The 125,493-nt window shown below is 34.2% G+C and overlaps 5 protein-coding genes, 1 long non-coding RNA gene and 3 pseudogenes across 7 annotated transcripts; 4 read left to right on the top strand and 5 right to left on the bottom strand.

Annotated features, from left to right (window-relative positions):
* Positions 1–6,775: 6,775 nt before the first annotated feature.
* LOC148554232 (uncharacterized) lies at positions 6,776–8,292 on the top strand (annotated as a pseudogene).
* A 23,790-nt stretch (positions 8,293–32,082) lies between these two features.
* LOC107607782 (uncharacterized) lies at positions 32,083–34,050 on the bottom strand (annotated as a pseudogene). The gene is made up of 4 exons (XR_015892372.1): positions 33,950–34,050; positions 33,525–33,809; positions 33,330–33,437; positions 32,083–32,658 (listed from the first exon to the last, which is right to left on the bottom strand). The product of XR_015892372.1 is annotated as an uncharacterized LOC107607782 (transcript).
* Positions 34,051–34,342: 292 nt separating this feature from the next.
* Positions 34,343–35,120, bottom strand: LOC148554231 (uncharacterized). The gene is made up of 3 exons (XR_015892079.1): positions 35,028–35,120; positions 34,867–34,914; positions 34,343–34,683 (listed from the first exon to the last, which is right to left on the bottom strand). It is a non-coding gene; the product is annotated as an uncharacterized LOC148554231 (long non-coding RNA).
* A 733-nt stretch (positions 35,121–35,853) lies between these two features.
* Positions 35,854–37,717, bottom strand: LOC148554230 (uncharacterized). The gene is made up of 3 exons (XM_088495048.1): positions 37,457–37,717; positions 36,830–37,345; positions 35,854–36,555 (listed from the first exon to the last, which is right to left on the bottom strand). The coding sequence occupies exons 1-3, from the start codon at positions 37,715–37,717 to the stop codon at positions 35,854–35,856; spliced, it is 1,479 nt and encodes a 492-aa protein (XP_088351174.1).
* LOC148554229 (uncharacterized) lies at positions 37,717–39,399 on the bottom strand (annotated as a pseudogene).
* Positions 39,400–42,608: 3,209 nt separating this feature from the next.
* LOC107605995 (wall-associated receptor kinase 1-like) lies at positions 42,609–47,387 on the top strand. Its single transcript, XM_016307955.3, has 3 exons — positions 42,609–43,742; positions 45,463–45,645; positions 46,058–47,387. Exons 1-3 carry the CDS (start codon positions 42,719–42,721, stop codon positions 47,230–47,232), a joined length of 2,382 nt encoding a protein of 793 aa, XP_016163441.1. The 5' UTR covers positions 42,609–42,718; the 3' UTR covers positions 47,233–47,387.
* A 21,314-nt stretch (positions 47,388–68,701) lies between these two features.
* Positions 68,702–70,672, bottom strand: LOC148554228 (zinc finger BED domain-containing protein DAYSLEEPER-like). The gene is made up of 3 exons (XM_088495047.1): positions 70,613–70,672; positions 69,237–69,333; positions 68,702–69,150 (listed from the first exon to the last, which is right to left on the bottom strand). The coding sequence occupies exons 1-3, from the start codon at positions 70,670–70,672 to the stop codon at positions 68,702–68,704; spliced, it is 606 nt and encodes a 201-aa protein (XP_088351173.1).
* A 40,422-nt stretch (positions 70,673–111,094) lies between these two features.
* Positions 111,095–121,329, top strand: LOC107608344 (wall-associated receptor kinase 2-like). The gene is made up of 3 exons (XM_016310161.3): positions 111,095–112,114; positions 119,582–119,758; positions 119,959–121,329. The coding sequence occupies exons 1-3, from the start codon at positions 111,208–111,210 to the stop codon at positions 121,140–121,142; spliced, it is 2,268 nt and encodes a 755-aa protein (XP_016165647.1). The 5' UTR covers positions 111,095–111,207; the 3' UTR covers positions 121,143–121,329.
* A 603-nt stretch (positions 121,330–121,932) lies between these two features.
* On the top strand, positions 121,933–122,813 carry LOC107605994 (uncharacterized). Its single transcript, XM_088495046.1, has 4 exons — positions 121,933–122,020; positions 122,152–122,325; positions 122,594–122,694; positions 122,790–122,813. The coding sequence occupies exons 1-4, from the start codon at positions 121,933–121,935 to the stop codon at positions 122,811–122,813; spliced, it is 387 nt and encodes a 128-aa protein (XP_088351172.1).
* The last annotated feature ends 2,680 nt before the right edge of the window (positions 122,814–125,493 follow it).

The following is a 125,493-nucleotide window of genomic DNA, read 5'->3' as shown; positions in this document are numbered from 1 at the left end:
TAAATTAAGTTTAGATTCGCTACAAATTAGTTTTTGATTGAGTTAAAAAATATCGTGGACAATAAAAAAAAGTTAATTCTCTAATACAACGTTCTCGATTTTTTTCTTTTTAAAAATAAGTGTCTTTTTTAGATTTATTACAAAATAATATATTTAAATAAAATAAATACCAAATAAATATATTAATTTTTAATAAATTTAAAAATATAATTCTCTGTATCTTTGTTGTCATAGTTGTTAGTTCTAGGTATATTATTAAATAGTTAAGGAAAAGTAACGTGCGTGAAAACTATTATATCTTTAAATTTGGATCATGCAAAACAGAAGAGACAGGCGACTTCAGCTTTTCATCGTTGTAATCTTGCTTCACCAGACCAGGGAAAAAAGGGTTAGGAAATATTAAAGATCGAAGGAGAAAAAGTTTCTTTGACAGCTCTATGATATTATTTTTCCGACAATAGAATCAGGAACGTATTAGCTAAAGGAAAATAATGTGACACCAATTGCGTTAGAGAAAAGGTCTATGATTATTTAAAATTGTAAATCACATAAAATTGCATGTGCTATGTAATATGTTAGGGTGGTTCAAGTTTAAGTATGCCTACGTTCTAACAAGTTTCATAGCACCGACCTAATGCTTTCATTGCTTTCACGCACGGCCGGCCGGCAGTGGTTACGCAACTAAGTGGATGTTTGGGCGCCATTATTTTATTGAAAAAAAAGATCTTTTTTTAATGAAAAAATATCTTTTTTTATTTTTTAACGTACTTGACAAATTTTTAGTAGTAAAAGTAAAAACACTAATAAAATTAAAAAAATTTTTTTTTGAGAAGCTGTAATTTACATCTTTTTTTAAAAGATCTTTTTTCCTTAAAAAAAAAGATGTTTTCATGTAATAAATGAACAAAAAAGTACTTTTATACTGTTATACCCAAACATAATTGATAGATAAAAAGACCTTTTTACATGAGATATCCAAACATAAAATTACTTTTCCTTTTCTATAAAATCTTTTAAAAAAAGATAACTCAAAAAAAGATCTTTTTCTAAAAACTCACCCAAACAAGCCCTCATAAGGAAAAACAAACCCTAATCAATTGCTACAAGGTAATGCAACTTTAATTAGTTAAAAACCCACCAATACAACCATATTGATGAACATAGTTTTATATACGAGAAAAGCTTAAAATCGGCATTTTAATTTATATTAGTAAGTATTTTTAACTAGTAGTTTATTATTATACTTTTAATTAATTCTTTTCAATATTGCTAGTTACTTAGCCAAAAATAATAAATTATATTAATTTTATAATTTTTTTTTTATATTTTACACATTTTTGTTTGTTTATCTTTTCGTAAAAGAATCTGAATAATAAAAATATTACCCAACGTTTAACGATAAATATTTAAAGATAATAAAAAATATAGCAAAAATTGATATGCAATTACAAATTATTAGATAACAATTTAATCAAATTTATTAAATAAATCTAACAGTTTTTAATTATCATATAAAATTAATAGTTAAAAATTATTAGATAATAATTTAGTCAAATTTATTAAATAATTTAACGATTTTTAACTATCAACTTAAGTAAAAACAATTCTATCTGAACTTTAAAAAAATATATTAAAATAAATGTTTTTAAACATTATTAAACAATCATCACTTTATCACTATATAATACAATATCCATATCATAAACTTAGATTTATCTTATATTAGCGGTGCTTAATTAGCTTGGTTTTCACTAGAATATAATAATCCTTAAGTCTAAACAATAACCAAAATTATGCATTGTTTGTATATGTAAAACAAACGAGACATACCAATAAAACTGTGATTGTTTAAGAGACATTATTAGTTATTACACGAGGAAACTAAAACACAAATGATAGCATGGATAAACTAGATTTTGTAATCAGCGGCAGAAGTGACTACAGATTTTGAGTTGACCTTAGACATTAGTAGTGACTATTTTGAGGTCCCAATGGCGAGGAAGAAGTAGTGTTAAACACATGAGAGTTAGTGCCTTTGGAGGGAGAAGAAGATGGAGAAGATTGCTTCTTGGGAAGCATCTGCTCCCAATAATAGTGTTCCTTATTAGGCAACCTTGACCCTTCTGACACATGAACAACAAAAGCAAGTAATAGAATCAACAAGACCAAGAACTTGTGCCTCCAAGAACATAACATTGTTGAAGTGATGCAGAGAGTTCTCATATTATTTGGCTTTAAAAGGAGGCATAGCTTCAGAGGGCTTTCTATCTCTATGGCATATGATGAGACATGTTGAGTTGTTTGGTTGGGAGAATGATCCATTAATGGCAGACAGAAGGCCATTTGATAAATCCTAAATGGCATTAAGGAATGTTGCACCAACTAATTAATTAATTAGTACTATTATTTATCTCTCTTTGATTACTCAATTCTCTCTGTTTTTGTTATTAATACATGCTTGTTCTCATCTGAGACTTGTTGCAAGTGTGCGTGTACATATATAATTATTAATAATTAATGTGGCTGTGGCAATTATGTGGAATTTGCACAAGTTTATCTCATTATTTTCGTGTTAGTTATTAGTATGTATGATGCATGCTAGGAAAGGGTGAAAATGCTGTGACCCTTTGTTGAAAGTTACCTTTACAGTGTTGTGATCACTGATGATGCATTAGTCTAAAGCCAATCTTATTAAAAACCGGGATAAACAATTTATAAATTTAGTCTAGGCTCCGCTAGGTAAACAATTAAAAATCTGAATAACATAAATAATGGGCTAAAAATTTGGCCCAATAAAATTAAAAAAAATACTCCACCCAAATTATTTAACTAAAAAATCTCATTCAATAATTCAAAAATTTTAATCATTTATTATACCCTAATTTACTAAAGCACTAACTTTTTTCCCAAATTCTTTGCCGTCACTGCCGGTTCCTCCTTGCCGTCGCTGCTTGGCTTGTCACACACCATAACCAGTATCGCTCACTTCTAGTAAAAATAACCATCCACTTAAGAATAAAAATAATCATTCGCGCGCATATCTGGTGAATTGAACATCTAACATATTTTAATTATATATAACTAAACACAACCCAATCAAATAACCATCCACATCAGAATTAAAATAACCATCTGCAATCCTACTAAAATAATCATCTTGAACTGACTATGATTGAATAATAGAACTTGAACTCAAGAAGGCGACGAACGAAAGGACAGAATTCATCAAAGCAATCATAGAGAGAAAAAGTGGAATGGGAATGTTAGAGAGTGGGTGTCTGAACTTAAAGGCGTGTTGCTGGCTGGCGAGCTGGAGGTTGCCGTTGACGAAGACAAACATGCCGCTGGCGGTGGAGGAGGCTGGCAGTCAACGGTGGTGATGGAGTGAAGGCATTGGCTGAAAGGGAGAGAGTTGAGCTTGGCGACCATGTTCTGGGTGTCCTGGATCTTTTGGCCTTCGACGGTGAACATGGAGCCGTCCTAGTAGAGATTCACCAGTTCGACGTGGTTATTATTGAACATAGTGTAGTAGTGTTCAACTAACGGTTGGGGAGAAGTTGGTGCGGCGGTGAAGGATAACAGCAGAATAACGGCGGTGGTGTTCTGCGTCTCTCCGACTGTGTCCAGCAACAACGGTAACGTTGTTCATGGACGTAAGAGGGAAGAATAGTGATTATGATGGAATTAGGAGTAACCGTCCGTAATGTGAATATGTTTAGATACTAATCTTAATTTTTTAAATTTTAAAATTTATTATTAATTATTTAATTAATTAAAATCTGAATATTAATTTTAATTATATCTTCCTTTTTTAAACTGTTATTCACATTATTCATATTATGGATTATTCATTTTAATTATAACTTGTTTGAATCCTTTTGTGAGGAATTTGGAATATCTCACAACTTCTCTTGTCCAAGAACACCACAATAAAATGGTGTTGTGGACAGAAGAAATAGAAGCATACAAGAGATGACAAGAGCTATGCTTTGTGAGAGTAATGTTCCAAAATTCCTTTGGGCTGAAGCGGTTAACACAGCTTGCCACATTTTAAATAGAACAATCATAAGGAAATTTTTGAAGAAAACCCCTTATGAACTTTGGAAAGGCTACCCACCAAACTTAGATTACTTGCACATTTTTTGATGCAAATGTTTTGTTTTAAATAACAAAAAAAATTTGGGAAAATTTGATCCAAAGGCTTATGAGTGTTTGTTTGTAGGATATTCCACAACTAGTAAAGCATATAGGGTTTATCATCAAGATGCTAGAATTATTGAAGAGTCCATACATGTTACATTTTGTGATACTAACTTGGTGCAAAACATTTTGGAAGATGGTGATGCAGGAAATCAAGCTCAAAAGGAAGATGAAACCACTCAAAATAATGAAAAAGGAAATTCTGGTCAAACTGAACCAGAAACTGCAACTGCTGAAAATTCGAGAGACAATTCCATTTTGTCTCATGAATCTGAAGGAAATCCTGAAGTCAGCAGCTCCCAGAATTCCTTGGTATCTCAATCTGCCTCCAAGTCCACCAGACCTCGTGAATGGAGATTCTTGAAGAATTATCCTGAGGAATTTGTCATTGGGGACGTCTCTCATGGAGTGCAAACAAGGTCTTCCACTAGAAAGGCAAATGAAGGATCAAACATTGCCCTTCTTTCACAAATAGAGCCTCAAAACGTCAAGGAAGCACTCAGTGACCCTTCTTGGGTTAAAGCTATGGAGGATGAGCTTCTTGAGTTTGAAAATAACCAAGTGTGGACTTTGGTTCCAAGGCCAAGTGGAAAGAAAGTGACCGGCACCAAGTGGATTTTTCGGAACAAGTTGGGAGAAGATGGTAGCATTGCAAGAAACAAGGCAAGGCTAGTGCCACAAGGATATGACCAAGAAGAAGGAATAGACTTTGATGAATCCTTTACCCCTGTTGCCCGAATGGAAGCCATAAGACTTCTCTTAGCTTATGCTGCATTTTGTGGTTTTAAATTATATCAAATGGATGTGAAATGTGCATTTTTGAATTGTGTGATAGATAGAGAGGTGTATGTGGAGCAGCCTCCTGGTTTTGAAAATAAAGAGCATTTTGACCATATTTTCAAATTATCTAAAGCTCTCTATGGTTTAAGACAAGCTCCTAGAGCTTGGTATGAGAGACTTAGCTATTTTCTTTTGAAAAATGGTTTTTAAAGAGGCATCACTGACACAACTCTATTCATCAAGAACTCTAATGATTCTTTTATTCTAGTCCAAATATATGTTGATGACATTATTTTTGGATCAGTCAATGAATCCCTTTGTTCTGAATTTGGAAAACTCATGACAAGTGAATTTGACATGAGTATGATGGGTGAACTTAATTTCTTCCTTGGGCTGCAAATTAAACAAACTGAAAAAGGTATTTTCATTCATCAAGAAAAGTATGCCAAGGAATTAGTTAAGAAATTTGGTATGGAAAATGCCAAACCCATGGGAACTCCCATGCATCCTAGTTCTAAATTAGATAAGGGAGAAACTGAGAAAGATGTTGATGAGACTAGGTATAGAGGAATGATTGGTTCTCTTATGTACTTAACTTCCTCTAGACCCGATATTGTGCAAAGTGTTGGATTGTGTTCTAGGTTCCAATCCAAACCAAAAGAGTCACATCTTTCTGCAGTTAAGAGGATCATTAGGTATGTTCATGGCACATCCAATTTTGGTCTATGGTATCCTAAGATTGATGATTTTTCTGCAGTTGGTTATTGTGATGCAGATTTTACTGGTGATATAGTTGATAGAAGGAGCACTTCTGGTTTATGTTGCTTCCTTGGGAAGTCCTTAAATGTATGGTCAAGTAAGAAGCAACCAACAGTGGCCCTTTCCACTACAGAGGCTGAGTATATAGCTGCTTCTTCTTGTTGTTCTCAGCTTTTATGGTTAAAAACACAGCTTGCTAATTACAAATTAAATGATGAAAATATTCCTTTGATGTGTGATAATATGAGTGCCATTAATATTTCTAAAAATCCAGTTTTGCACTCTAGGACTAAGCATATTGAAGTGAAATTTCACTCAATAAGAGAACATGTCCAAAAGGGAGATATTAGTATTCAATTTGTTAAATCAGAGGAGCAATTAACAAATATTTTCACAAAACCATTAGCTGAGGATAGATTCTGCATGCTTAGGACTTGTTTGGGAATTTTAGGTTATGATTCTTTATTTTGAAAAATGTTGATATATTTGCTGGAGCTTTTTGTCTCATAAACAGGCATGAGACAATTCTGGGCAGGTGATGAACGTTTCCCTCAAGTCAGCGTGTTCTGGGCTTGTTTCAAGTGAAACTCAATATGGGCCAACTTCAAAATTCAGAACAAGAGTGGTCCAAATGTGTTTCATTAAATCCATATCACCTCAAGGCCCAAATATGAATGTTACAATTCTTTGCTAAAATTTTTTTTGGTTGGCCTGTGTGTTTAATTTTGTTTAAGGGTTCTTTTAATATTTTTGTCCAAAAAGAATTTTCAGTTTGATTTTTTTTAATTTTAAGGATTTCGAAAATTTAAAATTAAAAATTTTCTTGTTTCTAAAATCAAATCAAATCTTTCTTTTATGAGGTCATGTCTTTTCAAGTCTTTTCAAATGGTGATGCAGTTGTATGGTTTTGGAAATCCACTTTTGGGTACGGTTACCAACACTCCCTCTCTTCCCTCCATAACTTCTCCTCACACTCTTCGGTTTCTTTCCACTCACTTTACTGCTTCTCTTCCCTCAAAAGACTGAAACTAACCAAATGAGGAAGAAAACCATTGCTAAAAGGCCTCCTCGTGAAAAAGTTTACAAACTTCCCTCAAAACCTTCCACTCGCTCCCAAGACCGGACCTTTACTCCATCTCCTTCTCCTCCTACCTCTCCTCCTCGCTCTGTTCCCATGGCGCGAACCAAAACCACTCCAAGGTACCCTACTCCTGCCAAGCCGACGCCACCACCTAAGACTACCCCCTCCAAACCAAGCTCTTCGAAACCTGGCTCATCCAAGGGGAAGCGTCCTGCTGTTGAAGAACCTGTTCCTGAGACAGCAAAACCTAAGTCAAGGTCTGTCCCTGTTCGATCACAAAGAGGTAACCCTCATCGCCCTCTCAAATCTGTTAGAGAACCAGACATTGATCCTTTTGCTCACAAATCACACTACATGACATCTCACTCAGACTTTAACCCCCATCGTTTCAAATCTGCCATGAACCACGATTTTTATGAGGGAGTTATTCAGTATCGTACTCTATGTCCATCTTTTCTGGATGATTTATCTGATTTGAAAAAGAAAGGTTTTCCTTTTGTTGAAAATTTGGAATTTTTAGACTGGAATCACCTTTTCAAAATCAAAAAACCTGTATATCCTCAGTTGGTCAAAGAATTTTATGCAAACATGACTTACCATGAAGGAAGTGTGCATTCGTATGTTAAGGGCAGAGACATTATCTTGAATAATGAAACTATCAGTGACTCCTTGAAGTACACTGATGTTGGGCCGTGTGCTTATACCTCTGTGAAATGGGATGAAGGTGTTGGTATCTCTTACCATGATACCCTGGCTCATATTTGTGAACATGTCTCCTTAATTGATGGCATCACACCCACTCACAAAGTCCTAGGATATGAACGTGCTCAATTGCACCGTATTGTCAACCACATCTTGATTCCTCAAAGTGGTTCATATCAAAGGGTCTCTTACACGGACACACTTGTTTTGTATGCCCTAATCACTAAAACAGAAATCTCTTTTGCCTATTTGATGCCTAGATACATGTTTGATTCTATTAGAAGTGTGAAAGATAAAGCACTACCTTATGGCATGTTTTTAACTTGCATATTTGAGAATTTTGATGTTGATTTGTCAAATGAGGATTATAAAAACAGACATTCATACCTAAAAGGGGTGGTTCAGTGAAACAGCAAAAAGGACCAACTAGATCTGAGAGAGTGGTTCTAGATGATGATGATGAAGAATTCATTCCAGATGACTCTCCTCCTCCTTCCACCGAAGGTACTTCCATCTCCACTGGGAAGAAATCTGCTCTGCTGAATGTGGTCAAGGATGTCGCTCAAGAGTTTGTTTCCCAATCAAATCACATGATTGCCATGAGCAAGGAACAAAGGAAGCTAGCTAGCAAGCATGAGAACTTTCTGAGAAAATCAAGGGACAGGGTGGCTGTGCTCATGACCTTCATTGATAACCTTCACAATGATGAAGACATTGCCACTGATGTTGAAGAGGAAGCTGCTTCGGAGGGGAATGGTTCTGATGCCTAGGATTTGTCTCATAAAAACTGCTGCTGCTGCTATTTTTTTGTCTCATGAATTCTATTTCTTTAGCTACTTTTGAATTGTTTCATTTTGGATGACTGTAATAACTCTAGATATTGCTGCACCTTTAGTAGTTTAGTCAGTACTTTGCACTATGGACTAACTCTTTTCAGCAGGATGCAAGAATTTGTTTTTTGTTGATCTTGCTTATTGTCCACCCTTGATGACAAAAGGGGGAGTAATAGCAATAGGAGAATAGATCTTAGTACTTCTTTTGGGATTTTTACTGCATTAATACTTGAGTTTGCATGCTGAATATTCTTTGCTGCATTAGTACTTAATTTCACATGCTAAATTAGTTTGCTGATGGTATTAGCTTGATGTTGGGCTGATTATGTGATGTTGCTTATCTGATATCCCTTAGCCAAGATAATTGTGTACAGCTCTCAAATTGTGTTATCTTTAAGTACAATGTAAAACAGGAATAAAGAAGAAAGCATAAATCCAGGGGGAGCTAATCTTGAAAAGGAAAGGGGGAGCAACACTAAAGCAAGAAACATCAAAGGGAAGTTTTCTAACTGTATCAAAAATTTTAATTCCTTTGATCATTGCTTGATTATGTTTGTCATCAAGGGGGAGATTGTTGAGTTAAGAAATTAATTAATAGAATTGATGATGACAAACATTTGATTAGCGGGCTAATCACCCAATCAGTTTTGATTATTTTTGATAAAGTGATGCAGGCTAAAAACAAGTGTTGCAGCAGCCCAACACCAAACAAAAGATATATGCTAATGGGCTGAATGGTAAGTAAAAATAAAGACAAGCTCAAGTCATTCATCTCAAGCAAAAATTCTTCAAAGAAGCAAGGCAAGGCACCAACGGGTTACTTAATGAAAAACCAATCCAAGCCCGTATCCATCCCACAAAGCTTCTCTTGTAAGATTGAAGTATTCTCTCTTTCAAAGTACAACGTTCCTCTCCTCTCTGATCAAGTCAAATCAGCTTCAGAAAAGTAAGAAAGAGAAAGAGAGAGAGAGCTTCTTCACCAAGCTAATCACCAAAGAAGCAAGAAAGAGAAATTAAGCTTGAAAGGCAGAAGTCATCTCAACAAATCCAAACCAAATCAAGCTTAGGTTATAGGTAAATCTTTTCCTCATACATGCAACTCGGTTTCATCTCTTCTTCCCAACTCTCTGCTCTATCCGAAATGGAATACAAGGGAAAGAGGATTTCTGTTCTTCCCTGCTGTGTATCTACAGTCTTAAACAAGACTTGGAGACCAAGTTGGTTTTCAAGGGTTCAGATCAAGTTGACCATTAGAAGATTTCTATGGTTGCTGCTGTATGGCTTTCGGTCAAGATGAGAAAGTCAGAAGGAAAGTTTCTTCTCTAAGGATTAAGGTGAAAAAGTGATTCTGTGGGTTGGTGAAGCTCAAGGCTCAAGGTGTTGACCTTGGAAGAAGAACCAAGCAACATGCAAGGAGATAAAAGAAGCTTGTTGTTCATTCAGAAAGCAAGGAGAGAAAACCAGAGTGTGAGAACAGTGTTCTGTTAAGAAGTTCCTCTACTTGGATAATGCTTTCTTTCAAAGAAGCATTCGACCAATACTGAAGAACTGAATCTGAGGTTTGCGAATCTGGTTTTGCACATAGCAAAGAGGATGCTGATGAAGTCAATCTCCTTCATGTTTTACTGATTGTAATGTACTTTTCTATGTTTATCTTTATGTAATTTCTTGTGAGAAAAGGCATTGTGAGAAAGCTCAAGTAAAAGCCATGAGTGAAAAAAGGCTGAGTGATACACTTGAGAGAAAAGCCTAGAGTTAATTTCAGATTTCTTTAGGTGTGTTTATGTCTTGTATCTTGTACCTGTGAGGTATCCCTTTCTTAGTTAGGTTAGCACTAAGAGTGAATAGTTAGGTATTAGCATACCCAATGTCAAGTTAGGTTAGAACTTGAGTGTGAAAGGATTGGATCAATCCTGTGAAATTGGTGTATGTAATACTGTTAACTATAGTGAAATTCTTCCATAGTTGTGGAGGAGACTGGATGTAGGTTGCATAGCACAAGGCAACCGAACCAGGATACATACTGGTGTTAGCTTTTCTCTTATCTGCTAAGTTCTGTTTTCTGATATTCATGAGACAAAAATAAATTGTCTCATAAATTTCCACTGCTGAGTTCAAACAGAACCTGAATTGAAAGTTAATTTTAAAAGGGGTAATAACAGCAACTAAAAGGAAGGCATAGATTCAACCTCCCTTCTCTAAGCCTACCACAACCTTCACATATTTTAAAAAATTAGATAAATCAGTATGTTAGTACTTATTTATACACCCATCTTTTATATCAACTAAATTTTTTCGCATTTACAAAATCAGTTTACCGAAATATATTATGAAATCTATTGACATCCATCACCAAATAGAATGTTTATGCACAATTAAACACTTTATATATATATATATATATATATATATATATATATATATATATATTCATGCTTATTTAAATAATTATAAATATCTTTTTTTAAAATATATTTTAAATATTTTTTAGCTAACATTGCTATTAAATTTGATTTTACTAAATATTTATCTTTTAAGATTACTATATAATGAAGATTTAAAAATACAATTTAATTTAAATCATTCAAAATTAAATTTAGATTTTATTTTATTAAATATTTATCTTTTAAGTATCAATGCTCTAGAACTTATCTTTTAGGTACCATTGCTATAATCTTATCTTTTTTAATTTGTTGATAAAAATTAGATATAATTTAATTTTAAAATTTTAATATATGTAGTCATTTCAAAGCAAACCACCTCTTTACTCATAAAGAGAAATTAAAGAGAATTATTTGCATTTTAAAAAAATATTTGGTCCGAAATAAGACTTTTTCAGTCTATTATTGATTAGAGATATTCTCTACATCTAAACAATTTTGGCATCCAAACTCATCCAAACAATTTTAGGTCACACACTTTTTTTCGTTTTTTTTCTTTCCTCACGCTTCTTCCCTTCTTTTTCTTCTCTTCTCCCCACGCTTCTTCTTCTCACGCTCGTTTATGCACGTACGGAACATCTTCTTCTTTGCCTTCTCCTTCGCGTTCCTCCTCCTCCTCATTTTCCTCCTTCATTTTCGCGTTCATTCTTCTTCACGTGTTTTCTCCTTATCGTCATTCTTTTGTTGTTGTTGCTGTTGTATTTTTTTGTCTTTTTCTCCTTCTCTCCCTAGTGAAGAAGTAGTAGAAGGTGAAGAGGAAGAATTTTGAATTGTGCAGAACAGAAATAAACTGAACATGTTATTATGGTGAAATAATTGTATAGTACTAAATAAATGGAACATTATCCATTATATAAATTCAAATTCGAACACCTTTCTGCATAATAAACTGAACACGTACTCATGGTGAAACAACTGTATAGTACTGAGTGAACGAAACATAATCCATTATATAAAATCAAATTCAAATAGCTTTCTGCATAATGAACCGAACACGTAATCATGGTGAAACAATTGTATAGTACTGAGTGAACGAAACATAATCTATTATATAAAATTAAATTCGAACAGCTTTCTACATAATGAACCGAACACGTACTCAAGCTGAAATAATTGTATAGTACTAACTGGACGAAATATAATCCATTATATAAAATTAAATTGGAACAGTTTTCTGCATAATGAACCAAACACGTATTCATGGTGAAATAATTGTATAGTACTGAGTGAACAAAACATAATTCATTATATAAAATCAAATTCAAACAGCTTTCTGCATAATGAACTGAACATGTACCCATGGTGAAATAATTGTATAGTACTGACAGAACGAAATATAATCTATTATATAAAATCAAATTTGAAACACCTTTGTCTACAATTTAGATATTATCAATTCAATTCAATTCAATTCAGATTCAAAACACCTGCGTCCATTCAATTCAATTTAGCAATTGCATTCCATTCAATTCAATTGAAAAAATAATGTTTTTATTGTTGGTGATGACGATAACAAACGAGGAGAAAAAGAAGAAGAAGAAGAGAAGGAGGAGGAGGAGGAGGATATATACATGAATTTGAAAGAAGAAAAAGATGACATATGCATGTATTTGAAAGAAGAAGAAGATGATGAAGAAGAAACCGCAGCAGTGCAGGGGAGAAGAGGAAGAAGAAGAAGCGCGGGGTTAGAGAAGAAGATAAAGCGCGTGTAATGACGCTCTTTAAATAAGAGTTTTTGTTGGTGTTTGACCTACTTTGATAAAACTTGGATGAAAAAATGCTTGGATATCTAGCATAGTTCCATTTATTATTTTTTTAAACAACATGCCTATGGAGAACGAAAATAGAAGTCTTGCATGGTCTTTAATATTTTCACACCCTTTCTTAATCATTTACAATTTACATTTTAAAAAAGGAAAAGTCTAGGGGCCAACAATTTTTATGTTTTGTAGCCAACATTTAACCATCAAAAGAAAAGTGAGTGATTTCTCACCATTGAATGTAATCTCACACCATTAAAAAGACTATTAATGACCAATTGATAGTTACAAAACACAAAACTTGCTGACCCCCTAACACTCTTCTTTAAAATATATTAAAAATGAAGGAACTCAGACGGCACTTGAGTTCATCCAATAGGATCAGAACGTGAAAAGGACCCTATCCAACACAAAATTTGGAATACATCACTTCTCCAACAAACTTTGCACCAGCCGGAAGCGCCAAAAATCAAAATTTTATTCAAAACCGCGCTTTTGGTTTCAGTTTTTGATCTCCTTATCAAAAACTGCTCTGCCTTCACAGAGACCCCTTTTGGTTTTAGTTTATAGAGAGCCCTCACCCGATCACTCACATTGTTTTGCCTCCTACCTGTGATCGTCACCGATCTTTCAGGTCGCACTCCTGCCAGCTTCTGACCTCGCAACTCAGGCGACCACCACCCTCTCTCGTGCTTCGCGCTCACAGGTTACAGAGCCCTAACTCGATCACACTGCTCTGCCTCTGCCTATGGCTGCCTCTGACCCTACGGTCTCAGATCTTGCACCCTCGCTAGCCTCCGACCTTGCACCTCAGGCAATTTCTACCCTCGTGGTTTGCACTCACAGGTCATAGCTCTCACCCACTCACACTGTTCTGCCTCTGCATGTGGCCGTCTCCTTCGGTCTCGGACCTCGCACCCCCGCTAGCCTTCGACCCTTGCCACTTTGCATCTTTGTGCGTCCTCTGCCAAGTCTCAATTTTTTGTGAGTAGTGATATGATTTTTCTTTGTTTCTTTGTCAATTTGCTTGTTAACGATGGTTCTCTTTGTCAGATTATGGCTTTAAGGTTTATCAATGGTCCTTTGGTCTTTCTAAGGATAAGATTAGAGGCTTGTTAAGAAGTTAGGGTTTGTTCTTACTTGGTATGTGATGGGAAATATTGTGAATGATTGGTGAATTTGAAAATTTTTTTACGCATTGGTTACTTTTCGCATTGTTAACCAAAAATGCATTTGTTACAATTGCATTACATTGATTCTCCTTTTTCTTTTTTGTTGCCCTTTTGATTGTATCCTTTGTATGGTGTTTTGAACAGAGTTATTTTTTTGTTTCTTCACCCGCTGCAAATACTGAATCCGTCCCCACCTTAAAGCTGAGAGCTTAGCCTTTGCAAATTTTCAAGTTTTCTAACTCTTCATATAGTCATTAAGTTTTCAATCTTCTAAAACATTTATTGAAGTTATTTTCTTGCTTGCTTCCATTTTGCAGGTGCTACTTGGTGATTCATTCTTCCGTGAGAAGGAGTATCATAGAGCTATTGTAAGAGACGCTTTCCAATATATATCTTTTTCCGTTTTTTGTGTGATTAAATGGTGGAAGTTGAAACCATTACTTGTTGATTGTTTTTATTCAAAGCATTTTATAAATGGAGAAAAGTTATGAACTGATAATCTATTATGTTGATGAATAGCATAGCTACAAGCAAGCTTTGCAGTACAACAAGATGGTCCTCAAATAGAATGTGCAACTGTCTCGTAGTTCAATACCATCAAACAGGTCACCGTCTCCAAATTCTTGCAATGCATCAGGAATCAACGAGAATGAGGTGAGGCAGGGTGCAATGCATCATATATGAATCGTCATATTATTTTCTAGACCTTATATACCTTATTAGTGTCCAAAAATTGGTTTAAACTGGACCTTATATACTTTATTAGATTATTCCTCTAGTGGCATAATATGTATATGGTGAAAGAATTTTTTCTATGTGATATTTTGTTCGTGGATCTAGATGGGTGGTTTTGAAAGGGCGTTGATTGGTCATATACTCATTTATAAGCATCAGTGGCATTTGGAACGAACGGAGAGGAGGGTGATTTGCAAGAGTAAAGAGACTATAAAGAAGAGTTAAGTGTTTTTTAGTATTTCATATATGGTAGTTCAGTAGGGGCTGCATTATTTGTTTTATGATTGTAGTTTTAGCGTCTTGTATTGATCTTTTCATTGATGATTGTTTGAAAACTTTGTTTTTATATTTTTGGTACTTTGTTTTGTGGCTCACTTCCTTGTTGGGATTGTTGTGAGTTTGTAATGATCGGAAAAAAAACTTGTTATTCCTAATAAACTACAAATTTCAGATATTCATGGAACATGTTAAGTGAAGTGTCTTTTTTAAATTAGTTTTCTATAGCATATGTATGCATATAGTTTTACTCATTAATGCTCATGTGTACATATATATTATTACTAAAGCATAGACATCCTAATTGATTATTTTGGCAGCTAAGTACTATTATTTTAATTATTTCAATGATGTATATGTTCCTGAAAATTAAATTCAATATGTGTTACTAATCAAATAAACCTTTATGTTGTTTTAGATGTCAGGTTCTAAAAAAAATAGAAAACACTTGTCAATTAAAGGAGCAAGAAATGACCAATAAAGAGCAAAAGGTTAAGTTGGATGATACTGAACACAAGTTAAAAGATTAAGGACATCAACAAAAAGTTCAACAGAAAAAAATTAGTTCTACTAAAAAGACACTTCATGCTTTATACAAAAAGTTGAATCTCCCACTTTCTTCAACCTCGTCTCTTCCTGTGGAAGATGAGCTTGAGACAAGCTTTAATAATAGCATGAGTGATTGATGTCTAGAGTATATATTTTTTCTAAATTAGATTAAGGAATTTTTATGTGAATTAGTTAGTACATTTTAATTTATTCATGATTTGTGGCCTTTTTAAAGGCTTTTTTTTTTTTAGTTTAATTATTTTTTTCTTATTTTAGTTTGACTATATTTATGGATAAAAATATTTAATAATAATTTTTTTAAGTATTTTATTGTAATTAACTTTTTTATGGCTTTATTATATGTTTATAATTTCAATAATAATGTAATATGAAAGATTTGTTTATTATAATGGTCTTAATATAGAAAGCAGATTGTATACAATTTATTTTCTGAAATATTTATATATTAAATAACAAATTATTTTGTATGAAAATTACTTGAAGTATTATATTAAATTTGTAGAAAATTTGTGTGTAAATAATTTTTTGTTTTGTATGAGATCTGTTTCAAATATGTAAATTATATTAAATTAAATTTGTTTGAAATTTAATCGAAAAGAAATATTTGATTTGTCTAAAATTTGTTCGAAAATAATCTGTTATATTTGACTAAATTCGTTAGAAATTTGTCTAAAATGAAGTGTATTTTTTGTTTGAAATTTGTCTAAAATAAAATATTTTTATGTTTGAAATTTGTCCGAAATACATTGTCTCTATGTTGGCTAATCTGTCTAAAATTCATCTAAAATACATCATAATAATTAGAAATCTAGCAATATAAATGCCTATTTAAAATCCGTCACAAAATCATGTAAAAATTTCGGACGAAATTTCAGACAAAATGTAAATTAGCAACAAAGCTTTTTGGGACAAAAAAAATTTGTCTCAATTTTGTTTGAAACAAAAATTTTGTCTCTAATTTGTGCAAAATTTATCTCAATTTTGTCTCAAAATTCGTCCAAAAAATACTAATTTCTAGTAGTATAACAAGTATGTAACTTATAATTTTATATAAATAAATTAAAAACCACACATTATCCATTTATCTATGGTTGTAGTTCATGTCAGATGGTTTTCAGTGGCTAAGAGAAGGGGGGTTGAATCTTAGCCCCCTTTTCACTTAGTAACACTTGCTGGTCTTTGAAATAACTTCAGGAGACTTTTTGATTTTTGTCTCGTCCCTAGCCACGAGACTTTATTTTTATCTCGTCACTTGGTAGGAGACTTTTATTTTTGTCTCGTCCCTTGGCACAAGATATTTTTCAGTTTTAGCTCCTGTGCAGTAGAAACAGAAATAGAGTAGAGAAGAGAGAAAATTACACCCAAATATATCCTGGTTCAGCTGCTAAGTGCAGTGCAGCCTACATCCAGTCTCCATCACAACCATGATGGACTTTCACTATAATCTTCTTGATTACAGACTGTAAAGTGCTAACTCAACTTACAAGGGGATTCCCATAGAATCATGAAACACAACATAGATGAACAAAGGAACTCTAAGGACATCTATGGATTTTTCTTTTAATTTTGTACTCTCTGCCTTTTTCTGCTCTATGGCTTTTTTTCATACAAACCTCACTGTTTGTCTTTTTTCATGAGACTCAAGACATGACAAAATTAAACAGAAAATTAAAAAACAGAATACATTGAAGGAGAAGAGAAATCTGTTAGCTCAGGTAGCTTTGAGAACTCTGTGCCTTGCACTCTCACACTTTCTCCTTGCTTCAAGCCGTGGCTGTTCTCCCTTTTTATAGAAGGGAAAAGCCTCCACAGTTGAAACAAAAACCAAGCCAACTTCTTCTTCTCTAAGAAACAGAACCGGTTCGGCCAGAGAGAGAGAAGAGATAACCAATGCAAAATCCAACATGCAATTACCTCTAGTCCTTCCTTGGTCACCACTCTTCATCAATCCGAGCCCTTCATCTCTTCCTTGCTCTCCAAGATGAATTTCTGGCCCTTGATGCTTCATGATGATGATGGCTTCTTCTGCTCCACTTTTGCTTCCTCCTTCACGTAGCCACCCTAGCTACCTTCTGTGATGAGTGAACCCAAAAGCAGTGACAAGCCATTCCTCCAAGGATCTTCTCCTTGCTGGCTGAAATCTTCCTTATCCATTTTTGGTATGGAGAGGCTGAGATCTCATCACCATATCTTTCCTTTCATGGTTGAAGATCTTAGCCACTACATTTTTTATGTTTTCTTGCCATCAGCTCGATGGTCTTGATGCATGTAGCTCCTTCTTTCTTTTGGTAGCTCAACTTAGCTTCCATAGTTTCCTGTGACATGACCGAAGGAAAGAAAGAAAGATGAGAGAGAGAAGTTGTGAACAATAATTAATGAAGCAAAGAAAGAATAAAGTTGAATTGATTTTTCCACTCCCTTTGCTGAGCAACGCGTAGTTATTAACCAAAGGAGTTTCCATTTATTTAAAATAAACTAAAAAAGGTGGTTTCCTTGAATCAAGGGATTAGTTGAGAGGAAAGATTTGATTTGACATTATCCCCTTCCAATAAGATTTGATGAGACAACAAAAGGATTGTGATTTTCAAAAATGAGGAACTAACAAAACTGTCATGGTGGGATTAAAGAGATTTGGTAGGGCCCATTAAATTCTGCACAGCCTCCCTCTTGTTCAAAGCCCATTCAACACATTCTAATTTTTATCTCCTCTATTCCTACGAGATAAAACTGGGCAGAATCAACATTTCACAAGTTATCAATGAAACTTAAATCAAACATTCCCAAACTTTTTCTCAAAGTGCAGAATTTGTCTTCACAGAGGGGTTTTGTAAAAATATCAACAAGTTGGTCTTCAGATTTTACAAATTGAATATCAATAGTACCCTTTTGCACATGCTCTCTAATGAAATGATATTTTATCTCAATGTGCTTGGTTCTTGAATGCAAAACATGATTTTTTGAAATGTTTATAGCACTCATATTATCACAAAATAAGGGTATACTATTGATCTTTAATTTGTAATCTTCTAATTGCGTTTTTAACCAAATTAATTGTGAACAACATGCAGATGCAGAAATATATTTAGCTTCAGCTGTGGATAGAGCCACTGTGGCTTGCTTTTTGCTTGACCACATGTTAAGTGAGCTTCCAATAAAGCAACACATGCCGGATGTACTCCGTCTATCCACTCTATCTCTCGCATAATCTGCATCACAAAATCCTAGTGCACAAAAGTTATCAGATTTAGGATACCACAAGCCATAATCACTAGTCCCCTTAATGTATCAATGATGCGCTTAACGGCTGAAAGATGGAAATCTTTTGGGTGAGATTGAAACCTTGAGCATACACCCACACGTTGAACAATGTCCGGTCTAGAAGAAGTAAGGTACATGAGTGAACCTATCATTCCTCTATACCTTGTTTTATCCACATCTTTGCCATCATCATCCTTTTCAAGTTTTGTGTTAGGATGCATTGGTGTTCCCATTGGTTTGGAACTTTCTAGGCCAAATTTTTTTATAAGTTCTTTTGCATACTTTCCTTGGTGAACAAAGGTTCCACTAGGAGTTTGTTTAATTTGGAGGCCAAGAAAGAAAGTTAGCTCTCCCATTAAACTCATCTCAAACTCACTAGTAATGAGTTTTCCAAACTCTTCACACAAGGATACATTGGCCGATCCAAATACAATGTCATCAACATAAACTTGAACAAGGAGTATATCATCATTAGATGCTTTAATAAAAAAAATAGTGTCGGTGGTACCCCTTTGAAATTGATTTTTCAACAAGAAAGCACTAAACCTTTCATACCAAGCTTTTGGAGCTTGTCTAAGACCATAAAGAGCCTTAGATAGTTTGAAAACATGATTTGGAAACTCTTTATCTTCAAAATCGGGGGGTTGTGCCACATACACTTCTCTATCAATAAAGCCATTAAGGAAAGCACATTTAACATCCATTTGAAACATTTTGAAACCTTTATAGGCAGCATAGGCAAGAAGCAATCTAATTGCTTCCATTCTAGCTACCGGAGCAAAAGACTCATCAAAATCTATACCCTCTTCTTGATCGTAACCTTGGGCCACTAATCTAGCTTTGTTACGAACAACTTGTCCATCCTCACCAAGTTTATTTTTAAATACCCACTTAGTACCCGTAACTTTCTTACCATCCGGATGGGGTACTAGTGTCCAAACCTCATTCTTGTCGAATTGAGCAAGCTCTTCTTGCATGGCTTTGACCCATGATGGATCTTCAAGAGCTTGATTGACATTGTTGGGCTCCATTTGTGACAAGAGGGCAAAATTGCTTGGTTCGGATTGCCTTTTGGTGGAGGATCTTGTTGTTACTCATTGAGAGGGATTACCAATTATAAAGTCATGAGGATAACCCCTCATAGACTTCCATTCTCTAGGCTTCCGGAGTGGTGTTGAGCTTTGATGAGTTTCTGGTGGTCTCACTGTTTCAGTTTCTTGTGTCTGCTCAGGAGACAAATTGGAAATGTCTCCTTCAATCTGACGAGACAAAACTGGACTGGCAGATTCTTCATTTTGAGCAGATTTGGGGTTTTCTTTACTTGTTCCAGCTTCTTCACAATCTGAATCATTATCTATCACAGTATTGGAAAATAAATTAGAATCACAAAAAGTAACATGTATGGATTCCTCTATGGTTCTATGTTCTTTGAGATAAACTCTATAGGCCTTGCTTGTAGTGGAATATCCAACAAACATTCCTTCATAGGATTTTGGATCAAATTTTCCAAGGTTTTCTTTATTGTTAAGTACAAAGCATTTGCATCCAAAAACATGAAAGTACTTAAGATTTGGAGAGGTTCCTTTCCATAGCTCATAAGGGGTTTTCTTCAACCCTTTTCTAATGATTGTCCTATTCAAAATGTAACAAGCCGTATTCACAGCTTCAGCCCATAAAAATTTAGGAATCTCATTCTCACAAAGCATGACCCTAGTCATTTCTTGAAGGCTTCTATTCCTTCTCTCAACCACCCCATTTTGTTGAGGTGTTCTAGGGCATGAAAAGTTATGAGAAATTCCCAAGTCATCACAGAATTTTTCAAAATCTTGGTTTTCAAATTCTCTTCCGTGATCACTTCTCAAATGGGCAATTTTTAAATCTTTTTCATTTTGAATTTTCTTGCAAAGAGTGGAGAAGGCATGAAAAGCATCATTTTTATGAGCAATAAAAAGTACCCAACCAAATCTAGAGTAATCATCTACCACCACAAGACCATAGTATTTACCTCCTAAACTTTGAGTTCTTGTTGGACCAAAAAGATCAATGTGTAACATCTCTAATGGCCTTTTGGTTGAGATTCCATCTTTAGGTTTAAAAGAAGATTTAACTTGTTTGCCCAATTGGCAAGCATCACAAGTGAGATCCTTATCAAATTTGATATTTGGAATTCCTCTAACCAAATTTTTCTTGACTAGCTTAGAAATTTGGTACATGCTTGCATGACCGAACTTTCTATGCCATAGCCATTTTTCAGATTCAAGAGATGTAAAACATGTCACATTTTGTTCTTTCAAGTCCTCAAGAGTTAATCCATACACATTATTGCATCTTTTAGCTTCAAATAAAATATCTCCAGTTTTCTCACAAACAACCAAACATACAAACTTCCTAAAAATAACTTCAAAACCCAAATCACACAATTGACTAACACTAAGTAAATTATGTTTCAAACCATTTACAAGAAGGACATCATTTATACAAGATGAAAAGTTTTTACCAACTTTCCCAACAGCCACTATTTTTCCTTTTGCATCATCACCGAAAGTGACAAGTCCTCCATCATATTCATCAAGTTTTATGAAGAAGGTTGTCTTTTCGGTCATATGCCTAGAGCATCCGCTATCTATATACCACATATTCTCCTTCCGTTTGGATGCTAGGCACACCTGATCTATGTGATCTGCCATGAGACATGGTTGTGACTTGGTCTCGGATTCCTCATTATCATCATCTGAGTCATTTTCCAAATCTTCCCATGAAGCCATCAGTCCCTTCTTCTTTCCTCTTTTTGGCTTCTCCTCTTTCTTTAACTTGGGACAATCAGATTTGAAATGTCCCACTTCCTTGTAGTTGTAACAAGTTACTTTGCTAAGGTCTTTCTTCATTTTCCTTGAGCTGCTGCCTTTGCCTTTGAGCTTTACCATTTTTTTGAATTTTTTGGCAAACAGCACAAACTCATTTTCAGAAGAGTTATCACTGGATTCATCATCCAGAGAGTTAGTTACAGAAGAAAAAGCAATTCTTTTCTTTTTTGAATCTTTTTTCAAATAAGTGTTTTCAAAAGCAAGAAGGTTTCCTCTCAAATCATCACATGTCATGGAATCTAAGCTACTGCTTTTAGAAATAATTAAAGCTTTTATTTCCCACTATTTTGTGAGACATCTCAACACTCTCCTCACAAGCACAGAATCAGGATACGTAATTTCCAGAGCATCTAAGCCAACAATGATGATGTTGAATCGTTCAAACAGTTCATCAATGGACTCTCCTTCCTTCATTGCAAATATTTTATATTCTCTGTTCAATATATCTGTATGAGTCTTCTTTACAATGGTGGTTCCTTCATGAGTGATTTGGAGTTTGTCCCAGATTTTCTTTGCCGTTGTGCATCGTGATACCTGTCGGTATTCCTCGAAGCTGATAGCACAGTTGAGCAAGTTGACAGCTTTGGCATTTAGCTCCACCTTCTTCCTATCTTCCTCGGTTCAGCTTGCTTCTGGTTTAAGAGTGACTACTCCTTCAGCACTTGTGTTAGTTGGAAATTGAGGACCTTCCAGGATGATCTTTCAGAGTCTGTAGTCTACTTCTTGCACAAAGATCTTTATTCTTTCTTTCCAATAGGTATAGTTTTTCCCATTGAAAAGAGGCGGTCTATTGCTGGACTGTCCTTCTGTAAGGTTGTAGGACACCAGATTAGAGCCACTGCTTTCTGCCATCTGGATCTTTTCTCCAAGCTGCAAAGCTTGATCTCTTTGAGACCAAGCTCTGATACCAATTGATGGTTTTCAGTGGCTAAGAGAAGGGGGGAGGTTGAATCTTAGCCCCCTTTTCGCTCAGTAACACTTGCTGGTCTTTGAAATAACTTCAGGAGACTCTTTGATTTTTGTCTTGTCCCTAGCCACGAGACTTTTATTTTTATCTCGTCACTTGGCACGAGACTTTTATTTTTGTCTCGTCACTTGGCACGAGATATTTTTCAATTTTAGCTCATGTGCAGTAGAAACAGAAATGGAGTAGAGAAGAGAGAAAATTACACCCAGATATATCCTGGTTCAGCTACTAAGTGCAGTGCAGCCTACATCTAGTCTCCATCACAACCATGATGGAATTTCACTATAATCTTCTTGATTACAGACTTTAAAGTGCTAACTCAACTTACAAGGGGATTCCCACAGAATCATGAAACACAACATAGATGAACAAAGAGATAACACATGCAAAACCAAACATGCAATTACCTCTAGTCCTTCCTTGGTTACCACTCTTCATCAATCCGAGCCATTCATCTCTTCTTTGCTCTCCAAGATGAATTTTTGGCCCTTGATGCTTCATGATGATGATGGCTTCTTCTGCTCTACTTTTGCTTCCTCCCTCACGTAGCCACCCTAGCTACCTTCTGTGATGAGTGAACCCAAAAGCAGTGACAAGCCATCCTTCCAAGGATCTTCTCCTTGCTGGCCGAAATCTTCTTTATCCATTTTTGGTATGGAGAGGCTGAGATCTCATCACCATATCTTTCCTTTCATGGTTGAAGATCTTAGCCACTACATTTTTTATGTTTTCTTGCCATCAGCTCGATGGTCTTGATGCATGTAGCTCCTTCTTTCTTTTGTTAGCTCAACTTAGCTTCCATAGTTTCCTGTGACATGACCGAAGAAAAGAAAGAAAGATGAGAGAGAGAAGTTGTGAACAATAATTAATGAAGCAAAGAAAGAGAATAAAGTTAAATTGATTTTTCCACTCCTTTTGCTTAGCAACGTGTAGCTTAATGATGTCCATCAAATCAAAGACCAACTCTCTCCAATTAATAAAATTTGGATTCCATCAAAGGATAAAAGTGATATCCGTTGGAGCATGTAGCAACATAATCAAAGGAATGTGTTTCATTTGTTAAATGGATAAAACAATATTGTGCCCCATTTCCTTTTAATTTCGGACCAAGCATATTTGGTCTCATACCAAGACTTTTAATTGGGCTTGTATCATAATTGCTGGCCCATTTAATAAAACACTTGTTTCAGCCACTATTATCACAATAATTTTAACATCAAGGATGAATGTTTTTAAGCATATTGGGCTTGTAATAATTCTTCTTTTCTGTTCGGCCCAATAAAAAAATATGCATTGCAAAATTATTTTGATCATTATTTAATTCAAAATTAATTTAATAATTTGTAATTAATTATATTAATAATGTTTAGTCATCACTGATATTAATTTAGAGTTTTTCAAACTCATCAATGTCCTCTAGTAATTTCATATATAAAAAGATGATTATAAAATTTTATATTAAAATATTAATTTATAGGTATGTCATTCTTTTTTATTATAAATAATTTAGTTAAATTTGTTACGTTTTATTTTATATTTATTTAACCTATAATAAAATAAATAAAGATATTATAATTTATACCTGACGAAAATAAAAACAATGCGCTCTTGTATATTTAACAAACATTATTATTGATATAATTATTTGTATGTAAAATTATATATTATTAATGATTATAAATTAAAAATATAAAATATATATATATATATATATATATATATATATATATATATATATAAAATTAAGTTCGGTCACAAAAACTCATCTAAATTTAAAATTGACTTACAAATTTATGAGCTCAAACTTATTAAATTATTAATGAGTAAAATTCAAGTTAATTCACGAGATCGTTTTACTCACTTCCAGAAAAAGAAGGATGGAGCACATACATGTTTTAGGCATTGAATTGGGATGGCTTCACCTTTTGTCCTTTCAAATTAAAAAGAACCACAGAGATTTAACCGTATTTGGAATATGCTAGATACTTAGATATTCTTCCCATCAGGTTTTCTTTCGTTTACAGCCATATCTTTTGCTGGTGTGCTCTATCATAGGCGATCTTTTTCTTTTTTAAAGTATAAATTATTGAGTTCGAGCGGGCTATATATATACCTTAATCACAAAAAGAAAAGCGTTTCTTTTATTTAAAAAAAAAAGGTTGACATAATAATTAGGACTGTTGTCTATATCCAAAAGAAAAAGTATGTGAAATAAACTTTTAAGTAGTTAATATTAACTTATTTTTTATTGTAAAATTATTGTTTTTTATTTTTACTTTTAAAAAATTTAAAATTAGAATTTATAACATAAAATTTAAAATTTATAACCCGAGTCCAAGGTCGAACAACAAGATATTTTTTGATAATGTAATTTACTTGTTTATTTACCTATATTTTTATCATATTGATATGTATAAATTTTTTAATATACTAAAATAAATATTTTTTATTTTTTATTAGGATATAATTGAATATAAATATATTTATCTCGAATAAATATATCCAACACATAGACATCAAAAGATTCCACATGTTCTATAGTTATTACTAATTTTAAGATAGTAAGAAATTTAAAAAAACTAGTTGTTAGGCAATATTATTGAATTTTGGCAATATTGCATTGAGATGCTTGAAGTTGAAGGGAGAGGAAAGACCTACAATAATGAAACAAGTGGCAATGGAACTTGAGAGACTTAGAGTTGAAAGTGATTATTGCATTGCATCCTCATCTGCCTTTCATGTTGAAGAAAGAGGGGGGGGGGGGGTGTAATAAGTGATATTAGTAGCATTGGGGTTGATGCCTTAAACCTAGATTCCATGTTATTGGGTACTGGAAGATGACAATGCATGTTCATGTTTGTATAACCAATAAATTCATATCCATCTTTAATTTACTCAAGAGTATCTGGTAAATGCTAATGCATCTTCAAATAATTGATTGTTGTGTTTATTAGGAAGGTTCGAATGTGGTTTTTCCTTTGCTAGTTAGTGTTAGACCCAGCAAGTTTTATAATTTATAATTATTAATTAATTATTATTAGTATTTTTAATAGTGTGAGATTTCATCTAATAGTGTAAAATTATTCTTTTTTTTTTTGACTAATTAAATGCTGACCAAATTTTAATAGAAGTGCTGACCCTCTAGACTTTCTCATAATAAATTTGTCGATTCTTCAAGGTTTTCATTCTATCATTCTAGCTAGTTAATTTTAAGCTTTCAATTAATCTAGAACATGGTGCGTGAAGTTTAATAACTTCTTCAATGGCGTTCATGGAATCAACCCCATGTCAAGGTAGATATATATGTTTAAGTTTCAAAGCTTTTAACATATAACAATGCAAGAATACTAATTTCTTCTGAATGGTTCCAATATTATGAATCTAAAACGCTTCCTTGAATCCCAAACATATATAATATTGACAAATGAACATATTTATTAGAGAATCATTAGAATCAAATTAAATCAATTAGTATCATTTATATTTATAAGCATATCTGTATATTAATTGTAAGATTTTATACTTTTATTATTTTAATTCTTCTAGCGGTTATATATATCTCTTGTACATTATACTTTGAACACAATTCAACAATACATAAATTCTTTCTCCATTTCAGTCTTTTGTTTCTAACATGGCATCAAGAGCATAGGTTTTTTTTCTATGAAAATTAGTTCATAGTCCCGTTGTTTTTCTTTCTCGGCAGTGCTCTTTGGCCCCATTTTTCGATCACTTTTCGACGCTTTGGTTCGTCTCCTCCGTTACCACCGTGTTCATCTTGTCGCCGTGATTCCAACGCAACCAGAATCGCTACCATCCGCCGTCGGACGCGCCTCCACGCACCGCCGTAAGACGCTGCCACCACCAGGTTCCTCTCCTTTCTAGATTCATCTTGAGCCGTCAGATTGGGCCTTCGATCAAACGGCCTAACGCCATCCACGTGTCGCCCCACCACTGCTCCGTGCCGACCCGGCACCTGGACCCGATCCGGTCCGATTGGCTGACCTGCGTGCTTCCTTCCTCCGTCTAGATGCTGCCACGTGTCACGGATGTGTTTTCCTTCCTTCTTTCAGACGCTGCCACGTGTCCTTCTTGGCTGATGTGGCTGCTGATGTGGCAGATAGTGAAACTCTCCCTAAAATTTTTGGTGAGCTCTTTCCGATTCTGTACTCCGATTTCTCATTTTCTGCTCCGAAATTGCAGTTTTCTTTCCTCTCTTTGATCTCTATGTCTACTATTAGGGAAAAATCATATGTTTTTGCTGCCACAGACAGAAAGGGTAAATTCTATTGAAATTGTAACTGCTCCGTGCACCTCTTCTCCGACTGTCGCACATGCTACCAAAAAGGTCACATTAGCTACTATTGTTCACAGATGTTCTGCCATTATTGCAAGCTCTCGAACCATTTAATTACTACCTGTCCTACTCGCCCACCACGTCCTGATCAACTCAAGTATCATTCTCATTCCAACTTCTCTAAGACTGTGCCTGCTTCTGCTGTTATTGCTACTACTGAATCTACCACCTCTGCTCCTCTCAACCCATCTCCTGTCTCTCTATATGATATTACGTCTCTTCTGCAGCATCTTCTCTCTCTTTCTGGTAATACCTCTGCTGCTTTTTCGACTCCTCTAGGTAATTCTAAATGGTATTTTTACTCGGGTTGCTTTAATCACATGTCTCCATTGCGTAATATTTTCTCGTTCCTGTCTGCCACTACAAATGCACCTTCTGTAAATACTACTAATGGTTCCCTCTTGCACGCAACACACACGGGTTCTATCTCCCAGTCAACTCTCAATCTCCCTGATACTTATTATATTCCCAAATTAAACTTTAATCTTATTTCTGTTGGTCAACTTGTTGATCTGGGTTGTTGAGTTAAGAAATTAACTAATATGATTAATGATAACAAACATTATTTTATTGGGCTAATTACCCAATTAGTTTTGATGATTTTGTTTAAAGTGTTGCAGGCCAAAATTCACACTTGCAGCAGCCCAAAGACATTGAAATAAAAATCAGAAGCCTCACAGTATGCAACACTTACAAATAAGCCCAAATTAATTTAGAACAAAGAAATCAAATGGGCTGAATGGACAAAGTCAACCCAAGCCCGAATTGATCTCACTCAAAGCTTATCCCTCCAAAATGCTTTCTCTAAAGGCAATGTTCACCTTTTTCATTTCGGACAGAACTCAGAGAAGAGAGAGAGTGCTTCATTCCTAAGTCTATCATCGAAGAAGAAAGCAAGAGAAGGGTTAAACAAAAAGGTTGAGCTCTAATTACCCAAATCAAACCATATCAAGCTAAGTCAGAGGTTAAAGGTGATTCATTTCCTTTTGTATGCATCTTACTTTCTTCCTTCCTTCTCCAACTTTCTGCTACTTCATTTTGAGATATATGGAAAAAGTAATTTCTGAGACACACTGCTGTGAATCAAAGGCCAAGATTATTTCTTGGAGACCAAGTAGTATCTTAAAGGTTCAGATGTGGGATTGCCATTGAAAATATTTTTTTTTTGCTGTTCTGAGGACTCGGTCAAGAAAAAGGGATCTGTTCCAAAATTCCAAATTGGGGATTAATGGAAGATAGTGAACGGCTAAGTTGGTAGCTCATAGCTCAAGGAGTTGACCCAGAAGAGAGCAACTCAGCAAAATGAAAGGAGATACAAAAGTCAATTTTTCATTATTCTGAAGTAAGGAGAGAAAACCAGTTTTTGAAGTTTGTTCTGAGAAGAGTTCTCTGAAGATGTTCATCAACTTGGACAATGCTTCCTAGTCAAAGGAGCATTCCGCCAGAATGAGGAACTAAATCAGAGTTAAGCAATTCTGGTTCATCACATAGCTACAGAGGCTGTTGAAGCATCAATCTCCTTCAATGCATGTTTTACAGATTGTAATTTTATTTTTCAATGTATATCTTTCTGTAATTTCTTGAGTGTGAAAAGGCATAAAGAGAGAGCTCAAGTAAAAGCCAATGAGTGTTAAAATGCTGAGTGATACACTTGAGTGAAAAGCCTAGAGTGATTTTAGATTTCTTTAGGTTGGATTTGTGTCTTGTATCTTGTACCAGTGAGGTACCCCTTTCTTAGTTGGGTGAGCACTAAGATTGAAGAGTTAGGTATTAGCATAACCAAGTCAAGTTAGGTTAGAACTTGAGAGTGAAAGGATTGTGTCAATCCTGTGGAATTGGTGTATGTATACTTTAACTATAGTGGAAATTCCACCACTATTGTGGTGGAGATTGGATGTAGGTTGCATTGCACAAGGCAACTGAACCAGGATACATGATGGTGTTAGCTTCTCTCTTCCCCTCTCTGTTCTGTTTTTTGATATTCATGAGATAAAATGAAATTGTCTCGTAAATTTTTCGCTGCTGAGTTCAAACAGATTTAGACTGAAAGATTGTTATAAAAAGGTTACATCATTGAAGGTTGTAGAAGGTTATAGATTCAACCCCCCTTCTCTAAGCCTTCTACAACCTTCATGGGTTTTGATGTCACATTTTTTTTCTGGTTGTCATGTTCAGGATCGTCAGACGAGACAAATCATCAGGACTGGATGTAAGGTCGGACGGTTGTTTGAACTCGAGAATCTTTATATTTCTCCTGTGCCAAATTTCTGTGTTGCTTCTTCTCCATCTACCCTTCACTTTTGGCATCAACGTCTTTCCCACAGCTCCTTAGGAAAATTGCGTCTTCTTGTGTCTTAGGGTGTTTTTGGTCAGGTTCCTAATGAGTCTTTTGATTGCGTTTCTGGTCAAACTGCCAAACACCTGCTTTATCTTTTCACAATAATTCCTCTCTTGCTTGCTCTCCATTTGATCTTATCCACTCTAATGTTTGGGGCCCCGCTCCCACCACTTCTATAGGAGGAGCTCGATATTTTGTCGTTTTCATTGATTATTATTCACGCTTTACTTGGGTTTATTTGATAACTAATCACCATGAGTTACCTCAGATTTATATTAACTTTGCCACTATGATTAAAACTCAGTTTTCCAAGGTCATTAAGGTTTTTCGACGCGATAATACCATGGAATATCGTGATTCCAAACTTTTAACCTTTCTTGTAGAACAGGGTACTTTGTCTGAGTTTTCTTGTCATGGTACATGTCAACAAAATGGCCGAGCTGAATGCAAATACCGTTCTTGGGGTGAAGCTATTCTTACTTTGTCTGAGTTTTCTTGTTCATGCAATGTTTCTTTCTTCTTCGTGTCCTGAGCATACTTGGGGTGAAGCTGTTCTTACTACTGTTCATGTTATCAATAGACTTCCTTCTTCTGTTCTTGGTAATGTTACTCCCTTTGAGCGTCTTTATCATACCTCTCTAGATTACAATTCTCTTTGAGTTTTCGGTTGTGTTTGTTTCATTCTTCTTCAGCCTTATGAACACAGTAAACTTGAACCTCAGGCTCGCATGTGTTGTTTTCTTGGTTATGGCACTGAACACAAGGGTTATCATTGTTGGGATCCTCTCTCTAAACGTATTTGTGTATCTCATCATGTTGTCTTATGGGAGCATCACATATTTTCTCGATTTTCCTCATTTGAGTCTTTTCTTCCTACTCAGTCACCTTTTTTCACTAACCTCAATGTTAACCTTTTTCCTAGTGATGATTCTACAGGTTCTATCTCGGGTCACTCTCTACAGCCTCCTGCTCTTCCGCCTTCTCCATCTCCCGATGATTCCAGACCGGACGACGCTCCTGTTCCTACCGTCATGCCTCCTCTTTCCACTTGTTCTTCTAGGGTAAGAAATCCACCTCATCATCATCTTGATTATCATTGCTTTTTTACTATTCTTCATCAACATGAACCTAAGTCATTCAGAGAATCCTCCATAAATTCAAATTGGCAACAAGCAATGCAGGAAGAAATACAGGCACTTGAAAAAGCACACATTTAGGATTTGGTTGATCCTCCTTCTAATCAGAAAGTTGTGGGCAGTAGATGGGTATACAAGATCAAGACTCGCTCTGATGGCTCTATTGACTGTTATAAGGCACACTTAGTTGCTCAAGGTTGTACGCAAGAGTAGTATATGGTATTGACTATGAAGAGACTTTTGCTCCTGTTGCTCGTCTCACATCTGTCCGAGCTCTTCTTGCCATTGCTGCGGTCAAAAAATGGTCTCTCAGTTAGATGAATGTGAAGAATACATTTCTTAATGGAGATTTGAAAAAGAAGGTCTTTATGAAACCACCTCTAGGTTATCCTTGTCCTTCTAGCAAAGTCCGTCTCCTTCGCATGGTACTGTATGGTCTTAAGCAAGCTCTTTGTGAATGGTTTGACAAGTTCAGTACCACTATCTGCAATCTCGGTTTCACTTGCAGCCCTCATGAGAATGTGCTTTTTATTCGTAAAAGTGAACGTGGAGTTGTTCTTTTGCTTTTATATGTTGATGACATGATCATTACTAGAGATGATGTTGATGGTATCTCTGATCTCAAAGCCTCCCTTCACCGTACCTTTGAGATGAAAGATCTTGGTTCTCTCAGCTATTTTCTTGGTCTCGAAGTCATATCCACAAATGATGGCATCTATCTCTCTCAGGCTAAGTATGCTTCAGATCTTCTTGCTCGCGCCGGGATTATCGATAGTCACACTGAGTCTACTCCCCTTGAGCCTAATGTTCGATTTACCCTTATGGATGGCATTGTTTTGGATAATCCTACTCTCTATCGACAGTTAGTTGGAGGTATCGTCTACTTAATTGTCACCCGACCAGACATCGCCTATCCAGTTCATGTACTTAGCCAGTTCTTGTCAGTTCCTCGTACTACTCACTATGCGGCAGTTCTTCGCATTTTTCGCTACATCAAAGGCACCCTATTTCATGGCCTTTATTTTTCTGCCCATTCATCTTTGTATCTTCAGACATACTCCGATGCTGATTGATGGGTTGGTGATCCCACAACTAGAAAATAGATAAATACAGACAGATTTACAGATAGATTTAGTCTTTATTACAGACGAATTTTTGGTTACCGACGAAATTACTAACGGATTTTGTCCCTCTGTAAAAGCCCCGTCGGAAATTATTTACCGACGGATTTTTTTTCCGTCGGAAAATTATCGATGGATTTTTACTAGTTACCGACGGATTTTCCCTCTGTAAATTCTCCCACCATTTCCTGAAGGCGACAAACTTACAGACGGATTTTCCGTCTGTAATTACAGACAGATTTTCAGACAAATTTTCCGTCTGTAATTACAGGCGGATTTTCAGACGGATTTTCCGTCTGTAATTACAGGCGGATTTTCAGACAGATTTTCTGTCTGTAATTACAGATAGATTTTCAGACGGATTTTTCGTCTGTAATTACAGACGGATTTTTTGACAGATTTTCTGTCTGTAATTTAAACTTTGGAAAATCATGATTACAGACAGAAAATCCGTCTGTAAATCCGTCTGTAAGGTAAAATAGAATTTTTTTTACTTTTTCTAATTACAAAATAAACTTGTTTTCATACAAAATAAATATAAATTTAATACAAATTTTTATCTAATTTATATTCGAATATTTATAATATTTCAAAAAATAAACAAATTCATCGTATTATCAAACTAAAAGAAAAGTACTATAAACAAGCAAGTCAATATAATTCAAAATATAAACAAAATGTATTGATCATCAACTATAATTCCTAGTATATTGTTCAACCATGCTAAAACTATCAGCTATAGTCTTCAGTGTCATCTTCATCCTCATCATCATCATAGTCCTCATCCGAAGACATTGAGGGTGGCGGTGGTGGCAGTGGTAGTGGAACTGCACTAGAACTATTTGACGCTCTAACCTTCTCATAATAGCTAACATAAGCCTCATTCCATTTCTTTTGTTTCAGCTTTTCCTTCTTGGCCTTTCCAATTGCCCGTTCCAACTTTTCTAACTTCTTTTGAGTCTTTTCCAAAGGAGCCAAGCGTGTATCTAACAACTTACTAATACGCTCATCTGTTTATTGAGTAACACGCTGAAAAAGCTCTTCATTGAGATTATGAATCTGTTCTCGCAAATCAGGAACAAAATTTTGATTTCTTGGTGCTCTTCCAGATACAGAATTGGCAGAAGTGGTTCCAGACTTGATAGAGTTAGAAAAGAATGACCCTTTTCCGTAAACTCGATTCTTCTTTTGCCCACCACACACTTCCTCCCAAATAAAATCTTCATCAATTGGTTGTAGCTCCATTCCTTGTGCTTGAGCCTCGGCATGTTGGGCCTGAACTTCTGCTAACTTTTTTATAAACTTCTCCTGTTGCACAATGGTTATATCAATTATATTATTATTATTAAGACAAATAGCCATGCATATCACAGTGCAGCAAATATATATATATATATATATATATATATGCATTACTGAGTCTCATGCACGTACAATATATATATATGCATAAGAGATACCAAAATAGAGTTGGTGAGTTGGTCAACAAATCAAGCCTAACCAACATAACAGATTAGGTCCTAACTGCACTAACCCTTTTCTTTAATACAATCTTGATTATTCAACAAATCAAGCTTAACCAACATAACAGATTGGTGAGTTTCTTGTCAGTTTCACTGAACCATGCACTACCACTGTCATATTCTTGATTATTACCCAATATACTACTAATTAATTAACCAGTACACTGTTAGTACTTACCATATACACATGACTAATAATTCATACTTATTATTAAATAAACAGAAAGAGCAAAATGGAACAAGAAAGGAAAGAAGATAAATGCACTATAAAAAGAAAGGAAAACATGACCAGATAAGTATAAATTAGGTAATTAGCTTCTCCTTTGTGACCTAATTAAATTAAGCAATTGTGAGAGGAAAGTATAAACCGTGCAAAACATGACTAGAAAAACAAAAGGGCATATAAATATTCAAGTGGCAGCAAGTCATTAATTTAACATTTATGCTATATCTCACATGAGTGTCTTGAGAGCGCTTGTCCACCCATTTAGACTTGTCACTTTTAAGTGTGTGGGTTTCTTTGAAGACCTCCTCGTGGGTTGGTGTACGGCCCAACTGCTTCTTCTGTTCCACATAAAACACAAAATAAGAAAAATTTTATATAAATAGATGTCTATTAAATAAGATCTAAATCCACTTAAATTATATTACCATCCTCTCTATAGTTGAGCTCAATGGAATAGAACCACCGCAATAGACAGAACCACCTAAGAGTGACGCTCGATTCTCCCTTGCTTTTTTCCTTATATTTTTCCATTTCTCATCTGTTTCCCAGTACCTTTCCAACACCTTTTTGTAAGTGGAAATTAGCCATTCGTGGGTTGTATCCACACCCTCACGGATATCAGACATCATTTGGCTAAATCGCTTACTTGTCCTATACTTGAAAGCCCTCCAGAAAAACTCATCATCATCATCATCAATAAGAAAGTGGCTCTGCACATACTCATCAAGTTGCTACTTATAAGATTCAAATCACATGGACAATATTCAATCAAGTTATGATTAAAGACAAGTTATGACTAAAAAAGAAAGAACAAGTTATTCAATCATTATAAATAATCCAACACTTTTACCTTCCACTCCTTAAACTAAAGCTTCTTTGTCGGAAGAGGGACATCTCCAAACTTTTTTGTACGGTTTATCATATCGTTTCTTGATGATCTCTGTAATCTTCTGAGAACCAGGAGGAAAAGGTAACCAACTGATAATTTCATAAAGAATTAACAAGTTAGGAAACTAATTGTTTCAGTCTTTTGGGACATCTTTATTTAATTTAGTTAGGAGAAGGAGGAGGAAGATGGTGGTAATGACTTAAAGAAGAAGCAGACACATGAAGCATATGCATGTCACATAGCATAATAAAATTTAATAGAGAAAAATAATATACTAAATTAGTTATGGAGAGATCCAAATTTTACCTTGTTTTTTCATCAGGAACCAATCTTTCTTTTGTGACACTATTAGGAACTGATGCAGTCTCTGATGGAGGAGATGTACTAGAGCTTCCAGGTGTCTCTGAATCAACTAATAGACTGGAATTGCGAAGCGGAGAAGGAATCGAAATTGGAGGAGGGGGTGGAGGAGGGGGACCCATACATCCTAGAGTAGGCCAACTTGGTGGAGGAAGACCCGTGTAGCCTGGATTAGGTACCATCAAATACGGTTGCTGGCTAAGTGGTCCTGACTGAAAATCTAGCACAACCGAAATCCCAGAAGAGGTGGAGGTGGTTGAAATAGCGGCTGCGGCAGTGGTGCGAGAACCTCTATGACTCTTAACACCTTTACCCTTGACCCGAGGAGCCATGACCTACAACCAGCAGTGCAGAGGCTTACTTCTATTTAAATATTCTATTAATTTCAAAACCTTAGAAACAGTGCGACATAACCCTAACTCAGTGACTCGAATAGAACTATAATTAGTTTTTAAAGTAACTACACAATTTTGTAGTATGTGGTCTATTTTGACAGTTATGATCAAATTAATAGTTACCTTGTCAGTCTCACGTTGTAATGTCAATATCTGAAGGGAAGTCTTGATCTGCATTGAATTTAATTGTGCATGTTAATGATTTAATTTCATTGATTTTCAGAGACTATACACAATGAAAGATAAGTCTGACAGTTGAGAATCCATTCAATGCAAGAACGTACCTCAGAATGCCAAGTAAGCAGGAATTATCATCCACGTGTCAAATGAGGATAGGTTGGTTGACATGAGCCTCAAATGAGATATCACTTTGTAACTATATAAACTGTGAGAAGAGCATGCATGTGTTGTAAAGAGGCACATTAAAAGAGGTTGCTGTAGGGGATAAGATTCTTGTAACTCTATTTGCTAACTTCTACCTAATTTAAAATTAGAAATAAATAACTTTTTTTAATATCTGATATGCATCTTGATCTTATTTAACAATATTATCACTACTATATGATTTATTACAAGAAAGAGTAGAAAATCGAATATAGGCACAATCAGTTTTATGTGGACAAGAAATAGCAACATGTTCAAAGTATAGACTCCATTTCTAGGTACTCCTCATAGGAGAATTTGATGATTGGCTTGTGAAATTATAAAGCAACGATCTTCATGAAATTGAAAATAAGAATCATTATCCTTTTTGAATTTTTGAACACTAATTAGATTTTCACACATTTCAGGTGCATGTATAAGATTTCGAAGCAAAAACTTTTGACTAGTATCCAAAAAACATAATTGAATTTTGAGAATATGTATGCACCATAAATCAAAATAAACGAATAAATTAAGGGAAAGCAGAATCTTTCACTTATTTAGAGAAGGTGCAGAACATAGAAAATCTTGCTAAGAAAGAAAATGGTAGCAGCGGTTACAAAAACAGAAACAGAATAATAAAATCATGGAGAGGCTTGGATACTAGTAACAATATAAAAGTCCCACAACAGGATGTATAAACAAATTAAGAACAATATATGTAAAGAACAATATATGATTACCCTATTAAAAATCAATATCATCATCAAAGTCTGCAACATCATCATATTCATTTTTATTAACCCTAGAACTAGAGCCGATGGACAATTCGACAATGCGGTCCTCTCCAAATGGAGACTTAAGACTGATAGGAGGCTCGGTGTCAGAAATCCTAGAAGGATTGCTCTCATCCGCTTGATAAGCTACATCATTCTCTTCCTCATCCTCCTCTACATGTACATGATTGATTTCAATTCGACCTCTTGGTTTAGTGTTTACAACAACACGCCACATAGACTTGCAATTTCCAGGATAAGGTAAGAAGTAAACTTGTTTAGCTTTTTGGGCGACAATGAAATGATCATAGTGGCGATATCTTTTACTATGGTTGACTTCAGTTATTTTGTAGTCATTATGAATACGTGTTCCATTTGGACGACTTGGATCATACCATTGACATTTGAACAAAACAACTTGATTAGAGTCACTACCAGTGTATTCAAGCTCGAGTATATCTTCTAATACTCCAAACCAATCACTTTCCCCGTTGCCTATATCACCTTTAACAAACACACCGGTGTTATCGGTTTTTTTTCCTTTTGCCCTTGCAAGGGTATGAAATGTATATCCATTTACTTTATAAATTGGATAACTTGTTGCTTTGTTTGAAGGACCCCAAGAAAGTGATTGCAAACCAGGATCAACAATTTCATTGCATTGATTTTGAACCTAGTTAGAAACATGCAACAAATTATTTAATAGAAGTGATATGTGATGCAAATCTTTAGCTAGAAACCTTTACAATAAATGATACGAATTTATGCACTTACATATGATGCAAACCAAGGGGGAATTGGTCATCGCTTTCTCCAGGACAAGTTTCTTTCCAAAACCTTGATAAAAGTAGGACTAGAGTTTTATAAGCTATGGGATTCGTTAGTAGAACAAGTGTAATTAACTGTTTAATAAAAGATTTGGGCACTTACATATAGAAAGGGCTAACTTTACTTTCATTGAGTAGAATATGCAAATAAGCTGCTGCCTTGTCTCGTTCATCTAACCAATGATCTTTAGCTTTTCCAACCTTGCGACCAGATCTATTAAATATTAATAAAGAAGCTTTAATTTTGTCTCCGTCGTCATCATTTCTTCCCACACGGGTTCGCCTCGATAAGATATGTGGTTCAAAGTAGAAAGAAACAAAACTTGAAGTCTCCTTTGCCAAGAAATCCTCACAAATTGAACCTTCAACCCTTGCTCTATTTTTCATTGTTCGCTTGAATGCTCCTATCACCCGTTCAAACGGATACATCCACCTATATTGGACAGGTCCATACATACGTGCCTCATATGCTAGATGAATTGGCAAATGCTCCATCACATTAAAGAATCCCGGGAGAAATATCCTTTCTAACTTGCAAAGGATAATGGGAATATTCTGCTCCATAACCTCTAAATCATGAACCTTGAGGGTGGTTGAGCACAAGTCTTTGAAAAACTGGCTTAACTCGGTAAGAGACTTTCATATATTTGTAGGTAGTTCTCTGAACGCAGTTGGAAGCAAGCACTGCATAAAAATGTGACAATCATGGCTCTTCATACCAATAAATCTCCCCTAGAAAAGACTTACACATCTAGCAAGGTTAGATGCATAACCATCCAGAAATCTAAGTTGTTGCACCCACCTATACACGTCTTGTTGTTGTTCAGAAGTTAAAGTATAAGCTGCCTTAGGTTTGGACCAACAATTATCACCGACATGCCGCAAATGTAAATCTGGACGCTTGCACAGTTCAGCCAGGTCTAACCTAGCTTTTTCATTGTCTTTAGTTCTATCAGTGTCCATAACAGTATTCATTATGTTATCAAACACATTCTTCTCTATGTGCATTACATCAAGACAGTGACGAACCAGGTTATCTTTCCAATAAGGTAACTCCTAAAATACACTTTGCTTAGTCCAATTGTGAGTAATACCATACTCTCGCAATTTGATCCACTTTCCATTATCTGATATCTTCCCAAGTCCTTTAACCCTTTGCCAAATCTCCAAACCACTTAATCTGGTAGGAGCCTCTTCACTTTCTATTTTATTCTTCCTAAAGTCATTCTTATTGCGCCTATAAGGGTGGTTTATCGGCAAAAACCTCCGATGACAATCAAACCATGATGCCTTGCCTCCATGTGATAGTGTAAAAGACTTGGTATCCTCCATGCAAATAGGACATGACAATCTTCCTTGTGTCATCCACCCAGACAACATCCCATAAGCCGGGAAATCATTGATAGTCCACATCAATGCTGCCTTTAAGACGAAATTCTTCTTTTCTACAATATCATACGTTAAAACACCAGGATTCCACAACTCATTTAATTCGTCAATCAAGGGTCCCAATAATACATCAATGTTGGCTTTAGGGTTATTGGGACCAGGTATTAAGCAAGTCAAGAACAAATAAGGATCTTTGATACACATTCCAGGAGGTAGATTGTATGGAATTACAATTACGGGCCAACAAGAATAAGGCTTGCTAAATTGGATATTTGGGGTAAACCCATCAGAGCAAAGACCTAACCTAATGTTTCTAGGATCCAAAGCAAAATCAGAATGGATGCAGTCAAAGCTTTTCCATGCCTCCCCATGTGACGGATGGGTCATCACGCCATCATCATGTTGGTTTTTTATATGCCATGTCATGTGCGGAGCTGAATTGACGCATAAAGCCTTCAAAGTCTAGGGATTAAGGGTAAGTAGTGCATCCGTCTGACAGGAACTCTCTTGGACTTACAACCACCATCGGAAATAGGCTTGAATCTAGGTGCTTCACAAAACTTGCAACTAGTTAGAGCAGCATCGTCTTTTCGATACAACATGCAATTGTTTGAGCAACAATCTATTTTGATTGCCTTCAATCCAAGCTTTTGCACTAACTTCTTAGCCTCATAGTAATCCCTAGGTATGGCACTACCCTCAGGAGCAATTTCCCTAATTAAGGTGGCCCACTGCTTAAATGACTCCTGTGATTGGTTTCCCTCGGCCTTAATGCATAGCATTCTAACAGCTATCGATAGTTGAGAGTGCACACAACCTTCCCACAAAGGCTTTTGAGCTGCCTCAAGAAGATCAAAAAAGTTTTTAGCCTCTACATGAGGATCCTCTGGACCAGCAGAATCGAAAACCATTTCATGATACCTTCTGGAGTTGTCCTCCCAGCTAATGTCATACATATCACATTCTTCCACATTTGCACCACTTCCTGAACCACCTTCCCCACAATTATTGAATCCCATCTGATTAATCCCTATGTCATCAATCTCTCCATGTTCTGTCCAAATCCAATAATTTGGCATAAACCCCTTTTCCCACAAATGCATCTTAATAATGTTCAGCTCTTTATAATTTGTGCATCTACACTTAACGCATGGGCATCTACACTTTCCTTCCGACTTCACAACATCTAACTTACTAATTGTTTCTATAAACTCCTCAACCTTGTCATAAAACTCAGGTTTAATACCCCCTCTTGTTGGATTCAACCTATCATACATCCACACTCGATGGTGCCAAGACATTTCTTACGAATTCGATATTTTTAGTACCTATAAATCATCCAACACAAGCAACATTTCATCTATCATACAACATCCTATCAATATTTAACCATATCAATGTTTTCAATGTAATACAAGCAACAACACAACACAACACAAGTAATATTTCATTTATGATACAATACCCTAGAAATCAATAAAATTTACAACACAAGAATTGCACTAACCTCTTGATTGAGTCAAGCTTCAAAACTCGCCCTGCTTTTTCATGGTCAAGCTACCAAATATGCTGTTCGGTACAGATATAATTCTACCCCATAGTCTTGAAAATGTTCCACAAGTATTGCATATAACTTGTAAGTTGTACTAATAATATTGCATTTACAGAACTAAATATACGTAAATGCATAAAATCTGAGCTAGACCAGCTATAATCACTAATCAGATACTGAAAAGTGAAAACTATACACAAAAACTGGCATGAAAAATTAGATCGCTTTCTCTAATCATTGCCAACCGAGACATTTAATTGAAAAGTTTGTATATGAAAAAATATCTTAGCTGTAAAACTTAAATAATCAAAATTTAGCATAAGTACTGTCCTCTTTTTGGAATTTCTCAGCTGTAAACTATCAATCAGACTAAACTAGAAGTTTAAATCCACAAGCATGGTAGACCCTTTGATATCTCCATATACAAACAACAGGATGAAGAAATAAACAAGCCAGAATTTTCATCACAGATGTATTGATTAATTCATGTAAAGAACTCTAATAAATAGTTCATCACAGAGTTGGTTACCGTGGTTAATATACATCTCTTAAATTACAAGCATAGCCAATCATTGTGTGACACCAACAATTAGGCACATCACTGCAGTTTAAACATTCTAAAATAGTTATATTTCAGCTCTGGAACCATATATTTTTAGTACAACTATAAACAACTCATAACAAAAGATGACATCATGACAAGCTCATGCTCATGTTGATGTTCATTTTAAAATTTAAACATTGAAGAATCCAGATTTTTAATCTCATAAATCCCTGCCACAAGGCAATACAAGTTGACCTTAGAAAAATATTCCTAACTTATAATTCAGAGCCGAGCAGTTCAGGGCCAGAACCTCTATTTTTTTTAATCTCAAAAACAGTAACTAATCCCTTAAAAATAACTTTTCAGAAAGAATATTTTGAAGAGAATAAATTTTTAACTTTAGGACCTTTATACAGATTACTAAGAATTAGACACAAAGACTGATCGTTCTTATGATATAAGTACACCAAGTGTTCTATAGAATTAAATGAGAGATTTGACAAACCTTATGCAAATGAAAGCTGGAGTGATCAACTTGTATGATCAAATCAATAGGGAAATTTGCCTTGGGAATCCTACACCAAATGGCACAAATAACATAACATAAATAAATAAAAGACTGTAGTATCATAGTTGTTGATAGAAACTCTTCAAGAGAATAATGCTCATGCAAAATGGAGATATGTACCAAGTATGGTTTCTAAAAGAAAAGAATGAGGATCAGATAATTGACAAAAGATCAATATATGTCGTGATTTATTTCACAGCAATTTAACCACCAACATCCATTATGCTATGTAGATTTTCTCGCAACCAACAACCCTTTCATATGTACTCAATTATGAACAAAATTATGAACTGCTTAATAGACATTTTATGAACGAAATTCACAAAGTACACAGCATTCAATATTATCATTGCTTATGAACAATTATGAATAAAAAAATGATTAATGAGGAAAACGAAACAACCGATTTTGTGAGAGAGTAACGAGCAAAAAAAGCATCAGCTGAAGAAAAATACAAAATACGAACGAATAGAAAAGTTAGGGTTTGCGATCTACCAGTTGCGCGAAGAGAATTTGACAAAGAAAGCGCTGATCTGGAATGAAAAGAAGCTCGGAATCCGACGGCGATAGATCTTCTACGGTGGCAGTGGAGGCTGTGTCTGTGTAGGGGCTGCGGTGGCTGCGAGGCTGTGGGAGTTGCGGGGAGCTGCGAGGGCTGATGCGGGGCTGCGTGGCTGCAGTGGCGGCAGAGACTGCTGTGGCTGTGGGCGGCGGGGTGCAGGGCGAAGTGAATAGCGAGTGAATGGAGTGAATGGCGAGTAACTAGGTGTGAATGGCGAGTGAATGGAGTTAATCTTCAACTAGGGTTTTCAATATTTCCGACGGATTTTATTTAAATTACAGATGGATTTTCCGTCTGTAATAATTTAATAAAACACGCGTTTTGTCTACTTAATTACAGACGGAAAATCCGTCTGTAACCATTTGCACGGGAAAAAAATTAATTTTTCCGACGGAATTATAGACGGATTCTTTTTTCCGTCTGTAATTTATGCTAATCTATTTTTTTTGTTTTCCGACAAAAAAATCCCTCTGAAATTCCGTCTGTATTTCAGTGGGATAAAATTCGTCGGAAATATCCGTCTGTAATAACTAGTTTTCTAGTAGTGTCCCCCTGATCATCGTTTTACTATTGGTTACTGTTTGTTTCTTGGCGACGCTCTCATTTCTTGGTGTGCTAAAAAGCAAATGTTCACTGCTCGATCAAGCACAGAAACTGAGTACCATGCTCTCGCTGACACCACTGTTGAGGTTGTCTCAATTCGTTGGATTCTCGAAGATTTGGGTGCTCCTCAGTCGTCCCCTACTAATGTTTTTTTTGTGACAACTGCAGTGCTATTCAGATTGCTCATAATGATGTGTTTCATGAATGCACCAAACACATTGAGATTGATTGTCACTTTGTTCGGCAATGTATCCTTATTGATGCTATTCATCTCAACATTGTTGGAACACTAGATCAGACTGCTGATATCTTCATGAAAGCTCATCATCCGACTCATTTCTGGACTCTGTTATCCAAACTCAAGATGGTATCCTTAACTCCCACTTGAGTTTGAGGGGGGATGTTAGAGAATCATTAGAATCAATTTAGATCAATTAGTATCATTTATATTTATGTAGCATATCTGTATATTAATCGTGAAAATTTAGGTGCAGTCAATTTTACATAAAATTTGATAACTGAGAATCGTTAAATAAAAATTTAGTCAAATTAATTAAATTATTTATCCGTTTTCAATTAGTTAAAGTTAACTACACTCATAAATGTAATGAATATTAAACTTGTGGTGTGTTATATGTGGAGGAAATTATAGCCTAGGCAGAGAGTGGAAATTAGAAATTATGATGGAGAAGTTGTGATGAGAACAAATGAAAGTGATGCGGCATATATATGCACCCATGAGTGGGAACGAAACTGTTTAGTAAAATGCATGGTACGAGTACTCATGTACCATGGACCATAGGGAGGGACCTCTATATATCTTGATTTCTATATGCATATTACAGAGAGTAGAAAAAACATACATGGGTGTGGAGGCGTACACATCAAAGCTAAAACCTCCGCTGCTGCTGCTTCTTGTTGTTGCAGCAGCACATGAAGCGGCGGTTATCCAAGTGGGCCCCAGAAACTGCAAACGCACATGCGGCTCCGTGAGCATTCCGTTCCCGTTTGGGACCACCAGGGAGTGCTCCCTCGCCCCCGAATTCCTCATCAACTGCACCCACCATGGCCCTTACTTGCCTTCCGCCTACTTATTGGAAGACAACGACTATGACTTACAAGTGCTGAACATATCTGTGGACGACGCCGAACTCCTTGTTTCGTTGCCGGTAGCCAGTGATTGCTACTACAACGACACCACAAGCAAGAAACAGGACAAAATCTTCAATAATGAAACCGACTGGCAGTTTAATTTTGGAAATTATAGCCTCTCATGGAGCCGAAACGTGTTCACAACCGTTGGTTGTGACACACTGGGATTAGTGGTGACAGGGGATTTTTACGGCGATGGTAAACCCTATGTTAAGACATGCTTTTCTTACTGCGAGGATCGCGCTGATGCAATGACTGGGTCCTGTAATGGCACTGGTTGTTGCCATATTGACATACCCAAGGCCGAGGTCAAAGAAGAAGTGTTAACGGCAATCTCTTATGGTTTTGAAAACTCGCTACTCAACAACAGTGATAAGATTGAGTACAGCCCTTGTGGTTATGCGTTTGTGGCGGAGAAAGGACGCTACGACTTTGTGTCCGCAGATCTGAATAACACGAAGTTGAACAATACTAAGTTCCCGGTGGTGCTGGATTGGAGTGTTGGGAACCAGACCTGTGAAGAAGCCAAGAAGAAGAATTCCAGCTATGCATGTAAAGGCCCAAACACCACGTGTCAGCCTTCAGAGAAGCGTCCTGGTTACCTATGCAAATGCCGTCCTGGTTTTCAGGGTAACCCTTATCACCAGAATGGTTGCCCACAAGGTATGTATTTTGGCTCGCCACACCAGAATTAGTTACTCTTCTAGTATTTTTTAAAAAATAATTGTACATCAAAAATTTGTTATCACATTGTCTATTTATATATAAATTCATGTGATATTTAATTTATTTTTAATATATATTTTAAAAATAAAATAATTTATTTTTTTAATTAATTTGTCATATATACTAAAATAATTTTATTATAAATATCCATTAATAATTTATCATTCAATTAATATATTAGTATAAGAGTTATAATATGTACTTTGAATATCTAATAATTTTTTTATATTTTGTATTTAAATATATATTTTTTATACAAATAACTCTTTTTTTAAAAAATAATATAATTATTTATGTATAATTACTTTTTTTCCCAGTACATTTGACACAATATATTATTTAATATGATTTCATAACATCAACTTTTTACACATTATTTAATGATGGACCCATATTTAGTTAAACTCAAAACTTCATCCGACATCACTCCTAACACTACTGTTCCACGGCATACCTGAAATGATCTGAAAGGTGTTTTGGACTTGAGAAAAAGTTTGGAAGTGGTGACAAAGGTGCTGTATGTGCTTTCATATCATGTATAAGTTAGTAAGAGTCTTATACATTTTTTATGAAAATTAGAAATGAGATATCTGAATAGATGGAGTATTTATAAAAATAGTGATGACTTAGTCATTATTTTTTAGTTTCTTCTCTTATAGTAGTGGGTGATTTTTTTTTCAATATTTAAAAAGTTATCTCATGCGGAAGTAATTACTAATTTGAGATAACATCTAAAAATAGTAGGGTGATAAAATTTTATAATTGTCTTTATATAAATTTTTTTGGGTTATGTTACGTGTACACTAAAATCAGCCACCAAAATCAGCTATCAATATAAAATACATGTTGAAATACAAATATATATTAAAAATAAATTAAATTACACATGTATTTATACATAAATACATTAGTGGCTAATTTTGGTGTACAAATAGCATTTTTCAATTTTTTTTGTCATTGAATTAGGAGCATTTATCCAATATGCATATCCGCGGTGTTTATCCGAATCCGATCTGAAAATTACAGATATGAATCCGATCCGCAAGACTATTAGATAAGATTGGATCCGATCCGTACACTAATAGGATCAGATTACAGATTGTAGATATCTGCATATTCACAGATCCACAAAATAAATAAATAAATATTTTTTTTATATTTATTTAAATTAATAATTATTATATATTATATTATTTTATTTTTATTATTTAAAAAAATATGTTTAATATTATTTTAAGAATAAATATGTCAAAAAATAGAAAAAAAATTTTATTGATATTTTTAATAAAAATAAATTTTTAAAAATATTTTTATTTTTTGCGGATATATTCAATATCCGAACTTAAAAACTATCGATATTAAATCCGATCCGATCCGATAATTTTAGTGCGAATCTAATCAAAATTTTGATCATGTCCAATTCAATTTGATCTATATTTACTCTCACATTAAATAATAAATTATAAAATTAAAATTTGATATATATATATTATAAAAATATTATTTTTATTTAAAATATGATTAAATAAATAAATTATACTTTTATATAAAACATATTCATAAACAAATATTTCTCTCATTTTCATTTGAGTGATTAACTGCCTTTGTATATATCCTCATAATTAATGACTAAGGCATTAACCCTTATTCCTTTCAGATATTAACGAGTGCGATGGACCCAATGATTGCGTCAAAGGAGCAATATGCCTCAACTACCCACCAGGGAACTACACGTGTAAGTGTCCAAAGGGACTCAAAGGAGATGGGAGAAACAATGGAACAAAATGCCAAACCCGAAAGCCCAAATCCGACACACAGATCATGCTTATAATTGCATTGAGTGAGTCAACCACACAACCATGTAGCATTATTGTTTTAATTAATTTTTCTCGATTATTCCATATATAAGCTTAGAGAAAAAAAAAAGTTTAGGATGCCAAAGACATTGTGTTTATTATATAAGGGTAGCTACTAAAATAAAAATTTTATAATTGTCTTCGTGTGAAAATATTTATTTTTTATTCTTGAACGATGAATTGAATGGTTAAATTTTGATATTTATAAAAATATTGTTTTTATTTAAAATATAACTAAATAAATAAATCACACTTTTAAATAAAGCATCTTTATAAAAAGATATTTTTACCATTTTTATTTGAGTAGTTATCTTATATAAAAGATATAGATTAGATAATAATTAAATTGATTAAATTAATAATGATAATAATTAACAAATGATTGTTTGTATCCAGGTATTAGTGTGTGTGTAATATCCCTACTCATGGCGTGCTCTTACATTTATTGGGCTTTGAAAAAGAGAAAGCTGATTAAAATGAAAGAACAATTGTTTCAACAAAATGGTGGGCTATTGTTACAACAACAAATTGCAACACATCATCAAGGATCAACTCAAACAGCTAAAGTCTTCAGTGTGGAAGAGTTAAAGAAAGCAACCAACAACTTCGATGAATGCAATGTCCTTGGCCAAGGTGGTCAAGGAACCGTTTACAAAGGACTCTTATTGGACAACAGAGTTGTAGCAATCAAAATGTCAAAAATCAGTGACATTAGTCAAGTTGAGCATTTCATCAATGAAGTTGTTGTACTCTCCCAAATCAACCATAGAAATGTGGTTAAGCTCTTGGGTTGTTGCTTAGAAACAAAGGTTCCCCTGCTTGTTTATGAGTTCGTTCCAAATGGTACTATCCATGATCATCTTCATGGTTATACACAAATATCATCAGAGCTTACATGGAAAGTAAGATTGAGAATAGCGGCAGAAACTGCTGAAGCCTTGGCTTACTTGCATTTTGCAACTTCCATTCCCATCATACACAGAGATGTGAAAACCAGTAACATACTCCTTGATCGTGATCTAACCGCAAAGGTTTCCGATTTCGGAGCTTCAAGGATTGTTCCTCTTGATAAAACACAGATAACCACATTGGTGCAAGGAACATTAGGGTATCTTGACCCTGAATACTTTCACACAAGCAAGTTGACTGAGAAAAGCGATGTGTATAGTTTCGGAGTCGTGCTGGCAGAGTTACTTACGGCGAGGAAAGCACTCGCTTTTGATGTGCCTGAAGATGAGAAGAACCTTGCAAAACACTTTGTGGTTTCAATGGAAGAGGGACGTTTACTTGAAATTGTGGAGAAGCACATTGTAGAAGAGGCAAAAGAGGAGGCACTTGTTGAATTTGGCAATATTGCATTGAGATGCTTGAAGTTGAAGGGAGAGGAAAGACCTTCAATGAAACAAGTGGCGATGGAACTTGAGAGACTTAGAGTTGAGGAATGCGGCAACAAAGTGATTATTGCATCCTCGTCTGCCTTTCATGTTGAAGATGGGGGTGGTGTAAGTGATATTAGTATTGGGGTTGATGCCTTAAACCTAGATTCCATGTCATTGGGTAGTGGAAGATGACAATGCATGTTCATATTCGTATAACCATTAAGTTCATATCCATCTTTAATTTACTCAAGATGACAATGCATGTCCTATATTGTTGGTATTTGCTACTAGAGTTTTTCATGAATTATGCGGAGTCATTGAGTAAAGTAATAGAGGAATGTTAGTAACGGTAATTTTTGTGATTTTTAGTCATCAAATAGTCATTAATAATAATTTTAATGTTATGAGATTGGTGTGAGATTTCATCCAATGACTCACCTTTTTTTTGCTGGTTAGGTCAGAATTTAATAAAATTGTTGGCCCCTGGACTTTTTCAAAGTTAATATTATAGCAGTATTGATTAGGGGTGTCAAAAAGCTCCAGGAGGCGAGATCCCCGCGGAGACCGCTCCGAACGGAGCCTCAATGATGAGAGAAATTTTTTTCATGGGGATGGGGATGGGGAGCGAAATTCTTCCGAGACAGGCGCGGGGACTTGAGCGGGGATCCCCGTCCTATCCCCGATAATTCCCCGAATTTTTGAACTTACTTAATAACCCTTACTTTATTTTTAATATAAGGTTTTTTTAGTAATTTCACTCATTGAAAAATTCTAACCCTATTGTTCAAGATTTTATTTTATAGACTATGATTTGCTATGTTATATTTCTGGACTTATAATCTTAAATAAGATATGTTTGTATGTTTGTAATAATATTTTGTAATTTATTTTTTGGTCTTTTTTTATATTTTTTATTATAATTTCCATATGAATGTTAAACATAAGGAGATGAAAAATAGAGCCCCGCAGAAAATACGAGAAACAGAGATGGGACAATTATTTCCCATGACAAAAAACAAGGCAGGAACGGAGATTAATTATGAGGGCGAAGACAAAGAACAGGGAGACATCCCCTCCCTGTCCTGCCCGCCCGCCCATTGACATCCCTAGTATTGATTAGATCCAAATATGTCGTGATAACAATTTTAAAATTGTGTGCATTACATGTGATTTTGCACAGGACTCTCAAAATACCTTTGATTTTTCGAAGACGTGTTATAGTTGGATGTTCCATGAGAAGTCACATGATCATCAAAATGAAATAGGTATGCAAGCTTGGTAATGATTGATAGAGAGGTAGGCTTATATACTCCACTAGTGATGGAATAATACAATAAAAGGTAAAGACACCTTAGCAAGAACTATTGTAGTCCTATTTAGTGAAAAATGTTTTTTTTTATTGACTTTAGTAATTAGACCTTGTATTAAGTGTAGTTTTTTTGTTCCTGATATTTTCAAAACTATTAGTGATGTCCTATTTTTTCATCATTATCTTTGATGATAATATCAAAAAAAAAGATATGACTGAGAAGTAGGATTTATTTGTGCTTTTTCTTTCTCTGTTGTGGGTCGAATTTATAACCCAACAATAGAAAAAAAAACTAATAATTCAAGAATTGGCATTAAACCGATTAAATGGGTTAAAAAAATTACTAAAAACTCAAAACAAAGACATAAAAACTGAGATAACTATTAGTTGATGACTCAATAGCTTGTTATTGTAATTGTATTTAAATTTTTTTTTAATTTTTTGAATTAATTAATACCTTTTAAATATAATATAATTAAATTTGTTCATTTCAAGTAGGAATCATAGGTTGTAATTTTTTAAAATATTTAATATTATTAATTCTTTTAAATGTGTTCTCTAAATATATACTGCTAATAATTAGGGGAATAAAGTATCCATTAGATCTATTTTAAAAGGAAGTATAATTCATTTCATCTCCAAAGTACCATACTTACAAATTTTTTTGATAGAGATGGGTGAAAAATAAAATGTTTCACTAAATTTATAATTTAGTAAACATGTACATATTTTTTCGTGACTTTTTTATTATAAAAGATAATTTTTACTTTTTATTAAAAAGTATAAAACAGCACAACATTATTTATTTTAAAGTCGCTTTAACCCCAAAACAGACAACCACCTAATCAATTTTTGGCGCATTCAATTTAAACTTTAAAGAGCATGCCTTGTTGCGATGCTTTCTAGTTTTGAGCATTGAATTTAGACACTGCTGCTATGCTTTAAATTCTGCTTTAGTGGAGCTTTGTTTGCAGCATAGAAAATTAGTTTTGATCCTATTAGTTGACACAATATTCAGTAGTTGACTTGAAATCGTTCAAGATACTAGCCTAATCTGAATTTAAATATCAAACGAGTGTAATTATCCATGTCATGTATGTGATAAAATTAAAATTATAATTTTAAGTTATTTTATTAAAATTAATTTGAATTATAATAATTTGACTAATAAAAAAATAATGAGTTATGTATTGTTTATTTTTTTTTAATTTAGTGTTAATTGTATTAACTCTAAAATAGTTATTAACCGATTTTAGTAATCTACTTTTTTCAATAAATCAGACATATATGCTGAATATGACCATAAATAATTTAGTAATATCTAAATCTACCAACAAATTGTTATATGTGTAAGAACATATCAAAATCAGTTGAAAATAAACAACAAATTATTAGAGAATTCTAATGCAGAAAGTTCTGCAATAAACAATAAATAATTTAAACCCACTAAATAACAACTCAACACTATCTTTTGATGTCTGCAAAATATATACCTGAAACAATACTATATCAATGTTAGTATACAAAATTATATAATTAACGTAATTATAAAATTGTTTATCAGGAGAATAAAATAATACGAATTTTTATGATAATTCTAATATTCTAAAAAACTATAAATGTACAATAAGAATGTATTATCCATTAGCACCTAGAATTTGTTAATTTTTTAAATTGATAATAATAAATTTTAATAAATTAATAAATTTAATTAAGAGATTTCGTTATTAGTTATTACCTTTTCATTATAAACTCTCAAAAACTTCATGTTCATGACCAACTTATTCATGTTCATATTGTACATATTGGTTTAAGTGTAACCCAATGCACGTGATAAGATTGAAATATATATTCTTATTGTGCATGGCATGAGTATTATATCATTGTTATTACACTCCAATAAACCATAAATATTTCAATGAGTTAATAGTAAAAATCGTCCCTGAAAGATACCCCGATCTCCATTTTGGTCCTCGAAAGTCAAAATTAATTGAAATCGTCCCTAAAAGATACACAACTTACTCACATTCGTCCTTCCTTCATCTCCCTCGCTGAGTTGGCAAACAGTCGCTTACGTGTGGCGTTAACTGCCAGCATGGCACTCAAGCAAAACGACGCCGTTTTGATACAATGCTCTCCTAGACTTGAAACGTTGCCGTTTAGTATCCAGAAGAGAGATTCAAACGTTGCAAAGTATAACCCCCTTCTCATATCAATCATCTGTCTCTGTTTCGCTCCAAAAACGTATCGTCTCCCTCAAGGTATGCTCTAAGCCTTTCACAGAAGTTCTGAACCCGCCATCAAGATTCGTTAGTGTTGGTCGACGATCACAATAGAGGAGTTGTCACTACTAGACGCAAAGTCGGTCTTATCCAGGAGCAACATTGATAGTGGAAGAAGTCATAGCAACGGTGGAAGGTAAGGATGAAACTTTTTGCATGATTTTTGAGCTATTCTGTGGTGTGATGTATTCCTAATGTCGTGATCTTAGTGTTCGTTTGATTTAGGCTAGGGTTTGGGGTGACCAAGGATTTGTGTAAATGTTCTTTTAGCAGTTTAGTGTGTTCGAATGTGTTGCTTTAACTGGCTCTGTGATGGTTTTTAGGTAGGGGTATTTGCTTTTAGTGATGGTTCTGTTGCATGTTCATTTTGGGGTAATGGTTGATTGGTACAAAGGGGGTTTAGTAGCTGGTGACACTTAGAGAATAGTTGTTGCTGCTCTGTTTCTTAATGGTGTTTTCGTGTTTGTTGATGTAGATGGAAGGTCCTCCCATGACGTTTGTCTTTCACCATGGTGGGTTGTTTAAATAGGAGAAGGATGGAGAGATAGTATATGAACCTGATAATACAGAGGTATTGATGGGTGTTGACGGAGACACACTCGATGTGTTTTTTATTAGGGGTTACTTTAAGGAGGTAGGATACATTGAAGTTGGACACTGTTGGTGGAAAGTTCCTAGAGTTTCCCTTTCGGCTGGGTTGAAAAAGTTAGTGACATATGCAGATTTGGTTGCAATGTGCAAGGACTATAGGAGGAACCAACATTTGATCAACTTGTACTTTGAGAATTGCATCTCACAGCCATCTTTAGTGGACAATATGGAGGAAGATATATTGTTTTTGGAAGCAGGAAGTAACAAGAAGAAGAATACTTCCAGGACTAAGAAGCACCATCCTCAACCTGCCAGGATGCCTCCTACAATGCCCAAGAAGCCAACCTCTGAACCCACTAAAGCACCCTCACATCCCAGTAAGCCCAATTTGCAGCCCACTAAAGTAGCCTCACAGCCCAGTAAGCCCAATTCTCATCCCACCAAGCGCTAGAACCATGATTGTCGTGCGACGGATGCCACGAACCACCACCACGACCTCCATTTCCTGTCTCCATCCTTGTCGTGAACCAACAGTTACACCTCATACCGAGGTCTATGCCCACCAAAAGCATTGACGGTACCTTATTTATCGGTGAATTTGGAATTAGGGTTTATCAACTCAGGGACTAATTTGACTTATTATAACGGACTTATCTTGTCAGCAACACTCTGGTACAACTTAGCTTCTGCCATGCTGGCAGTTAACGCTACACGTAAGGACCATTTGCCAACTCAGCAAGGAAGATGATGGAAGGACAAACCTGAGCAAGTTGTGTATCTTTCGAGGACGATTTCGATTAATTTTGACTTTCGAAGACCAAAATGGAGATCGAAGTATCTTTCAGGGACGATTTTGACTATTAACTCATATTTCGATATATATTCTTTTTAACATGTTTTCAAAACTAACTTTACCCACATTCCATTTGGTTGGTCATAATATGTGAGTAGATCCAACCATCTTTCGGTAAAATAGAGTTTATTGTCCCTCCGTTGGACGCTTACATCCATGTAATTAGAACTCGAATCAGTGAATATAGCTCATGGTGGTATTTGATGGATGAGATGTATTGTAAACGATTGCGGCAAAAGACAATCGCACTAGAATATTTGACGAAAAGAATAAGTTGGAGTATGAACAATCATTAAATTATCAAAAGAATAATAGAATAGAATGAATATATAAAAAATACTATAAAAAATTATAAATTGTACCTTAAAAGGACCAACTTCGATGAAAAACGAAGAATACATTCTTATTCTATAAAGTAGTAAAGGAAGAATAATAAATTAAAAAAATGAGTTGATTCTCATATCTAGGCTCATGAACTACAAAAAAATACTATATATAATCTTTATTAGAACAAAAATAATGATATAAATTAGTTATTATTAAGTTGATTTTTTATTATTTACATTATACATCATATATTTGCTGTGATTGAATAAGCCATTATCATATCATATACATTTTTATCATGATTAGAATTATAGATTTTTATTTTAATTTTTTAAGGTAGATATTAATATCAACTTGCCAGAAATTACAATTAATTCAAAATTATATTACAATAATTAAAAATTAAAATTATTGACAATTAACATAATTATGTATTAAATGCTGATTTGACATATAATTATTAAAAAATTATTGACAATTAACATAATTATGTATTAAATACTAATAATTTGATATATAATGATTGACAATTAACATAATTATATAAAAAATAAAACATAACAACTAAAATTATGTTTGTTAACTAATTGAAGCTAGGTATGGAGACAATGTTGGCATTTAATTATTGATATCTATTATTATTATTATTATTATTATTATTATTATTATTATTATTATTATTATCATCATCATCAATTGATATCAATATAAATGGATCACCGTTAACGTAACAACTTGCCACTAATAAAATTATTGCTAATGAATGAGAATTAGAATTGTATCAATATAATCAAAATGATTAAAAATAATTTCGATTGATAATTAGTTTAATAATGCATTAAATATTGATTTTATATAATTATGATAAATATATTTTTCTAAATTAGTATAATTATGCATTATTCATTAAATGCTAATTGTAATATAATTATAATAAAGATATTTTCTAAAATAAATTTAGAAGAGAGAATAGTGCATTCATTTTGGAGAGAAAATAAATTCATGAGAAATTGACACCTCACTTTTATTAGTTCATAATGTATTAAATATTAATTTTATATAATTATAATAAAAATATTTTTCTAAATTAGTATAATCATGCATTATTCATTAAATATTAATTGTAATATAATTGTAATATAATTATAATAAAAATATTTTTCTAAAATAAATTTAGAAGAGAGAATAATACTTTCATTTTGGAGGAAAAATAAATTCATAAAGAATTGACACCTTACTTTCATTAGTTGGGAGAAAATCCAATTTTAGTATATCAAGTAAATTTTTGTACGTATTAATTTTATATTTAATATTAAAACATGACAATTTACTATGTTATTTTACTATTAATGTATGTAGTATTGCATTATAAAATATAAAAATTGAAGTGATTATTATATAGCCTAAATGGATTGGACTAAATATAAAAATATAAAATAAGATAGAAATGACTATTCATTATTGAATAGTTTTGGTTGATTAGACTAAAAAAATCGAAAAACAGTCTAAATAAAAAGTCAAATTAACTTTAATATTAAATTCATTAATACGATTTTAATTTTATATAATAGTTAGATAATAGATTAGTAAAAGCAAATGGAATGATGACTTTAATTAGTATTTGATAAAATATTTATTTAGAATAATTAAAAAAAAAGTAAAAGTATGATATTATTAAAAATAATACATTTTTATGTTTAAAAAATTATATTTAAATAAAATATTTGTAAAATATAAAATTTAAAGTAACATAGCTTCATGAACATCAATCGTTAATCAATTATGAACTAACATAAAATTATAATACAATTTATTTACCAAAAAAATAATCAACAATTAATATTAATAAATATAAAAATCATCCAAACACTTTGATTAAAAGTATGAGTGATTAATTATTATTCATTATTAATAATGTTTTGTTCATAACAAAAAATAAAAATATAATTATTCAGATTTAGATTTTAGAAAAATTAACGATATAAGTAACAAATGATCTATTTTATCATGCATATTATAAATTAATGAATTAAACTAATTGGTATAATGAATTATAATTAATTAATTGGTATAAATTATATAATAAATTATATGATAGTTCAAAAAAAAAATAAAATGAATAAGAAGAAAATAAAAAAAATAAAAAAGATAGAAGACTACAATAAAATAAATTGAGTGTTGTAAACCCCGCTAAAATCGGTAAATTATTAGTTAATATATTGAATTTTAATTAGGAAAGTTAAAAATACAAAACTAATATTAAAATAGGATAGAGCTCATCGAAACGAAAATTTTGATACCAATTTCGATAATTTGGCCCAAAATCGGACCGGAAGGGCCGAACCGGTTGAACCGGGGCCCAACCCGGACCCATGGGTTCAACCGGGCCCCTAACATAAATGAAGCAGCAGCTTCATCTTCTCCATTTCACCACAGCAACGAAAAACACAGCAAGGGGGAGAAGAGAAGAAACCTAACCCTCACCATTCCTTCCAACTACCATAACTTCCTCATCCGGGCTCCGATTGCCGCACCGTTCGCGGCCACGCGCTCAGTGCGTCGAGCTCTACCTTTCTATCCAAACAATTTCTCTGGTAAGCCTTCTATTGAGTTCAGAATCTCTATCCCTCTTTCTTTGGTAAACTTGAAAACCTATAGTGAATCTTGTCCAATTTTTGTGTTCTAGGTTCAAGTTAGATTCCGGAACTTGTGGGCTCAAGCTATTGAGCATATGGGTATGGTAAGAACACCCTAACCCTAGCTCAATCTTGTTTTTGGTAATAGAGAACTGAATTGGAACATATATATGTGTATTAGGTGTAGTTTAAGAGGGTGTTTATGCATTGAACTTGAATTTGGATTACTTGGAGCTTTGTTGGTGACAAGGCTTGCTTTGGGGCTGTTTGATTGAGCTTGGAGGGGCTGTGATTTTATGTTGAGAAGCTGCCTTGGGTGAATTAAGTGATCGGCCAAGGTATGGTTTAAGTTTCGCACGTTTAATATTTACGGTGTTGTGAAAACTTAGGTTAGAGGAACCATAGAATAAGTTGGATTGTTTGTTGTATTTAATGATTAGCCTTGTAATGTTGTTAGAATAGATTTGTTAGTGAATTTATATATTAGAATTATGAGGTGTGAAAGCTATTAATGGTGTGCTCTTATATTTATTTATGATGGATTAGAATTGGTGTTTGTTAATAAGGATGTAGAGTTGTGTTGTGGTGGTATTGTATATGCTGTAACTAATTATGTAATGATCGGAATTGCATGAGACCAAGTTTGGGCTAAACTTGGGAATATAAGGAACTAAACTGGAAATTTTGGGACTTTTTTGTTAAATATACAATTTATGGCAAATTTTTAAAGTTAGGTTGTTAAATCTGTCCAGCAGCAGAAAAGATCAAACAGGCAGCAACTTGTTTGTCTTGCTGCGACTTTTACGAGTTGAGTTTTGGAGCGAAACCAATTTTGTTATAAAATTTGATTAACTTTCTTTAGTTCTCTAAAATTTCAGAATTTTAAGAGTTGAGGATTGGGAGCTGTGAATTTTTGAATATTGGTGGTCAAAACTAAAAAGAAACAGATTTCAGCAAGCTATGCATCAACTTCCAATGCTTGTAACTCTTAGAATTAAATAGAAATTGGGTTGCAACTAAGACACACTTGTTTTTAGATGAGCTAGGAGTTCTCAAATCAAAATTTAGCTTAATTGGAGTTTTGTAATAAAAGTTATTCCAATTGAAAGGTACTAAGCTTGTTGGTTTTTAAAACAGATTTTGTCTCATTTTTACTTAACTTCCAGGTAATGTAACTTTTTCATTAAAAATGGTATTGACTCAGAACCAATTGAGAAAGAAACCTGGATGAGTAAATTTTAACTAAATTAATTTTCAAAGTCATTGGATTTAACTTGGATTTTATATTGAATTTTGAATATCACATGCTGCTGCTGTTTTTCTGGTTTTATGCACTGCAGAGCAGTCACAGTTTTTCCTTTATTCCTGAGGCTAGAAAAATCAGAAAATTATGATATTTAGTTTTTTAGAAAGCTTATTTCAATATGAACGCCTGGACATAAAGTTTGTGCAATTCCGAGTTCATTTGCTATATTAAAAACAGAAAAGAAAATAGAGTGTCGAGGATGTCTTAGTGATAGTCATGAGTTCGAGAAGTTAAAGTTCAATCCTCGTGTGATGTGATTGATTTAATGTTAGAGTTGGGTTGATTTTAAGATTATTCGATATTAAGAAGGATGAGAAGAGTTTGATAAAAAGTTTGGTCAGGACCCGGAAAGGGTAATCAAGTTGAATTATAAGGGAATGACGATGAAAAATGTGAAAGGGAGGTTGTTAATAAAAGGAGTTAATATGCCATGGCTTGATGAATGATTAAATAATGATTATGACTATGAAATGGCTTATGAATAATGCTATCTGAGATACGAGTTCCCTGGGTAAGAGCCGTGGCTCGCCACCACGTGTTCCAGGTTGAATCTCGATACTCTGTTGACCCTACGTCGTAAGGGTGACCGGGCACGTATAAATTCCCGGGTATGGATAGCCCCCATTGAGTGATTATATGATGATTGAATGTGAACTCTATGCATAGACTCTTGGGGATGCGCGATGGGGGACAGTCTAAGGTTTTCGGACTTGTCGGGTTGGCTGGATAACCGACAGATGGGCCCCATCAGCCATAGGACAGGCATGCATCATATGCATTTGTTTGTATTGATTGCTATGCATTTTTTGGGTATGCCTAATTGATATATATTACCTGCTATTTGTTATACTTGCTATTTGTACTATTTGATCATTACTTGTGCGTGAACTTGTTTGGTTGCTTGTTTCTGTTACATTCTGAATGATGAAAGGATGGAGAAAACGGAGGAAATGGTTTGATGTTAGGTTAAGCTTGAACTTGAGTAAGTTAGGCAGATTTAGAATACCTACCCCTGTTTATGGCTTCTGTTTAGTACTTAAGTTGGATAATTGAATAACGGAGTTCTAGGATTGCCTATGGCATTCTCAGGACCGTATTTCTTATACGCGTGGCACTTTTACCATGCTGAGAACCTCCGGTTCTCATTCCATATTGTATTGTTGTTTTTCAGATGCAGGTCGAGAGGCTCCTCGCTAGGCGTCTGGATTCTGGAAAGCGAAGTAGTCCTTGGGTATATTTTGGTTTCTATTTGTATATATGTATGTATATGTGTAGCTTACTCTCCAAGTAACTTATGTATGCTGCTCCTCTTAGAGGTTGAGGGAGAGATAGGAGTTTACTTTGGTATTTTGGTATATTTTGGGGACACTTATGTATGTTTATATGTATATATGTATCCTCCGGCCAGCCTTAGCTTCGCAGGCTGAGTCAGAGGCTAGTTATGCTATTCCTTGGCTTTTCTTTATCCCTTCGTTTATTGTTTTATCATGTTCCTATTAGGTTTCTTAGCACGCAAGTAATCCTATTCCTTGAGCGTTGCGCTTTTTATTTTGCGATTTTTGTTTACCCGCTCTGTTTCAAGGCTCCTAGTATATTATTTCTTTCAGTATTATATGTATATCCTTACTATTAAAGGTCTGTAATACCACACTACCTCTGTTCTATGACTTAAGCATAAAACACTGTGTAGTAGGGTGTTACATTATGGTATCAGAGCAGTTCGTTCCTATAGAGCCTGAGGACGGACTGATTGTGCTTTTGTGCATTCTCTGTGTATGTGTTTATGTGCTATTAGGATATCTAATTGATGTATGTGGCATAAACGTTCCTGAGCATGCATTTGGGACTTAAAGCACTGAACTTGCGATATTGAGACTGATCAACTTGATATCACCTGTTTGGTGTGTATAGGGACCAGATGTCTACTCGCGGACGCGGACGCGGGCAAGGTAGAGGCCGAATAGGCAATGCCATGCCTGAGGCATCAGGAAACACTCCTAATCCTATAGACTTCATGGCTGCATTAGGCAATATGGCAGCAGCAATGCAAGCAACAGCTGAAGCCCTGGGAAATCAAATTAATAATGGAAATAATGGCAATAATGGTGAGAATGGTCCTATGTCACTGCATTCCTTCCTGAAGGTTCACCCTCCAACTTTCAGAGGGACCTCGAATCCGACTGATGCTGATAATTGGATACAGGCCATTGAGCGAGCATTACAGGCTCAACAGGTTCCGGATGAGCAGTGGGTTGAGTTTGGGACCTATCAGTTGCATGGTGAAGCTCAGCACTGGTGGCAGGGCATGAGGCGCATTCTGCAACCTGATGGGATTGTGATATCTTGGGAGTTGTTCCGAGATGAATTCTATAAAAAATATTTCCCCACTTCAGTTAGAAATGCCAGAGAACTCGAACTGCTTCAGCTTAAACAGGGACAGATGACCATCACTGAGTATACCAGTAAGTTTGAGGAATTGTGCCGCTTCTCACGCATCTGTCAGGGAGCTCCTGAGGACTTTGCTGAGTGGAAATGCATAAAGTATGAAGGAGGCCTTAGGAGTGACATTCAGAGCTTTGTGGCGCCTATGCAGATTCGGGTGTTTTCTGAGTTGGTAAATAGGAGCAGGGTGGCAGAGGATTGTGTTAGAAGGGCTGCAGCAGAAAAAGGGGGTCTGAGGATGCCATTCCAGAGGACCACAGGGAGAAATTTTGCACCCAGAGGCAGACAGTTCAAGCGTGGTAGCTTTGTTCCTCAGAATAATCAGGGGCAAGGCAACTCCAGGAGGCCTAATACCAATGCTAATCAGGGAAGGAGACAGGGTAAGCAGCCACAGCAGGATATGAGTTGCCACAGATGTGGAAAGTATCATTCAGGACAATGTAGGTTTGGGACTGGAGTCTGTTACTCCTGTGGGCAGCCGGGACACTTGGCTAGTGGTTGCCCCGAGAAGAAGAGATATGAGACAGGCAGGGTGCAGCAACCAGGAAGGGTATACACTACTTCTTCTATAGGCGCTGAGGGGTCAGAGGCATTGATCCGAGGTAAATGTGAGATGGCGGGTAAAACTTTGAATGCTTTGTTTGATTCTGGAGCTTCACATACTTTTATTGCATTTGAGAAGGCTGATAAGCTAGGATTGAAAATAGTAGTACTGGGGTATGATTTAAAGGTATATAATGCTACCCACGAGGCTATGGTGACTAGATTAGGGTGCCCCCAAGTTCCTTTTCGAGTACAAGGGCGTGATTTCGTGCATAACTTAATTTGTTTGACGATGACTGGTCTTGATCTCATTCTAGGATTGGACTGGTTATCCAAGAACCGCGTTCTATTAGATTGCTCGGCGAAAACAGTGTATTTCATGCCTGAAGACACTGAAGGGCCGGTTGTAGTGAATAACTACTACTTGAATTCCATGATGGTGAACTGTTCTGGGGCTGAATGTCAGGGGATATTGTTGCTAGCTGCGGGTGTTTCGGGTGATGATCAAGATTTGGAACAAATCCCAGTTGTGTGTGAGTTTTCGGAGGTGTTCCCTGATGATATTGATGAATTTCCACCGAAACGGGAAGTTGAGTTTGCTATTGATTTAGTACCTGGGGCCGGACCAATCTCGAGTGCTCCTTACAGGATGTCGCCTCTAGAAATGGCCGAATTGAAGTCTCAACTGGAGGATCTGTTGGGTAAGAATTTTATCCGACCAAGTGTATCTCCGTGGGGTGCGCCAGTATTATTGGTGAAGAAGAAAGATGGAACCATGCGCTTATGTGTTGACTATAGGCAGCTGAATAAGGTTACAGTGAAGAATAAATATCCGCTGCCAAGGATTGATGACCTGATGGACCAATTACAGGGAGCTGGCGTGTTCTCCAAGATTGATCTACGATCCGGATACCACCAGATAAGGGTTAGAGATGAGGATATCCCAAAGACTGCCTTCAGAACGCGCTATGGCCACTATGAATATACCGTGATGTCCTTCGGACTAACCAACGCTCCGGCGATATTCATGGATTACATGAACAGAATTTTCCATCCATATCTAGATATGTTTGTTGTTGTGTTTATTGACGACATTCTTATCTATTCTAAGACTGAGGATGAGCATGCTGAACACTTGCGAACAGTGCTACAAATTCTGAAGGATAGGAAGTTGTATGCCAAGCTATCCAAGTGTGAGTTCTGGAAGTCTGAGGTGAAATTTCTTGGTCATGTGGTAAGTAAACAAGGAATAGCAGTGGATCCCGCTAAGGTTGAGGCGGTGATGAATTGGGAGCGGCCAACTTCAGTGACGGAAATCAGGAGTTTCTTAGGCTTGGCAGGTTATTATCGAAGGTTCATTAAAGGGTTTTCACAGCTCGCTTTACCCTTAACGAAGCTGACCAGGAAGGATGTTCCTTTTGTGTGGACTCCCGAGTGTGAGGAGAGTTTCCTTGCCTTAAAGCAGATATTGACTACCGCCCCTGTATTAGTGTTGCCTGAGCCGAGAGAACCATTCGAGGTGTACTGTGATGCATCCTTGAAAGGTTTAGGATGCGTGTTGATGCAGCATCATAAGGTTGTAGCTTATGCCTCACGTCAATTAAGACCTCATGAAAGAAACTATCCGACTCATGATTTGGAACTTGCAGCCGTTGTCTTTGCCTTGAAGATTTGGAGGCATTATCTCTATGGAGTGAAATTTCAAGTCTTCTCGGACCATAAGAGTCTGAAGTACCTGTTTGAACAAAAAGAATTGAATATGCGTCAGAGGAGGTGGATGGAACTTCTGAAGGATTATGACTTCGAGCTAAACTATCATCCGGGAAAGGCGAATGTAGTGGCGGATGCCTTGAGTAGAAAATTCCTATGTGCTGCTTGGATGATGCTGAGAGAGGAAGAGTTGTTGAGAGCCTTCGAAGGATTGAAATTGGGAATCAGAGAAGAGTTTGGGACTTTATGCTTAAGCCAATTACAGATCTCAAGCGAATTCAAGGCTGAACTGATAAAGGCTCATCAGAACGACCAAGAATTGTATAAGATTTTGCCGGCGATTGAGAAAGGCAAGCAATGGAGAGTGTCAGAAGATAGAGATGGATTGTGGAGGTTCAAGGGCCGGATAATTGTGCCAGATGTTGGGGATTTGCGACATAACATATTGAAGGAAGCTCATAAGAGCGGGTTCTCCATTCATCCTGGAAGCACTAAGATGTACCAAGACTTAAAAACGATGTTCTGGTGGCCAGGAATGAAAAATGATGTGGCGTTACATGTTTCTAAATGCCTAACTTGTCAGAAAGTTAAGATCGAACACCAAAAGCCAGCAGGAACCCTTCAACCTTTGGAGATTCCACAGTGGAAATGGGAGAGCATTGCTATGGATTTTGTTTTGGGCTTACCAAGGACTCGGACCGGTTGTGATGCTATTTGGGTGGTTATAGACCGATTGACCAAATCAGCTCATTTTCTGCCTATTCGGATAAGTTGTTCTATGGAGGAGTTGGCGCGCTTATATATAAAGGAGATTGTGAGGTTACATGGCGTACCTTCCACCATTGTATCGGATAGAGATCCTCGCTTTACATCACGGTTCTGGGGTGCATTTCAGCGAGCTTTTGGCACTCAATTGAGCTTAAGCATTGCCTATCATCCTCAGACGGATGGCCAATCAGAAAGAACAATCCAAACCTTGGAAGACATGTTAAGAGCTTGTGTTTTGGATCAACCGGCGAGCTGGGATCGATATATGCCTTTGGTAGAATTTGCTTATAATAATAGCTATCATGCAAGTATTGGAATGGCTCCATATGAGGCTTTGTATGGAAGAAAATGCCAGTCTCCATTATGTTGGTACGAAGCAGGAGAAAAGAGCTTGATAGGACCTGAAATGGTAAGTGAAACCACTAAGCAAATAAAGAGAATTCGAAGTCGAATGCTTGAAGCTCAAAGCCGTCAGAAGAGCTATGCAGACCGAAGACGGAAGCCTCTAGAATTTGAGGAAGGAGAGTACGTCTTCTTGAAGGTTACTCCAACCACTGGAATAGGGAGGTCCATCAAAACCAAGAAGTTAAATCCCCGTTACATTGGGCCGTTTGAAATCCTGAAGAGAATTGGACCAGTGGCGTATAGGATCGCGTTACCACCACATCTTTCGAACCTGCATGACGTGTTCCATGTATCGCAGCTTCGTAAATACACTTTTGATCCTAGTCATGTCCTAGAACCGGAATCAGTCCAAGTGAGAGAAGACCTGACGCTTCCAATAACTCCGGTTAGGATTGATGATACCAGCACCAAACGTCTCCGCGGAAAGGAAGTTTCTTTGGTGAAAGTAGCTTGGAGTCGGGCAGGTATTGAAGAACATACCTGGGAGCTTGAATCAGAGATGCGAAAGGACTACCCACACCTCTTTTCAGGTAACTCTCTCTGAATTTTGAGGACAAAATTCCTAATTAGGTGGGTAGGATGTAAACCCCGCTAAAATCGGTAAATTATTAGTTAATATATTGAATTTTAATTAGGAAAGTTAAAAATACAAAACTAATATTAAAATAGGATAGAGCTCATCGAAACGAAAATTTTGATACCAATTTCGATAATTTGGCCCAAAATCGGACCGGAAGGGCCGAACCGGTTGAACCGGGGCCCAACCCGGACCCATGGGTTCAACCGGGCCCCTAACATAAATGAAGCAGCAGCTTCATCTTCTCCATTTCACCACAGCAACGAAAAACACAGCAAGGGGGAGAAGAGAAGAAACCTAACCCTCACCATTCCTTCCAACTACCATAACTTCCTCATCCGGGCTCCGATTGCCGCACCGTTCGCGGCCACGCGCTCAGCGCGTCGAGCTCTACCTTTCTATCCAAACAATTTCTCTGGTAAGCCTTCTATTGAGTTCAGAATCTCTATCCCTCTTTCTTTGGTAAACTTGAAAACCTATAGTGAATCTTGTCCAATTTTTGTGTTCTAGGTTCAAGTTAGATTCCGGAACTTGTGGGCTCAAGCTATTGAGCATATGGGTATGGTAAGAACACCCTAACCCTAGCTCAATCTTGTTTTTGGTAATAGAGAACTGAATTGGAACATATATATGTGTATTAGGTGTAGTTTAAGAGGGTGTTTATGCATTGAACTTGAATTTGGATTACTTGGAGCTTTGTTGGTGACAAGGCTTGCTTTGGGGCTGTTTGATTGAGCTTGGAGGGGCTGTGATTTTATGTTGAGAAGCTGCCTTGGGTGAATTAAGTGATCGGCCAAGGTATGGTTTAAGTTTCGCACGTTTAATATTTACGGTGTTGTGAAAACTTAGGTTAGAGGAACCATAGAATAAGTTGGATTGTTTGTTGTATTTAATGATTAGCCTTGTAATGTTGTTAGAATAGATTTGTTAGTGAATTTATATATTAGAATTATGAGGTGTGAAAGCTATTAATGGTGTGCTCTTATATTTATTTATGATGGATTAGAATTGGTGTTTGTTAATAAGGATGTAGAGTTGTGTTGTGGTGGTATTGTATATGCTGTAACTAATTATATAATGATCGGAATTGCATGAGACCAAGTTTGGGCTAAACTTGGGAATATAAGGAACTAAACTGGAAATTTTGGGACTTTTTTGTTAAATATACAATTTATGGCAAATTTTTAAAGTTAGGTTGTTAAATCTGTCCAGCAGCAGAAAAGATCAAACAGGCAGCAACTTGTTTGTCTTGCTGCGACTTTTACGAGTTGAGTTTTGGAGCGAAACCAATTTTGTTATAAAATTTGATTAACTTTCTTTAGTTCTCTAAAATTTCAGAATTTTAAGAGTTGAGGATTGGGAGCTGTGAATTTTTGAATATTGGTGGTCAAAACTAAAAAGAAACAGATTTCAGCAAGCTATGCATCAACTTCCAATGCTTGTAACTCTTAGAATTAAATAGAAATTGGATTGCAACCAAGACACACTTGTTTTTAGATGAGCTAGGGGTTCTCAAATCAAAATTTAGCTTAATTGGAGTTTTGTAATAAAAGTTATTCCAATTGAAAGGTACTAAGCTTGTTGGTTTTTAAAACAGATTTTGTCTCATTTTTACTTAACTTCCAGGTAATGTAACTTTTTCATTAAAAATGGTATTGACTCAGAACCAATTGAGAAAGAAACCTGGATGAGTAAATTTTAACTAAATTAATTTTCAAAGTCATTGGATTTAACTTGGATTTTATATTGAATTTTGAATATCACATGCTGCTGCTGTTTTTCTGGTTTTATGCACTGCAGAGCAGTCACAGTTTTTCCTTTATTCCTGAGGCTAGAAAAATCAGAAAATTATGATATTTAGTTTTTTAGAAAGCTTATTTCAATATGAACGCCTGGACATAAAGTTTGTGCAATTCCGAGTTCATTTGCTATATTAAAAACAGAAAAGAAAATAGAGTGTCGAGGATGTCTTAGTGATAGTCATGAGTTCGAGAAGTTAAAGTTCAATCCTCGTGTGATGTGATTGATTTAATGTTAGAGTTGGGTTGATTTTAAGATTATTCGATATTAAGAAGGATGAGAAGAGTTTGATAAAAAGTTTGGTCAGGACCCGGAAAGGGTAATCAAGTTGAATTATAAGGGAATGACGATGAAAAATGTGAAAGGGAGGTTGTTAATAAAAGGAGTTAATATGCCATGGCTTGATGAATGATTAAATAATGATTATGACTATGAAATGGCTTATGAATAATGCTATCTGAGATACGAGTTCCCTGGGTAAGAGCCGTGGCTCGCCACCACGTGTTCCAGGTTGAATCTCGATACTCTGTTGACCCTACGTCGTAAGGGTGACCGGGCACGTATAAATTCCCGGGTATGGATAGCCCCCATTGAGTGATTATATGATGATTGAATGTGAACTCTATGCATAGACTCTTGGGGATGCGCGACGGGGGACAGTCTAAGGTTTTCGGACTTGTCGGGTTGGCTGGATAACCGACAGATGGGCCCCATCAGCCATAGGACAGGCATGCATCATATGCATTTGTTTGTATTGATTGCTATGCATTTTTTGGGTATGCCTAATTGATATATATTACCTGCTATTTGTTATACTTGCTATTTGTACTATTTGATCATTACTTGTGCGTGAACTTGTTTGGTTGCTTGTTTCTGTTACATTCTGAATGATGAAAGGATGGAGAAAACGGAGGAAATGGTTTGATGTTAGGTTAAGCTTGAACTTGAGTAAGTTAGGCAGATTTAGAATACCTACCCCTGTTTATGGCTTCTGTTTAGTACTTAAGTTGGATAATTGAATAACGGAGTTCTAGGATTGCCTATGGTATTCTCAGGACCGTATTTCTTATACGCGTGGCACTTTTACCATGCTGAGAACCTCCGGTTCTCATTCCATATTGTATTGTTGTTTTTCAGATGCAGGTCGAGAGGCTCCTCGCTAGGCGTCTGGATTCTGGAAAGCGAAGTAGTCCTTGGGTATATTTTGGTTTCTATTTGTATATATGTATGTATATGTGTAGCTTACTCTCCAAGTAACTTATGTATGCTGCTCCTCTTAGAGGTTGAGGGAGAGATAGGAGTTTACTTTGGTATTTTGGTATATTTTGGGGACACTTATGTATGTTTATATGTATATATGTATCCTCCGGCCAGCCTTAGCTTCGCAGGCTGAGTCAGAGGCTAGTTATGCTGTTCCTTGGCTTTTCTTTATCCCTTCGTTTATTGTTTTATCATGTTCCTATTAGGTTTCTTAGCACGCAAGTAATCCTATTCCTTGAGCGTTGCGCTTTTTATTTTGCGATTTTTGTTTACCCGCTCTGTTTCAAGGCTCCTAGTATATTATTTCTTTCAGTATTATATGTATATCCTTACTATTAAAGGTCTGTAATACCACACTACCTCTGTTCTATGACTTAAGCATAAAACACTGTGTAGTAGGGTGTTACAAGTGTGAGGGTTTTTTTTTTGTAAATTTCATATCACATCCGTTTCAATAATAATAAATAAAAATACGTCAACTTGATATCTAAGAGAAAATGATGAAATAAAATCATAACACAGTTCTAAAGTAAAAGTTTAAATTAGACCATAATATCATTGTACAACACAAATTGAAAATAATTTCACACTACAATATACCACACAAACAGGTAAATGACTTAAGTTTAAATACAATTTTTTTTTATTTATGCATATAATAACACCATGGTTTATAAATGCTTCATGGATAACATATCATATATTGCTCTGAATGATGAGCACGGGAGTTGGAGAGTGTGTAGTAGTTTGTGTCCAGGTTAGTTGACTTCTTGCGACGACGTCTCATAGGAAGAAAAAGAATTATTGTAAAAGTTACCCAATGAAAGAGTAATTGGTAAACAAATGATATTTTCTTTTAGTATATATGGTCTTTTATAGTGGTAAAATAAAAATAGAAGGAATAAAAAAACAATTAATGGGTACAAATAATAGTATAATTGATTTTATTTGATTTATTGAATTCAAAAAATAAATTAAGAAATAATTGATTGAATTAATTAGTTGATATAATTAATTTATTATAATTGATTGGATTCAATGAATTAAAAAATAAATAGAAAAACATAGGAGACAATGATTTTTATAACTAAATTAATCTGTATTTATTGTATTTAATTAGTATAAGTAACAAATCATCTATGTTATTATGTACCTTATAAATTAATGAATTAAAATAATTGATATAATAAATTAAAATTACTTGATTGATATAAATTATAATAAATCATGTGATATTTAAATATCTAATCAAATCAATTAGTTGATATAATTAATTTACTGTAATAAATTATATTCAATGAGTTATAAAAAATAAATTAAGAAACACGCTCAGAAGTATGCCACGTTAGCTCTATCATTAAGTGCATAAATCCAATTTTTATATAATAGAAATATACATTCTTATATATGTTATAGAAATACGATTTGATTCCATTAACTTGCCAAATTTTTTTGATTTGTCACGTATATTCAGTGTGGAATTATAATTTATCTAAAATAAATTTAGAAGAGAAAATAGTGCTTTTATTTTGAAAAGAAAATGAATTCATAAAGAATTGACACCTCACTTTCATTAGTTGATAATGTATTAAATATTGATTTTATATAATTATAATAAAGATATTTTTCTAAATTAGTATAATCATGCATTATTCATTAAATGCTAATTGTAATATAATTGTAATATAATTATAATAAAGATATTTTTCTAAAATAAATTTATAAGAGAGAATAGTGCTTTCATTTTGGAGGAAAAATGAATTTATGAGAAATTGACACCTCACTTTTATTAGTTAGAAAAAAACTCAATTTTAGTATATTAAGTAGATAAGTAGATGATTATTATTATTATTATTATTATTATTATTATTATTATTATTATTATTATTATTATTATTATTATTATTATTATTATTAAAAATATTTTTGATTGATAATTGATAAGTAGTTTAATAATGCATTAAATATTAATTTTATATAATTATAATAAAGATATTTTTCTAAATTAGTATAATTATGCATTATTTATTAAATGCATTCGTTTTGGAGGGAAAATGGATTCATGAGAAATTGACACCTCACTTTCATTAGTTTGGAGAAAACGCAATTTTAGTATATTAAGTAGATAGATAGATATTCTCCACGTACAAGTCATTTACACATACAAGTCCGGAAGTCCATACAAGTCTCTTTAACCTAATTCACCTCACGTGCCATTAGGGTTGGACATGGGCCCGCCACACCGGGTTTAATTTGTCCTAACTCAGACTTGCCCCGAAATATATACCGGACCTATTTTTTAGACTTTAACCCAACCATAGACCCGATGAAATCTATACACCTTCGAACTGAGTGAAAATCGAATAAAAAATTCGATAAAAATCGGACCTTTAGCATGTGAAAATCTCCAAATCTCCAACCGTTATTTCACAATTCACATAGTAAAATTCACATAACAAATTATAACAAGAACCAATCATTATCTAAAATTAAAGCATAATCACAATCAATACTAATATTGTCTAATAACACCAAATAGTTAAGTCACATACAAATAACACAAAATATTATGCGTTAGTCTAAAATTTTGTACTTCCTAAACATAGAACTTTAACTCATAGTCTTTATAACACAAAATATTAACCAAGAAAAATAGTCATCATTCATTAATTACTATTAATGTTGTCAACTTGTTCTTTGTGATGTGGATACATTAGTAAAACCTACAAAACATATAAAATTACTCATTTTCATATAAGAGATTATTACTTCAAATAATTAAGTCACAATAATAAAAATATTATAAATGTACCTTCAACAATCCTCTGACTACTATTAAATTGATCAAACTCTTAATCTCCAACTTCTTGTTTAGAAGGGCACAACCAACTTTGAGTGCATATCAAAGCTTCAACCATTAATGATAAGAAAGAGTTGCAGAAGACATCAAGCACACGTCCACCAGTACTAAAGTATGATTCAGATGCAACGGTTGAGACCAGAGTACCTAAGATATCACGGGCTATGAGAGAAAAAATCTTGTATTTTGAAGCATTCACTTTCCACCAAGCCAATATATCAAAATTCTCATCTTCCACAGTATCTTCGGTCAGATACCTCTCCACATCTGACTTGCTATCTGTATTAGCCTTTGCTCTTTTTTGTTTTTTCCATATATTCACTCTATTTTCAGAAACTCCCTTGGCACCAATTGATACTTTAGTATTGTCATCCAAGACATCTCTAGCAGATGAACTTCCACCATCCTCCCTTCCTTTATCATCTGCAACCTCCTTTTCAACTTATATAAAGTCTCCAATGTAAGTTTAACAAAATCAGTCATACTAGTAGACACTTCTTTATCATAAACATCCTCTAAACACCAACAGGGATAATCTAGTTTGTAACGAAGATCAAATACAACAGCAATAAGTAACAATGGGTTAAATTTGTCAATAGGTCCCCAATATTTATGGTATTTATTCTTCATAGAACATGCCATAATTTCTAATAATTCAGAATGATTTTGGCTCCAAGATATTAATTGAGAAGTAATAAATGTAATTTCATGAAAATATTTGTTTGATGTAACATGCAAAGAAGATGAGAAACTCAAAGTTATCTCGTAGAAAATTCTCAAAAACTCAATGAACAATCTAGTATGTTGCCAATCAAGAGGTGTAGGTGGACCAACTTTTCTTCTTTTTTTTTCCACTATCCTCTCCAAACTATCTAAGAAAATCAGGTTCTTGATCATAAATTCTATCAAAAGCTTTTTTAAATTTCTCGGCATACTCCAACATTAGATAGGTAGAATTTTACCTAGTTGGAACATCCAAGCACACAAGGTTTTAGATTCAATCAACTCAGCCTCAATACAAACAATAACAAAGCCTTGTCCCACTAGGTAGGGTCGGCTACATAAATCAAATGACGCCATTGGGCTCTGTCATGTATCATGTCTACAGAGAGACCGTTTATATGTAGATCACGTTTGACCACCTCATGGATGGTCTTCTTAGGTCTTCCTTTGCCTTTCGCCCCTTGTCTATCTTCCATCTCATCCACCATCCTAACTGGGTGTTCTATCGGTCTTCTTCTCACATGTCCAAACCACCTGAGACGCGATTCAACCATTTTTTTCACAATGGGTGCTACTCCAAATATCTCCCTTATATCTTCGTTCCTTATTTTATCCAATCGCGAATGACCACTCATCCATCTCAACATCTTCATCTCTGCCACACTCAACCTATGTTTGTGCTCCCCCGCCCAACACTCCGTACCATAAAGTATAGCCGATCTTGTAGCAGTGTGATAGAATTTACCTTTAAGTTTTAAAGGAACTTTTTTGTCGCATATAAAACCAGATGCACTCTGCCATTTTGATTAACCTGCTTGGATCCTATGATTTACATCCTGTTCAATCTCTCCATTATCATGTATGATGCACCTAAGATACTAAAAACTTTTAACTTTTCATAGGATGTTTTCTCTAATCTTCACCTCTATATTTGGGTTTTTCCTTCTCAGACTGAACTTACATTCCATATATTCTGTCTTGCTACGGCTTATGCACAGACCATACACTTCTAGAGCTTCTCTCCATAAGTCCAACTTCTTATTTAGGTATTCCCTTGACTCTCCCATAAAGATGATATCATCGGCAAAAAGCATGCACCATGGCACCAATAGTCAATACCCTAATAAGAAATTCTAATAATCAAATTCTTAATCAGAAATTCAAACCATTAATTATTTACCTTAGCTTGAGCAGGGTCAGAGAAGAGAAGAAGAAGAAGACTAGCAGCAGAAGCAGTCATCGTCGTCTTTCAAGTCTTGATGGTCAGAGAAGCTCCGTGGTCATTTGCAGTCGTCGAGGGACGTCGTCACCGGGAGGCGAAAAGCAGTGCACCACCGTCGTGACTTCGAGGCTGGGGAGCGGTGATGGACGCTGTCATGGTGGCTGGTGAGAGACAGAGAGAGGGCTGAGAGGGAAAGAATGCAACGGTTGGTGAGAGGCACAAAGAAGGCTGCGATGGGAAGGCTGGCGGCGGCGCTGTGAGGGCCTGAGGGGAAGGGCTAAGACGGGACTGTGGCAGGGTGCATGACTATGTGGAAGAGGGCTTGTGAGGTCATGGATAGTGGACTCGTGGCTGTATGAAAGTGCCCTAGTTCATTGTGAAATATGAAATGTGAATTATGATTCTATACCGGGCCGAATCCGGGTGACCCGAGCTATGGTCCAGTCCCGGTTTCATCCCTCTCTCTGGTTTCATTTCTTTTCCCCGGGTCACTTCGGGTACGGCCCATCATGGCCCAAAATCCTTGGGGTCCGAGTCGGGTCTTCGGGCCGGACCGGGCCATGTACACCTCTACGTGCCACTATCTAACTAACTTTTCAATCAACACGTGAATATATAACTGCCTTTTTTGAAAGGATTTCGTTGCCTTTTTCGAATTTTCTCAACATTTTCGATCTACGTTCTCTTCCATCTCTGCGTTTCTCTTCATTCATTCTCTGCATTCTCTTTCTTCATTTTTCGCGATTTCTTTTGTTCTCTAAGTTTTTGAAATCAAGCTCTAAAATCAATTTTGAACAGTTATCTCATTGTTGAAGATAATGAATGATTCAAGTTCAGATTATCAATTAAACTAGAGTGAAGTGGATTATTGTTTTGAATCCAATCAAGTGGTTGAGGTATGGTTCAATTGTAGTTAATATTTTTGTTAGTAATTCATGATTCGGTAGGTGAATAACGTTGTTTTGTTTGTGAAAATTATTGTTCATCGTTGATGGTTTAATTGAATGTAATGTAGGAGTTCTGCATCAAAAAAAATATTTTTGTATATTTGCAGCAAATTTTTGGTGGATTTGTACTGATAAGTTCTGCATAATTCAAAACTCTTCCTCTTCCCTCATCTTCTGCTGCTTCTTCTTCTTTTTTTCATCATCATCACCATCTTCTTCTTCTTCTTTTTCTTATTCATTTTTTCCTTGTTTTACTTTCTCAAATTTCTTCTTGTTTTACTCTCCTAACAAGAACAAAAACAAAAAAATCAAACAAAGAAGAAGAAGAAACACATAATATTGCAAAATTATTTGAAAGAGGATGAACTTACATTTATTCAACTAAAAGAAAGAAAGAAATAAGAAAAAAAGAAGAAAGAAGAATTCAGCATTAAAGGAAACATTTTTGTGTAGTTGCAGCATATTTCGGTGGATTGTTTAAGACATTTATGCGTATTGTTTAAGAATTTTCGATGAAATTGCATTGATAAATTCTACATAATTCAAAACTCTTCCTCTTCCTCTTCCTCATCTTCTTATGCTTCTTCTTCTTTTTTTCATCATCATCACCATCTTCTATCTTCTCAAGTTTCTTCTTGTTTTACTCTATTAACAAGAATAAAAACAAAAAAAATCAAACAAAGAAGAAGAAGAAACACATAATGTTGCAAAATTACTTAGAAAAAAGATGAACTTACATTTATTCAACTAAAAGAAAGAAAGAAATAAGAAAAAAAAAGAAAAAAAATACAGCATTAAAGGAAAATATTTTTTTGTAGTTACAACAAATTTCGGTGGATTGTTTAAGACATTTATGTGTATTGTTTAAGAATTTTCGGTAGTGATAAATTTTGCATAATTCAAAATTCTTCTTCCTTCTCGTCATCTTCTGCTGCTGCTTCTTCATCTTCTTATTTCATTTTCTCATAATTCTTTTTGAATTTAGCTTTGAAACTTGTTTCACTTTTTGTGATGACAATTTTGAGAGATTTTTATCGTTGTTTGAATTTTGAGCATTGCGGTTTTAATTGAGGAAAAAGAACCATTTGCGCTATTCAAGACTTGGAAAAACGTGTGTTTATACGCAATCTAAATTGAAGGTTGTTTTTGTTGAATTTGGACTAATTTGTATAAATTTATATACAAAAAAACTTATATATATAGCAAGTCTGTTTAAAAATACAATAAATTTTAAATACAATAAATTTTAAATCAGCAAATTTAAAGAATTGAAGTTTAACAGATACAATACTAATTAAATATCTTAATTTGACATGGATTTAACATAAATTGACTTAAATTTATTTACCGAAAATACAATATAACGTCTGAGAACAATTATATATATATTTTGAAGTCTCTCCACAATTAATAGATACAAAATAAGGTTTTTTAAAAAAATGACTAAACTCTGTAGTAAATCTTAAGGTACTGACTGAAAATAAAATGCTTATTATGTATTAGTATTTTTATATTTTATGATAAAATATGTCTATAAATTAATGAAAAATAAGAATGGGGAAATATTATTTTTAAATTTGTTAAAATATATTCAAATAATATCACCAAAATATCATTTTTTTTATTAACCAAATCATACTATTTTATCTAAAAGTTTACCATTTAGCAATTAAAATTTATTAAAAACTAATGTGTTCAGCTAAATATTTATGAAAAACTAATAGCATATTACTTCTAAAAATATCTATCAATTCACTTGTGAAAAGTCCTCCGTAATTGCAGTCGATCTCAATTGCGAGTTTGCGACCAACATGACTACGCAGTCTATGGACATGATTCATTCTTATTTCCTATGCTTTCTACCCGGTTTAATACGTTACAAAATTTATAATGATGGGAATATTATATAATTATTGGAGAATATAATAATAGTGATTTCATATAATAAATTTTATTCTTTTCATATAGAAATAGTACTCGTTCTTTTTTATGGAAATAAAATTTTTATAAAGAATCAAAATATACCTAAAAATTTATACTACTTACAAAAATAACTTTTAAAAATATGAATGACAAATAAATTTTTAGAATTATGTTATACATTTAAGTATTTTTTTTATCCAAGTTTTATTCAAGTAGTCCAACACCAACAAAAATTATTCTCATTAAAAGAGCTTCATTACACGCGCTTTATCCTCTTCTTCTTTCAAATATACGCATACGTCGTCATCTTCTTCTTTCAAATTCACGTATACATCTCCTCCTCCTTGTATGCAGATTCTTCTTCTGCTTTTCCTCCTCCTCTTTCTCTTCTTCTTCTTCTTCTCCTCTTTCGTTATCATCATCACCAACAACTTCTTCTTCTTCTTCTCCCCTTTCGTTATCGTCATCACCAACAACACCAACATTTTGCTAATGGATTATTTTTTCAATCGAATTGAATGGAATGCAATTGCTAAATTGTATTGAATTGAATTGAATAGATGCATGTATTCTGAATCTGAATTGAATTGAATTGATAATCTCTAAATTGTAGACAGAGATGTTTTGAATTTGATTTTATATAATAGATTATGTTTCGTTCAATCAGTGCTATACAATTGTTTCACCATGAGTACGTGTTCGGTTCATTATGCAGAAAGCTGTTCGAATTTAAATTTATATAATGGATAATGTTCCATTCATTTAGTACTATACAATTGTTTCACCATAATAACATGTTCGGTTCATTTCTGTTCTGCACAATTCAAAATTCTTCCTCCTCACCCTGCTTCTTCATCACGGAGAGAAGGAGAAAAAGACAAAAAAAAATACCGCAGCAACAACAACAAAAGAATGACGATAAGGAGAAAACACGTGAAAAAGAAGGAACGCGAAAAAGAAGGAGGAGAATGAGGAGGAGGAGGAACGCGAAGAAAAAGGCGAAGAAGAAGACGCTCCGTGCGTAAACGAGCGTGAGAAGAAGAAGAAGCGCGGAAGAAGAAGAAGAACCGCGGGGGAGAAAAGAAGAAGAAGAGAAGAAGTGTGAGCCATGAGGAAAGAAGAAAGCGAAAAAAGCGTGTGACCTAAAATTACTTAGATGAACTTAGATACCAAAATTGCTTGATGTGGAGAATATCTCAAATTGTTAAATGATTTAAAAATACGATAAAAATAATCAATAAATGTTATATTTTTTATTAGTAACAAAAACTTTTATATTTAACAAATGATTAATTCATTTGATCCGAATTTTTGTAGCATCATTTGAATAAATATTTAAAATATAAAAAAACATTTGAAACAAAATTTGATCACTAAACTTTTTTTTAAATAATTTGGTCGTTCACACTAATTTTATTTAAGAAAATTCACTTCACATCAAATATTTCAAACATTGCATCAAAATCTTATTTTTAAAATTTTTTTTAGAATATATATTTAATATTTAATTTTTTTTATTACATTTTAAATCTTTTAAGTTAAAAATTTATTTGTCGTTCGTATTTCTAAGATTTTTTTAGTCGCAATGTAAACTTTTTGAGTACCACTTTTGATAGTTTACTTATTTTATAATTATAAAAATAAATTTTTTTATTAAAATAAATTATTTCAAAACTTTAAATAAATATAAAAGAAATATATATATTTTCATACATATTTTTAAAAAATAAATTAGAACTCCTTTAACACGCACTACTCTAATTAGAATAAGATCATCACGTCGCAAAATTACCTCAAATTGAAAAGTGGAATCTAGTGAGGAATCGTTGTTAGTCCATATATAGCAAAATTAAAATTATGATCTACATAATATATGGACATGGCTCATTCTTATTCCCTATGTTTTCCACCCGATCTAATACGTTACAAAACTAACTAGATAACAAATTAGAATGTTGAATGTTGAATGTTGAACCTAGTGAGAAGACTTGGACCGGTAAATTGACTATATTTGTCTCTCGTATTTTTCCGGACAAATTATATCAGTTTGGGGCAATGCTCATCTTATTAGTTCTTAAAATTGATTGAATAAGTAAATGTATAATGACGATTAATAATTGTTTATTAGTCCTTAGTCAAACTTTTGTGTCACATTCACTGTTAGTGTAATATTGATCTGAACAATTAAATGTCACTTTGTTAAATGTCTATTCTATTCTATTATATAAAAATCGGATATCTGTATTTAATGATGAAGTTGACGTGGCATGTTTCGGAGAGTATTTTTCGATTTAATTGTTTTAATTCATTCAATACAATATATTGCACTGATTTAATTATATCAACTAATTAATTTGATTAGATATTTAAATATTAATATAATTTATATTATTTAATTAATTATACTACATTAATTATAAATCGTTATATTAGTGCATTAGTCTTTTCAATTATAAAGTCTAAAATAAAATAAAAAATTTTTTTATTTATTTTAATTAAATTTATTTATATACTATATATAAATTAACGTTAATTTTATTGATGCTAGATAAAATTATAAAAGAATTTACGAAGCAGCATAAATTATTACTCTTTCAATCAAATCATACCACATACAAAAATAAATTAAATTAAATAAATAAAATTTGCATATTTATATAAATCGAATTGAATAAATTCGATTTAGACAAATACATAGTAAATTAAATTCATAAGGTTTGAATTACATGCAACTTCTGAATAATTATAATGATATGGGTATTGTATATAAAAATTAATACAAAAATAATTTAAATTCTGTACAATAATTTTTTTGTATTTATGAGCTATTAAAAATGAACAAAAAAATGTTGTATGAAATTTAAATTTTTTTGTATGGGTTGTTATATAAAATACTAATATCATTATTATTATTTATTAAAACAGAGTACAACTAAGATTTTACTAACAATTTTAAATATTATATTTTTATAAAATTTTAAAATTTTTTATTATAAACACTTTTTGTAATTATTATAAATAATTTTATAAAATTTAAAAATGGCTTAAAAGATGTTATGAGTAAATCGTCTAACAAAAAAATTGATTACAAAATCGGTCGAATCTGTAGTTAATCGATAAACCGTTGGAATTGGCCGATTTTTTTAAAGGATTTCTCGTTTGTTAATAACTCCTCCAAACGGTGCCGTTTTGACTTTAAAAAAAAAAAACTGAATCCCCAACGACTTAAGCCCGTAACCCATAACCCAGTCCCACTCCCACACTCCTCGCTTCTTCTCTCTGAAATTGATGTGAAATTTTGATATTGAAAGAAGAACCCCAGCTCCCCAAATCACGAGTCTGCAGCCACCGCAGCGTCAGACTGAGAGAGAGCGTGCTGAGATAGAATTATCTACTATTATAGTTAAAGTAATAGCAGAGGCTGAAGGTCAAGCACATGAAAGCAATTGACTGAGGATCATAAAAGGAGAATGCTTATAGAACGGATGCAGGGTGAAAGAGACAAATGGCTTGCTGAGATCAACACAATCTTTGGTCATATTGAAGGTACGGTTAACAAACCTTTTGGAAATTATATCAGATCAAGAAATAAAAAACTGGTGCTATATATCAAATTTTATTCTCATAACCTTTTTATTCTGTACCTCTTAAAATGCCAGTATCTATGATATAGAATGATTTGTCAACATACAAGAATAAAATAATTTCATGTCTTTTTGAAACTTGTGAATATGGTGATTTTCTCTTCAGCATATATTGCTTCTTATTTTGATTTTTCAAAATTAAACTCCAGTTTGCGATGTAAATGGAACACAATAAATGTTGGCCGTTAATTTCTATCCTAATTTTGATAATTATTTTATTGATATGATTCAGATTCTTTAATCCTAAATAGTCCAAAAACTTTCCGTTTTTTTCTTAGTTGGATTTTGATAGAAACGTAAAGATTCTTGCAATCCTTACTAATACTGGGGCTGAACAGTGCTGTGACTCTCTATAAGTATAGCATAGGTGATCGCCACACTTTCTCTTTATCTATACTGAAATTCATAATATTTGAGTAATTTTGTAGTGACATGTAGCAATGGCAGCTAGGTGAGTTCATGTGCCATGTGGATTGTTTCACAATATTCTTTTTTATCTTTCACTAAATATAAGGTCCTTGATTTTTAGGTATGATCTCATCAAGTGTATCAATGTTGGTCCAGCGCATAAAGTGTGAAAGCTCAAAGTACGTATCATTATACTTTGGACCGTTTCTTACTTTGCAAAATCTGGGATGAAGGCACCTATTGAGATGGTTGTCCTTGATGAAGAGGTAAAATATTCTCTTTGCATTTGAGATTTATTTTGGTAATGACTGAGTAATTAACCTCATTTATCTGTGACTCTATAAAATTAATGCATTCAGGGGGATACAATTCAATGCACTGTTAAAGACATATTTGTTCCTATCTTCGAGGGCCTACTCGCTTAGGGCAACGTGTACGTGGTCACTAATTTTGGAGTTGCTTTGAATACCATCAAGTTCAAGCCTACTAGACACGAATTTAGAATCCACTTCAAGAGGGACATGATTGTGCGTCCGGTACAAGATTCTTCAATTCCATTGAATGGGTTTAATTTTGTTCCGTTCAAAAAAATTTATGCAGAGTCTAAAGAAGATGGTTATTTAGTTGGTAAGTACTTTGTTAGATTAATCTATAATGCATGTGTTATTTAATTCTTTGAGGTCTAATTTTTTAATCCTATATATTGTTTTGCACCATTTACTGTCTTTTTTATTATGAGCATATAATGGACAGATATGGATTCAAGTAATCGTTGTTGCTATTCCTCTCAAGTCTCAAGTATTATAGATTCATATAATTTTCGTGAAATTTATTTAAGTAAAATTTACTTCTCTTTTTATCTTCTAACCAAATATACACCCCAAAAACTTATAGGGTCTAGCCCGTAAGAAATTAATTATTACTCATAGAAAAGAGTTTGGCTTCATGTTAGACTTTTTCCGTGAATGTTAACTTTATATCTTTTGAATGGATTGAAAATTTTTACATAATATAATATAATATATTGTGACGAGCATGTCTTATTTTTAAAATTTGTTTCATTAAGAAATTATATTAAGAAATAATTTTTTTATTATTCCCTTCCTGTAACAATTATTCCCTTCCTATAATTTTATATTAAGAAATAATATAATTTCTAACTCAATTAAATATTGTTTCATTTAAATTTTGTTTAATAAAAAAAAGAGTAATTATCCAAATCAGTCCCCAAGGATTTTAGAATCGGACATTTTAGTCCCCAAGGAAAATTAATACACAGATCAATCCCCAAGGTTTTACTCCGGCAGACAAATCAGTCCCTAGTTCATTTTCCGGCAAACTAATTACCCAGATGAGTCCCCAAAGATTTTAAAAACGGACATTTTAGTCCCCAAGAAAAAATAATGTACAAATCAATCCCCAACGTTTCTCTCTATTAGACATAATAGTCCTCCGTCCAAAAATAAAACAAATAAAATAATTATTATTATTAATTACACAATAATATTGTACTATATTTTTTGTATTTTTTGGACAAAAATAATGATAAATTTATTCATTAAATTCTTATATATATATATAGTCACTTAATAATAATAATAATAATAATAATAATAATAATAATAATAATAATAATAATAATAATAATAATAATAATAATAATAATAATAATAATATTAGAAATTATTTTATAAGAAATTCAAAATTAAAACCATTTGATATTTTTGTATTTAATATAATCAAAAGATGTCCTATATAAAAAAATATATATATTTGTATTAAAAAATATGTATTAGAAAAAATATTTTAATTTGGATTTATATTAAATACATATTTTTTTAATACAAACATATTTTTTAAAATATTACATCTTTTGATTATATTAAATACAAAAATATCAAATAGTTTTAACCTTGAATTTCTTGTAAAATAATCTCTAATAATTTTATTGATTATTATTATTATTATTATTATTATTATTATTATTATTATCATTATTATTATAATTATTATTATCATTATTATTATTATTATTATTATTGAGTGACTATATATATTATATATATATATATATATATATATATATATATATATATAAATTATTCATTATTTTTATCTAGAAAATACAAAAAAGTATGGTATAATAATAATAATAATAATAATAATAATAATAATAATAATAATAATAATAATAATAATAATAATAATAATAATAATAATAATAAATAAAATTATTAGAGATTATTTTACAAGAAATTTAAAGTTAAAATTATTTGATATTTTTGTATTTAATATAATCAAAAGATGTAATATTTTAAAAAATATGTTTGTATTAAAAAAATATGTATTTAATATAAATCCAAATTAAAATAATTTTTCTAATACATATTTTTTAATACAAACATATATATTTTTTTATATAGGACATCTTTTAATTATATTAAATACAAAAATATCAAATGATTTTAATTTTGAATTTCTTATAAAATAATCTCTATTATTATTATTATTATTATTATTATTATTATTATTATTATTATTATTATTATTATTATTATTATTATTATTATTGAGTGACTATATATATATATATAATAATTTAATGAATAAATTTATCATTATTTTTGTCCAAAAAATATAGTACAATATTATTGTGTAATTAATAATAATAATTATTTTATTTTATTTTATTTTTGGACGGAGGACTATTATGTCTAACAGAGAGAAACATTGGGGATTAATTTGTACATTATTTTTTCTTGGGGACTAAAATGTCCGTTTTTAAAATCTTTGGGGACTGATATGGGTAATTAGTTTACCGGAAAATGAACTGGGGACTGATTTGTCTGCCGGAGTAAAACCTTGGGGATTGATCTGTGTATTAATTTTCCTTGGGGACTAAAATGTCCGATTCTAAAATTTTCGGAGACTAATTTGGGTAATTACTCTAAAAAAAATTATATAACTTTATATATTATCCTTATAATGTCTTATAACAATTAAATAATACTTTAAAAATTAATGTCTTATTTTTATTTAAATTATGTATTAAAAATTTCATTAAGGAAATATAATTTTTTTTAAGCAAAATAATTTATCAATCTGATTGTATTACATAATATGTCTATATTTAATGTATGTCATTTGAATTGGTTGATGCGTCATTTTTTATTATAGGTATAGTAGTACTAAAAAAATTGTATTATTTAGTAAAATTTTTCTTCAATTTGTTATTGGCTTTGTTTTCTATTATTATGCGTTTTATTTTAACACATCTAAAGACAGATTTCATATATATATAGCAACTAAAGAATTAGTACCCTTAAAGGTATCGTTGGTAACAAGTACTAACCTATTTATTTTTTGTTTCTTCACGAACTTCGATTTCTAGACCCTAATTATTTATTAACAATCTTTTATATTTTTATTTTTAAAAAAATTTGATTTCAACATGGATGAAGCTTTGGAAAAAAATGTCATTTTTGGAGAAAAATTTGAGCAGATAGTGTTTTGTTAATGGAAAGATTGGTGCCTTTATTTTGTAGATGTGATAGGTCAGCTTGCCTCTAAAGGTAACTTGGTCGAGTTCACACGGGACAGGAAGCTGTCAAGTTATATTACCATAGAACTTGATGATCTTGAGTAATGCTTAATATCTTTTTGATAGTGACTTTTGTTTTAAAATCTTATTTTGAAATTTTGTGCCTCTCTTTACTCTACAAGCATTGTTATTTCTTATAGGGGTGGACAGAAATTAAGGGTAATGTTGTGGCAGTCTTTTGCTTTTGATTTGCTCAAATATTTAAAGGCACTTTTTTGTCGCATATAAAATCAGATGCACTCCACCATTTTGACCAACCTGCTTGGATCCTATGATTTACATCCTGTTCAATCTCTCCATTATCCTGTATGATGCACCTAAGATACTTAAAACTTTTAACTTTTCGTAGGATATTTTCTCCAATCTTCACCTCTATATTCGGGTTTTTCCTTCTCAGACTGAACTTACATTCCATATATTCTGTCTTGCTACGGCTTATGCGCAGACCATACACTTCTAGAGCTTCTCTCCATAAGTCCAACTTCTTATTTAGGTCTTCCCTTGACTCTCCCATAAGGATGATATCATCGGCAAAAAGCATGCACCATGGCACAGGCTCTTGGATTTGCTCTGAGTACTTCCAAGACTAATGTGAAAAGGTATGGACTAAAGGATAATCCCTGGTGTAATCATATACCAATAGGAAATTCCTCTGTCACACCACCTTGAGTCTTCACACTAGTTGTGGCCCCATCATACATGTCTTTAATTGCACGAATATATGTGATCCTTACTCTCCTCTTTTCTAAAACCTTCCATAAGACCTCCCTTAGCACCCTATCGTACGCTTTTTCCAAATCAATAAACACCATATGTAGATCCATTTTATTACTACGATACCTCTCCATCATCCTTCTTAACAGGTATATCGCTTCAGTGGTAGATCTGTCTGGCGTAAATCTAAATTGGTTCTCTATTACTTGTGTCTCTTTTCTCAACCTCTATTCTATCACCTTTTCCCATAACTTCATGGTATGACTCATGAGCTTGATCCCTTTATAGTTTTCGCAACATTGTATATCCCCCTTATTCTTGTAGATAGGTACCAAGGTACTCTTTCTCCACTCATTAGGCATCTTCTTTGACCTTAAAATCTCATTAAAAAGTTTGGTTAACCAGTTGATGCATTTTTCTCCAAGGCCCTTCCAAACCTCAATCGGAATATTATCAGGTCCTACTGTCCTGCTATTTTTCATCTGTTTCAGAGCCTCTTTTACCTCAAAGTTTCGAATCCTTCGATAGTAGTCAAAGTTTTGATCTTCTTCCCTTGTGCATAACCGACCAAGGCTCAAAAGAGTCTTCTGTCATTTATTAAATAACTCGTAGAAGTAACTCTTCTACCTTTCATTAATCTTCTCCTCTTGAGCCAGCACATTTCCATCCTTATCCTTTATGCACTTAACCTGATCCAAATCTCTCGTTCTTCTTTCACGGCTCTTTGTGATTCTATATATACCTTTTTCTCATTCTTTCGTGCCCAAAGACTGGTAGAAACCCTCATATGCTCTTGTTCTTGCTTCACTTACAGTCATTTTTGTCTCTTTCTTAGCCGCCTTATATTTTTCCCAATTATCTGCGTTGTGGCATAAAGACCACTCTTTAAAGCACTCCCTTTTTATCTTTATCTTTTCTTGTACACTCGCATTCCACCACCAGGACTCCTTGTCTTTTGGTCCTATTCCTTCAGATTCACCAAAACTTTCTTTTGCTGTTATTCTAATAACTTCTGCCATCTCCCTCCACATCTATTCCGCGCTTCCATTCTCATTCCACTTTGCCTCTTCTCCTATCCGTCTTAAGAAGCTTCTTTGTTCCTCACCTTTCATCCGCCCACCACCTCGTCCTTGGGTTCTTCGTATGATGTCTTTTCCTCAACTTTTTCTCAACGCAAAAATCCATGACGAGTACCCTATGTTGTGTTGTCAAACTCTCTTCCGGGATAATTTTACAATTAATGCAAAATTTTCAGTCGACTCTCCTCAACAAGAAAAAGTCAATTTGAGAGCTTGTCATGCCACTCTTATAGGTTATAAGATGTTCGTCTCTCTTTTTAAAACATGTATTTGCGATGAGAAGATCAAAGGTTGAGGAAAAATCCAAAATAGTTTTACCCTCGGCATTGATCACCCCGAAACCATGGCCTCCGTGAATACTTCCATACCCAGTTACTTCTCTCCTCAATGTAGTCTTTAAATTTTTTAGTCCGTTGAGAGGATCTAACATACCTAACAGCATTTCTAATGCTTTCAATTGAAGTTTGTTGCTCTTTAATTCCTTCATTCACTATCAGATTAAGAACATGAGCACAGCATCTCACATGCATATACTTTCCTCCACACACCAACCCATCTCTTGCACCTAATTTCCTTTGAAGGTAAGTAATAGCCCCATCATTCGAACTTGCATTATCTAGTGTGATTGTGAAGACTTTTTCAATTCCCCACCCACTCTCTAAAGCATTTATCAATTTCTCTTCCTACTGTATCACCTTTGTGGTTATCAATCTGATAGAAATTTATAATTCTCTTTTGTAACTTCCATTCTTCATCAACGAAATGTGCAGTCAAGCTCATATAACTATAATTCTGATTTGATATCCAGCAATCTGTTATCAAGCAAACCCGATCACATGACTTTGTCAACCATTTTTTTAGCTTTTTCTTCTCATCTAAATAAAGTTGAAAACAATCTCTTGAGACCATCACCCTAGATGGTACCGTAAATCTTGGCTCAAATCGATTTAACATTTTGCGAAACCAATTCCCTCAACAACTTTAAACGGCATTTCATCAAGTACAACAAACTCAGCTACAAACTTTTTACAATCTTCTAGGCTTTGCATAGTTTCCATTCTTCATCAATTTTAGGCATATAACCATGAAGTGTGTCCTGCTTCCCCACTTTAGTAAATATCCACTTATGAGCACTCTTCAAGTGCTTGTTTAGAGAATTTTTACCATATTTATTAGGCTAACAACTATATTTTTTTGCAATGAATACATTTAGCCTGGTATTGTCCCTTTGTCTCAGTCAATGGAAGTTCAGTAAAATGCTGCCAAACATACGATTTTTCTCCTTACGAACAACTTCTGGATCTTCATTATTTACATCTTTGTTTTCTTCATCTACTTGTGGTGCACTAGGTGCAGTAGGAGTTGTGGAGGCATTAACGGCCAGAGCAGGAGCAGCAAGATTTTCAGCTTCAATTTTTATTATTTTGTTCTCTTCGGTGATTGGTGGAGAAACACAATTATATCCTCCTCCTATTGTTCATATCTTAAACAAACAACATCAAGAATAAATTCAACAATAATCAGCAATACATCAAAAGTTTGGCAATAATTAGAACAAAATACTTAAACAGGAAGAACACAAAGTTACACCTAATCAGAAGTTTCAATAATCAAGAGTCAGAATAATAATCAAAATTCTGATTTGAATAATAAACACCTAATCAGAAAAATAATCAAAAACTGAAAAAAGAATAATAATAAACACTTAATTAGAACAATAATCAAAATTCCTAATAAGAAATTCTAATAATCAAATTCCTAATCAGACGTTTTAATAATCAAAATCCTTAATCAGAAATTTCAATAATCAAAACTCTAATCAGAAATTCCAATAATCAAAACCCTAATAAGAAATTCTAATAATCAAATTCTTAATTAGAAATTCAAAGCATTAATTATTTACCTTAGCTTGAGCAGGGATTAGAGAAGAGAAGAAAAAGGAGACTAGCAGCAGAAGCAATTGTCATCGTCTTTTAGGTCTTGATGGTCAGAGAAGCTCTGTCGTCATTTGCAGTCGTCGAGGGACGTCGTCACCGGGAGGTGAAAAGCAGTGCACCACTGTCGTGACTTCGAGGCTGGGGAGAGGTGATGGGCGCTGTCATGGTGGCTGGTGAGAGACAGAGAGAGGGCTGAGAGGAAAGAATGCAACGGTTGGTGAGAGGCACAAAGAGGGCTGCGATGGGAAGGTTGGCGGTGGCGCTGTGAGGGCCTAAGGGGAAGGGCTAAGACAGGACTGTGGCAGGGTGCGTGACTACGTGGAAGAGGGGTTGTGAGGTCATGGACAGTGGACTCGTGGCTGTATGAAAGTGCCCTAGTTTATTGTGAAATCTGAAATGTGAATTATGATTCTATACCGGGCTGGGTCTGGGTGACCCGAGCTATGGCCCGGTCCCGGTTTCATCCCTCTCTCTAGTTTCATTTCTTTTTCCCGGGTCACTTCGGGTCCGGCCCATCATGGCCCAAAATCCTTCAGGTCCGGGCCGGGTCTTCGGGTCGGACCGGGCCATGTACACCCCTACGTGCCACTATCTAACCAACTTTTCAATCAACACGCGAATATATAACTGCCTTTTTCGAAAGGATTTCATTTCCTTTTTCAAATTTTCTCAGCGTTTTTTGATCTACGTTCTCTTCCATCTCTGCGTTTCTCTTCATTCGTTCTCTACATTCTCTTTCTGCGTTTTTCGCGATTTCCTTCGTTCTCTAAGTTTTTGAAATCAAGCTCTAAAATCAATTTTGAACAGTTATCTCATTGTTGAAGATAATGAATGATTCAAGTTCAGATTGTCAATTGAACTAGAGTGAAGTGGATTATTGTTTTAAATCCAATCAAGTGGCTGAGGTATGGTTCAATTATAGTTAATATTTTTATTAGTAGTTTATGATTCGGTAGGTGAATAACGTTGTTTTGTTTGTGAAAATTATTGTTCATCGTTGATGGTTTGAATTGAATGTAATGTAGAAATTCTACATAAAAAAATATTTTTGTATATTTGCAGCAAATTTTTGGTGGATTTGTACTGATAAGTTCTGCATAATTCAAAACTCTTCCTCTTTCCTCATCTTCTGCTGCTTCTTTTTTTCATCATCATCACTATCTTCTTCTTCTTCTTCTTATTCATTTTTTTCTTGTTTTACTTTCTCAAGTTTCTTTTTGTTTTACTCTCCTAACAAGAATAAAAACAAAAAAATCAAACAAAGAAGAAGAAGAAACACATGTTGCAAAATTATTTGGTCATTTATTCAACTAAAAGAAAGAAAGAAATAAGAAAAAAAAAAGAAGAAGAAAGAAGAATTCAGCATTAAAGGAAATATTTTTGTGTAGTTGCAGCATATTTCTGTGGCTTGTTTAAGACATTTATGCGTATTGTTTAAGAATTTTCGATGAATTTGTATTGATAAATTCTGCATAATTCAAAACTCTTCCTCTTCCTCCTCCTCATCTTCTTATGCTTCTTCTTCTTCTTTTTTTCATCATCATCACCATCTTCTTCTTTTTCTTCTTCTTTTACCTTCGCAAGTTTCTTCTTGTTTTACTCTGTTAACAAGAATAAAAATAAAAAAAAAAATCAAACAAAGAAGAAGAAGAAATAATAATGTTGCAAAATTACTTAGAAAAAAGATGAACTTACATTTATTCAACTAAAAAAAGAAAGAAATAAGAAAAAAAAAGAAGAAGAAAAATGCAGCATTAAAGGAAACATTTTTTTTGTAGTTACAACAAATTTTGGTGGATTGTTTAAGACATTTATGTGTATTGTTTAAGAATTTTCGGTGGTGATAAATTTTGCATAATTTAAAACTCTTTCTCTTTTCTTTCTCTTTCTTCTCCTCATCTTCTGCAGCTGCTTCTTCATCTTCTTATTTCATTTTCTCATAATTCTTTTCGAATTCAGCTTTGAAGATTCTTTCACTTTTCGTGACGACGATTTTGAGAGATTTTGATTGTTGTTTGAATTTTGAGCATTGCAATTTTGATTGAGGGAAAAGAACCGTTTGCGCTATTCAAGACTTGAAAAAACGCGTGTTTACATACAATCTAAACTGAAGGTTGTTTTTGTTGAATTTGAACTAATTTGTATAAACTCATATACCAAAAAGACTTATATATATAGCAAGCCTATTTAAAAATACAGTAAATTTCAAATCAGCAAATTTAAAGAATTGAAGTTTAACTGATACAGTACTAATTAAATATCTTAATTTGACATGGACTTAACATAAATTGACTTAATTTATTTACCGAAAATACAATATAACGTCTGAGAACAATTTTATATATATTGAAGTCTCTCCACAATTAATAGATACAAAATAAGGTTTTTTAAAAAAATGACTAAACTCTGTAATAAATCTTAAGGTACTGACTGAAAATAAAATGCTTATTATGTATTAGTATTTTTATATTTTATGATAAAATATGTCTATAAATTAATGAAAAATAAGAATGGGGAAATATTATTTTTAAATTTGTTAAAATATATTCAAATAATATCACTAAAATATCATTTTTTTTATTAACCAAATCATACTATTTTATCTAAAAGTTTACCATTTAGCAATTAAAATTTATTAAAAACTAATGTGTTCAGCTAAATATTTATGAAAAACTAATAGCATATTACTTCTAAAAATATCTATCAATTCACTTGTGAAAAGTCCTCCGTAATTGCAGTCGATCTCAATTGCGAGTTTGCGACCAACATGACTACGCAGTCTATGGACATGATTCATTCTTATTTCCTATGCTTTCTACCCGGTTTAATACGTTACAAAATTTATAATGATGGGAATATTATATAATTATTGGAGAATATAATAATAGTGATTTCATATAATAAATTTTATTCTTTTCATATAGAAATATCAAGTACTCGTTTTTTTTATGGAAATAAAAATTTTATAAAGAATCAAAGTATACCCGAAAAATTATACCGTAATAAATACGAATGACAAATAAGTTTTTAAATAATTTTAAAATATAATAAAAATAATCAATAAATATTATTTTTTATTAATAACAAAAAATTTTTGTATTTAGACTAATTCATTTTATCCGAATTTTTGTAGCATCATTTGATAAATATTTAGAATGTAAAAAAAAAAAACAATTCGAAACAAAATTTGATCTATAAATTTATTTTTTTTTGTTTTTTAAAATAATTTGGTCGTTCACACTAATTTTTTTTTTAAAAAAATCATTTGACATAAAATTATTAAATTTTAAAAACAAAAAAAATTTATTTTTCTAATAATATTTGCAAACATTACATTAAAATCTTATCTCTAAAATCTTTTTTTAGAATACATATTTAATATCTAGTTTTTTATCGCGTTTTTAAGTCTTTCAAGTTAAAAACTTATTTTTAAGATTGTTTTAGTTGGCAAGGTAAACTTTTGAGTACCATTTTTGATAATTTACTCATTTTATAATTATAAAAATAAATTTTTTTATTAAAATAAATTATTTCAAAACTTTAAATAAATATAAAAATATATATTTTTTCATAGATATTTTTAAAAAATAAATTAGAACTCCTTTAACACGCACTAGTCTAATTAGAATAAGATCATCGCGTATATAGGAAAATTACCTCAAATTGAAAAGTGGAATCTAGTGAGGAATCGTTGTTAGTCCATATATAGCAAAATTAAAACTATGATCTACATAATATATGGACATGGCTCATTCTTATTCTCTATGTTTTCCACCCGATCTAATACGTTAGAAAACTAACTTGATAACAAATAAGAATGTTGAATGTTGAACCTAGTGAGAAGACTTGGACCGGTAAATTGACTATATTTGTCTCTCGTATTTTTCCGGACAAATTATATCAGTTTGGGGCAATGCTCATCTTATTAGTTCTTAAAATTGATTGAATAAGTAAATGTATAATGACGATTAATAATTGTTTATTAGTCCTTAGTCAAACTTTTGTGTCACATTCACTGTTAGTGTAATATTGATCTGAACAATTAAATGTCACTTTTTTAAATATTTAATAACTACTTGGCAGCTACATCATTTAATTGTGATAAATATACTCTTCGAACTATAGTTGTCAGAACCGAACCGATGATTGAACTGGTCAAATTATTGGATTATTGGATTATTGGTTCAATCGGTGGATCACTGGTTGAACCGATTAATCCGGTCCTATGTAAATAAAAAATAATAAATAATAAAAAATTTAAAGTTAAAATTTAAAATACATATTTTTACTAACATTTTAAGAATATTCAACTATTCTAAAATAATATGAAACAGAAATAATAAGTATTTTATTAATTTTAATGTATCATAAATATTTTATTTTGTTTTTATATTAAAATAATAATTATTTTCAAAATTTAATAATTTATTAATAAATTTATATCTATTATACTATTATATACTACAAATATTTATTAAAAAATAATATTAATAGATATTATATAATTATGAAAAGAAAAAATTAGTGAATTTATAATTATTATTAAATAAAAATATAATTAATTTAAAAATAAATGAGTTTATAACTAAAATTAAAATAAATTAGATAGAAGTAAATATATTTGATAAAAGATATCTATATATATATATTAATTTGTAAACATGATAATTAGAATTGTGATAGCCTGGTGGTTGTGACATGCTCCTTTTTAATTGAGGACAAGGGTTCGAACCCCACTTCACTCATTTTGCAAAATTTTAATTACCAGCGATTCGGTTGGACCGATTTACCGAGTTTGACCGGTTTTCACCTGTTTATTACGAGTTTGACCGGTTCACACCGATTCTCATCCTTGTGCGGTCTAATTAGCGGATCGGACCAGTTTAAAATCCGATTCACCGATTTTTCAATCGAACCGACCAATCCGGTCTGGTTTTTACAACACTGGTTCGAACTTAGTTCATAAGAGTTAATCAAATCAATATTAAAAAATGTCAATTAAATCACATGAACCAACTTCGAAATTATATAGACCACAATTAAAAAATGCCAACATTAATTAACTAGTCGATTCAGTGTTATTAGGATAATATTCATTTCAGCACTACTCTAATTACAATAAGATCATCGCGTGAGATAAATTAAATTATAATATATAGTATAAATTTAAAAATGTATTATTATGAATTATTGATTAGATAATATGTAAATTAAAATTAAACTTAAAAAATTTATTGTAAAAGATATTGTACCAAGAGTTAATTCTGCAATTTGTATATAATAAATATAGTTATTCAAGTAAAATAGAATATGAAGTAAAATATTATTTATTTTTTTTTAAATATAAGTATTTAATATTAAAATCGTACAAAATTATATTTTATTTGTTTTTTTTTTATTTTTTGATAAACTTAGTTTTTTTATATAGTGCCGTGTTTGTTCACTTTTGTTGTTTTTGCTTTCTATTAAAATTCTTTATTTGTTCTTCCACTTATATATTCTTGTGGAAATAGAGTCTTTTTAAACTATTGACTTGTATGAGTATTATAATATCATTTTTATTTCACCTTTGTATGTAAATATTTATTTGAGGATGTCTTAGATTTTTTTATATTTTTTTCTCCGTAATATCTTAATTGGAATATGATCTTCATATGATAATATTAGGCATTTGTGTTGGCTCCTATAATTTTTTTAAAGAGATGTTAGTAACATAAGAACTTTATTTTAAATTAACAATATAAATGATATTTTGAATAAGAAATTTTTTTAATATTATTTATTTTATTTGTTATTATATGAATTGAGTGTTAGTAATTTGTTTTTTTTTTATTTCTGAAATTCGTGAATCATATATCTTTACATAATTACGAAGAGATTGTATGTAATTCTTTTTAGCTATTTTTTATTAGTAGTTTTGTGTTTAATTATTTAATAGATAGAATAAAAAATGAATTTACAAAACAACAATGAATAGCAGAATAAAATAAGCATGGACTTAAAATATAAATAGGCCAAATAATTAGATCAAATAGTATCAAATTTAAATATTTACTTATAACTGAAATTTTTTATAATTATTATTATCATAACACATTTAATGTACATTTTTATTATATTTAATCTGTAATTTATGTTTTAATTAAATATGATGCATAATAAATTTAATTTATAAATTTATTTTATCTAAAGATAATTGACCAATTACTATTTATTGTCATCTATTTAGAATGAATAAAATATTAAAATTGCATGGATCTTTATTATATTGACAAAAATAGCCTTAATTTTTTATAATGATAAAAATATCCTCAAAATATTTTGAAATACGATAAAAATATCCAATGTTAAATATATATATATTCAAAAAATATTTTAGAGATTGGATTTTGATATGCAATTTTTTATAAGTATGATTAAAAAAAATACCAAACTATTCTTAAAATTATTAATTTTACATTAAGTAGTTTTTTTATAATTTTTTTTGAATGACTAAAATTACTTTTAAAAAATAAAAAAAAATCTAAAAATCAAACTTTTTAAATAGGCACAAACCTACACACTGTCACTATCAGCGCACGGGTTGATCGGGGTTTTGCCGGTTCACATCGTCGGTTTCCATGCTTAAACAATCAGAAATGTTAAATCGAATATGTTTAGAGTACAATTCACTTATTTTTTAGTTGAATCGACCAGTCGAATTTTTTCTTTTGTATTTTTTTTGGTTCACTTACAAATTAAACTGCAATACAAGTTCTTTAAAATGAGATTAAAATATTTTTTATCTATCATGCATAGATTCTGACACAGATACAGACATTAAATATTGTACCAGATACACAAACACATAAAAATTAAAATTTTTTATAATATAGTAGAATATGATATATATAAAATAAAATATTTTTTTATAAATTATAATGATATTTTTATATTAAAATATAAATTATTTTTTAAATTTTTTAATTATTTAAAATATTTTTTATTTTGATAAATAATAATATATTATTTTTAAATTTATTTTAATAATATATATTAAAAATAAAATTAAATATACTGATATGTAATAATATTTGATGAGTTTGGAAAACTCTAAATTAATATTTATGATGACTAAATATTATTAATTTTATTAATTATAAAATTATTAATTTGACTTTCATTTAACATATGTTAATTAATAATTTTGTGATACAGGTTTTCTTATTGGGCTGAACAGAAAAAGAATTATTGCCAGCCCAACATGCTTAAAACCATTCAGCCTTGTTTAATGTTTCCTATATCATGCGGCTGAAGCAATTTGTGATTATTTGGGCCAGAATTCAAAAATTATCATAAGCCCAAATAAAGTTAACATTCAGCATTGATATAAAAAAAATCGTTTGATCCACTTGGCTGAATTTATGGTTACTTTACTTGGGCCAAATTGAACTATTATTACTACAAGCCCAAGTTAATAATTGTTGCTACATAATCCAATACTTGGTCCGAAACCAAGTTTGAGAGAAAGCAAATGCATTGCTTCTAGCTTTCAACGGAATGCATTTCTAATGAAACTCAAATTTCATTAAAGTGAAGTTAATACATGCATTGGAAACATGAGAGAGAGTTGGTCATTGATTTGATGGACATCATTAAGTTACACGTTGCTCAGTGAAAGGGAAGTGGACATTTAATTTGCTTTATCAAAATTCATTAGTTAATGTTCAAATTTCTCTTTCTTCTCTCTCAACTTTCTTCATCTCTTTCGGTCATTACCCAGCAATCATGGAAGCTACACTTAGCCACCGAAAAGAAGATGGAGCAAGCAACAAGACCATCACAATGATGGTAAGAAAAAGCAAACTAAAAGTATGTAGTGGCTGAGATTTTTACCAAGAATGGTAAGATTTGGTGAGGTAATCTCGGGCTCCTCATACCCAAAAACAAGAAGAAGATTTCGGCCAGCTAGGAGAAGATCTTTGGAGGATGGCTTGTCTCTGATTCTGATCAACTATCACAGGAAGTAGCTAGAGTGGTTACGTGATGGAAGAGGCAGAGTTTGGAGCAGATGAAGCTATCATCATCATGAAGCATCAAGGGCCAGAAGTTCATCTTGGAGAGCAAGGAAGAGATGAAGGGCTCAGATTGATGAAGAGTGGTGACCAAGGAAGGACTAGAGGTAATTGCATGTTGGGTTTTGCATGAGTTATCTCTTCTCTCTCTCTGGCCGAACCAGGTATGACTTGAAGAAGAAGAAGATTGGCTTGGTTTGTTTGGTTTCAACCTTGGAGGCTTCTCCCTATAAGTATGGGTGAACAGTTAGGGTTGATTTAAGGAAACGAAAAGAGTGAGCACAGAGTTTCTATAGCTCCCCAAGCTAACAGATGTCTTATCCTTCAAAGTTCTTATTTTGTAAATTTTCTGTTTAATTTTGTCATGTCTTGAGTCTCATGAAAAAAGACAAACAATGAGGTTTGTATGAAAAAGTCATAGAGCGAAAAAAAGTAGAGTACAAAATTAAAAGAAAAAGTCATAGATGTCCTTGGAGTTCCTTTGTACATCTTTGTTGTGTTTCATGATTCTGTGGAAATCCCCTTGTAAGTTGGGTTAATACTTTACAGTTGAAAGCTTGGCTGTGACCAAGTCAAGTTCAGTTTAGGTTTAGATTCTGAACTTGTCCCAGATAGGAAGGGTAGTTCCTAGGGAGAATTGGTGTTTGTAATCAAGGATGATTATAGTGAAATTCCATCATTATTGTGATGGAGACTGGATATAGGCTGCCTTGCACTTAGCAGCTGAACCAGGGTATATCTCGGTGTAATTCTCTCTTTCTTCTACTCCATTTCTGTTTCTGCTACCAGAAGATAAAACTGAAAATATCTTGTGCTGACTGACGAGACAAAAAGAAAAGTCTCGTGGCTAGGAACGAGACAAAAGAAAAAGTTTTGTGACTAGTTACGAGATAAAAAGATAGAAAGTTTCCAGAAGTGGTTTCAAAGTCCAGCAAGTATTATCAAGCAAAAAAAGGGGCTAAGATTCAATCCCCCTTCTCTTAGCCACTGATAACCATCAATATTTAAATTTATTATTTAAATATATACAAAAATTATTTTTATTTTTTTATTAAGACAAAATAAAAATTAAAAAATATGTATATTTGTTTTGTGATTTTTAGCAAATCGATGGTGGTTCGATTCTAATGATCTGGGAGCGAAACCTACTCCTCTTTTTTGCGAGTACCAGTTTTCTAGAAGTGCATCGAAGTTCCTCAAATTAGACAAGAATTAAAGAAAAAGACTAAAGGATTGAAAGATAAAGATTTTAAAAATAAAATTGACTGAAATCGAAATGGTTTGTATTGAATTTAAATAAAGCAATAAAATGCCTTAGGTTAGATTAAAGGACTTTGAACTTCGAAAATAAAAGTATTGAAAATTATAAATTGAACAAGGAAATTAAATGTTGTTGGAAAGATAAATTTGCAAGAAAAGTAAAGTTTGCAGAAATTGAAAATGGAAAGTTAAAACAAGTGGAAGGAACCCTACAGAAATAAAACTCGAACGCAGACTCAGAAAGTTGTTGGGATATGAGTGTGCTTGAGTGTTTTTTGAGGCAAAGTTCTAACCCTTGTATCTTCGAGTCTTCTAGTATTTATAGCCATTTCCTCAACTGATAAATTTTGAAGTGACACCCCCACATGTGCGAAAATATAGGTAACCGTTCTCGCTCTTTTGCCTGATCGTATGACGGTTGCTGGATAACCTTCGATTTTGAAAATCTTTGATTTTCCTTTATTCTGGCAACTACTCGATTTACTGTGCTAATTGAGCTCTTGCTTGACATCCCCAAATACGTTTCTTTCGACACCAACTTCTGCTCCAAAGGCTTACTTAATACTTCGAATCACCTCTTTTTTCGAATTTAGTTATTTTTTACTAACAAATTGTCCCCTAAGATTAATGTGTTCGTTTTCGAAATCATCTCTTGGAAGACAAAACACTTAATCCTGATTTAATCATTAACAAGAACTAACGGGAATTACCTTGATTAGCCATCAATGCCATTCACTTCCCCCATTAATTTTTTACCCGTTTGACACGTCTCTCACGATCTACAATCTCTCTATTTCACCACTTCACCTTCTTCGCGATATTACCTCTTTCTTTTTGAATTCTCCTCTGTAACAATGGTTAAGAGATAAATCCTCTTTAAATTAGAACTTCTTACCATTGTTCTTTCCTTCTCGCATCTTCACTCTCTGAAGTTCTATATTCTCTTTTCCTTTGCAACTGTAATTTTTTCCTTCTTGTTCTTTCTTTTGCTCATCAATGGCTACTTATTCTACTCAAGTTGCTACTCAAGACAAGGGCAAATGCCCTATGGCTCATGATGACCAAGCTCCTCCAATCTTACAAATACTCAACCAGATTAATGATGAGATTATTGGGGACCCTCAACCTCAAGTCGATGACCCCAGGATTCTTATTCCCTTCTATGTTGGTGACGAAACTCACTGTTTCGTTGGTCCTATCCAAGACTTGGAGCGGGCAAACAAACGTCTCCACTACTTCCCTAATGCCCAAGGGGAAGACTTACTTATTAATCAGAACCTAGCCATTTCCTTCTTCACCAATACCCAAAAACCTTTCCGGAACAACCCTAAAATTACTCCACGAGGGGCTTATTTTAAGGCTTGGCATGGGCGTCTGGAATCGGAGAAGGGTAATTCCTGGAGAGCTCTTGGTATCTATGACTTCCTACGACTTTCCCATTTTGAGCCTTCAACACATCCCTGGATGATTGGGACCGTAGTAAATTTCTGAAATAGGACCACAAATAATTTTCATTTCCCTTGTGGAATGATTGGTCTATCACTTCTTGATGTGGCTGCTATTACTGGACTCCCAATAAGCTCCCCCGAATTCACTTCTGACATGCAACCGAATCGGGGGTATAGGATAGCCTTCATGACTTCATACAATGAGTTCATTGCTCATCATATGGGTTCGGAGAATGACCCTGTGACAGATGATGAACACGTTGCCTTTCTATTTTATTGGCTAAATGCCATTATTTTCTGCTCTCGAAGTGTTCAGATGCAAAAGATTTTTCTTCCTCTCGCTGCCCTTCTACACGAAGGAAATAACTTCAATTTGGCCAAGTTAATATTGGGGATTTTATTCAAAGAGCTTGGGCATTTTGTCAATTGCCTCCGAAACCATTCTTCAATCAGCACAGGGGGTCCCCTCTAGCTTCTCCAGCTCTGGCCAAATGCTGTCTTCAAGAAATTTATGCAAAAGGATGGAGACAGTTCAACTGGGAAGCAGCACATCAAAGGATTTCGATTAACCACTTTTCACCCAAACTTTCCTGACACCCAAACGAATGAAGACCGCTTCTAGGTTGTCTTCTCTCTTTTTTACTCCTGCAAGGACTTCAACAACAATGACCTGAATTTCACTCCTTTTCTGCGTTGAAATTGTGGTCCCTTATGGCTCGAACGCCTTCTCTTCCCTAATGATGATCAGGAGGACGAACTTGCCAATAGAAATTGAGCAAATTTGTTGGTTGTCCAAGTAATCCCAATTGGGTTGCCTCAACACAAGAAGGAACGTTTCAAGACAACTCTTTATGCTCCTTACTATACTGCCAGGCAATCGGGCTTCTCCCAAGCTATTCCGACTCCACTCCCTCGAAACAGCAAACCTTTCTGTCATATCGAGCTAGTCTCGAAAGAAGCGCTCAATATCTATCTTTCCTCAAATAAAAAACAAAAAATGGGCTACAATCACCCTTTTTATGAGCGTAGCTCATTCGTCACCAAATATTTCTTCAATTGGTGGACCACATATTTTTCCAAATACGGTCGCACCTTCGAGGAGATAAAAAAATTCAGTCATTTGATCCATTCCTACTGCTGAAGGTTCTCCAAGGAGAACTTCAAAAAGAAAGGCCGAAGCTGCAACACCTTCAAAACCACCAACAAAGAAGAATCGACAAGCTCCTGCAAGAACTTCTAGAAAGGTAATTTTTCGATCAAATTCTTCAAAACCTTTCTCAATTGTATTCACTTGGACTTGTCTTACCTTCGATTCCTTCTTCAGTACCAGGTTCAATCATCGAGCGAGAGCTCTTTGGAGGAAAGTGAACTACCAATTCAAAATCTCCTCACTGCTTCTTCAGACTCAGATGATGATGATGAAGAAACTGAACCAGCTTCTCAACTAATTCGAAAAATAAGACCCATTTTGGTAACTTTAAATTGATTTTCAAATATGACAAACCGATCAAAACAAATTTAACCTATTATATATATCTTGTTTCAGACTGAAACCATTGCTCAGTCAACATCTTCTTCTTTTGTTCCTAGTCAATCAACACAACAAAATCAACCAGAATCAAAGCAACAGGAATCCCACTCACCAGCTCAAACCGTTGTGTCTGCTGAACATATTCAAGTGATTCCACCAAATTTAACTGAAACATAAGTGGTCAATTTGACAGAAGAACAACCTTTACCATCACTAACCCAAGATATTGATCATCCTCCTTCTCCAACTCAAGTCGAGATCCTTAATGGATCTCTGGATGCCCCTAACTCCGATTCACCCTCTCGCGTTCCAGAAACTGTTCCTTTAGCACAGAAGTCTCCCAGCCCACACAGACATAATGAGCCTTCAACTCCTCATGGTCCAGAACCACCTTCTGAAATTCCTGGTATGACTTTCCAGCCTACTGATATCGATTTAGTTGGATTAGTTACTTTCCTAAACTAAGTCATTCTTCTCAGACTTCTGTCACATTCACCTTCTGAATGGACCAATGATTCGGACTTGAATATACTTCTTTCAGATATTCTAAGTTCTTCCCTCGAGCTACAAGTTCCAGCCCAATTTTCTGTTATAGTCAAGAAATTCATAAGGGTCTCCAACGACTGCATCACTGTCCAGGACAAATTAGAAGAAGTTAAGAAAAGAGTGGCTAAGATCAAAACTGAATCAGACGGATATAGCATGGCTCTTCAACCAATAAAAGTTTCTTGTAAAGAGTTTGATTTAAGAATTTCTCAGGCCTTCGTTGCTTGAGCTCATTATGATAAAGAAGAAGAAGAACTTGAAGCAGAATTGGCCCGAATCAATGAAAAGCTAGCCAAGATTCGAAAAAGGAAAGCTAACATGGCAATACCCTTGGCTACAACCCAGAATAAACAACAGAAACTCTTCAAGAAAATCTGTACTATTGAAGCCAAAGTTGCCAAACGAGAGGAGTGTGAAAAATAGCTCGACAAGGCCCAGAATGAAGAGTATGAGCAAACTGAAGCACTCTCAGCCTTGGACAGTGAAAGAGTTTATCTGTATTCGGACTTAGCAAAGCTTATGGTACCTTATGTTTCTCCACCTTAGAATATTAATATATGTAATGACTCTTTTGCATTCTGACCTATTTATATCATTAATCTTGATTTGTCATACATCGATACTATTTCAAGTATTTTTCATTTATCGAATTAATCACATTCCCCGAATCAATATCTTTAATTCGATATGCATTTCCAGAGTATAACTCAATTATTTGAAAAGGTCCTTCCCAAGTATGGGACCATTTTTCGAGGAATCTTGACTTCTTTTCCATTGGTAATACAACTTTCAGGACCAGCTCACCTATATTGAAACATTTTTCTTTTATTCGACGATTATAACTTCGAGCAACATTTTCCTTTTGTCGAATCATATTCTCAAGAGCCAAAACATGCTCTAAGTCTAAATCATTTAATTCGTCATGCATTGCATTTCAATAATCATCAACTGGCAAATCATCTTGTCTCAAAATCCTCAACGTATTGAGATTAATTTTTAAGGGCAAAACTACATCATGCCCATATACTAATTTATAAGGAGAAGTACCTGTTGATCCCCTTGGTGAGTTTTGATAAACCTACAATACCTCACTCAAAGTCTCATTCCAAGTTCGAGGTCTACTTCCAATATGTTTTTTAATCAAACTAATTAAAAAAATTTTTGCCGCTTCGACTTGCCCATTGGCTTGTGCATAATAAGGGATTGAAGTAACCATGTTAATATTTCTCGAAACTGCAAAATTCTTAATTCGCTGACCAGTGAACATAGTCCCTTGATTGGTACTTAGCATTTGAGGAATTCCAAATCAATGGATTATATATTCCTCAATAAAATTGATTACTTCATTTTGCCCATCCTCTATCAGAGGAACAGCTTCGACCCACTTTGTGAAATAATCTATGGCCACAAAGATAAATTTATGATTCTTCGACGAAGGAGGATGTATTGACCCAATTAGGTCTAAAGCCCAACCTCAAAATGGCCATGGTTTAATAATCTAATGCAACTCAGATGCTTGGATCTGTGGCACCACTCCATGGCATTGACACTCTTGACATGCTTTTGCATAATCGATGCAATCTTTAACCATCGAAGGCTAATAAACATGATTTCGACATAAAACCCATTTCATTTTTATCCCAGCTTGATGGGCACCACATATACCTCTATGGACTTCCCCTAAAGCAATATCTTTATCGGCTTGACTTAAACATCTCGAAAGGCTTCCATCGATTCCTTTCTTATACAATTCATCAGCCATCAATACAAAATTCATTGCTCTCAACTTTATTTTTCTATCAACTCGAACATTGGGATTCTTTAAATATTTGGCAATAGGTTTTCTTCAATCATCATCTTCCCATTCATCCAAACACAACGCTTCTCTTTCATCTACTGGCACTAATTTTGGCAAATCTTTGCCAAATTTCTTAGTGTTTCTGGGCCTATTTTATATCTCGAAGCAATCTGAGCCAACTCATTGGCAATTTCATTCTGAATTCTCGGAATATGGACTAATGAAACCTTTCAAAAGGAAGTTAACAATTCCCATGCTATTGCTAAATACTTTTGTAACTTCTCATTGTTACATTTGAACTCCTTCGATAATTGTTTCAAAACTAACTGAGAATTCCCAAGGATTTAAACTTCTAAAGCCCATTTTTTGATCAAAATTTCAAGGCCCAAAATTAAAGATTCGTACTCAGCCACATTATTCGAGCAAGAATATTTTAACTCAAACAAAAATTTTGATGGAATTCCTTTTGGTGAGATAATTAAAATTCACACTCCTGCACCATCTTTATGCTTCGAACCATCAAAATATAACTTCCAATAATCGACATGGACGTCAATCATATTTGCCCCCTGGTCATTCAGATTATTCAAATGGTCAACTAGAAAATCTGCAATGACCTGTCCTTTTACAACCTTGGCTGGAATATATTGCAAATCGAATTCTGTTAATGCCAACATCCATTTTCCTAGTCGATCTTGCAATATTGGAGAAGTCAACATATATTTAACGAGGTCAGTTTGAGCGATGATTTTCACAGGTTTGGCAACCATATAGAACTTTAACTTTGTGCAAGTGTAATACAAAAACAAGCACAATTTTTCAATAGGTTAATACCTTGTCTCGATATCAGTTAAAACTTGACTAAGGTAGTAAACGACTCGTTCATGGCCATTCTCATCATCCTAAGCTAACATACACCCAATCGTGTTCACAGATGGAGAAATATACAATTTAAAAGGTTCATGAGGGCAAACATTCGTCATTATTGGTGCTTTGGACAAATAAGCTTTAATTGACTCGAAAGCTTCTTGATGTTCTCCCGTCTATTCAAACTGTTATTCATTTTTTAATTTTACTAAAGGTGCAAATATTCGAGTTCGACCTGAAAGATTTGATATGAACCTTCGAAGATAATTAACCTTTTCAAGAAAAGATTGTACTTCTTTTTTCGACTTAGGAGGGGATAATGCTAGGATTGCATCGGCCTTTCTTATCGATAGCAATCCTTTTTTTCTGGACAATAAATCTTAAGAAATTCCCCGCTGACACACCAAACACACATTTTAAAGGATTCATTTTTAATCCTTTCTTCCGTATAGTAATAAATGCTCTCCTCAAATGATCGATATGTTGAGTTGCCGAATTCGACTTAACCATTACATCGTCAATATATACCTCCATAAATTTTCCAATGTACTCATGGAAAATGGTATTCATAGCACGTTGGTATATTGCACCAGTATTTTTCAAACCGACTGGCATAACTACCCACTCATAAGTGTCCAACGTCCCAGGGCATCGAAAAGCAGTTTTGGACACATCATCTTTAGCAATGAAGATCTGATTATATCCTGAATAACCGTCCATAAAATTCAGAATTTCATTCCCTGCAGCAGAGTCAATTAACATATCTGCTATAGGCATAAAATACTCATCTTTCGGAGTGGCATTATTCAAATCTCAAAAATCAATGCACACTCTTAATTTTTCATTTTTCTTCATCACAGGAACAATATTCGAAACCCATTCAACATAACGTGTGGTTCAAATAAATTTTACTTTAATCAAGCGTTCAATATCTTTTTTATCTTTTGATTAATTTCAAGAGCAAATTGTTGAGGTGTTTGCTTTACCGGTTGAGCGCCTGGTTTTAACGCTAATCGATGTTCCACAAGAGAACGATCGAGACCAGGCATCTCATGATAATCCCAAGCAAAACAATCTTTAAACTCAAGTAAAAGATGGTATAACTCAGTTCGAAATGGATTTACAAGATCTTTACATATGTAAGTAATTCGAACATCATCAACAGATCCCAAATTAATTTCTTCTAAGGGATCTTGTGATTCGAAACCTTTTGCATGTTCATCATCTTTTACTGAATATTTTTCAAAACCCAAAGGTTCTAAATCATAGATGCAATCAAAAGATATATCAACTGATTCGTTAGGATTAACACGAACTGGATTATTTGCTGGATTAACAACGACTGCATTTCCAATACAATGAACTTCTGCTATTTCAACAGCAGTTTGACTAACAATATCATTAGAATTATGTAAATAAGAAGAGCTTAAACCATGACTAAATTCGATCGACGAGATCGAATCTTTAGTATTAGAAGAAGAAGAAATTATATTACTAAATGATTCAACTTTATCAGGAGAATCACCTTTATTTTCTACTGAAAAGAAATTACTTAGATATTTATTTAAAGTTACCAAATAATCTGAGACGTCTTGTTCACTTGCCATCGAAGAGCATCCTCGAATCACCTCTTATGTTGAACAATTCCACCCAGTTGGAGGGATGCTAAGATGTAGGTAACGAAGCTTCACATTTAGACCCTCTGAAGTCAGGTAGCACCCTTCACAATTGTAAGAATTAAGTACCCTATCAACATTCAAAGGTTTAGTTTTGAACTATATACCTTGAAATTGACATGCAATTGTTCGACATATAAATTCGAATCAGTCTTGACTACTTCATGTTTTTCATCATCTGTCCAAAGAAAGTCGCTCTGATGCATAGTAGATGGTACATGCCCAACTCCATGAATCCAATCACGACCCAACAAGGCAATATAACTTGCCTTCGAAGACACCACCACAAAGACAGTGTTTCAATCAAAAGATCCAACCTTTACCCCCAGAGTAACTAACCCTTTAGCAGGGGTTGATGCACCACTAAAGTCTGTCACCGAAATATTGGTTGGGATCAAATCATCAGGATGCTTGCCTACCCTTATCAACATACTTTCAGGCAATAAGCTTATAACGGCCCCTCCATCTATCAGAACTTTGTTTACTTTAATCCCACTCATAGTTGCAGTAATATGAAGTGGGCGCAGATGGAATTTTTGTTTCTTAGAAGGCCTTTGAAAATAACCTGGTTCATCCTCATATCGGATAAACGAGAAAGCTTCCTCATCATCCACATCATAATCTTCCACAGGATTACCTTCATATTCGCCCAGGTATTTAGTTGAGATAATCGAAATGGTACCAACCATTTTCTCGTCTCCTTCTTCAAAGTATTCTTCATCCAAATCAGCATCCTTGTCTTTATCAGCGACTGGAATGCTAACCACTGCTTTGCCCTTATCCAATTTCACGGGAGACGGAACTCCTTTCGAATATGTCTCTCCATCAGTCGAAAAGACTATTCGAGAATGTACAGATGGTGTTGCCCCCTTGCCATTATCAATAGGAGATACCTTAAGTGCCTGTTTTCCTCTTCGACCTCTGCCTCGTGAGTACCCCCTGACTCAGCCACGGAAATAGGGATAACTCCCTCGAGGAGAACCCCTATGCCCCCATTGTGGGTTACGTCTGTAATGAACATCTCTGTTCTGGAATTCTTAACAATTTCGAATCTATTGTACACTTAGAGCCTGAGAGCGGCTTATAGGCGCAGTAGTACTTTTCTGAGGGTCACCAGAACTTTGCCCCTCTACCCGTCGAATAGGATGCTTTTGACAAGCCTGCTCCTCTCGATGAGCCAGTTCTTTCTTCATTTTTTTTCTTTTTCAAAATTTTTTGCAACCTCAGCATCGAATACTACATTGCATCGGGGACATAGAGATACGTCCCGATTCTTGAGTTTTTGCTGCATCAAAAACTCCAACAAACTATCCCCTACACCGGGATAGACAGCACGGACATTCGATTCGAAGTCCCCCAAAGTCACATCGAAGTCATAAGACATTCCAACCATATTCACCCCCAAATATGGCTCATCAAAACTGGCTTCAGAATCGAAAGGATCAGAATATACTTTCATCTCTTTTTTACCATCATCGAACTTTAATCACCCTTCCATGATGGCTTCTTGTATTAAATCCCTGAAATGAACGCAATTGTTAGTCGAATGACTAGTTGTTTGGTGAAACTTACAATAAGGTTTTTCATTTAAATCTTTCACTGAAAGCAAAGTTCTGCCTTCTAGTAAAATTAACTGTTTATCTTTAAGCAAGACATTGAAAATCTGATCAGATTTCGAAATATCAAAACTGTATCTCTTTCCACTTTTCAGTTTTGAATCATTCGAATTTTCATTGCTAGGGATTTTCTTAATTAAGGAACACACATAAGGAGGACCTTTCTTAAGTTCGGCCAAATCAACCTTCATCTCTAAATCGGACTCCTCCTCAGAGGATTCCATGGCCACGAAAGCAACTTTTTTTTCGAGAAAAAGTTTTACTCTTCAACCTCCTTTTGCTCTCATACTTCTCTTTTTCCTTCTTCAAAATTTCTACCTGGCGAACTCTTTCAGCCAAATGGGCTAAGTCAGGAATATGCACATTGAGTAATTTTTTACGCATATAAAATCCTAACCCCATAACTGCTATCTTCACTACTTCACTTTCAGGAAGAGATACATAGCATCGAATTCTAGCATTTTTGAAACGAATCATATAATCATCAATGGTTTCACCATTTTCACGTTTCAGAGCCACTAAGTCAGTAACTGCCACGTTCAATTCTCCCCGATAAAACTGAGCATGAAAAGTAGTTTCTAACTGAGCCCATGTTGTTATCGAATTTGGTCTAAGATTCGAAAACCAAGTAAACGCATTCTTCGTCAAAGAAGAAGGAAAAAACTTCATTTTCAAATTTCCATCATTGGCTAGATTTCTAATTTCGACCAAATATTGAGCAACATGTTTAGTGGTTGACTCTCCAACTTCTCCTGCAAACTTTGTGATAAATTTTGGATTTTTCACTCCCCTTGGCACTTCAGCCATTTGAACATCATGAGAAAAAGTTGACACAAAGTGGGGTCAATTCATGAATCCTATATTGAATCCAACCCTATTCAGAACATCTTCCACAATTCTGGTAACCTGATAACGTTCACCGACTTTATTAGCGCGTAATCGAGCCAGGACCTCATCTGCATTTTGACCACGAGGAATTATCTGAGAATTTTCTCTGTTTCTAAAAATATCATTCTCGTCTTGAAATAGGTTTTCGAAACCCTCATTATTTTCTCTGGCATTTTTCCTTTCTCCTTCATCATAATCAACTATTCGAGCAATTCGCTCAACTTGCCTTGCAAGACGATCGAATTTCGATTCGTTATCAGCCATCATAGGATTCAGAATTGTGGTTATTTGCTGGGTCAACAGATTAACCAAATTATGATGACTTTCTTCTACATATTGTCGAAATGCTGCTATTGAATTAGAAGCATTTGATGTAGAGCCCACATTATAATCTCGAGAAAACTTAGATTGTTGTTGTTGATTTTGGGTATTACTTACTCCATTTATGCCCCCAAATCGAATCGGAGGGACAAAACCACTCACTAGCAGAGTATAACCAGGTGTAAGGCCATAAGGAGGCCAAGCAGCAGTTACTTGAGGCTGAATCGATGATAGATTACCACGTGGACGAGTATTACATCCGTTATTTTCAGCTTGCACATTTGTAACCGCTACACTTTCACTGATAACCACTCCTTCCGAACGTGAAGTAACATCCGAAGGTTGTACAACTATTGGTGCACTATCATTAGTGGACGAACCACCATTCACATTCGACACTTCATTAGCCATGTGAAAAATCCTTCCACTTCTTAATTACATACACCAAGTGACACCAAAATCATTTGACACACTTCAATTTAAAAACTGTTCCACCGGGTGTGCCAATTTGTTTTGTCGATTTTTAGCAAATCGATGGTGGTTTGATTCTAATGATCTGGGAGCGAAACTTTCTCCTCTTTTTTGCGAATACCAGTTTTCTAGAAGTGCATCGAAGTTTCTCAAATTAGACAAGAATGAAAGAAAAAGACTGAAGGACTGAAAGATAAAGATTTTGAAAATAAAATTGATTGAAATCGAAATGATTTGCATTGAATTTAAATAAAGCAATAAAATGACTTTGGTTAGATCAAAGGAGTTTTGAACTTCGAAAATAAAAGTACTAGAAATTGTAAATTGAACAAAGAAATTAAATGTTGCTGAAAAGATAAATTTGTAAGAAAAGTAAAGTTTGCAGAAATTGAAAATGAAAAGTTAAAACAAGTGGAATAAACTTTACAGAAAAGAAACTCGAACGCAGACTCAGAAAGTCGATGAGATATGAGTGTGCTTGAGTGTTTTCTGAAGCAAAGTTCCAACTCTTGTATTTTTGAGTCTTCTAGTATTTATAGCCATTTCCTCAATTGATAAATTTTGAAATGACACCCTACATGTGCGAAAACATAGGTAACTGTTCTCGCTCTTTTGCCTGATTGTGTAACAGTTGCTAGATAGCCTTCAATTTTAAAAATCTTTGATCTTCCTTTATTCGGACAACTGCTCGATTTACTGTGCTAATGGAGTTCTTACTTGACATCCCCAAATACATTTTTTTCGACACCAACTTCTGCTCCAAAAACTTATTTAATACTTTGAATCACCTTTTTTTTTTAATTTAGTTATTTTTGACTAACAATATTAAATAAGAATAATGTTTAAATTGTGTCCATTGACAATTCAGCATAGTAGACGTGTTCTTTAGTTTATTACTAGTTTTAAGATAGTAAGAAATTTCAAAAAATTAGTTCAGGCAATAGTTGACTCGAATCTCCCCTCCCCCCTCCTCTCAAGACCCAAGGTCTACGGGTCCATCTTTGCCGACAATATAATTTGTTTGCATTGTAATCATTAGGGGTGGCAAAGCGGACCGGCCCGTTCCAACCCGTCCCGCCCCGTCTAGGCCCGTCCCATAAACGGGGCGGGCTAGCCCGCCCCGCCAATTAAAATGGGTTCAAAATGCTAGCCCGCCCCGCTTTATGGCGGATTGGCGGGTTGGCGGGCTAGCCCGCTTCACTCTTTTTTTTTTTGTTTTTGAAAAATAAAATTCATTAAAATTAACCAAAAAATAATAATTAAAAAATTAAATACAAATAAAAAATAGTCAAATTATAATATAAATTTTTTACTATTTTTTTAATTTTTAACTTCAATAAAATTGTTCAAAATAATAATTGTCAATAGAATTATCTTTATTTTAAAAAATAAGTCACATAATTTGAGTATATATACGAAATCGTAAAATAAAATAAATAAAGTTAGTAACTAAAAGAAGAATAAAAACAAAAAAATAAAAAAAAGTGTTTAAAAAATTCTATAATTATTAATTTTATAATAATAATCACTCTTTTATTTAATTAAAAAAAAGAAAAATAAAAACCTTCGGCCCGGTGGACCGGCCCGCCCCGCCCCGCCAAAACCCGCCAATTTGGCGGGCTCCAAATCCTAGCCCGACCCGTCTTTTTAGCCGGTTTAGCGGATCAGCCCGACGGGCTCGACCCGTTTTGCCACCCCTAGTAATCATAAAGAAAAAAGAGTTTCTTTTATTTAATAAAAAAAGTTGACTTACAGAAGTGTTGACTATATCGAAAAGAAGTGTGTGAAATAAATTTGTAAGTATAGTTAAAAAAAAAAATAATTATTTTTATTCATAAATATTTAAAATATTAATAAAATTATTTATAAAAAAAATAAAACTAACAATGTATTTATGAAAAATGAATTCTTCAACAAAAATATCCAGAATAAATCAAATAAAAAATTACCACAAAATTAAACTCAAATTTACAATAACTAATCTGAAAATCGATTTTTTAATTTGTTTTTCGATAAAATTGATCGATTCGGTTTGGTTAGATTTTTAATTGGTTTAATAAAAATCAAACCAAACTGAGGATTAACATGCAGTTCTAGCATTTTTACTATTTTACTTTTTAATCTAACATCAAAATTTTTAATCCTAAATGCGTGATTCACTCATGCAGAACGCAACGCTTTTCTCCCTCCTTTTTTTTCTCTGAATTTCAAATGTCACTCTCTCTCTCTCCATTCTCCTCCATAGCGCCTCCCTTCCTCCATTCATAGAGTCGTAGACCGTAGCGCCTCCCTCCCTCCTCCTCCATATGCGGCCTCCCTCCTCTTCGATACGCGGCATTCTTCTCCATCGCAGTCGTAGCAGAGAGCGCTATCACCAAGAACCTCTCTGTCGCCAAAAAGCCCTCGTTGTCACCAAGCATCCTTCTCCGTCATCGAGAATCTCGTGCCATCTCCAATAAGCCGAGAACCCCCGCCTGCACCGTCATCAAGCTAAGCCCTCTCCTGTAACTCAACAATGTTTTTTTCGGAGGTCAATATATTCACCAATTTTTGGAATAAAATTGTTGTTGTTGCTGGCTATACTTCAGTACTTCTATTGTTGATAGTTCTGTACTTTACTGGCCTTAATTTGCTATTGTTGCTGGTTTAATTTGTTGAGTTAAATTTGTTACTGTTGTTGCTAATTTGTTGGTCTTAATTTTTAATTAGATAATAATTTATTATTAGTCCTAATTTTTAATGGCTGGTATTGTAAACATTTGTTACTATAATTTATTGTTATTGTTTGAGAACAGATTTTTTTATAATTCTTATTTGATAACAATTTTTTTAGATAATAATTTAATGTATGTTGTTGTTCATTTGTTATATGTCTATATGCAGGGACGGATCTACATATACCAATGTGGGGGTGAGTTTTAAAAAACTGATAATAAATGTATATGTTTGTATATAATTGTTTTCATTATAATAATTTATTTGCCTTCACACTTTAAAAGAAACATTTATGTTATTAGATATTAATACAATAATAAAAATTATTATATTATATAAATTTAAAATAAATAATAATAAGTAATAATAATTTAATTATTTAATTACGTAAAGTCAAGCTTAAATTTTTTAATTTAAATGAGATTATTAATATTAAATATTTTTTATAATATATATCATTTATTTATTTTTAGTGTTTTGTTTAATTTATTTTTGTTTATATTTTTAATATTAGTTTTATCGAAAAAGTTTTTACCATAATATCATAAAATATCAAATTTTTAATTAAATATCAAAAAATTATTTAAATATTTACTTAGAAAAAATATATTATTTTATCTGTACTTAGTATAACGAGAATTATGGTTGCATTGTTTGATTTGAATTTTTATTTTTCTAACAAGTTTTTTGTTCCTCTCATATAATTTTAGTAAAAATTCAAACACTAAAATAAAAAATATAGAACATTCTAAATATATTAATATACTTTTAGATGTGTTAATTATATTTATTTTTTAAAAATTTGACTAACTAATATACTCTAAGATTTAAATATTTAAATATATTAATGTTAATATCTTTTTATTATTTTGTTATATTATTTTTTGTCATCACTTCTAAAATTTTCTAGATCCGTCATTGTCTATATATATATATATACTTGAAGTTAGGTATGCAAAAAAAAATTAAGTTCCTTTCATAAATTATGTACAGTACTTTATAGTTTATAATTTATATTGATTTTTTTATTTTGTTTGTAAAAATTACACCAACTAGAGAAAATACCGATGAATCTGGTGTGGATTTAGATTAATCATGGTAGTTGATTTTGTTATTTGATTTTAAAGTGTGTTTGTTGATTTGTAGTTTGATTTTAACATGGTATTTGTTAGATATTTTTAAATGTGTTTGTTTTATGTTTCATTATGTGCCTTTATTTTATGTTTGATTATTGAGTTGGATTAAAATTGTATGTATTGAATTTGGATATGATGTACTTTTGTTATTTTCTTTTAAAAAAAAATGCTATTTATACACTAAAATTAGTCACTAAAATTAACCACCAATGTATTTGTGTATAAATATATATGTAATTTAATTTATTTTTAATGTATATTTATATTCCAACAGATATTTTATATTGGTGACTAATTTTAGTGACTGATTTTAATATACACATAACATTACTCTTCATTTTATTAACTAGTTTAAACTTTATTTTAATGTAATTAATGATCTATTTAATTAAAATTTAAAAACAAAAAACTGATCAAACCAAATCAAACCGCTTTTGATTAAGTTCGGTTGGTGTAAAAACAACAAACAATTGCTTCATGGTGAGAAGAAATCGACATTTGATTGATTTTTGCTCTAAAACCAATCGGAACCGATAACACTCCTAAAAATATTTAAATCTTAAATTTTAGTTGACTTCATTAAAAAAAACCTAAAATTCTTATACTACCCTCCTTGTTACTTTCTATTGCCATCTTTCTCACATCCTCGTTCTCTCCAACAGAACACTGGTAGTCATTGTGAGTGATATAGTAAATAATAGTAGTTGCCACCAAAAAATTAAAGACGACTAATTAGTAGTGCTAGCTGTTCAACGTTGAAGTATCTAGCGGCAGCGAGTGTGTCGAGGACGCGATCAATGGCGGAGGAGCAATGGGTGTGCCAGCAGCCTCTCTTGTTGCAGTTGGGGCAGGGCTCGTGCTTCTAAAGAATTATGGGTGGTAGAATGGAAAGGGTTAGAGGGTAGCAACAGCAGTGGTTGGGTGGGAAGGAATGATGTTGATTGATAAGGAAGAGAAGAGTGTTAATGGAGATGGTGAAGTACTGAAGTGGATGATTGGGGTGGAGAGATAGCGTGATGACGTTAGTAGTAGGTGATGAGGGTAGTATGCGAACAGTGTTAGGGCTAGTAATTTTTATATTTTGTAATCATCAATTGCTCATTAATAGTATTTTTAATAGATTACATCTAATAATAAAAGATCACTAATTTATTTTTATGGTTAAGTACTGATTACAAAATACAAAAATTGCTAACCTCCTAAAATTTCTCATAAAATAAATATTAAAATATAAATATATATTAAAAATAAATTAAATCACACATATATTTATACATAAATATATTAATAATTAATTTTAATAATTAATTTTAGTATATTAATAATATTTTTGATTTAATAGAGTTAATTGATTAGGTTTATTTTTTGTGAGTATAACATTAATTTTTATTTTTAGTAATTTTATTGACATTTTAAATATTTAATTTGTGGATAAAAACATTTATTGTTCTTAATTAAAATCAGTTAATTAGTTGAGATTTAAAATTTGAAAAAGAAAAAAGTTGACTAGTTAGGGGAAGACTTGAAGTCAAGTCGGATATCGCTAGGGAGACAATGGATTATTTATACAATGTGTATAAATAATGTGTACAATGGGCTGTTGAGTTACAAAATGAACATATTTCATACTATCTAGAATAATCATCCGAGTACTAACAATAATAAACATCTTCTCAAAAGTTTAAACTGATTTTAAGGTTCACTAAGGATCTTTTGGATCTAAGGCTTTAATACCATATCATGATACCACTCATCCAAAAAGCTTTAGCTGATGGGAAAAAATAACACTAATGATTATATCTCTAATACTCCCTAAATCTCCATTGTCCACATTCTATAAATATTCCATTGGCTCCTCATTCTTTCCCAGTCAAGTCTTGTGAAATTGGCAAAGAAAGCGTTGTGTGTTTAAATGTGATGTTGTGGATAGTAAGGAGCACATACGCAGATAGAGGAAGGTGATAAAACAAACCATGTGTGCTATACATTCATCAAATCTGCTTCTTTTTCTGCTTGTTCTTTTGTGGATGGTTTTTGTAGCAGCAGCACAATTAGGCCCAAACTGCAAGAAGTCAAGTAATTGCTGCGGCAACGTGAACATTCCGTTCCCGTTTGGGACCACCAAGGAGTCCTCCCTCGCCCCCGAATTCCTCATCCACTGCACCAACCATGTCCCTTACTTGGCCTCCGACCTACAAGTCCTAAGCATATCTGTGGACCCCGCTGAACTCCGAGTTTCATTGCCGGTAGCCAGTGATTGCTACCAGAACAACACAAGCAAGAATAATGAAACCGATCAGTTATTCTTCTTTGAAAACTATAGCATCTCATGGAGCCGAAACGTGTTCTTAACCGTTGGCTGTGACACACTGGGAATAGTCGTGGGGTATTCGTTTCCCCATTCAGGCCGTTCTAAACCCTATGCTAAGACATGCTTATCCTACTGCCAAGATTTCGGTGATGCAAAGACTGGGTCCTGTACTGGCACTGGTTGCTGCCGTATCAACATACCCGAGCCCGAGGTCAAAGAAGAAGTGTTAACGGTAATCTCTTATAGTTTTGAAAACTCGCTATTGAACAACAGTCGGAAAATTGAGTTCAACGCTTGCGGTTATGCGTTTGTGGCGGAGGAGAAAGGAGGCTACGAATTTGTGTCCAGCGATCTGAAGAACAACGAGTTTAAGAATACTGAGTTTCCGGTGGTGCTGGATTGGAGTGTTGGGAACCAGACCTGTGAAGAAGCCAAGAAGAAGAATTCCAGCTATGCATGTAAAGGCCCAAACACCACGTGTCAGCCTTCAGAGAAGCGTCCTGGTTACCTATGCAAATGCCTTCCTGGTTTTCAGGGTAATCCTTATCACCATGATGGTTGCCTGGAAGGTATGTATTTTGGCTTGCTAGTAGCTACACTAAAATTAATTACTAAATTAATTTTAAAAATCTTTTAATATTTTTTTAAAAAATAAGTGTATACCAAAAATTTATTATCACATCGTCTATTTATATATAAATACATATAATATTTAATTTATTTTTAATATATATTTTAAAATTATTATTAAATATTTTAAGAGCAAAATAAATTAATTTATATCACATATGTTAAAATAATGTTATTATAAACACTCGTTAATAATTTATTATTTAATTAAGATAGTATAAGAGTTATAATATATACTTTGAATATTTAATAATTTTTTATATTTTATATTTAAATATATATTTTTTATACAAATAATTTCTTTCTTGTGTACAAATAATATAATTATTTATGTGTAATTTACTTTTTTTTCCAGTATATTACCACAATATATGATTTGATTTTATATCATCAATTTCTTACAAATTATTTAACGATGGGCCCGTATTTAGTTAAATTCAAATTCATCCAACACCTGGAATGATCTGAAAGGTGCTTTAATTTGGACTTAAAAAAATAGTTCGAAAGTGGTGAGAAAAGTACTTCGTATTATGCATAAATCAATAAGAGTCTTATGCAGGTTTATAAAGATTAGAATGGAAAAATATTTGGATTAGAGAGAGTATTTATGAAGATGGTGATGACTTAGTCACCACTTCTGAATCTCCCCCCTTAATTATAGTCGTGGTACCTGTTTTTAGAATGATCTTGGATCTGGAGTTCTTCTATTGGGTCCAACTATATTTTGGATCATGACTTTATTTGAGACATGATGAAAACAACTACAAAACATCTCTTTTGGCCACTCGCGCTGTTTGACTGACTTTTTTAAATATTGAATTTTATATTTTAAATTCTAAATAAATTTTAGTCTCTTTATAAAATAAAATTAAAATAGTAATTTTGACAATTAAAAAATTGACTAATATTATTTATTGTAAAAACTAATTTTCTATATTACTACTGCTATTATTGTTGTTGTTGATATACGCTTGACTCCAAAATGAGAAGTATGGAGTAGTACGGCATAAATTCCAGCAAATGCAAAACGAAGCGAACAAAATCATAGTTGTTATTATTATCTAATGGTGGCAACATAACCCATCCATACAATTACATTTAGATTTATCAGTAAACAAATATTTACATTGAGGATATGGGGTTATGGGGACTGTGTATGGATAGAATATATGAGTGAATTTACTTTTAACTTTTTGCTGTTTCGGTAGATGCAGAATTGGTGCATATCTGAATCATTTTAAGCTGTAAATTTTGCAGTACTCTTTTGGAACTCTGTTTTCCTTTTCCTCTATCATGTTTGAGGGCTATTGACCTGTCATACAAATCTCTTATTTGGTTGAAACATTCAATATGTTAAACCATTAATATAACCCCCCAATTTCCTCTATTTTCTTTATATTATTACTTCTGCGAAAGTAATGCAACTTCACATGATAATTTAACTATAGAACCTTTTCGCTTAAAACCGACTCCTCCTTACCCATTTTGTGAAAATCATATGCAATAATATTTGTATGGAAAATTATAAGTAACCAACAACATTTTTGAATAATATATGAACAATATGAATTAATAGAATTAAAAGAGTAAATTAATCTTAAATTTAATTAGTAACATTAAATTAAGATATAATATATTTTTATTTAATTGATAATTGTTGGGCAAAAAACCATATTGAGCCAGAGCAAGAAACTTGTAACCAAAATGCGCCAAATTCAATTTCGTTTCAGCAATGAGCCAAAGTGTATTTTAATACAATTCGAACCAAGCTGGTTCGAATTGCACTCCTTCATAATTCGAACCAAGATGGTTCGATTTAGTGTTTTACGTTTTTGAATAATTCGAACCAAGATGGTTCGAACTTCTCCCATACATAATTCGAACCAGTATGGTTCGAACTTCAATAACACATAATTCGAACCAGGGTGGTTCGAATTATGCTTTGTATTCGAGTCCATGTAATTCGAACCAGGTCGGTTCGAATTACTCCTAATGCACTCCTTCATAATTCGAACCAGGCTGGTTCGAATTATGTGTGATTCGACTATAAAAGGAGTTCGAATCACCCTCATTCGAACCATTATCCCTCCCCCCTACCCCACAAAATCCCAGAGAAAACGACCCAGATTCTCTCCGAGAAAGACCTGAACGGACGAGTCTGCTGATGGAGGACGATCCGGCACGGTTATATCGGTTGGACGGAGTCGCTCATATAGCCGGGGTCATCAACGACGAGGTTAGTACGGAAATTTTTTTTGATCCTAGCGTTACTTGTGCGTTAGTGGTTTTGTATCTTAGTTAGATGGTACTTTATGTTAGTGGTTTATGTAGGCGGTTTAGGTGAGGGGATCTTGTAGGTGGTTTATGATAGTGGTTTAAGCTAGCGGTATAAGTTAGTGGTTTATGTTAGTGGTTTAGGGTGGTGGTTTAGGGTAGTGGTTTTTGTTAGTGGTTTAAGTCAGTGGTTTTTGGTAGTGGTTTATGTTGGTGGTTTATGTTAGCGGTTTTTGTTAGCGGTTTTTGCAAGCGGTTTTTTTATGTGGTTTATGGTAGTTGTTTAATGCTAGGTGGTTTAAGTAAGCCGGTTTATTGAATTTGTTTCTTGTTAATGGGTCTCGGTAATTGTGGTATATGCTAGCGGTTTAGTTGTGTGGTTTAGGGGTTTCTTTTCCAGTTAGTTATCCTTCATGTAATGTTATGCTGTTTAATTTAGAAAAATGGTTAATGTAAACCTGTTTATGGAAACCGTTTTATGTAAACCCGTTTACGTAGACCGGTTTACTGTGAACCGGTTTATGTGAACCGGTTTACTGTAAAACCTGTGTAGTTATATATCTCAGTATGCGGTTCTTTTCATGCGCAGCCCGAGCGATGCATTAGGAGCATGAGGCGGCAGCAGGGCATGCGTCTTGATGACAGATACGTTCCATACTTGCAGATGGCAGGGCTATACCATCTTGCAAGGCTGAACGACCGGTGGTTCCGGCTAGACGAGGCGCTTGTCAGTGCATTCGTGGAGAGATGGCGTCCCGAGACGCACACTTTTCATATGCCGTTCGGAGAGTGCACGATCACACTCCATGACGTGGCATACCAGCTGGGTTTGCCAGTCGATGGCCGTTACGTGAGCGGGTGCCTGTCAGAGTTCCATATATACATCGATGGAGGCCGTCCACCCTGGGTCTGGTTCCAGGAGTTGCTTGGAGTTATACCTCCTCCCAGTCAGGTTCAGAAGTACGCAGTGAACTGCAGCTGGTTTCAGGAGACCTTTGGTGAGTGCCCTGAGGATGCAGATGATGACACTGTTCGTCGATATGTCCGTGCGTACATCATGATGTTGCTAGGCACGCAGTTGTTTGCGGACAAGTCTGGAAACCGGATTCACATTAGATGGCTTCCCTATGTAGCGAGGCTGGAGGAGCTGGGTACGTACAGCTGGGGTTCGGCAGCACTGGCCTGGTTGTACCGGTGCATGTGCAGGGTGGCAAACAGACATGTTGTGAAGTTAGCGGGCCCGCTCCAGCTACTGCAGTCTTGGATCTTTTGGCGGTTTCCTCAGTTTCGGCCTGCAGGATATGAGACGTTCAGCTGGCCGTTGGCGTCTAGGTACTATACTGGGCCTATTCTTTTTCAATATGACTTAGAGAATTGCGTGTATGTTAATACTCTATTGCATAATGTTAACACAGATATTAGTATATGTAACTCATGTGTATGGTGCAGATGGGCAGGTTACAACCCTTCCGGTAGCGAGAAGGGTCCGAGAGTGCGGTCGTGGAGGCTTAGGATAGACCGGTTACAGTCCAGGGAGGTTAGTCTTCTAATTAATAACTGATGCATTTTAGTTAAATATTTTACACTTGGGTCGTACAGTTGCCCTGATAAGGGTGGGTTTGTTCTGCAGTTTATATGGATGCCGTACAATAGCCCCGACGTACTTCAGGTGTTGCACCCGGAGGTTTTGGAGCCTCGGCACATGGCGGTGTGGCGCAGTGTGACCGCGCTGATCTACTTTGCTGTCATAGAGTGGCATCAGATAGATCGTGTTCTTCCTCAGTTTGGAGGGGTACAGGCCCCTCCGCGTCCCGCCTTGAACATCGACTATCTGATGTCTAAGGACGGGAGAGGCGGCGATCGATGGTTCCCCTCTTCCATGCCGAAGTGGCATGCATACTGGGACGCTCGTCATGACAGTGTATTGAGGTTCAAGATTGTTGCCGACCCTGGACCATCTCATCAGTTCCTTCAGTGGTGGACTCAGTTTGGGAAGAGGTTCTTGGCCCCGGACATTGAGCTGGGGGATCCGAGATCAGTTCCTATACCAGTTGAGGCCTCACAGCGGGGTCCGGGGCGAGTGCCTGACATGGATCCTCCGGATGACGTGCCTGACAGGCGCAGGGTTGAGAGGAGGATGGGTGTAGGGACACGGAGGAGTCAGCGTCAGTTCAGGTGGCCGGATCATACGGCGAGGAGTGGTGCTGACCATGGGGACGACGATGACGACCAGCCGGGCCACGTTGGAGAATGCACACACGATGGAGGTACTAGTACACACGATGGCGGTCATGGAGGTGAGTGGTATGGCACAGGGCTCGGTGACGGGGCTGATACTGGTGATGCTGGACCTGGACCGGGCCCGCTTGGAGATTACTTCGTTGGTGTGCCAGCGGATGATCAGGCTGAGCAGGGTGGTACACCTGGCCGTCTTCAAGTTGGCCTCAATACACTTCACCAAATGCTGACTGAACTGCTGTCCGGTGCCCATCTGGGCCTCAGCCTCTCGCCCCTTACGAACAAATAGTTCGGCCAGCCTACCATATGTTGCCTTCACCAGGGATGCTACAGGAAGATTTCTTACACCCTTTAGGATTGAGTTCACACACTCGGAGATATTCGTCGTCATGTGACCGAATCTCCTCCCCTCATCGCGATGCTGCGTCCACAAGGAGTAATCAATACGGTTCGCCCACTCACACATCGCCTGGTCTTCAGACCGCAGTATATCAAACCAGTAATCAAACTCAACCTCAGTCTTCGCGTACGCTGCATTCACGAGAAGCCTCCTAGCGTCTTTGCCCTTGAAGGTAAGGGCGAAATTAGCCGCTACGTGTCGTATGCAGAATGCACGGTACGCAGATGGTGGTAACCAACCTCCGTCCGGGGCCTCAAGCGCAGACTTGATACCGTTGTGCCTATCCGATATAACCAGCAGACCGGGCTGCGGGGTCACGTGCTGCCGTAGATGCGAGAGAAAGAATGTCCACGACTCCGCATTCTCACCCTCTACTAGTGCGAATGCGACAGGTAGAATGTTGGAGTTCCCGTCCTGTGCAATCGCAATGAGCAACGTTCCCCCATACTTACCATATAGATGTGTGCCGTCAATGCTGACTAGCGGCTTGCAATGCCGGAATGCCTCGATGCACGGAGGGAAAGTCCAGAAAAGTCTGTGGAAATAAGCTTGAGACTCGTCAACTTGTCCTCCAACTAGAACCGGGCTCGTCCTGAGGACCGCAACAGTACCAGGCATCGTCAGCTGGACACCCAACACCCACCTAGGTATCTCGCTGTATGACTCATCCCAGTCACCGTAGATGATGCCAACGGCCTTCTGCTTCGCCATCCAAACCCTCCTGTAAGTCGGCCTAAAACCAAAATGCGCTGCCGTGGCGTTGAGGAGCACCTTGATGCTAACCAATGCGTCAGCCCTGACCATTGGCATAATGAACGCCGAAATCACAGAATGATCCAAACTTCTGTGATCACTTGATATGGATGTGGCCAGGCAAGTGTGAGGGCCATTGTACCGTTTGACCTCCCAAATGCCCTTCCGCTTCCGGAGACTGAGCCGAATCAACCATGTGCACCCATTCCCGAACTCGGAACACTTGCCCACATACCGGCGGTGATCGGACTCCACCACCTTGTACTGTACCCCTCGCCGGATGCTGTAAGTCTTCACACTTAACAGGGCCTCATCTTTATCCTGGAATTGCTGACCAACCTGGAACTCTGTGAGACCAGCATTTCCTTCCGCATCTCTAGCTCCGAATCCAACAGGGTGACCTAGCGCAACCTCATGCGTCATGGCGTCCAGGTCCAGAGAAGAAAAATATGGTGGATACTGCTGTGTGCCAGAGCTAGAACCACCGCCAGCCAATGCAGGCCCAGCCGCTTGAACCTCGTCCCCGCTATCGTCCTCAATCGTTTCGGGCTCAACGTCGTCCTCATCAGGATCACCCAATTCTCCGTCTCCGACGCCAACCGGTGGAACGCCCTGTAAAGCGTTTGCCAGAACATCAAAGGATCCTACCTCGTCGCGGACGCCGTCATTCAAATCAACAGCAAATGACGGAGAGGCGACAAGTTGGGCCGCTGGCTCGTAAACTGGGACGGAGGAAGAAGCCACAGCAGCCATCGAACTGGAGCCAGCTGCCGTGGCTACATTGGCGGTATTCCGGTTCGAACCCCCTGAGCTGGATACCACATCAACCAGCTTTGCCAGCAACTCTGGTGTGCGGACCTCCGGAAACTGTCTCCGACAAAGAAACATGACTTGGAGGTCCTCATCACTACCAATCGTCAGACAATCATACTTCACCGTATCGTGCAGGATCGTGACTGGAATGCGATAGAAAAACTTCTTAATCCGCTTCGCACCTTCCAGGCCAAGTTTCATCAGCACAGCTCTAACCAAGTCATCATAGCTTGTCGTTCGATTCACCACAATATAGAGAGGATTCTTATCTGTGAACTTCACTCCGGACCGAGTTTTCCTCTTGATGGATCCTTTATGGTGTACCAAAACAGCAAAACTCTCCTCCTCACTAGCCATCTTACGTCCTCTAATGAGAGCAATTCACGTTTACAGCGTTTATATAGAGCTCTGATTCGTACTAATTCGAACTAACCTGGTTCGAACCATGATACACGTAATTCGAACCAAGCTGGTTCGAATTACTACAATCAACCTCTCTTTGGTTCGAACCAGGTTGGTTCGAACCAAGAAAGCATGTAATTCGAACCAGCCTGGTTCGAATTACTACAACCAAGCTCTCTCCACATAATTCGAACCAACCAGGTTCGAATTACATGCTTTCTTGGTTCGAACCTATCCGGTTCGAATTATTCAAAATTTTCCAATACTAGTTCGAACCAACTTGGTTCGAATTACTAGCTAATACAGTTCGAACCTTGGTGGTTCGATTTATATAAAAATGCCTCTTGGCTTATTGCTGAAACAAATTTCTGTTTGGCGTATTTTGGTTAAACTTTTCTGCATGTGGCTTAATATGGTTTTTTGCCCATAATTGTTCATATTATTTAAGACAGTCATTGTTTACCTAGCACTCTCCTATTCGTATATATTGTCATAATTAATAACTAAGCTTACTCATTCCTTTCAGATATTAACGAGTGCCTTGGACCCAATGATTGCGTCGAACACGCAACATGCCACAACGACCCACCAGGAAACTACACGTGTAAGTGTCCAAAGGGACTGAAAGGAGATGGGAGAAACAGTGGAACAAAATGCCAAAAGCCCAAACCCGACACACAGATCATACTCATAATTGCATTGAGTGAGTCAGCCACAACCATGTAGCATTATTGTTTTAATTATTTTTTCTCGATTATTCCATATATGGTGGAGCTTATAAGATTAGAGAAAAAAAAAGTTTTAGGATGCCAAAGAGATTGTGTTTACTATATAAAAGATAGATTAGATAATAACTAAATTGATTAAATTAATAATAGTTAACAAATGATTGTTTGTGTCCAGGTATTAGTGTGTGTGTGATAGCCCTACTCGTGGCGTGCTCTTCCATTTACTGCGCTTTGAAAAAGAGAAAGCTGATTAAACTGAAAGAACACTTGTTTCAACAAAATGGTGGGCTATTGTTACAACAACAAATTGCAACACATCATCAAGGATCAACTCAAACAGCTAAAGTCTTCAGTGTGGAAGAGTTAAAGAAAGCCACCAACAACTTCGATGAATGCAATGTCCTTGGCCAAGGTGGTCAAGGAACCGTTTACAAAGGACTCTTATTGGACAACAGAGTTGTAGCAATCAAAATGTCAAAAATCAGTGACATTAGTCAAGTTGAGCATTTCATCAATGAAGTGGTTGTACTCTCCCAAATCAACCATAGAAACGTGGTTAAGCTCTTGGGTTGTTGCTTAGAAACAAAGGTTCCCCTGCTTGTTTATGAGTTCGTTCCAAATGGTACTATCCATGATCATCTTCATAGTTATACACAAATATCATCAGAGCTTACATGGAAAGTAAGATTGAGAATAGCGGCAGAAACTGCTGAAGCCTTGGCTTACTTGCATTTTGCAACTTCCATTCCCATCATACACAGAGATGTGAAAACCAGTAACATACTCCTTGATCGTGATCTAACCGCAAAGGTTTCCGATTTCGGAGCTTCAAGGATTGTTCCTCTTGATAAAACACAGATAACCACATTGGTGCAAGGAACATTAGGGTATCTTGACCCTGAATACTTTCACACAAGCAAGTTGACTGAGAAAAGCGATGTGTATAGTTTCGGAGTTGTGCTGGCGGAGCTACTTACCGCGAGGAAAGCACTCGCTTTTGATGTGCCTGAAGATGAGAAGAACCTTGCAAAACACTTTGTACGTTCAATGGAAGAGGGACGTTTACTTGAAATTGTGGAGAAGCACATTGTAGAAGAGGCAAAAGAGGAGGCACTTGCTGAATTTGGCAATATTGCATTGAGATGCTTGAAGTTGAAGGGAGAGGAAAGACCTTCAATGAAACAAGTGGCAATGGAACTTGAGAGACTTAGAGTTGAGGAATGCGGCAACAACAAAGTGATTATTGCATCCTCATCTGCCTTTCATGTTGAAGATGGGAGTGGTGTAATAAGTGATATTAGTACTGGGGTTGATGCCTTAAACCTAGATTCCATGTCATTATTGGGTAATGGAAGATGACAATGCATGTTCATATTTGTATAACCAATAAGTTTATATCCATGCATCTTTAATTTACTCGAGACTTATTTGCTAATGCATCTTCTAAAGAATGCTTGGCAAGAAGATAAAAAGTAGTAAAAATATATGTCTGTATTTCTTATTTCGAAATAGAAAAAGAGGATTATGTTATATATACACAAGAGCAAATTTTACCGTTCATCAAATCTTTTAAAATTTGTATGAGATTTTTAGATGCTAAAAGACTATAGAATTTGTATTTACATGATAACTTACTATTTTTTAGAAGAATGTATTTAAATGGAAGAAAAAAACAAAAACTATGGTTTTTGGATTTTGTTTTGGACTTGTAAAATGAATTATTCAATATCTTCAAATAAATAATTGATTGTTGTGTGTGGCAGGCAGGTTTGTATTTGAATCTTAGCTTCATGCATCAATAATTAATGAATAACATGGCGCCTTAAGTTTCATAATTATTGATTTTTTCAATACTGATGCATGCAATAATCATGTACGGAAATGGGGTCTATCTAAAATCAGCTCAACTCTTTTGAGCTTATCTAATGCACCATACAATCTGAAGCATTATATTAGATTGATAATAAATCTAATGGTTTATATTTAATCTATAAATAATTTATTAAAATTTACAAATAACTTATTAAAATTTATACTAAAAAACAACAAATTTTAATATTTTAACTTTGTTCCAACAATAAAATCTAAATTTGCTAACCCTCGTTTCAGCTCCTGAAAGAACTTCCCAAAAAAACCTGTCATCACGGTCATGGAAGACCACCGTCATAGAAGACAGCCGCTTCTTCTTTCTGTGCCGGCGACAGAAGGGGATGATTTGGTGACCCCTCAGTCCATAGGTTAAAAAGTTGCAACCTTTTTGGTTTCTTTCGTGGGAAGTGAATGGTTCTTTTGCATGCATGTGAGTATTAGATAATGAATCTTTGGTAGAATTTGGAGTCAGTTTTGTGTTGAATTTTGTTAATTTTAGGTGAGAATGCGGTGGATGGAGAAAAATCAAGTGCTGCGGCGGCTTTGGCGGCGGCTGCTACTGCAGGCCGAATGAAGAATCCGTCAGTGAAATCGAAATCAGGACCTAAGACAGCATGGCGGAAGCTCCTTTCTCAGTGTTCTCAGGTTTGGTTTTTCGCTGTGAATTGGGTGTGCAAATTTTTTGACGTCTTTTTTTGTCTCTTGGAGTACTTTAATGGTTTTTGCATTATGGAATTGGAATGTATGGTTAAAGTTGATCTATTGGAGTTATTTTAACGGATATTGAACTGCTTTGTCTTGAATTTTGCACTTGACCTGCAAATTTGAATGATTGGTTGATTTTGCAAGATACTTTCTGCATTATGGGAACTGATGACTGAAGTTTAAAAAAATGCTTCTAATGCTGCATATTATGACTTCAGCATATTCTTGCTTTTCAGATGATCAACCTGCTAAAAGCAATTATGAAAACTCCTCATTGTATGTGTTGGAATGGTTATTACCAAGAATTGGACTTCCAGACAAGATTATAGTGAAGGATGTAAGAACATTATGTGTAAATCGTGATTTTAACTTTTAAGTTAATCAAATTTGGCTTTTATTAGATTCATTTTTTACTTTTTGCTAAACTTGTAGGATGGTGCTTTTGTTGATTCATGAACTATGGTTGTGGACGGTGCCAATTATGGGTGAAGAATTCTTTAATATTTCAGTTTATGTTTGTTGTGCTGCTAGCTGATGTAAATATAGGTTTAGGAACTAATAGATGTATTGGGTATATATTTTGTTGTGCTCACGCAAATGAAAATATATATTTTTGTCATTGTGAAATACCTCACTAGGTGGTGGATATATCACCTGAAAATATGTATTTTTATCATTGTGAAATACCTCACTAGGTGGTGGATATATTACCATTTTGTTTGTGCAGTTAGCATGTGTGGCTTGCAAAATATTCTCCAAGACTATTCTCAAAACTGGCTCCCTTCAAATTCTGTAATTGAGCAAAACCCGGCTTTCTTCAACACTAGAGACATTGTCATCTTGAAGATTATTCCCGGCTTCCCTATTCTTACCAAGGTGAATTACATGCGTTCTTTTACTTCCATTGAAGCTGAGCAATCCATTCGGTCACAACATAAGTAAAGTTCACGTTTGGTAACTATTTCTGTCTCACACAACATTACTCTATTTTGCTGAGTCTCTAGTTTTTCTTTCTTCATTCTGTTTTACATTTTGTTATTCTTCATTGTTATTAATGTCTTGCATCATTCATACAGCTTTTCCAACAAGAGATAACTTCTGCAGTTACGATTTTGCTTATGGTGCATCAATAATATTCAATCATTGTAATACTCAGAGGAATTCTGAGAAACATGACAATGATAATAACAGCAACAGAGGAAGGTTCTTGAGGACATAAGTGGTTAGGAAACCTCATGACTAAAGTGGTACGGACGGCTGAACTAACGATTTTTCTTTTTTTTTTCGAAAAAAAAATCATTTCATGAAAATTTGTATATTACCTGAGAAGGAATATCTACTTTATAATGTTGGAATAACTTTGATTACCTCAATATGAAAATTTGTATGTGGTGGTTGAAACTTTCTTACAGAAAGCAACTAAGCAACCAGGGACAATAATGGACACAATCTAAGAGATTCAAGAGTGCCATGACACACTGATTGATATAGAGAGCAGCCTCAATGAGCTTCATCAAGTGTTCTTGGACATGATTGTTTTGGTCCAATCACAAGGTAAGCAACTCAATGACATACAAAGCCACGAGTCAAGAGCCAATTCGTATGTCTGCCGTGGGTCCGGCAGTTTTAGTTTGCAAGGAAGCACCAGAAGAATACCGGAAGTCCATCTTCATTGCCATCATAATATTGATTTATTATATTGATTATAGTCCTTCTTATTGATCATTATCATATTTACCTTTTGAATTTCGGTTCATGTATATGTTACACTCTAAAATTCTTCCAAACCATCTGATAATAAATTTCAGGCGCATGAACTAAAGTTTAGCAGATAAATATAATTTTGCTTTAATTAATGGGATATTGATTGGTGGCTATGAACAAATTGGACTAATTCAAAACATTTCCCTTTTCAAGATTGAGACTTTCATGTTCATGGTCTAGAAGGTTATACTTGTAGTGAAATAAGAGTGGCAAAGTTTGACAAATGAAACAGTACAACACTAATAAAATGAAAAGTATAGAGAATTCAGAATATTTAAATGGTTAAAGAATGAAAAGGGAATGAATTAAGATGATGATGAAGACAATCTTGAAGAATGTCATAGTCTGTCCAATTGCATTCACTAACCTTCTCCATTAGTTGATAGCAGCTCGTTATAATTGGGGTTTAATTCATTAATAGCCACTCTAATCTCTTTTGCATGCATATAATTTTGTTTTTGGGGATTTTGAAAATTTTTTTTACATGTATCACATGCTATAAATATTGTTGAATTACCTTGCTTGGAGTTTATATATTGGAGGAATGAGATTAGTTGTTTTGCACCCTTAAACGGTTAAACCTATGGTCTAAGATTTTTTTTCTATTCTCTTGTGCATTGTTGATTAAGAATTGCATGTTTTGTTAGAAGAATAACAAAAATTAGTCGATAGTGTAGCAACAACTATGTTTATCCCATTTTATGATAAGTGAATAGTTGAATAGCAAACACTAAAATCTTTGAGGATCAAGAAAAGCTGAAAGTTTCCACCTCAAACCATCAAAGAAGATAAGCAATTAAAAATAGGAATATATTACCAATGCATTAACCAACTGTTTAAACGTATTATTTACTCACTGTAAACACTATTTGCATCTCTTTTTATATATTATAACTAGAGTGAGACCCGCGCAATGGGCGGAGAGATAGATTACTTATATTATAAATAGATTTTAATAAATGTTATATTAAAAATATTTTAGAGAACATATTATAAATAGATTTCGAAAAATGACTTGGATTCAAATTAGTTTTTTTCTTCCTTTACAAAATTTGGATTCAAATTCTAATATGAGAGGTAACATGTGCCCAATGACTTGGATCAAAGATTTGCAATATGAAATAATGTAAGAGAGAAAATAAAATAAAATTACAGCAGTAACACCTTTGAGAAAACGCCAACATAAAAGACTAAAATTAGTATTAATATAGGAACTGAGGTATATAGGTAGGTATGTGACAGCACTGTACTATACCAAGACAGGCTGGTGGTCATTAGTAGATGCTCCATTTGCATAAGCGGTCTGCACTATACTAAGACAGGCTTGGTAGTTGTTCTTTGTGCCTTCTTTCTCATTAAGAATGCTTAGTTG

The sequence above is a fragment of the Arachis ipaensis genome, chromosome B7 (genome assembly GCF_059453495.1).
Source record: "Arachis ipaensis isolate K30076 ecotype BB chromosome B7, ASM5945349v1, whole genome shotgun sequence".
In the NCBI taxonomy this organism is placed as follows: domain Eukaryota; kingdom Viridiplantae; phylum Streptophyta; class Magnoliopsida; order Fabales; family Fabaceae; genus Arachis; species Arachis ipaensis.
This window is presented reverse-complemented; position numbering and strand designations above follow the sequence as displayed.

Bases quoted from the DNA above. Each gene is read 5' to 3' on its own strand.
- LOC107605994 (XM_088495046.1), top strand. From the start codon at position 121,933: ATGGAAGACCACCGTCATAGAAGACAGCCGCTTCTTCTTTCTGTGCCG. The intron at 122,326-122,593 runs GCAAATTTTTTG...CTTGCTTTTCAG, and splicing joins TTTCGCTGTGAATTGGGTGT to ATGATCAACCTGCTAAAAGC. The intron at 122,695-122,789 runs GTAAGAACATTA...CTAAACTTGTAG, and splicing joins ACAAGATTATAGTGAAGGAT to GATGGTGCTTTTGTTGATTC.
- LOC107608344 (XM_016310161.3), top strand. From the start codon at position 111,208: ATGTGTGCTATACATTCATCAAATCTGCTTCTTTTTCTGCTTGTTCTT. The intron at 112,115-119,581 runs GTATGTATTTTG...CATTCCTTTCAG, and splicing joins CCATGATGGTTGCCTGGAAG to ATATTAACGAGTGCCTTGGA. The intron at 119,759-119,958 runs GTGAGTCAGCCA...GTTTGTGTCCAG, and splicing joins CATACTCATAATTGCATTGA to GTATTAGTGTGTGTGTGATA.
- LOC148554228 (XM_088495047.1), bottom strand. From the start codon at position 70,672: ATGACTGCTTCTGCTGCTAGTCTTCTTCTTCTTCTCTTCTCTGACCCT. The intron at 69,334-70,612 runs GTAAATAATTAA...TGTTCTATGAAG, and splicing joins CTGACCCTGCTCAAGCTAAG to AATAAATACCATAAATATTG. The intron at 69,151-69,236 runs GTTGGTGTTTAG...ACTTTATATAAG, and splicing joins TTACAAACTAGATTATCCCT to TTGAAAAGGAGGTTGCAGAT.
- LOC107605995 (XM_016307955.3), top strand. From the start codon at position 42,719: ATGGACCATAGGGAGGGACCTCTATATATCTTGATTTCTATATGCATA. The intron at 43,743-45,462 runs GTATGTATTTTG...TATTCCTTTCAG, and splicing joins CCAGAATGGTTGCCCACAAG to ATATTAACGAGTGCGATGGA. The intron at 45,646-46,057 runs GTGAGTCAACCA...GTTTGTATCCAG, and splicing joins CATGCTTATAATTGCATTGA to GTATTAGTGTGTGTGTAATA.
- LOC148554230 (XM_088495048.1), bottom strand. From the start codon at position 37,717: ATGCACATAGAGAAGAATGTGTTTGATAACATAATGAATACTGTTATG. The intron at 37,346-37,456 runs GTAAGTCTTTTC...AATATATGAAAG, and splicing joins CATCTAACCTTGCTAGATGT to TCTCTTACCGAGTTAAGCCA. The intron at 36,556-36,829 runs GTTAGCCCTTTC...GTTTCTAACTAG, and splicing joins TTCTACTCAATGAAAGTAAA to GTTCAAAATCAATGCAATGA.